The 144,179-nt window shown below is 35.2% G+C and overlaps 6 protein-coding genes, 3 long non-coding RNA genes and 1 other non-coding gene across 24 annotated transcripts; 4 read left to right on the forward strand and 6 right to left on the reverse strand.

Moving 5' to 3' along the window:
• The first annotated feature begins 28,844 nt into the window (after positions 1–28,844).
• On the forward strand, positions 28,845–31,238 carry LOC114290148 (K(+) efflux antiporter 2, chloroplastic-like). Its single transcript, XM_082913459.1, has 5 exons — positions 28,845–28,868; positions 29,115–29,291; positions 29,517–29,573; positions 30,638–30,712; positions 30,811–31,238. The coding sequence occupies exons 1-5, from the start codon at positions 28,845–28,847 to the stop codon at positions 30,931–30,933; spliced, it is 456 nt and encodes a 151-aa protein (XP_082769585.1). The 3' UTR covers positions 30,934–31,238.
• Positions 31,239–33,783: 2,545 nt separating this feature from the next.
• On the reverse strand, positions 33,784–44,191 carry LOC114295236 (uncharacterized). 3 transcript variants are annotated; one of them, XM_082917180.1, is made up of 12 exons: positions 43,729–44,191; positions 42,555–42,851; positions 42,368–42,426; positions 42,202–42,270; positions 39,420–39,522; positions 39,236–39,321; positions 38,539–38,641; positions 38,369–38,440; positions 37,944–38,005; positions 37,066–37,417; positions 35,608–35,921; positions 33,784–34,564 (listed from the first exon to the last, which is right to left on the reverse strand). In XM_082917180.1, the coding sequence occupies exons 1-12, from the start codon at positions 43,801–43,803 to the stop codon at positions 34,360–34,362; spliced, it is 1,797 nt and encodes a 598-aa protein (XP_082773306.1). In that variant the 5' UTR covers positions 43,804–44,191; the 3' UTR covers positions 33,784–34,359. The 3 variants fall into 3 exon arrangements, with proteins under 3 accessions (XP_082773306.1, XP_082773305.1, XP_082773307.1); XM_082917179.1 differs by having other exon boundaries at positions 37,944–38,008; XM_082917181.1 differs by lacking the exon at positions 42,202–42,270 and having other exon boundaries at positions 37,944–38,008; positions 43,729–44,142.
• On the forward strand, positions 40,285–41,754 carry LOC145820682 (uncharacterized). Its single transcript, XM_082917185.1, has 2 exons — positions 40,285–40,926; positions 41,476–41,754. Exons 1-2 carry the CDS (start codon positions 40,690–40,692, stop codon positions 41,737–41,739), a joined length of 501 nt encoding a protein of 166 aa, XP_082773311.1. The 5' UTR covers positions 40,285–40,689; the 3' UTR covers positions 41,740–41,754.
• An 8,262-nt stretch (positions 44,192–52,453) lies between the features above and the next one.
• On the reverse strand, positions 52,454–54,566 carry CNX3 (cofactor of nitrate reductase and xanthine dehydrogenase 3). 7 transcript variants are annotated; one of them, XM_028241532.2, is made up of 4 exons: positions 54,376–54,566; positions 54,120–54,195; positions 53,743–53,885; positions 52,454–53,221 (listed from the first exon to the last, which is right to left on the reverse strand). In XM_028241532.2, exons 3-4 carry the CDS (start codon positions 53,842–53,844, stop codon positions 52,631–52,633), a joined length of 693 nt encoding a protein of 230 aa, XP_028097333.2. In that variant the 5' UTR covers positions 53,845–53,885; positions 54,120–54,195; positions 54,376–54,566; the 3' UTR covers positions 52,454–52,630. The 7 variants fall into 7 exon arrangements, with proteins under 7 accessions (XP_028097333.2, XP_028097335.1, XP_028097337.1 ...); XM_028241534.2 differs by having other exon boundaries at positions 53,743–53,828; positions 54,376–54,547; XM_028241536.2 differs by having other exon boundaries at positions 52,454–53,253; positions 53,743–53,828; positions 54,376–54,547.
• Positions 54,567–58,513: 3,947 nt separating this feature from the next.
• On the reverse strand, positions 58,514–83,711 carry LOC114297156 (lysine-specific demethylase JMJ27). 7 transcript variants are annotated; one of them, XM_028241528.2, is made up of 16 exons: positions 82,586–83,678; positions 80,380–80,510; positions 79,195–79,294; positions 78,921–79,065; positions 78,741–78,804; positions 63,992–64,775; positions 63,069–63,398; positions 62,691–62,939; positions 61,685–62,533; positions 61,537–61,609; positions 61,364–61,449; positions 60,829–60,948; positions 60,028–60,095; positions 59,176–59,195; positions 59,027–59,089; positions 58,514–58,930 (listed from the first exon to the last, which is right to left on the reverse strand). In XM_028241528.2, exons 1-14 carry the CDS (start codon positions 82,982–82,984, stop codon positions 59,192–59,194), a joined length of 3,402 nt encoding a protein of 1,133 aa, XP_028097329.2. In that variant the 5' UTR covers positions 82,985–83,678; the 3' UTR covers positions 58,514–58,930; positions 59,027–59,089; positions 59,176–59,191. The 7 variants fall into 7 exon arrangements, with proteins under 7 accessions (XP_028097329.2, XP_082773300.1, XP_028097327.2 ...); XM_082917174.1 differs by having other exon boundaries at positions 59,027–59,195; positions 78,933–79,065; positions 82,586–83,711; XM_028241526.2 differs by having other exon boundaries at positions 59,027–59,195.
• Positions 74,583–78,415, reverse strand: LOC145820683 (uncharacterized). Its single transcript, XR_014362705.1, has 2 exons — positions 78,277–78,415; positions 74,583–74,793 (listed from the first exon to the last, which is right to left on the reverse strand). It is a non-coding gene; the product is annotated as an uncharacterized LOC145820683 (long non-coding RNA).
• LOC145820684 (uncharacterized) lies at positions 79,343–79,700 on the reverse strand. The gene is made up of 2 exons (XR_014362706.1): positions 79,560–79,700; positions 79,343–79,438 (listed from the first exon to the last, which is right to left on the reverse strand). It is a non-coding gene; the product is annotated as an uncharacterized LOC145820684 (long non-coding RNA).
• Positions 83,712–92,528: 8,817 nt separating the features above from the next.
• Positions 92,529–92,600, forward strand: TRNAQ-CUG (transfer RNA glutamine (anticodon CUG)). Its single transcript has one exon. It is a non-coding gene; the product is annotated as a tRNA-Gln (tRNA).
• On the forward strand, positions 92,529–100,762 carry LOC145820685 (uncharacterized). Its single transcript, XR_014362707.1, has 2 exons — positions 92,529–94,557; positions 96,041–100,762. It is a non-coding gene; the product is annotated as an uncharacterized LOC145820685 (long non-coding RNA).
• Positions 100,763–117,290: 16,528 nt separating this feature from the next.
• LOC114283260 (transcription factor MTB1) lies at positions 117,291–120,261 on the reverse strand. The gene is made up of 2 exons (XM_028226075.2): positions 119,920–120,261; positions 117,291–119,825 (listed from the first exon to the last, which is right to left on the reverse strand). The coding sequence occupies exon 2, from the start codon at positions 119,391–119,393 to the stop codon at positions 117,543–117,545; it is 1,851 nt and encodes a 616-aa protein (XP_028081876.2). The 5' UTR covers positions 119,394–119,825; positions 119,920–120,261; the 3' UTR covers positions 117,291–117,542.
• Between the last annotated feature and the right edge of the window lie 23,918 nt (positions 120,262–144,179).

Raw genomic sequence — 144,179 nt, forward strand, 5'->3', positions numbered from 1 at the left:
GACGTGACTTAGTGACACGTGAATAGTACAAGCCAATAGGGGCGTGACACGTGGATGAGACAATTGAGAAAACCGTGTGTGACAGCTCATGCACAAATAAAACTCTTAGAATTCTTGATCTGATAAGGCAACAACCTCAGCTATAGAAACGATCTCGGTTAAGTAACTCAAAGAACTGGATTTTTTGGATCTTGGTCATTAATAGGAGATGGACAGTTGAGTCTTGGGTACATAAAGCCGACAAGTAATGATCTCAAACGTGGAAAAAAGAACGAATTTCAACCGATATGGTAAATGAATTAGCAATGTAGGCTTCATCACCTCAGGTTGCCGAGGTAATAGAACCAAGGGAGCAGTTGTGGCGGCATATTTTGTGAATGACAACACGTGGCCAAGGTGACGCTGAAGTGTCAGCCGAAATGCCACGTGGTCTGGTCTTGATGCCGAGGTGATCTCAGCTAGGCCGAGGTTGTCTGCGAAGATATCGAAATCCAAGATGAGTGGATAAGGGACAGGAGTCCTAGAATAGGAGAGGATCTCAGTTTGGATAAAGATAAAGCTCTTAAGGAGTTTATCCCTGTCTAGCTGAGAGTCCAAGGTGAGCACTGAGTCAAAATCCATTGAAGTTAGGCTTCTACAGGGATCAGGTCAGTGCTGGATATAAAAGCAGGGCACCCTCGTAAGTCTAAGGTATGTGTGATATACTATGAATAAGAAGTTCTTTGCTTATAAGTTAAGCACAATTAGCTATCTATAAGAGATATTTGATTACTGACTTGATCGTCGGAGTGCCCCGAGGTGGACGAACCACCGTCGAACTTTTATCTTTCTGTGACAAGTTGTTTGGGCTTAATCTATTATGCTAGTGCTTTCCAGCTGAGCTCCCTCTTTGATAGTGTGGTCGGAAGTCAACACCACAACCCTGATCTCACCTAATGGGGGGACAAGACCATCTTGTGGTCGGGGTTGTTGGTAAGGCCGGTTATAACAACCCGAAAATTTAAATTGTCCCTTAAATTTTATAATAGTATTATATAATTATAAATGATTTCAAAAAAAAAATAATTTTAACTTTATATTATTATTCAATAATATTTTTTGAATATTATGATATTTTTATCATATTTTTCTACATATTTTTCCTAGACCGAAATACACTGAAATACATCATTTTCTGTACAACAACTGACTTACGCCCCAAGCTGTCTTGCTCCGCATGCCATCTTCAGGATATATATAGTCATCCCTTAATCATCAAAAGCATTCTCATCTCTCTCTCTCTCTCTCTCTCTCTCTCTCTGCCTCTAATTGTTTTCTTTTATATATAAAATTTTGAATTTAGTTTGGAGTATTTAGTGAGTCACAATGAACGAAAGGTAAAAGTTGAAATTAACATTAAGTTGAGTTATATTATATCTTGAGGCACCATAATATATTTTACGTATGTTTCAGTTACCATAATTTATTTTACGCAATTTATATTTTATAAATTATATTAATATTACAATTACATTTTGCTTAAATTGAAAACCGTGGATATGTTTATTTAACTTTTAATAATTATTTGACAATGATTTCATAAGCAATTATTTTTTGTAAGTGCCACCACGGGAGTCCCATGCCTTGGGGGACTTAAATAAACCATTGGCTTCTAATTGGTCACTTATGGCCCTCTGTTTGTTATGGATCCATTGACCTCTATTCTGTGCGGAGCAAAGTACTGTGCGAAGCTAAGTGCTACACTATTGTGGGAGCCACCTTTAGAATCCGTACCTTTGTATTGTCCTGAATCCATGACCTCTGTTCTGTTCTGTTCTGTACCGTGGTTGTATTTATATATTTTCATATAATATCGTATGATTTCTGAAACAGATTTCTGTTATAATATGAGCAACATATTTACTCCAGTAGAAAATATTTTATTTTATCTATTTTAAGCCTAAAGCTTATCTATGGTAATTATGCTCTTAGTATAATGTTCTCACTCTACCATGTGCTTATAGCTATTTACCAATTTTTTGGAAACAATGCAATTCAGAAATAGTTTTTGGAGAGTCTTAAACACGAGGCTACGGAATAGACACATATAACATTTTTATAGTATTTATAATTCTATATAAAAAAGTATTCTATTTTATCTATTTTAAGACTAAAGTTTATCCATGGTAATTATGCTCTGAGTATAATATTCTCACTCTACCATGTGCTTATAGCTGTTTACCAATTTTCAGGAAACAATACAATTCAGAATAACTTTTGGAGAGTCTTAGACGCGGGGCTACAGAATAAACACACATAGCACTTTTATAGTATTTATAATTTTATTCTTTAGATGTAAATATCGGCCTTTTTGGTCAATAAATTTTGTTATAAAAATAGAAGCTCCAATAATTATTTTGGTACCCTCACTTAAATATTTTTTCGCTCGCGTTTAGTAATTTGTTTAAGAATTAGTCGGAGGTAACTTCAGTTACTGGCCATCACGATGCTTAACCCTTGGGTACGAGGAGCGGGTCATGACACTGGTCATCATTTTGCCTTGGCTGTGCCAGTTGCCTAGGAGGAGAGTGGCGGTGGTTAGGCCTTAGGAGGTCGGTCCGAGGGCGTTACTAGGGATAGGTTATTGTGAATCTGTTGAGGCACCCTTGGCAGATCAAACCCTCGACTTGATCCTCAAGGTTGACATATTCCTTAGTGTTCTGGCCATTACCTGGTTTGATCCCGCCAAGTGGAGGGAGATCTCGACAGTTGGGACCATTTTAGGTTATAGTCACGTTGGATTTGGTTCAAAACTTGCTCCATAGGGGTGTTGAGGGGGATGTATCGTTCAAACCGACCGGGTGGACGGGTGGGGATTAGTCGATCTGATTGTGCGGGTCAGTTTGACTACTGAGGGGGGCGGTGTGTATATTGCGTGGACCTAGGCTCGGGTTTTTTTTCTTTTGTCCTTGGATGGTGGGGTTTTGGATGTGGAGTCTTGGAAGGCTACTAGAGAGTCTTCTATATTCATATATTTCTGGGCATTGGCGAGAAGGATGACCATGGCAAATGGGGGGTTTTTGGAAAGGGAAAAGAGGAAATTTGATGGGCACAAGCCGGCCATGAAAATTGTGAGAATGACCTTGTCATCATTTTCCTCCACTTGCAAGGCCTCAGTAATGGAATGGGTGACAAAGCTGCATAACGACTCCCCTTCCGCCTGCCGGATGTTTAGTAGTTGAGTCGCAGGATGGTGTTGCCTCTGAGCACTGATGAAATGGCTCAAGAAGGATTTGCTGAGCTGGTGAAAGGAAGTGACAGAGTCTGGGGGAAGCTGGCTAAACCAAAGTCGCGCCAACCCTTTCAATGTAACGGGGAAAGTACGGTACATGATTTCATCTAGGAAGGCATAAAAGATCATGAGTGTCCGATACGCTTTTACATGGTCGATCGGATCGGTGGTACCATCAAAGGTGTCGATCGATGGCATTTTGAACTTGAGGGGCAAAGCTTTATCTCTGATGAAGGTGGTAAAAGGAGAGTTGATAAGAAGATTTATGCTGCATATTCTGTATGACTCCTTATAGCTAAAGATTTATGGCCCACAGTTCTGCGTCCTAGATGGGGCGATTGTCCTCACAATTACGAATCGGGGTGCTAGCTTCTCCTTCCTGGATAGTAGCGTGAGGTGGTGGAGGGTGGTTATGAAAAAGTGATGGTCCCTCTTAGCAGACCTGCGAGTTAGGAGGGAGCGTGCACAGATCCTTAAGATTCAGCGGTTGAATGTGCAGCACGAAGGGGGGAAATATTCCTTGGGACATATGTGGTTGTAATTGGTGATAATGGTGAGATTGTTCCAGGTTTGGGGGGCTGCAGGTGGTGGTAAAGGGTGGACAGGTAAATCCGGTTGGAGTAGAGTGTTGATTAGGGCTTGGTTTTGTTCGGTCAGCCGGTTGATGCTGTTAGTGAGCTTGGCAAAGTATGGAGGTGGGTTATTTGGGTTGGAAGACTCAGCTTCAGGGTTACTAGCATTGTATTGTGAAGCCATGGATCTCGTCGTAACCATCCACTCTAACGTAGGAGATGGGTGATACCGGAGCTTCCTCCGGTGACAATGAGCACAACTGTCAACTAGAGAGAGTTCCCACAGATGGCGCCAACTGACAACACGGTAACTTTAGCAGAAGATAGGTTGGACTGATCCACGGTTCTAACAGATCTGCTCACCTCGGAGTCCCCAAAGCGTACCTGCAAAAAGGTCTAAAGGGGGAAGTGTTCCCCCGACGGACACTCCGACGACCAAGTTAGGTTGGGGCAGATTGACTTGAGAGAGAAAGAGAGAGTGTAAAAAGGGATAGAAAAACTTAACCTCAACGTATCTCTAAGACTTTATTGTATCCATTGCTCATCATTTCCTTGCCCATTCCAAGCTGTCTTGTTGGCTGAAAGTCTATAGTCTAGTTAGCATTGTTTATGGTGAGTTTGTATCTTCCGGCGTAGAGAGGTTGTTGCATTTAATGCTATGAGGGCCTTATTAATAGTTGATGTGTGGGTGCAATAACTTTGCAGGATCTTTGTTTGTTTATGTGGCTGATTCCCTACCTAACAAGTGTTTAAATGCTATTGGTCCTGGTTCAATATTGGTTTTTCAAAGATATTGGGCTTTAGTATCTTGGCCTCGAATTGGGCCCTGAGTGGGTCTTGAGTTGTGGGTTGGACCCTCTTGGGGGCCCATCAATATCAATATTCATTGAGACTTATTAAAGAGTAATGTTAGAAACCCCAAAAGTTCTACTAAAATTTCTATCAAATATCTCACATGGGTGTGGAACCCACACCATATGGGTCTTATGTGGATTCCACACCCACGTAAGAATGGCAACGGGCCAGGGTAGGGTCGGGGACCACACTCCCCGTCCCCAATCCCCAATGGTAAAAACTCCCCCGTTCCCGGCCCCGACCCCGATCCCCGACGGGAAACCTAGCACCGTCCTCGCCCCCGCCCCCGCCCCCACCCCCGCCCCCGCCCCCAACGGGGATCGGGTTTCCTCGACCCTAAAAATTCACCAGCCCAAAAAAAAAAAAAAAGCAAAACAGCATCTGTTTTATCTCATCAACATCAACAACAACTATAGTCCACAAAATCATCATCAATGATCGTCATCATCAATATCAACAACAACATGTATATCTATATCTATATCATCAACATCAACACCATGTATATCTATATCTATATCTATACTAGTGAGAGAAGAACAGTGGCAGTAGATCTGGAGACGAGGCAGCAAACGGGGGTGTGAGAATGAGAGAGAGAGAGAGAGAGAGAGAGAGAGAGAGAGTGATGGTGGTGTTGGTGACGGTAGTGCGATTAGCGGCTGACGGTGGTGCGATCAAAAATGTTCATCGCGGATTCGCAGCGACAGAGGTGCTCAGAAATGCTCACCGTCGCCGATCTCTCTCTAGACTTCTCCATCATGGCTTGAACCTGGAAGGTGCTCAGATCAGAAATGCCTATTTCTCTCACAAAGAGTTGAGAGAGAAGAACGAGAGAGAGAGAGAGAGAGTGGAGATAGAAAAAGTGGAGGTAGATATTATATCAGATATAATATAATAAACATAAAAGCAATGTCATCGTTAGAAGAATGGCTTGGTCAGATGTTATATTATAATATAATAAAGCAATAAAGATATTATATTATATTAGATATAATATAATAAAATAATAAAGTAATAAAGCCTAAATATATATAGAAAAATGTTTGGGAGCACTAATTAGTGCTCCCACTAATTAGGTGGCAGTGGGTCTCGTCATTAATGATGTGATGTTTTGGTCTTGGAGTTGTGTTTTTTTTTTTTTTTTTTAATGCATTAGTGCTATTAGTGGTGATATTTTTAGTGGGATGAATCATTGTTGATATATATATATATATGTACAGGGAATTGTTCGGGGATTTCGGGGCGGAGCGGAGCGGGGCCGGGGTCAGGAAATTTATTATTGTTCCCGGCCTGAAAATGAATGGGGATTTAATTTTCAATACCATCCCCGCCTTATGGGGATTATTTTTGGGAAAAAACCCGCTCTAATCGGGGTCGGGGGATCGAGTCCCTGTCGGGCCGGGTTTAAATTGCCATCCCTGCATCCATGTGAGACATTTGATAGAAATTTTGATAGAACTTTTGGGATCTCTAACATTTTTGCTTATTAAAATATGAATTGCCTATTGAATTTTTAATTTTATAACAGGTGGTCTTTTATTAATAAATTACCAAGTCTATTCACAATTTTTAATGATGTTAAAAATATACTTTAATCAATAATATAGTTAATTTTATTATTATATAGGAGAATAGAAAAAATTATATAATAATTTTGAAGTATCATTTAGTTAGGAAAACAATTAGAAATTATATATTTTTTAATTAATTCTATTTAATAAAAAAAATATTATAAGGAAGTATATGTAATTTTTTAAATTATAATAGACAATTCGTATTTTAAATATATTTTAGGGGATGTATTTGTAATTTGTTTAAAAAAAAAAATTGATTTGCTACTCTGAATCAATTTGATGAAATACAGATGGCTTTTTTTTTTATAATTAGATTTATTTTTTATTTTATTTTTTGAGCTAGGCTTAGCTAACTAAGGCAGTCTTGAATTTTTTTTTTTTTTTTTTTTTACAATGCTTTCGTTTGGGACGTGGATTGATTTTTTTATTTTTTTAACGTGGATTAAAAAGTTATGTTTGGAATAGATTTTTTAATTTTTTTGACTTTTGTAAAAAAAATAAAATAATTATAATTTAAACGTAATTTTTTATCTTATTAATTTAAAAAATCTATTTTATTTTATATGACTAAATTAGCTCAAGTGAATATGCCAAACAAAGCTAATGTGGTCAAAAATATAGGCAGACAGGTCCGGCGTCCGGCCCATACGAGGGCTCCAAACCTTAGCGTTTTAATTTGTTTCATCCGGAGCCATCTTGGGGTGGTTTCAACTCCATCAATACAAGTCTTACTTCAATTTGTTTTTTTTATTTGGAATAATATAATTTGAACAATAAACTTTCTCAATTTAAATTAAATTGGAACAACGGTTGTGCAAGGATTCTCAGAATGCGGCCAACCCAACAAACTCGAATTTTATTGTTAATATTTATTAAATTATATTATAATGTGATAAATTTGACTATTCCGGACACACAAGGTATTTACATATAAGCGCCGGCTGTGTTGTATTTATTTATTGAGGTTTTTAAAGTAAAATACATTAATTTAAGATAAGCATAAAGATAATTTATTGTGTTTGAATTTGAATCACCCAAGTATTTTCCAAATTATTAGAGTTAAACTCATACTCAAATTTGTTTTTGAAATATTTACATACAAATCCTAATTTATGAATTTATATTCTATTAAATCCTAAGATTTTTTGGACTTTTAATTCCCATTAAATTTTTAATAGTCGAAATTACCTTTCAAACAATGATTGTTCATCATTTATAATTACATATAGGGTTTGGCTTTGGTCCAATCCAAGATCGGACTGGACCATGCTGTTGGGCCCCTGGGCCCATCACGGATCCCATTTTAATAATCCGAACAGTTCAATGTGTAGAATTCATCGAGTACTATATGTCTGTAAAAAATCACGTTGATCGGATATCGATAGCTATGTGATCAAATCAGTTTTGTATAAAAAAAAAATTTGACGGTGAATAAATTAACAATTGACAAAAAACTATTTTGATCACATAGCTAGACATATAGTACTCAACAAGTTTTACACATTGAACAGTTCGAATTATCAAAATGGGATACAATCCAGTCCGATCTTGGACTGGACCAAAGCCAAACCCTATATATAAAGGAACATAATGATTTGGCATTCATTTTGATTTTTAAAACTTTAAAATATCAACTTTCAAATTGAAAAAATTTAAAAAAAAATAATGTGTAACAAAAACAAAAACAAAAACAAAAAAACTATTCAGCTTGTTTGATTCTGGTTTTTAGAAAACATTTTTTTATTTTTCATATTTTAATGTTTTCAATGAATTTTTTTAATATTTTAAGCAATTTTTTAATTTTTAGACACACCTAACATAAACACACTTAAAAAGTATAATATTTGTGAAAAAAAATCTTTAATAAAATACACTAAATACCAAAAAATACAAAAATTCAATACATTTTTTTATATTTTTGAGTATTTATTATTTTTTAAAAATATTTTTTTACAAATATTTTACTATTTAAATATATCTAAGTAAGATGCATTTAAAAAATTAAAAAAAATTACTTAAAATTTAAAAAATATTTACTAAAAACAAAAAAAAATAAAAATAAAAAATTTAATTTTCAAAAAATTGAAACCAAACACATTGATTTTTTTTTTTTTTGGTTGAAAAAAATTGAATTATTTTTTTGTGCAAAATTAAAATTTTGTTTTTACAAATGAGCATGATGATGGAACATTAATGTGCAAAATTTAAAAATTAAAAAAAAAATAATAATGTTGTCAGTTTTAAAACTAAAAAAAAAACTGATAATCTTCTTGGTTTTATTGGATAGTTGAATCAAACCAAGGGCAAAAAAGTTTAATTTCATGTCTTTTTTTTTTTATCAGTTAGTGAAATAATTATCTGAAATATTAATATGCAAAATTGATAATGTTTTTGGTTTTAAAAATTGTAAAAAAAACTGATAATATTATTAGTTTTACTAAATAGGATTTATTGATTAAAAAAATCTTAGATAAAACCTGAGCTACCATAGCATTTGTAAATAAGACTTTTAGATAATTAACTCATTTGTTTACACCAATTTAAAGGGCTTGGATTTAGGTCAAACTCGAACTTTAACAAATAATTACATACTTTAGATCAAGTTTAAACATACCATCAACCAACTACTTTGTATTTGAATTTGGATAACTCAAACCCACTTCGAGTTTGAGTTAAACCCAAATTAGACTTCTTCAAACAAGTTCAGATAAAAGTTGAGATTACGATCTCTCTATACATAGGATGAACTTTAAACCTTTGTTTGTGATGAATTTTTTTAGCTAGTTTTTTGGATGATAATTAGCTTTTTTGTTTTTTGGTTGATTTGAAGATTGTAAGAAGAAAAAAAAAATGAAATGATTATAATTTGAAAGTAATATTTTATTTTATTAACTAAAATATTTATTGGCTTATTAGTCCTAACTTTACATACCAAACATAACCCTTAACCAACCAATTCGTTTGGGAAGTGGGTTGGCTTTTTGATTTTTTTAGCTTGGGGCTAAAAAGTCTCGTTTGGAAAGGGCTTTTTAGCTTTTTTGACTGTTTGTGAGAGAAAGAATGTAACGATTATGAGTTGGATGTGATATTTTGTCTTATTGGGCTAAAAAACCTATTTTATTTTTTTTGTAACTATTTTAGCCAAAAAAAACCCCAACCTCAGCTTCCTAACACAGAGGCCTATTTTGTTTTTTCGTATTTGAATTTTGACAACTCAAACCTTCTCTGAATTCTATGAGTTAAACCCAAATTTGTTTGGGGTGTGCACAAAAAGTCACATTTTAATTTTATTTTTTCTTGAATAATTTTTTTAAAATATTTTTTGGTCTATCTTGTGTGGACGAAATTAAAAAATTAAAAATAATATTAATTTTTTTATGAAAATATGGGTAAATTACACTGACCTCCCCTAAGGTTTCCTTAATTACAGGTTCCTTCCCTACAGTTTCAAAAATAACACTGATCTCCCCTACTTTTGAAAATAATATATAAAGACCCCCCTTCAGTTACCTATCTGTCGAAATTCAAATAAATTATGCTGATGTCAGCCATAATTATTTTTCAAATTCTAATACTACCCTTCAGGGGGTAAGTGTAATTTACCCATATATATATATATATATATAAACACATACATATCAAATTCCATCTCTCTTCAAATTCTTCAAATGTATATTTATGTCATACATAAACACATTCTTTAAATTCCATCTCTCTTCCCTCTCACTCTCTCTCTATGATCTACCTCCCTCCCTCTCACTATCTCTCTTCTATGTCTCTGTTATCTTCTCTCTCTCTCTCTCTCTCTCTCTCTCTCTCTCTCTACTGGAAAACATACACCTCTCTCGCTGCTTTCTCGCCATCGACAACGCTGGTGCCAATCTCGCTCATCGAATCAAATTGCATAAAAATCAAACAATAGATCCACAATGCAACATAACATTTGCTCTCTCTCATCCTCTCTTTATCTGTAAGAATGAATGAAAAAAAGAAAAAAAAGTGAGATCTACTATGTGAATCAGTAACATTACTTTTACTATGTGAACTAGTAACACCGTTTTCTCTCTTTTCATCTTCTCTGTTTGAGGTTAGGGTTTGTGATATCTCAAGTGGGTTACAGGTCACAGATTCATCAAATCGCCACCGCCACTGCTTCTAACTTCATCTTTGTAAACCCTAATCGTCGATTGAAGCCCCATACATACATACATACATACATACATACATACATACATATACATAAACATATTTAGATAGAGAAATGGGGTCGAAGTTGATTACAGGGGTCACGAGACCCAACCCACGTTCGATACATACAACCTACGTCCGATGCGTACTCTTTGTGATTCATTCGATTCGTTACATGCTTTGAGAGCAGTGACTCATTTCTGTCATTGTTGGCATTGCCTCGCCACCGTCGTCTTCTCTCTCCTCCTTTACTCATCCTCCTTTCATGGCTACAATTACACCTCCATCTCTGACTCGCACTTTCCCAATGAGTCAACTCACATGACCCATCGGAGAAGACAACAAAATAGCAAAGTCGTTTCACGATGTGCTCTCTTTCTCAATAGAGACGACAGAGGTATGGGGTTTGAAGAGAGTGAAAGAGAAGTAGAGATAAAGAGAGAAAGTAGATCTGGGAGGAGATAGAGAGAGAGAGGGGGTTTTTTACCTTAAATTATGTCTTTTCACAATGTGGTTGAAGGGTATTATGGTCAATTTCACTGTTAAGTTAACGTTGTTAAGGTTCTTTTAACGGGAATGGGGTCTTTGTATATTATTTTTAATGGGAAGGGGTTCTTTTAACGAGAAGGGGGTCTTAATTTTGTCTTTTCTAATTCAATTTTTTTTTTTTTTTGTCAAATTGAATTCCGAAATAGCCGTAGAGTTTTTTAAGCAAGTTCGAATAGAAGTTAGACTCCAACTCAAATATAAGAGTGATTTGAAAAATTGGTTAAAAGCTAATTTTTTAATTTTTTTTTTATGTAAGAAGTGATGTGACTCAAATGAATTAAAACTGACTTCTAATTTTTTTTTATGTTTTTTTTTTTTTTTTTTTGCATGTTCCTACACCTCTCTATAAACATGGGTTGGGCTTCAACGGATTCACCCGGCCCAACCCAATTAGTAGGTTTCGCTTATTAGTGGAGCTAAACAGCTCTATAATCAAACTCTAACACTATGTTTGGATTGAGTGATTTGGAGAGAAAAGAAAAGAAATGGAGAGATGTGTATTTCTCTTACTTGTTTGGATAATTTAAGTGGAGAGAAATAGGAAGAAATGGAGAGAAACAAAGAGAAACTCATTTCTCTTATAACCTTCATTTTCAATCTTCCCAAAAGTGAAAAGATTGGAAGGAAAAAGAAACCAACAGATTCTTATATTTTTATAATACCAATTTTTTCCCTATAAAAATAAAAGAAATAAAATGATTGACAAAATATAAAAAGGTTATTTTGGTAATATAACATAAAGGAAAATTTGGCTATAAACCCCCTTTACCTTTCTTTTATTGTTAAAAGGACTAAGAAAAAAATTATACTTTTAAAACCCCCCTCATAATTATAAAGTCTTGCATAAAGGACAAAATTTATTATTTAAATATTTTATTAAACTATTATACCCTCAACTAAATCTTCTTACCTTCTCCGCCCACTCTCTCCCTACTTTCTGTCTCTCTCCTCATAATCAACCTCAGTACACTACAAAGTTCGAAGCAAAATCATCAACTAAAATGCAAGCTAGGGCAAAGTAAAAGGAGAGAGACAATCTTGAGGAGCTGATCGATAAGAATTGCGCCATCATATTGCTGTCGGTGTGACCGGAGTACTGTGTTGGGATTTTGTCGTTTGTTAACAAGGATCAACTCAAGCTTGGTTGCGCAATTTTGATGCATAATAAGGTATTGTTCTTCATGTTTGATGGTGATTTTATTGAAATTAGGGTTTTAAATGATTGAGCTAGGGTTAGAGTTTGTTATTAGAATGTTGATTTCTAAAGAAATCGAGAATTTAGGGTTGGAGATTTGAAATTGTTTTCCATTAATGGTGGATTTGAGCAAGTTTTTCTATAATTATTGTAGATTAAAGATCTTCTGCCACCTTGGTGGTTGATTGTTGCGAAGTGATCTCCAATGGCAAAAGTGAAGAAAAGAAGTCGGAAAGGGAGATTGTGCTTAGGAGCTTCTGGTCTTCCGAATCTGGTCTCACAGCTTTTGTTTGGTGTTCAACCACACTATTTGTATAGATAAAAGGCTGTGATTTGTTCAAAAATTTGATCTATTTATTTTCGATCTTCTCAAGTTCTTTTTTTTAATTATTATTATTATGTAAGTTTAAATCATTTTTTGTTGTTGTTGTTGATGATGATGAAGAAACATATTGCAATAGATACTCTCTCTTTTTTTTTCTTGTGTTGATGTTGATGAAAATGAGACAGATTGTAATAGATATGGAAAACATGAATCTGAGTTGTAGATGTCGCCTTGTTGTTTCCAATTGGCTTTTTTTTTAAAAAAAAATTTGTTAATAGATCTTAGAGTAAAATTTGACTCTAGTTCATTCATTTAGTATGTGTTTTATTTTTTGTAACAGTAAAATTTTACTCTGGTTAAAAATATGTTGATTTGCATAACAATATAAAATATTATTTTGCATCATAGTAAACTTTACTAATTCAGAGTAAATTGTACTTTCAAAGTAAAATTTTACTCTAAAATATACTATGAAAATGACTTAATAGGAGAGCTAATAGATATGATGGTAGTATAGAAAAAGAAACAAGTTTTAAGATATTAGGAGGTTTTGAAAGTAACTATATAATTCTTATCATTTTTAAAGATAAATTAGACAGTGAGGGTTTATCATCAAATCCCCCTAATATAAACAGTTTTTTTTGCCTGTGTTTAAATGTTGGAGGTATCATCTGGGTTTTTCTTAGTTTTGTGCATTTATATTAGAATATATAAACATGTGTTTCTGCTCTGAAGGTGTTCGATGATTTGCTTGTGTTGAAATGTTGGAGGTATCGCCTGGTTTTTATTTTTTATTTTTTTTATTATAAATTTCTCTGTGTATATATATATATATATATATAAGCGTAGTCTGTGTTCATAAATTGGTTGTTGTAAATATGTTTCTGCTCTGAAGATGTTTGATGATTTGCTTTTGTTGAAATGGAGGAGTAATCATCTGTGGTTTTGTTAGTTTGTGGATTTATATCAGAAAAACAATAGTTATTTTGTGTGTTTCTGATCTGAAGGTATTCGACGATTTGCTTGGGTTAAAATTGTAGAATATTCATCTGGGTTCTCTTTAGTTTTGCTGATTTATATTTGAAAAGCAGGTGTTTTTTGTATCCTCCGATTAAGAATATTTTTTTTAGGGTCTTTTGGAAGTAGCTTTTTACGTATTTTGAGTCACATCAGCTCTCACATTTTTTACTCACAAAAGACAAAATAGACTAAAAAGCAAAAAAGTCAGTTTTTCACCAACTTCTCAAAACACTATGTAGTCAGTTGGTATGTGATCTGAAGGTGTTAGATAATTTGCTTGTGTTGAAATTGTGAAGCAATCATCTGGATTTGTTTTACTTAGCATTGCGCATTTTTATTAGAAAAACAAGTGTCTTTTTGTGTAATTTGATTAAAAATGTGGTTTGTAGGTGATATAGTTAATTGGGTATGTGTCGAAATGGTGATATAGTTGAATTGTCTTTGATGATTTGCTTGTTTCGAAATGGTGGAGTAATCATCAAGTTTTCCATAGTTTTGTGTATTTATAGCAAAGAAACAAGTGCCATTTTTATGTCAGTTGATTAAGAGTATTTAGTTTTTAAATTGGTGTATGTAAATGCTTTTTTATTAGCTGGGTTATTTTGCGTTTGATATGGATGTGTGATGGGTTTGATCCTTCTTCTTCTCAGGCTGTGGTTGGTTCTTGGATTTGTGGAGGATAAACCCTTCTTCTTTTCAAGCTCTGTGGTTGGTTCTTGGATTTGTGGAGGATTAGTGAAGGGGAAACTATCCATTTTCTCCATCCACAAATCCAATATCCAAACACAATTAGTTTTATGACACAGTTTAGGCTTTTTCAATTGCTCATTAGCCTTCTATTTTTGTGTCAGTGCAATTCTAATTGAATTTTTTTGGAAGTTTTTTTTTTTAATTTGGTTTTTTAACTGATGAAATAAAACGTAATGGAAATTATGGTTTATTATTTATCAAAAAAATAAGTGGAAGTTATGGTGTACATAAATACAGGTGGGTAACAGGATCATCCGGAAGAGGATCCATGTGCGCATCGAACATGTTCAACCTTCAAGGTGCACCGAGGATTTCAAATTGAGGAAAAAGAAGAATGATAAGCTGAAGGCAGAGGCTAAGGTAATGGGTGAAGTTATCAGCACCAAGAGGCTGGTAATTCTATTTCCACACATCATTTACTCTCTGTGCGCACAGTTAATGAATTAATTTTTTCTTATAATTTTACCACTAAATAAAATGACCAATATGGATATCAATACACACATCAATCCTTAAAACTAAAATTTTTTACTGCACATCTTTTATATGAAAATTCTCAATACACATTTTCTTTTCAAAAAATACACACATCAAACTTACTTTTTAATTTTTTTTTTCTTTCTCACTCCCTCCATTGATCATTGTTCACTTTACTATTCCTTCATTGTTTCTCATAGATTTGACCGATATTGCTTAAATTTTCACTCCTTATCCAATGCTTATAACATTGTTCCATTATACCCCATTGTTATTATTGATTTGTATAATGGAGGATTTACAAAATAATGAATGTTTATATGTAAGGGGAAAAAATGATTGTTATTAAAAAATTAGGCAACAAATAGGTGAGTTTTTTGGTTCGGAAGTATTTTTTTTTTTTTTTGTCACAATTATCATTCTAAAAATCAATTTTGAAAATGTTTCACCTATACAAAAATTAACTTTTGAAAATATTTCATATATTTGAAAACCAACTTAAAAAATAGTTATATGTCGAAAATTTATATTTATCAAAAACTATTGTATGATTCAATTGTTGACTGTCAAATTTGTTTAATGTATTTGGATAACCAGTACCAAATTATTTCCATCTCGTTGCCAGTCAATATGGAATGAATAATGAAAATAGTATAACAATAACTTACACTCAGTTTGGTTTTGAGTTTTGAAAAATAATTTTTGAAAATTTCAATCTGTATTCTTTTGTGTTAGTGAACATTTTTAATATTCTAATTATTTTTTTTGGATTCACTTAATTTAGATACACTTAAAAAACATATAAAAATATAAAAATTCAGTACATATTTTTTTTGTATTTATTATTTTTTAAAAAGATTTTTGGCAAATAATTTACTTTTTAAATGTTTCTAAATTAAGTAATTCTAAAAAGTAAAAGGTTGATTAAGGCCAAGTTTGGCAACCCAAAAATAATTCATCTTTTTATCTTTTTTCTATCACATCACCTCTCTACTTTTCTGCACATCTTTTCGTAAAAAGACAAAAAGTGCACTTATTTAGTAAAAAGTTTACACTAAAAAAAAAAGATTTTAAAATTAACAAAAATATTTTTGAAAACTTAAAACTAAACAGAAAATTAGTTTTTAAAGAATAATAGTAAAATAATACAAAAAATTATTGACTTAAAATTTTTTTTTTTTTTTTTTTGCATACTTTAGTAAATATGGTTGGAAAATTGCTGGAGTGTGCCGAAAAAATGTCATGTGTGTTGGGCATGGTTTAGGTTTTGACTTAGGCTTAGGGATGTGGTGGGAGTTTATGTTTTTTGTGATATGTGTACCTAATGTGTTGAAATTTTTATACACATTATATGTCATGGGCATATTTGGAACATTTTGTGTGTAGAATGAGTAAAACAAAAGATAAATAAATTCATTAAGTGTATGTACTAAGAAAGATGTTCACAAAGTGTAAATAGTGTATGGAAATAGAATTACTCCCAAGAGGCAGCCAGAGGGCCCTAAACCTGGTTTTATGGTTGAAATGTGACGTTAGAGACCGTCACTCCCATACCTTATGATGTGGTTAACGATCTAAAGGGTGGCTACTAGAGAGTGCCCCTTTGTTTCATTTTATGTGCTGTTGATCAAAATTTTGATGTGCTTTTGACTACTGTATGGAAGTACTTTATTTTTTTTTATTTTTGTATTTTTCTTTGTGAATTTTTTTTAGAAATTTATGTTAATTTTTTTTTAGATATGCTAATATTTGTGAATTTTATAAAATAATACAAAAAATTAGTATATTTTTGTATTTAGTTATATTCAATAATTATTTTAAAGATTTCTGCATAAATTTTATACTTTTTAAGTTTATTAAAGTTTAAGTAAATCTAAAAACTGAAAAAGTTGATTAAAATATTTAAAAATATATAATAATATGAATTGAAAATTTAAAAAATTATTTTTGAAAATTTCATATCAAATAGTGACACTTTAATCAATTTGGTGAATTACAGCTGACTTTTCTTTATTAAATTTATTTATTATTTTAGTTTTTGAGCTAGGCTTCGGCTATGTTTGGCATGAAGGTTTGGTTTGGGTTAGGTTGGGGTGGAGTTATTTTGGTCACAAAAAGATAAAATAGGTTTTTTAGTTCAATAAGATAAAATGCCACATTAAAATTATAATCATTTTATTTTTTCTTTTACAAAAGTTAAAAAAGTTAAAAAAATTTATTCCAAACGAAATTTTTTAACCTTAATTTAAAATAATTAAAAAGTTAAAAAATCAAAATATCAATGTTCTTCGAACGAAGGCTTAGATAACCTTGGAATTCTTGTTTTTTTTCTTCTTTTGTACAATGCTGTCAAAAACACACCCTAAGACAAGACATCTATTCCTTCCATCCATGTTTGTTGGATGATATAAAACATTCCTTAAACCACCAGGGGTTGTGTTTGGTAAGATTTTTCAAAATTAATTTTATCTTTACATTTTAATTCTATATTTGGTAAGAATTTTCAAATTATGATTTCAAATCAATTTCAAAACACATTTAGAAAACATGTTTGGTAAGTCAGATCTGCGCGGTCGTTCACCCGGAACAGTACTTTTTTTAAAGTCGGATGTCTGGTCGGTTGATCGGATCAATACTTTATTTTATTTTTTTCAATTGTCAATCACCACCTGTTATTTGGAAAAACGTATATATATATATATATATTATATTTATTTTTGATATTATTTTTTAAATATACAAATTATTTTTTTGAGTTGAATTTTAAAAAGAGTTTAGTTATGAGTTTTGAATAGAATTTTCAATAGAGTTTTGAGTTGTGTATTTGATTATGAGCTATAAGTTTTTGAATTAAGTTTTGAAAACTCTTTTCTCATTTTATATGTCACATCGAAAATTCAAAATTCAATTGAACATTTTTTTCAAAACTCATAACCAAACAAATTTTGTCTTTTTAAATTATAATTCCAAAACTTACAAACTCAAAATACAACTCTATTCTCAAATTATAATTCTAAAACACTATCAAACGCTACCTTAGTTTGCATGTCATAATTTTTAATTTAGAATGGTAGAACATATAGTTTAGAATGGTAGAAAACATTTGGTTTGTGTTTGTAGAGTAGTTTTTGAGATAAAAAAGTACAAAAGCTTGTTTGGTTTGCCTTTTTCTAAATATTCTCTATAAAATAATTTTGGTTTTTTTTGTAGAGTAGTTTTTGAGATAAAAAGTACAAAAACTTGTTTAGTTTGTCTTTTTCCAAATATTCTCTCTAAAATAACTTTGGTTTTTTATGTAGAGTAGTTTTTGAGATAAAAAAGTACAAAAACTTGTTTGGTTTACCTTTTCGTAGAGTAATTTTTGAGATAAAAATACAAAAACCTGTTTGATTTGCCTTTTTTGCAAACATGTTTCAAAAGTAATCCTGAAAATTGGATAACCAAACACATTTCTAAGAGTTTTTTTGAAAAAATCTATTTGGTTTAATTATTCTTGAAAAAGTGTTACAAACATTTCTCCCAAAATCAAACCAAACAAGGTCATAAACTTTCCCATTCGTGTGGATTTCTCAAAGTATAATTTTAGTGTCCAAAATATGATGTACAAATCTCACACTACCTTGAGATGAGAAGAACAATGAAAACATTACAAAAGTAAAAGGAGAACAACAGGGCATATAACATTTGAAAGAGATGTACAACACCTACACCACTCTTGATGCATCAACAATGTAGTTAGCATAGCAAAGGTTGATAATCATGGTCTTTGATGCATCCACAAATTAGGGTTACAAGTTTAGGCTATGTATGCTAGGCTTTCACAAACTATGGTATCTCCTTGTTTAATGATTGACACAAACCAAGGTTCCAAGTTTAGGCTATCTACAGTTTTGTGAAGCGGCAACTTGATTGAAGCTTGGAATGACCCGATTTTCTTAAGCCATCTAATTCAAATTGTTTTTGTTGGACTAATTTTACATAAGTGAATGACAAAAAAGGATGAAGAATGTCTATGTCAGATAAAACATACTGAAAGTATCCTTATTTTATTTTTTTGATCAGAAAAATATCCTTATTTATTGACATTTATATTATATTCACTAGTAATGTTTTAACTCCAACAACATGAGTCTAGTTAATTTTATTTTTAAATATTTTTTTAAAAGAATTTGACAATATAATCTTTAATTTGATTGGGGTTTGGATTAAACTTGTCCACTTGAATTAATTCGGATAATACTTATGCAAGGGTTCTCACATACTACTATATTACTATTTGGATTAAATTTTACTCTTTGATACACATAAACAAAATTTCATATTAGAGTTTCATATTTTGTAATTTTTAAGATTTTTTTTTTATTATAGTGTTTAAAGATCAAATATATCAGTTTAAGATAAACATTTTTTTTTTTTTTTTGATATTTGAATTTGTGCAACCCAAATATAACCCAAAGTTATTTGAGCTAAACTCAAAGTCGAACTTGTCCAAACGAGTTGAGAGAGAGACTGGTGTCAATCTCAGACTCATATTTCAATTGATCTCTCCATACTTCAAATTGAGTCGAGACGTTCCCTCAACTGATCAATTTATATTTGAATTTGGACAATTTAAACTTACACTAAATTCTTCGAGTTGAACCCAAATTTAAGATTTTTTAGGGTGTGTTTCTTAAATCTCTTAATTAAATATAGTCTTTCCGTTTGAGAATTAGGTATTTTAATAAATTTTTAATTTTTTAATTTTTTTTATGAGATAAAAATAAATAAATAAATTACATTAGCCCCTTGTGGTTTGATGAAAAAACTAGAAGCCCTTTAGAGCATTTCCAACGGTTCAGTAAAAATTTCACCAAATTTGAATAAAAAAAGGTAATTTTCTCAATCTGATACGAGCAGCTCCAATTGTTCTACTATAGCGTGCATCAAAGCGAAGAGGACGTCCGGTGGATCGACCAGCCGGTCGACCGGGTAGGCAACTCAATTTATTTATTTCTTTTTCCATGCTTGAATTCATGAATAAGGTAGTTGGTCTCGAATTCCTCTCCTATGACAAATTCAATCAGGAAATGCTAATTCTGCAAATGAGACAAAAAGGCTATATGGAACAAAAAACACCAGGACTTACTTCAACAAATTAATTTGTTAGTGACTCTTTATCATTGAATGAGTGCAAAAGATTGTAAAAGAAAGATCACAAAGGTGAAAACCCCAAGTCTCTCTTAGGTAGCCGAGAAAAGGAAAGGAATTGGAATGAAAAAACTCACAGTATACTTAACTGATAAAAAAATTTGTTATTCTTCAATGGAATTTGCATGCAAGCAATTTTTTTAAGAACATATTGTATATGTGTGTATATAAACATGCATTCATATACAGACACAAAAGATTCAAGAAATTCAATAAAGAAAGCTCTTAAGACTAATCAATTTCTTGGGGAAGAACAAATAGTTACCCAAGTTTCGATTGTGGGATAACATTATCATCATCATCGTGAGTAGTCAGTTTGTTGAAGGGTAGAAAATCAACATTTCCTTTGTTAGATCCCTTTGTTTCAGTAACATTTCAACCAGTTCGCAGGCCAATCAAAAATTGAAGCAAATTGAAGTAGATCAGACGTCCGATCGGTTGACCGATGGGCCCTACTCCAACGTTACTGAACAGTAAAATGGTGAAATCTCACGTGAATCCTCAATTTAATGAAACTTTTGCTCCGTTCTCAGTTTGATATCAGTTTGGTAAAACTATTAGAGAGAGAAAAAGTGACTTTTTTCATCAAATTCAAATTTGATACTCAATCTGATGCAACATTGGAGATGGTCTTATAGTTTCATTTGCACTATTTAAACCCTCAAAACTTCATATTACAGTGCAATTTTAAACTTACTTGACCGAAGAAACAAATGGGTGTTTTGGGAAGATGGTTAAAAATTGATTTTTTTATTTTTTTTAAAAAAAGTATAAAAAATATAAAAGATGATATGGGGGTTTTTAACCCCAAGGCCTGTGGAAGCTTCAATATCTCAATCTGAATTTTTTAATTTTTTATTTAAAAAAAACTCAGCATTTATTAATTTGGTCAAAATCCCCTGATTAGCATTTATTAATTTTTTTCAATCCATGTGTCTTTCCACATGCCTACATTTATTGATTTGGTCAAAATCTCCTTATCAACATTTAAAATCCCTTCATACAAATAATTATAGATACAATCTGTGTATAGTTACTGCAATACCCTTTTCAACTTCTCTTATACACTATGGTTAGTGATAAAATTATTAAATTATTTTTATAAAAAATCTTAAAAAGCATAATTTATATATTAAAAAAATCTAAAATAAATATAAATATCTATAATTAGGAAAATGTGTTGGATCCCCAGTGGGGGTGCTGGGGGTCCTTGCTGATTGGCTAAAATATATATATATATATTTTTAAGACTTCAGCCACTGGCAGTGTGCCATGTGGCACTGGGGGGTGCTGGGGGTGCCCAGTCACTGGGGTCCTTAGCATTACTCCTATAATTATTCCGTGCATAGCACGGGTGATAGGCTAGTTCAAAATAGATTAAAAATTGACTTTTAATTTTTACCTGTGTTGTCAAATTAACCCAAAGAGTCAAAAATAACCCCCAAATATTTTACACCTAGTCGTTTGATTTGACCAGTAGACTTGGTCTCTCTCTCTCAACTCTCTCTCTCTCTAAAGCTCACCTCCCATGGCAACCCTAGCCCCAACCCACAACTTCTTGGGAGTCCTCTTTGAATCAAAATGAATCATCAAAGCCCACTCTTGCCACTTCCTCGCCCTCACAATCCTCTTCCTCTTTCCCATCTCTTTCTCTGTCATTATCTACCCAACTTTCCAAACTACTCTCTCTCAATCCCAACCCAAACAAATCCGAATGCTCCCCTCCCATCCAACCCAAATCTCTGATTACTCTCTCCACACCCTAGCTCTCCCCCTCATCTTCATCCTCTTTGTCTCCCTCTTCTCTCTCTACGCAATAAGCACAATCACCTACATCACTTACCACGACTTGTACAGTAGACCTGTCAAATTCGCCTCCGCCATCATATCCCTATTCTATTCCTTCATCACCCTCGTCATCACAACAGTCATCTCTTAAATCGTCGTCTTTATAGTTTTTGCCTCTTTTGTGATTTTGGTGCCCAACTGGTTGAGATTCTAAGCCTTGATGTTGATTACAATTCGAATTATTTTCTGGATTTTTGTGTTGTGGTTTCAGTGATTTTGTTACTGGTATTAGTTCTTTTGCAAGTGAATTGGGCATTGGCGTGTGTGATTGTCGTGATGCAATCGAAATGGGGGTTCGAGCTGTTGTGGCGGAGCACGTATTTGATGAAGGGGATGAGACTAGTTTTGTTGTATTTGATGCTATTTTTTGGGGCTATGATTAGGGTTGTGTGGGCTTGCTTGGGGACTTTCTTAAGCAGTTTCAGTGATGTGTGGAAGTCCTTTTCTTTTGTTCTTCAGATTGTGATGGGTTCGAGTATTATGGCTATGTTTTTGCTTCAGAATTTGGCTTCTAATACTGTGTTGTATTGTATATGTATTGCAAGGCTTTGCATGGTGAACTGGCTAGGGATATTGTTGTAGTAGGTAGACTTTTTGGTATTTCAATCATATCTGCGATAAGAGTTGGCCTTCTACTTGCTCCGGGTGGAGAGTTCGCATTTGTGGCTTTTGGTGAAGCTGTTAATTAGGTTTTCCTCTCTATGAGCTAAATATTTTTCTTGCAAATTTTTCTGTCTGATTTGTCCTCCCAAACACATATTAATGTCTACTAATTGAGCGTTGTTGTATAGTTGATGGTTTATGTAGCGAAGCTTTAGGCTTCGTTTGGTAGAGCTTTCTAAATATGATTTGAGAGTAGGAGTTGTATTTTGAGTTTGTGAATTTTGGAATTATTATTTGAGTGTAGAAAATTTGTTTGGTGAAAGAGTTTTGAATTGAGTGGAGAATTTTTGATGTGACATATGATATTTTATACAAAAACTTACAACTCATATTCAAACACACAAATCAAAATTCTATTAAATCGCACAATTTTTTTAAAAATTTGGAGACTATTTTTTTTGAATATATAAAAATTAACATGTGCTAAAAAAAAATTTGCACTATTTCGGTCAACCAGCCGGACGATTAGTGGGACATCCTGTGGGACGACCGGTTAGGCCAAATTTGAATTTTTTTTTTTCAAAATCGCGCTTGAGACAAAGTTTTCTGTAGAGTTTTGGAAATACAGTTTGAAAGTCATATCCAAACATGAAGTTGGAATGTGTGGATAGAATCAATGTTTTCAAAACCGGACCGGTGAGCGAACCGGAAAAGGGATCGGGTGGACGGGTCACCGGTTCAACCGTCGGGACAAAGCGGTCGAACCGTGATGTCATAATTAATATTATATAATTAAAAAATATAATTATAAATTATAAAAAAATAAAAAAATAAAAAAATATATAAATAATCAAATAAAAATAAAAATAAAAATTGTTGCGTAGTATTTATTAATAATATTTAATAAAGTCATAATTAATAAAAAAAAAGTAACTTATTTTAAAGAAATTAAATTTTTTAAACATTCCCTCCAAATAAATTGATTGAATGTTAGATTTAATTTTGGAGGGAAATGAAATTTTCAACTCTCCCTCCAATCAATATGTTTCAAATAATTTAATTGAATTCCACATAGAATTTTGTAGGTTCTCTTTGAAATTTTTTTTCCTATAAATAGGAATAGAATTTCATAATCTTCTCAAGCTTTCAATGAGACTTTTCCTTATGAGAGGAGACTCTTAAAATAAGAATTTTTAGTCAAACTTTTGAAATATATATATATATATATAAATATATAAGAAAGAAAGAGAAAAGAAAGAAAGAAAATAAATAAAAAAAAGGACCGGTCTAACCCTCTCGACCCGGTCCGGGTCACCGGTTTTGCCGGTTCGACCACTGAGTCACCGGTTTTTCCCAGTTTTGGCCCCACTCCTGGTTTAGCGGGTTGACCGGACCGGAACGAGGCCCGGTTCCCGGTTCAACCGGTCCGACCAGCCGGTCCGGTCCGGGTTTGAAAACATTGGATAGAATTACAGTTTGGAAATCATTCCAAACACAGCCTTACTTTTTTTGTTTTGTTTTATTTATTTGTTTGTTTGTTTAATTTTACTAATTCCTGGGTATTGCATTCAAGCATGTCTATGGGCCCACATAATAAAAACTTGACTTTATTTTATTTTCAGTGAGTGAGCCTTACTTAATATGAATATTTGGTTTGTAACTAGGCGAACATGAGAATCACATATAATAGGATTCATAGCTAAAAGGTGTGTGCATATTGTGGTTACAAATGCATTGGGGTTTGTGATCCATATAATAGGATTCATAGTTGGTGAGACATAAATTACTTGTTTAAATGTGCATATATGTGCATACATGTCATAGCTAAAAGGTGTGTGAATTGTATATTCACCTTAAAGTTGATACTGAAGGAAAATTCATTTTAGGACAATCTTGGAGGTTTAGGTCTCCTAAAACTTAAAATCCAAAATTTTAGGGACCCATGATTTTCCATGTGTATTATGCATCGACTAAGACTCTGTTTGGATCATGGATTTGGGTGGAGATTTGAAAACCCAAATCCATGATCTAAACACAGTCCAAGAGATGGATTTCCGTCATATGAGCTTAAAGTAAAAAATTTATATTTGTGGTTTTCCATTTGGTTGGCTTATTAAGAAGGTGCTAATGTATGAATGGATTTGACATCTCGATTGAGTTTGTGACACATTATTATTATTATTATTATTATTATTATTGCAAATCATTCTAGATAGTCTCCTACCATCTTTGAGTGTGAAAGTGAAATGCTTTCGCTTATCCTTTTAGGTTTCATAGTGGCAGCCTAAGAGACCTGGACACGAGTACAGACATGGGACATGGAATTTTCAAAAAAATTAAGATATGAACATGGGGGATACAAATTATTTATTTATTTTATATATATTTTTATCTGCTATGTATATGAATATTAAGTTAGGACACAGAGATATGAGAAGCATCGATTTCCATATATTTACTTTGACCCCAAATCAGTTTTCTAAGAGACTTGTCTAGACATAGGATGTGTGTCCGTGAAGTATTCTCAACATGTCTTGCAAAAAATAATAATTAATAATTTGACAAGCCATATGATGTGTTTGATACATAGACATGCCACGTGTGTAAGTGTAAGGGTTCCATATGAGAAATGCATCCAACATGTATAGTTGGACATGCACCAAACAAGGATGTCTAAATGGTTTGAGTTTACTATATCACTATGCATTAGACCTTCATTTCATTCATAATAATTTTTGGTTGCAAATACCATTCTATACTAAAAAAATTCAAAACAAACAAATGTTTAAGAAATATGAAATCTAGTCATGTTGTGGTATCCTTGGACATGAGAATTAGATTAATCCAACACCTAGACACATACCTGCACCTTACACTCATATCCGAGTTATCCATTATGCACTAATGATATGCCATATCATTTGTCTTTGATTAGTAGAATGCACCAGCATAAGTACTTAATACTTGCTCAAAAGTATATGAAAGTGATATAGTACTAAATTTAGGTCAGTTTAGCATTGCAAGGTCTGAAAATGATATGGGATTTATTTAGACAAAGTTACATAGGCCACCAAGATTGGGTGAACCTTAGGTTATTTTATGTTTAAGGGATCATAGGACTGGATTGGTGTTGAGAGTTTGATTTTGTGAATGGGAGTCTAAGCAAATCTGTGGCGGTGCATTGAATGGAAGCCAGTAGTATTGACTGAAATTCATGCTATCCCTTTATTATTTTAGGTCTTTTTTTTTCCCTTTTGATTCCTATTTTTCAACACACACACACACACACACATATATATATGTTTTTGTGAACTTCAATACATAACAGTAGATAAATAAACTGTGTAGGACTGGTATTCCCACATTAGATAAATAAAACAAAACAATATAAATGGTAACTATTGGCATTAGTATTGCTAGCACAACTAATTGTTTGCTAATTGGCCTTTTTTGCAGGGTATAATGTCTTGTCAGATGTCGTCTTTGCTGTTTCTTGTGGTAGGGGTATCAATTGCCCTCACCCCATGGTTAGCTGCCGGAGGCCAGTTACTAGCCTCTCGTTTTGAGCTACATGATGTGTGGAGTTTGTTACCTGTAGACTATGAAGCACAAGTACGGACATGGACACGGATACGCATACGGACACGGGACACGGCAATTTCTGAAAAATGAGGACACGACAAATTTTTTAATTTTTTTATCAATTTTTTTTTTTATTTTAACACACATTAATTATTTTATTTATTATTATATTTTTTAAATAATGTGTTCTAATTAATTTATTTTATTTTATTTTACCTATGTGTTTATTTTATTTTTTTTAATTAATATGTATAAGTATATATCATCTTATAATATGTATTATATATTTTTCCTATAGTTCAAATTATATATATATATATATATAAACCTATAAACACTCTTCAATTTGAAAAGAGTCTGTATATATATATATATAAACCTATAATTTTTTTTATAAAAAAAAAAAAAATAGTCTTTGAAGGTTGAAAACAGTCTGTATATATATATAAATCTAATTTAAAAAAAAAAAAGTCTTCAGCTTCGTTCAGCTTCGACAAGGAGAGAGAGAGAGAGAGGTTTACCTTCGAAGTCGTCTAAGGTCTTCGACTGTTCGATCAATTGATGGAGCTTCGATCTTCGACTAGATGGAGCTTCGACTGGAGGTCTTCGATCTTCGACTGGATCGACTGGTTCAAGGAGGTGGTGGATCGACTGGTTTAGGGCACTAATGATACTCTTCAATTGATTGATTACTCTTCAATTCAGCAACACTGATAGACTATATTAGGGCAAGTTGATTTTTTTTTAATTAATTAATTTATTTATTTTTACTTTTTAAATATTACACTTGGACCCCAAATAAATATAACAAAATTAAAATTCAGCTCCGTTGTGTCCCATGCCATGTCCTGATATGGACATGCGTGTCCCCGCCATGTCCCCTACAAAAAAATTCATTAAATTAAAGGAACACGCCAAATGGCGTGTCCCTGGCGTGTCCGCGTGTCAGACACCGCCACGGCACCGATTTTGGAGTGTCCATGCTTCATAGCCTCTAGAGAGTAAGGTAGAATTCATAATTTCAATTTTGATGATATTTGAGTAAGCATTTATATTGGTGGTTTACAGAATTCAATTCATTTATTTATTTCCACTAGATAATAATTTGTAGTTCATTGGTACTATGTTAGTTATGGATATGATTTGTCAATCAGGATTGGCTTACTAGGTAGCTTAGCTTTTCAAACTCAGCATGGTTAGGAAAATGGAGCATAGATTTTCTAGTGATCATTCTAACTATATCATGGGAGGCGCAAATCAAAAAGAAAAAAAAAATGTATTTTTATTTTTATTTTTTTTTTTTGTTGTATGACTAACAAGGGGTTGGTTCAGTAGATAAGACCTTCGAATCTCTCGCTCAAGGCTGGGGTTCGAGTCTCCATAGTCCCTTGTTGGGACTAAACATACTCTTTAGGGCTGAAGCACGCGGGGGGCCTAAGGTTCAGCCCCAACGTAAGTGCAATGGAGTTCCCTGCAGATATGATGTAGGTGCTAAGGGAAATACTCCCTGGCAGATATGTTGGAGTAGCCTATCTGCATATCCATTTTTGTACCCAAAAAAAAAGAAAAAAAGAAAAGAAAAAAGTATTATAAGAATTTTTATTAGTTATTGCACTAGAATGTGGGGAAATATGTATGATGTGCTCTCAAAAGTCTCTTTGTCAACATCATGAAGCCTTTTTTAATGTTGAACCATGTATGTGTATGAATTTTGTTTTGATCTTAGGTTTCAATAAACTCACTGTGCTTATGCATTTGAGAAATCTTTGGTAAACACTTACTCGCTTGCATTTGGTATTTTGTGTTTATATTACTTCTCGAAGTCATGCCATTTTGAGTTCATGCAAAAATATTTGATGATGATGGATGAAGGTGGTGAAGAACCACTGGCTGCCATAAAGTCTGCGCACTAAACTAAGTTTGGTCTTGCAATATTTGTATAAGATATGATCCGTTATTAAATCTATTCAAACTCCTGAATATAGTATGTCCAACTGTACGTAGGATCTACTAAATTTTTATTCAATAATTTTAAATCGTTTTTAATGTCTGGTGCAGCCATACATCTGACCATGGGATGAATTGTCTGTTTTTGATATAGGGTTGATGTTGCTATTACACCGAAATATTCACTGAATGTATTGATCGTTGATTTCCTTTGGCTTGTTTCCAGACAGATGATTTGCAGGACCATATCATTATCTGTGGATTTGGACGCGTTGGCCAGGTATTGTCACTATTTGCATTTTTTTTTTTTTTTTTGATGAATTTGTTTTAAATCATTTGTTGTGGTGGATCTATTTTTAATGTAGTTTATTTATAGATTCGTACCCCAAAAAATAATGTAGTTCATGTATGGATGTATGTATCATGTTTTGTCTAAGAGTAGTATTTCCTTCAGTTGTTCTTTCAGATCATTGCGCAGCTTTTTTCAGAATGACTTATTCCATTTGTTGCTCTTGATGTGAGGAGGTATGCTTCCATCACAATGAATTGATATTCCTGGAATAAAGTCAATTTTGGGGCTGAGAGAGAGAAGGGATTGCTGATTGAATATTCTGCTGAAAATCTTAGTCATATGAGTGTGGGCTGTGTGAGTTTTCTAGTTCCTTTTGGGTAATCTATGCCAGTTTGATGACTATTTCATGTAGTTCTGTTCTGGGGGTATGCCTTCTTTGTCTTTTTATGACGTCCATTTTTTATGATAAAATATAGTATTACTTGCCAAGGACAACATGGGGATTTCAAGTCTATGAAGTGAATATCCAGGATTATCCAGCCTTTGGTTCCATATTTTCCTATATTTACTTATATTCCCTGAATATCTGTGAACATTTTAACATAAATGCAAATTGGAAAAAAAGAAAAGGTACCGTGTCCATGACTTACCGAGAATGTGTTAAATGGTTATGAGAATATTTTACAACAGTATCCAGATAACTGATTTTAGATTTTCCATCATTTCAGTGACTAAGTAGTAGTTGGCTGTGCACTTGATCTTCCTGTGTATTTTGGTGATGCTGGTAGTCGAGAGGGATAGATGATCCTGCTCAAACTTAAATATGCTTTGTGCAGGTTCATTGTCTGACATGCTGCTTGTATTCCTGGCCATGAGGTGCTCCATAAAGTTGGTGCTGAAAGAGCATGTGCAGCAGCAATAACTTTAGATACCCCCGGTGCAAACTATAAAATAGTGTGGGCTTTGAGCAAGTATTTCCCAAATGTCAAGACATTTGTCTGTGCTCATGACGTTGATCATGGCCTCATTTTGGAAAAGGCGGAAGCAACAGCGGTACATTTCTGTTGCTATTTTCATTAGTTATTTCACTCTTTCTAATTGCCTATATAGGTTAATCTTACAATTTTATTTTAGGATTATGTTTGAGGATCTCATTATTCTTGTTTGACTTGTGTATAAATCTTTTATCAGTACTAATATATCTTGCATTATCTATATAAAGATCAAATTTTTGTTCAAATTACATCATATCTTAAGTTTTAGTTGAAACTCTTACAGGTTGTCCCCGAGACCTTGGAACCTAGTCTCCAACTAGCTGCTGCTGTTCTTGCACAGGTAAAAAACAGTGCATCTTATTGGATATTTTAATTTGAATTAGTGACTTGCTACATGCTTACCTTTAAGTCTCAATTTAACTATTTGTGTACATCGTCTTCATTGTTGAGCGCCTGTTTTATGTCCATGCTGGTTCTTTGATCGTAAAGTAGAAGCGGCTGTTGCTTCTCCAAAGTGTTTTGTGATTTATATGATATAATTTCACTTTCACGAGACACACACACACACAAATGCATTTGACTCAGTTAACGCATTGAAAACTGAAGGCATTTGGATCTGATCTTGTGGATCCGCCAGCTGCAATGCAGCAACTCAAACTCTTGTTATTGCTAGGGCTGCAAATGAACAGAGCTGTTCGTGAACAAGCTTGGCTCGGTAGGAGCTCGTTCGAACTTGGTTCATTAATTTTTTTTTGCATTTAAGCTCGTTAAATTTTTAATAAACAAGCCCAAACATTCTAAAGCTCGGCTCGTTAGCTGGTTCGTTTAATATTTATAATTTATATATTAAATAATATAAAAATATGTATAAAAAATAAGATAAATATGTTATTTATATATTTAAAAAATATAAATATAAATATAAATAATATTTAATTATAGATGGTACATTTATATAATAGTGGTAGTAGATATTATTATTTTGGTAAAATATTGACTTTTTTTTAGAATGTTTATATATATTGTATATAAAATTGTATAATCAAAGTTTTAATTGTAACTTTAGTCTCATACGCAAGTATGAATTTATAAATTTTTTGGCTCGTTAAGACTCATGACAGGCTCAAGCTCGAGTCAAGCCTAAACCAACTTAGCTCGAGCTTGGTTTGTTAAATTTTTATTGAGCTCGAGTTCGAGTTCATTAAAATCTTAATAAACAAGCCTAAACATACTAAAGCTCGGCTTGGCTCGGCTCGATTGCAGCCCTAGTTACTACTGTTGGTTGATGCTTGCTTGTGAAATTGTTAGCATGTGCTATGGAAAGTCAAAAACATTACAGAAGTTTGGTTATTTTGGTTTGGCATCTTTCGAATGTTCTTACTTTATCTTGTTTTTCCTTGTTAGGCTAAACTGCCCATGTCAGAAATAAAAGCTATTATCAACAAGTTTAGGTCCCACCATCTTTCTGAGCTTACCGAGGTACTTATTAATGTTTGGTTTTCGTAATTCGGTTAGTCTTGTTAGTTTTGATCATGCTGGATTTTGACTGAGGTACCACAATCAAATATTGCATGTAGCTCTCTGAAGCAAGTGGAGGCTCTCTCGGTTATGGATACTCTCGGATCATGAGTAAACCCAAATCTCAACCCTTTGATTCTTCAGATGATAATCAAATCACTGAAGGAACACTGGTAATATAACCCATCACCTGAAGATAAGAACTGACATAATAATATTAAAAAATAGATCACAAAGAACTGTACAGCAGTTTACTTGAACCCTTTGGTATAACTTGTATAGAAATATAGTTGAATTAGTGGCAGTAGCAAACGCATTTGTTGATTAGTCACATGGACATTTTTGTTCTAATAATGCCCCCTGCGTGAAAGGGGCGGCTGTTCTTTTTCTTTCTTCAATTGTATTTTGATCTGATAAATTTTGGTAGGCCCTCGTAAAACTGTCTAAAAGGACTTTCTTATCTCACTAATCACATTGCATTCCATAATCTTACAGTACTTTCTTAGCTGTTAGTTTTGATCATGTTGTATAATGCAAATGGTCAAAATGATATGATGCTACATATAGAGAAACTGTTTTTGTGAGAATGTGTAGATTTATGGATTGGTTGATTGCATTGGATGTTCATTAGCAGGAACTTATTGCATGTTTGGATTCCTTTTGGTTTGTCTATTGTATTAATAATTGCTTGCTTAGATAATTTCAATTTTTGTTATGTTGCGGTGACTAAATTTTAGATTATTTGTGTTACTAATGTATTTGTTATAAGACATCAAAGGTGAGATTTATTAAATCAGTACATTGATGACACATCAATTAGTTGAAGATGCCCATTGATAATGTGGAGATTTGAGTTTCCTCCTCCCAATTGTAGCTATAACAAAATTCGATATTCTTACTTGAAATTATTTTTTAATACAAATAAATGAGTAGTAGGCCAAAATATATTTTCCAAAACAATATGTTTAACCTAAAAAAAATCATATATAAATATTTTTCTCAAAAAAAGTCCAAAGGAAATATATATATATAATCAATCCTCTTCTATGAAATCACTTCTTTTAGATAAATCTTATTTTTAAGAGGATTAAATAAATCTTAAATTTTCAATTTTAAAAATTATGAGAAAGACGAAAAAGTAAGGCATATAGTTTTTTGTCTTTGAAACCTATTCCGGCCCAAATTTGTTGGTCTTTTACCTAAACTAGGCCCAAATCTTGAACACCTAAAAAAAATGAATTAATTTCAAAAAAAAAAAAAATCTAAGGTTTTACGTATTTTTTATTTTGAAACCCAGTATTTCAATTTAGACAAGTTAAAGTTCAGAGTTTCATTTGTGTCTCAACGTGCTTCTTCTGTTCATCTTTGTCTGTGTAAAGTAACGAAAAATTGTTTTGCAGTTTAAAGTGAAAAATGCGGGAAATTTTGAAGTTTTTTTTGTAATTAACCCTTATATATATATATATATATATTTTTGTGCGTGTGTATATATATAATTTACGTATCTTATTGTATATGTACAAGGATACCTGTATATATGATAAAAAAAATTTATTCAAATTTTGACTCTTCCGATGATACTCTCTCCATCCTATTTTATTGGTCCATTATTACATTTTTTGTTGTCTCAAAATGTATGTCCACTTTGAAAGTCAAAATTTTAAATTTAAAAATTTTCAAAATTATCCCTTGTAAAGTAATTATTAATATATTTTAAAAAATAATATTTGAAAGTTCTAATACAGCTCTAATGATGTGGAAAGTGCTCAGGTAGCTTTAATCCTTAATCCATTAAAGTATTAATAAGAATAACATTTGAATTTTGAATTCATCCCTACTTTTGATGACTAAGAATGACATTAATCCATTAAAGTATTAATAAGTGTCTCTTACATATCAGGTAGTTTTAATCCTTAATCCATTAAAACATTGATAAGTGTTTCTTACATTTCAAGTAATCCTTCTTACGTAGTATGGACGAAATCAAAATTTTATCATTAGAAAAGTCAAAATTTGAATAATTTTTTTTATCATATATATATATATATATATAAGCACACATGTACATATATAATAAGATATGTAAGTTAATATACACACACAAAAAGAAATTAATTATACTCATATAAGGATAGGAATTGAGTCTCATATATTAATTTTTAAATAAATTAATAATTGATATGTAATAACTCACATTATTATAAAATTAATGATATAAAATGTAAGTTGTGGTGAAAAAATATAGACACTTATATTTCTAAGCAAACAAGTTATAGATTCTAGTAAGACTCACAAAAACATTCATAAATTTGGCACGATTTCAGAGAATAATGCAAGTGGTGGAAGAAAATATTGCCTAATCAACTTTAATAACAACGGCTCTCGTACCTTAACAATGGTGGAAATTTTGTTCGGCCAAGCCTAACCAGACACATTTAAGAGTAATATTTTCTTAAAAATTAAGCATTTTCTGTGATATTTGTGGGTTTTATATATAAAAAAATGTTTTTTTTTTTGGTTTCTTAAAATGAAAGTGTAATAAAAAAAAATGCTCATTCCTTGTTACCTTATGAAATAATAACTTTTCATTTGCTATTGGATGAATGCCTTTAAAAAGTAAAAAATAAAAGTTAGTGATTCAAACGTGAAAATAAACAATCTAATAGAATTATCATTCGATTCCACATTTATTCAAATAAATCAAATATTACACTAGAAAAAAATTTAAGTTCACGTAATTTGGTCACAAAATTTTACACAACTCTGTCATATGAAGTAAATCAACCAAGAATTTAGATTTGCTAAAATTGATGATCCTGTGAAATTGGTGCATTGTAAGACCAATCGGGATGTCTATATTAGTGATTTAAACAGTTTATCTCATGTGACAAGCTAATGCAAAAAATTAAGTTAATCATATACAAGTAACCATATGATCAAATAACATCTAAACCGTTCAAATTGACAATGTATTATTAAGATTTTCAACTTTAACAAATCCAAACTCACCCACCAAATGTATCAAAACGTCATTAGAGAGAATTGTGTCAGATTTTGAATAAAATTATATAATCTAAAATGAGCTTTTTTGCAAGGCCATTATTTCCGTAACTCAAACATGGATACAATAAAATTGTATACAAAACCAGAATAAATAAAATAAAATTATATAGGTCTACAATGACATGGATGTGCCTAATTCAATTGTAACTGCAAAGATGCATTACAGCAATAACTACACTAATATATCATCCTTCCAACCAGAATTTTAGTAACCCAGGTAATTGTGATTATGATACATATAGTAGTTGGCCATAAATATGAAGAAACTCACATGACAACTGCAGTAGCACCTCAATGTACAAGGTTAAACTGCAACATTCTCATGCCAAAATGGCCGCAATTTAAGGAGAGAAATAAATTTTTTTTTTAAAAAAAATTGTCACATCAAAAAATACTCCCATGTTAGTTTTCAAAAAACTTTGTCTGGTTTTCAAAATAACCAAACAAAAACTCCAAAATTTTCAAAAAAATGAATAGAAAATAGGAACCAAACACAATGATTGATTTCTCCGTGATCTGTTTGGCTCAGACCTTGAATACCTGGATTATTTTCTCTCAGCCTGGTTGACCAGTTCTGCTAAGGCGATTGACGGGTGTCTACCATTCCCATGAGAATCAATCTGTCCAATTTCTATGGATTGAATTGCTTTGGCTATGAGATTCCTAGTTTCAAAGAGGGAAGCTTGAGCGAGAGGGCTCTTTGTTGCAGCTGCCTCAAGAGCCTTTGCAGCCTTCTCAGCTTTCAATAACCTGTAAAATGTTATAAATCTATGAATAGAATCCTCAGATAAATCATAGCTAAACCAGCCTAACATATCAACAGGGACTCGACGTCAATTGAGAGGGGGAGGGTGGTTGTGTTTGCAATTCATTTCTGACTTCTGCACTTCTGCATATGATGTGTAGTGACAGATGTACAGGTACAAACAATAACTCAGCCAGCCACCAATTGTTAGTGACTCAGGCTTGTTTGGTACAATTTCTTATAAGCTAAAAGATAATAATCATAGAGTAGAAATTAAATGCATCCTTCCTCAGTTTCTCAACAATCAGCTTTTTCAGTTTATTTAAGATATTTTTGGCTTGTTAGAGCATCTTACATAATGGTTAAAAGTGTGCTCCAACTTCTTCATCAAATCTCAAGTGAGAGGCTATTTTTTCACAAATCAATGACGAACCAAATCTTTCACCAAATTCCCAACAGTCATATTTTTACTCAAATTTGATGAAATTTTGAAAAGAGTAAGGATTGGAAATGATTTTCTTTCACCAAAAATGGTTAAAACAATTTTTTAGGAGAAGATCGAAAATTTTCAAAAATATTTGACCAAAAAATGAAAAATGAAAAAAGAGAAAGGATGGTAGTGTTCTGTATCAGATTAGCGGTTGTTTGGAAAGTGCTAGATTAGTATATTTTTTGACCTTTTACGTATAAACGTGAAATATGAGTTGGGTTTGAAATGATGTGGTAGAGAGATGATGTGACTTCAATATGATAATTGTGACCTAAATAGGATAATGTGCTAAAATAGCATTTAGCACATGCCAAACAACCACTAAGCTTTTAATCAAATTTTCATTCAAATTCGATGAAAAAAAGATCAAAGACTGGAGGTCCTCTTAGTTGTAAGTAGAAGCTATACCAAACTCTCACATAGATTCCCAAAATAAAATAAAATAATTGATAAGTAGTCCCCATAAGCTGCACCAAACAAGCAGTGGATTGCTTCCATATTCTCTTAATTCCTTGTTAATATATAATACAATATAATTGAAGAAGAATTGGCACTTACTTTGCTCGTTCAATGGCTTCAGTCTTCTTATTTTCAGCAGCTGCTCTCTCTGCTCTAATGTTCTTTATCATCTCTAGTTTGGAGCTTGCCAAAGGATCCTTAAATAAGGGCATATTACTTCTTAACCTAGTACGACGCTTTTGGCTTTCAGTCACATTCCCTGCGGAATTATCAGTGTCATTAGCTTTCTTCTTTGTGGGACTCTGTGTTCTGGGTTGTCTCTCACTACTTGGCCTTCTCTTTCGCTTCCTTTCTGCTCCAACTGGTGTGCCATGACATTTATAAAGGGCAGTGCAAACCCTGTCACGGAATGCCTAGTGGGAAAAGATAAAACTTGCTTAACAAACCATGTTTTGGCAAATTTAATGTGATATATAAAAAAAAGTCAAAAGGGTTTATTAACTTATAATGACTATCTCAATTACAGTGGGACAAATATTACTATCTTTCTTCTGATACTTTGCAATGAAATAAACAGATTATCACCACAAATCACAAGTGAGCCTTGGGCCCAAAAGGGAAAACTTATATTCAGTCCAACTTACCAATCGTTTGATACTTCTCTCTCCACAAATAATCAGTAGATGTTGGGAACTTACACACAGGATAAAAGAGAGGGCAAAAAAAAAAAAAAAAAAAGAAGTTGGAGAAATTCTATGTAAAAAGTAGCATAGAAGTTCAAGTCTTAAATCAGAAAACGGAGGGTATAAGGATTTATTCATTGGACATTCAATGGTGTATCACAAGACAAAAAACAAAGTAGGTTGAAACATCTACAAATCGATATCTTGGAATGTTAAGCTCCAATAATATGTTATAGATTTTTATCATCAACGTCATGAATTAATTTCAAGATATAAGGCTTTTCTTATTATAACACACTCAAAAGGATCCCTCGTTCGTCCATCAAATATTCTACTTTTTTCCGTGTACTTGGATTCAATTCAAATACCCATCAATTAGCTGTTTGCACACCGTTTTCGTGCTAATGTAGTCTAAGGGGCATATGCATAGCTAGTACTAGTAATAAGTTAGTCATCCATTTAGGAATGGCAGCAAAACCCAGAGCTTGGTAGGATTAGGCTACCACCCCTTTTTCGGAACAGTTATGCTTCGCTTGTTTCAGCAGAAAATATTCTCCACGGAAACCTTTTTTTCCAGAAAATGTTTTCCATAGAGAACATTTTTCTATGTTTCATTACATTCTTCAAACTTATGTAATTAGTGGTGGTGGTGGCCGTGGCGTGGTGGTTTTAGTGGTGATGGTGGTGGAAAATATTTTCTACCCAAATAATTTTATTTTTCGTTGACCATGGAAAACATTTTCCATTTTCTGTTGTACCAAACACCAAAAATCAGCAGAAAATGTTTTCCGCATTTGGAGGGTTAGACAAAGTGAATTAAATGATCACTTGATGAAAAGCAAACAAGATGGACTAGGCCAAATAAACAGCATACATTCTCAGCAGAAAATGCAACATATGCCCTTGCAGGATCAGCCCATTTGGCAGAAATGGCCTCTGAAATTTTCCTCCTTTGCTCAAGAGAATTGGGTGCTCTCTTGCTACCTTTCGGTCTTGCCATTTTTCTACTTTGTTCAACACTGTCCAACCATTCCTGCTCGAGCTGTTCATCCAAGATCTTATAGGAGTCCCACTGCTTCTCTTCCTCACCAACAAATCCCTTTCTAGAAGCTTCTGCTATCAAATTCTGCCACTCAAAGTAGCAAGTTTCCTGCAGCTTCAGTTTTTCACGGCGCCTTTCCCACCCCATTCGCACTCCATTGCCAATTTTCATCCTTGTTTCTTCGCTGCACAATCAATAAAGAACATGGTAAATAAAGTGATTAAAGCAGTATGTGGAAAATTACAAACCGAAGGTCAAAAACTCAAAACTCCTGTTAGACTTAAAGAAGGCCCTAGTACAAATCCAGGGTAATGCCAAGCATCTAATTCACTGAATCTTCTCAATTTCCAAAATCTCATATTTGAAGAAGAAAACAGACTAATATTAACAGTAAACAAGGCACAAATTATTACAAACTGAAGGAGGAAAAAATTAAAATAGTTTAGTCTTTTTCTGGCTTCAGCCTCCAAGAACTAACAAAAGAGAAAAACAAATATCAATTAACTGAACCCAAATGACTGAACCCATCTAAGATTCAATCTAAAAGACCAGAACATCAATTAACAAGACAAGCAGAATATCCAGGATTTTTTTGTTAGTGAATATCCAGAAAGTTTATGAATAACCAAGTACTTGTAAATTCGATGATAGAAAGAAAAATAGCAGAACCAAAAATCGAAATAACAAGACGGAATGTCATGAGATTCTACCTCTGAGCATGTCCCAGGTTAACTAACTTCATCTTAACCTGCATAGGCTGTGTCGGTGAGATCTGCTACAAAGAATTTACATTAACAGGTTCAGTGCTGGCAGGGAAGGTACAAGAGAAAAGCAAATAGTTTTAAGAATTCATGAGAAATGTTTAACAGAAATTGAATTCAATTTCTGTTAAACATTTCTCATGAATTATTGAACCCAACAACTTCAGATCAACTGAGGCTATTTGTGTTTCTCAATTATTTCGTCCATGAATTACTTAGAAACCGGACCAAGACATTTAGGCACTTGCTCTTGTTAGTTCTTCAGGTCTGTGAGAGGTATGCATTTCATTTGCATTGCTTGTGTCAAAAAAAGAAGAAAAAAAAAATTCAATCAATTAATCCAATCACCGTTAAAATATAGGTCGAGAGATGACCTTATTTTTTGCTTGGAGATACACTTTATTTGCCTCCTTGGCATTTGTCTTCTCTTCTAGCTTCTGAAAGAACTGAAACAGCAAATGATAAAAAGACAGTAAAAAACATCAGCATAACAATAAATGAGTAAAACTGCAAATATATATGGAGTGAATGGATCTGGACTTGCCTCTTTACGTTTTGCCGCTCTTTCTTCACACCTCAAGCTAAAAGAGGAGGGTACTGTGGGAGGTCGTGCTTTGGGTCCAGATACACCTGAAGTCTTCAAATGGCTGCATAGTGTTAAATAAAATTTAGAATTCTTGCATAACATTGTTAGAGTAATTGTGTTGCACGAAATTTTGTCTAGGTTTTCTCACATGTGCTGAGGAAAAGTGATACTTGAATTGCAAAATTGGTTCCTATAAACTGTAATGGTATCACTGGCATGGATGGTATTGAAATATGTATTTAATATGAAATAAATTAGGTATGAATAGTAACAAACAGAAGGCAGCATTACAAAAAGTGTAAGAGATGCTACTTCATTTTGGAAAGATAGTTTGTGGGTTCGACCATGAGAGTAGCCACTTTGTGTAAATAATGCCAAAGGTTAGGTTTGTGTCCAATCTACCCCTAATAGACCCCAATCCTATGGGCGCTAAACTGGGAGTACTTTATTATTATTATTATTATTACATTTTTTAGGTTGCATCCACGCCTTATCTATCCCTTATGCCAGAAACATAATACTAGCAAGACTTTTGGAACTTTCTTGGAGCTATTGTTCCTAGTATGTAATACAAAATCTCTACACTCAGTAGATAGCGATATGAGCATCTAATGAGAACTCTACAATCCACAACATAGGCAAAATAAGATCTTACTCTATCCCATGTGATTTCCCATCTGCTATCCTCCTTCCAGAAACTAAGATCTTGGCATTTGTCTTCTCTTCTAGCTTTTGAAAGAACTGAAACAGTAAATGATAAAAAGATAGCAAAAAACATCAGCATAACAATAAATGAGTAAAACTGTAGATATACATGGAGTGAATGGATCTGGACTTGCCTCTTTACGTTTTGCCGCTCTATCTTCACACCTCAAGCTAAAAGGGGAGGGTACTGTGGGACGTCGTGCTTTGGGTCCAGATACACCTGAGGTCTTCAAATGGCTGCATAGTGTTAAATAAAATTTAGAATTATTGCATAACATCATTAGAGTAATTGTGTTGCACGAAATTTTGTTTAGGTTTTCTCACATGTGATGAGGAAGAGTGATACTTGAATTGCAAAATTGGTTCCTATAAACTGTAATGGTATAACTGGCAAGGATGGTATTGACATATGTATTTAATATGAAATAAATTAGGCATGAGTAATAACAAACAGAAGGCATCATAACAGAAAGTGCAAGGGAAGCTACTTCATTTTGGATAGATAGTTTGTGGGTTCAACCATGAGTAACCACTTTGTGCAAATAATGCCAAAGTTAGGCTTGTATCCAATCTATGCCTCCTAGACCCCAATCCTATGGGCGCTAAACTGGGAGTACTTTTTTATTATTACTATTATTATTACTTTTTTTAGGTTGCATCCACGTCTTATCAATACCTTGTGCCAGAAACACAATACTAGCAGGACTTTTGGACCTTTCTTGGAGCTATTGTTCCTAGTATGCAATACAAAATCTTTACACTCAGTAGATAGTGATATGATTAGATGCTCATACTATCACTTTTTGTCCAAAATTTTAATAATAACAGATAAGATGACTACATTAAAACACAAGTTGAAGTATGAGGACTTAATCGTTGCAATTAGAAGATGAGAGACTAAAGTGAAATTCTGGTAGAAGTTGGAGGGTGAATAGTGTAAGTTACCCTTTTTAATTTTAAAAACCATGGTCTAATTGAGTTTTTATTGCCTGTAGATGGTATTAGCATGTATGATCCACCGGAAAAAATTATACCCCGCTGGAAAGGTCCCCCACTCGATAGAAAACCCGAGTTTCTCAATAACTTTGCTGAACAAAGGGCAACACTTAGTGCTAGAAATTTAGTAATTCAGACATTGAGAGGAAGGATGGGCAGAACTTCCCTCAGAAATCTAAAGAACCTCCAGCCAATGAAAATGTTCAGCTGACCTCAGCAGTAAATAATCAGAATACAAAAATTCTTGAAGGGAATTCAAGGAGTCCCAAGACAGTTATAGAAGGCAGCGATGGTTCTGTTAGAGCCGGCAAAAAATCAGGAAAAGAGTACTGGCAGCACACTAAGAAATGGTCTCGTGGGTTTTTGGAATCTTATAATGCAGAGGCAGACCCAGAAACTAAAGCTATCATGAAGGATATTGGGAAGGATTTGGATCGATGGATCACTGAGAAGGAAATAGAGGAAGCAGCTGATCTGATGGATAAAATATCTGAGAGAGGACGGAAATTCATTGACAAGAAACTTAACAAGGTCAAAAGAGAAATGGAACTGTTTGGACCACAAGCTGTCATGAGCAAATACCGGGAATATGCTGAAGAGAAGGAAGAAGATTATTTGTGGTGGCTAGATCTTCCCTTTGTACTGGTAAATTTGTATCTTGTCTTCTCTACTATGTTAATCCAATTCTTCCTATAAGCTAATGCTAGATAGTCCCATGTGCTTTAAGCTGCATCCTTTGGCTCATATTTCTTTGATAATATTTTGTTGGTACTGGTCCTCTTCATATAGAACTTTTTTGTTTTTCTCCAATGACAGTAGGAACACAAGAATCAAATACATAACAGGAATCGGTAAACATATGGGTAGACAAGATTTTACAATATTTATTGGTGGGGGCCCACTTCTCAAAAATCCTATCCATCCATCTATTTTCTGTGTTTGATTCTGTGTTCCTGGACTTATTGAACTGTTTTTATGGAAAAATTGGTGTGTCTGTTTACACCAAATTTATATACGCTCATGTTTTGATTTGTTTTTTCTTTTTTTTAAATGTATTGTATATCTGTTGAAAATATTAGTGAATGCGATTGTCATATTTTTAGTATGGGTTCTGTAACTTGGCCATTAATGATATGTTTTCCATTTATACAAAGAATGCTGAGTTATTCATTTCTCTATTTTTACATTTTCCAGTGTATCGAATTATACACACATGAAAATGGGGAACAAAAAGTAGGATTTTATTCATTAGAGATGGCAGAAGATCTTGAATTGGATCCAAAGCAGTATCATGTGATTGCTTTTGAGGACCCTGGTGATTGCAAGAACCTTTGCTATATTATGCAGGCTCATATGGAGATGATTGAAAATGGCAATGCATTTGTTGTTGCGCGACCACCTAAGGTAATAAGTTGTTTCTCTCTAATGCTATTTTCACATACTTCGTGTTTTGAGTAGTTGTAAGAACAAGATTTCTAAGGCAAAAAATGGCCAGATTTTTTATCAAATAATAAGTATTTGTCTCTGTAACTCTTCCAATAATTTTGTGGCTGTCCTACTTATCAAAAAAAAATAATAATAATAATTTTGTGGCTGTCCAAAAGTACTTTTTTTTTTTGGTCATTTGTTCTTTTTCCTTTTACCTTAATAGTTTCGTGCACTTATGATATCAAGGTGGTGCTTGGTTCACTGGAATGAAGATAGAATGGAATGGACTAGTCATTCTTAGCCTTTTTATGGAATGATCCTTTCAATGGTGAATGATGATTGCATTTGTAGTGTGTTTTCTATCATATTTTTAGTGAACCCAACACGAGAATGGACATCCTAATAAAATGATCATTTCATTCCAGTGAATTAAGTTAAATACTATCTAATCAATACTCTACAATCCACAACATAGACAAACTAAGATCTTACTCTATCCCATGTGATTTCCCATCTGCTATCCTCCTTCTAGAAACTGAGCAATCATCCACTGGTGTACTTCTGTAAACCATGAAATTAAACATTTTAGTGAAAGAAGACGAATATACATACACGTAGAAAAATGGCACAATTTTAAAGGGTTAAGCAAACAAACAACCTTCTTCTTTCTTCTTGAGGAGCTGTTGAAGAATGCACTGATAACCCATTTGCTGATGCCTGCAGTTTACCAAAAACCAAAAACGTTATCTCAGCTATGTGTTACAGTGTGCACTAGCACGCTATTGCACATGCACAAAGCAGCAAACAAGGTGAATGAGGTGAAGGCAAGGAAGTAAAGTAAGCACCCTAGTTGGAATTCGTGGAGGATTTGAGCTGTCTCTGGATGTCTCTTCCATAACATTTGGTTCATTACACGCTGCATTTTGCTCCTCAAGCAATGCTGCAGGCTTCTTAGCACCATTTCTGTTGTAAAGGGCTTCGAAATAAGCTTTCCTCTGGGCAACTAAACCTGGCTTAGAAGATTTCTTAGCTTCTTCCAAGTACTGATTGTTAGAGAAACACGACCATTTTTCACACGCCAATGATTCCAACATGAACCTCCGAAATGAGATTGATGTTGTCAGGGCACAATAAGGATCTCCCTGTAATGAGATTCTTTCAAGTGTTTCTTAGTAAAATCATCAAAATTTACACATGTATCCACTAATATATTTTAAATAGAATTGCAAAGACATACATACCCAACTCCAAATATAATCTACTTCAAGAACACATGTGATAGAAACATTTTAACAAGGTACCCTATTATTTTGTGATTCTAATAAAACATGGGCAAATTATACCAGTTGTGTCTATAATTTGACTCTTTAGTCAATTTAGTCATTGTAGTTCCCATTGTATTAATTTTGCCTCTTAACCTTTCACATTGTGTAAATTTAGTTCAATTGATAAACATCTGCTAAGAAATTAGACAAAAATCAAAGAGAAAATGGTACATTTAAAAAGGGAATTAATCATTTTAATCCATCAATCACTTTGAAATAGACTATTTTGCCCATTGATTTCAGTTCAATTTCTAAATGGGCATTATCAATTACACTAAACTGACACAAAATGTGAAGAATTCAAGGGTAGAATTGATCAAATTAGAACTATCTATAAGAACGAAATTGACACAAGAAACAAACTACAAGACTACGGGTGTAATTTGCTGTAACAACATTGACTAAGCATTACATGAAATTCCCATGCAATTGGTTGATGATTGCAGTTATTAGTAAAGAAAGGAGCACAAGAAGAAGAAGAAGAAGAAGAAGAAGAAGAAGAAGAAACTATAACTAGCAAAAGGGACAAATCAAGAACTCAAATGAAAAACCAAATACTGAGAACAGTAACAAATCAAGTATTGTCAAAATAATATTAAAACAACGACAAAGAAATAGCAATCCCATGTCAGAAAAATCAAAACCCACTAGGGTTTTCTGTGAAAATGAAGAAGATTGTGTTTTTTGGACAAACCTCTTTGGGTTCAGTGGAAGTAGTGCCAGCAGGTTGAGAGAAGGATCGAACAAGACAAGTTGGCGATTCACCCATTTCTGTCTTTGCAGTGAAGAGAGAGAAACTCAAAGAAACCCAAAGAAACCTACCCTATGATTCCCTGAATCCTCTTTCTTTCTCTCTGTATCTTCTTCGTATAGGGTCTTCTTTTTTTTGATTCTCTTATGGGGTCTTCTTTGCTCTTCTAAATCTTGGAATCTCCGAGAATGCAGTTCATTCACTTTGTTAATATATTCCATATTTAGATTATTGGCTCCTAACAGGAATGTTCAAACCCTGCCTTCTTCTCTCCCTCGCTTATTCTTTCCTTTTCTTGTTCTTTTCCTTGTTCAAACCGTGCCTTATTCTCTCCTTACCTTGTTCTTTCCTCTTCTTATTCTTTTCCTTGCACAGCAGCCCTCATGGCCTAGTGTCACTAGTTTGCCTTCACATTCACGATGGTTTTATTTTAAAAGATAGGTCAATTGATTAATAGTTTAAAAATTGGGGGAGGAGTTGGTGAAAACATTTTTTTACATTGCATACTTATTGATTTTTTTTGTTTATTAATTATCCTTAAATTAATTTGATTTTGATATATTTTCTTTAAATTAGGATTTGTGAGAATTTATTTGATCTGTTTCAACTTAATTTTAAAATTCTTAAAATTTTGTTTGGAGATTTGAGTTTAGAATGCAAAGAAACCAAATAATTCTTCTTGGATGGGATTTTTAATTTCTGTTACAATCTCAAATTGGTTAACATAGGCTTTGCCAATGTCCATATAGGAAAATTATATAATAGTCCTAAAGTATTACGTAACTATATTCCTTTACCAATCATCATTTATTATATTTCTTTATATTCTTCAATTATCCAATACAAATAATCAATATTCCACCTTTTCTACTAATTATACTACCATAATACAAATAATTAATATTTCACCTTTTCTACCAATTATACTACCATGAAACACCACGTGACCGTATTTCCGGACTACCAAATTATCACCCGTGCATATAAGACCTCGTTTGTGAATATTTTATTTTTGTAATTTTTGATTTTTTTTGGGCTAAAATATGAGGTAAAAAAATTGATATACTTATGATATTTTTTTATTTTAGAAAAAAAGAATATTTAACTTTTTTTAATAATTTATTAATCTTTTAATAACTTTTTAACTTAAACTAAAATAAACATTTTCCAAACGAAAACGAGACCTAAGCTCTTAAACATTCTCCCCTTACAAGTCAGTTTTTGAGTGTGAGTTTTACACAAGATTCATATCATTCTAGTTAAAATTTTATTTTCGGTGTTCCATGGCTTTTTAGTTGGATTGCAAAAAAATTAATTTTAACTTGAATTAATTTCTTATCTGAGAAAAATTTGGATTAATTTTTGAAAGAATTATTTACTTATAAATATAGCGCAACTCTCTTATTTAAAATAAACTTATCTATTTTTCAATTGGATCTATTTTTTATATTCTTTTTAGACTTTCAATCCTTACATAGTTGTTGGCTTTTTTGGCTTTCAAAGGTAACTTTTGTAATTATGAGCATACCAGTAATGATCAATCAGTCCTTGTAGAAAATTAATTGCCAACCAATTATCAGACGATTGTGTTTTAGTTCTTTCAACTTCAATGAAAAAGACTTTTACTGGTGGCTTGATTTAGGAGAATTAAGCAAATAACAATTAAATGAAGAACAATTGAAGCATTTCATTAAAATGAAAACTTACAATGATCCAAACTCAGCCTCGTAGAGGTTTACAACAACAATCTACTTGAAACTACTCCTATAAATGGAGTGCAGTGCAAGAATTTTAAAGTGCAGAAATGTAAAGAACATGAAATGTAAAACTGGAAAGGAAATAAAATAGAATAAGACTGGTTTTTTGGATCTGAGTCTGGGGGTTTTTTCTGGAGCCTTCTCTGCTATTTATACTTTTCAAGGATGACTATCAAACTGCATTTCCAACCGTCGAACTGCTCCTCCATGATCGCTGATCATGTTGCCTTATAATTAGCTCTACTATGCCATCACTTGCAGTTAGGCTTCCCTCATAATTTGGAATTTGAATGTGAGTAACCGTTGAAGCCACATCATTCTGCATCTCTTTGCTGATCCAATGCTACTCAGATCTCGTAATAACCAATGCTAACTGTCACGTGTACGATTATGATTGAAGACTTGAATAGTCTTCCTGTATTACCCTTATTCTGCCACGCGTCGAATTGTAATTGGCTTATACAAAATATGTAGCCAACATTACCCCCCGCACTAATATACCCAATACTTGGTGATATTAGTGGATCAAGGTCTTTTATCCACGTCTTAGAACGTGCATGGGCTTTGCATTCTTCTAGAAATGCAACTGTCATTCATCATTTGCATTAAACTCTCTTTCAATCTTTTGAACACCCCCACCACCTTAGTACTCGAACAGACTGATACATTTTTTATGGCCGAATCAATTTTCTCCTCCATTGATCGAGCACATGAAGAGTCATCTGATGATGTTGTTCCTCCTCGAAAAAACCTCCATGCATTAATTAGCCACCTTTACCCACCTTTCTATATTTAAGTCATGGAAGCCTTTGCAAACTATCAACCCTTGGACTACGAATACATTGCCCTTAATCCTTTCATTTAGAAAGTTACAAATATGGACATGGGAAGTTCTTCTTCTGATTCACCCTCGGACTACGAACAAACTGCCCTTAATCCTTTGATTCAGAAAGTTGCAAATATGGACATGGGAAGTTCTTCTTCACAATCCTCTGCATTGGATAAGGTTGTGGCTTCTTCTTCCTCTGGGGCTTCTGACTGGGCAAGCTGGTCAGAACCTGAGGCCTGTGATTTAAGAGAGCGAATTAACCATCACTTTGTCGAGTTCACTGATCCTTTAGAATTCCCTTCCTATGCGTGAAGCTCGGTGGTTTACCCTTACGTGCCCATCGACCGATAACGCAGTTTGGAGGACAATCTGTTTGTAGCATAGTACACATCCCCCATGTCTACAAAGATAGTGCACGCTACCCGACGCCCAAAAGAGGCACAATGGTACAATCCATTGTTCTTAGCCCAGAAGGTGAAGTTTTGCTCTTCTGACTGGCTCGATTATATTAATGCCCTTGTTTCTTCTGCCTTTGCTCCTTCTCCTAAAGTGGAAGCTTCCATACCTCCTCATCCGCCAAATCCTTGCTTGACAGAGAGACTGAGGCTTGCCCTCTCTGCGAATAAGGTCTTTCCTCGTTACAAGCCTCCACCTTTCCCTACTCCAACTGAGCGGAAGCAAGCCCAACTTCTGCTTGCGGCCTTCTCTCACTTGCCTTTCAACGTTCTTGAGGACGACATCCCTCTCAAGAACCTTCGATGGGCTTGTGACATTCTGACTCGGGGTCACATCCTCAACCCCCTCGCCCAAGCAGAGCTTCACATGTTTTTAGACCAACTCCCATTGTTTCTTCACTGGTATCGAACTTCTGTGGCCACCACTCAATCTTTGGACCAACTCTCATCCCTTCGAGTTCATGCCCAGTACGAAGCAGTGAACCTCATTGAAGAATTCGATAACTTCAAGAATAAAGATTCTGCGTACTGGGATGACTTGGATATGGACGAGCTGGAACAGGGATTGAAAGGAACATCGTTCGAAATAAAAAGGCTGAAGAGCTCTTTTATCAAGTGAGAGCACATCAACTTCAGCAGCCAATTTTGGAAGAAATAGAGAATAGAATAAAGAAAGAATAGAAATTCATTGACCATAGCTGAACCAAATTCCATGATCTTGTTATTTATTCTATTCCTTACTTTTATGAGCTCGAATTTGTACCCAAAGAGGGCCATTCGATGTAATTGTTTTTGCTTTAATACAACTAAGTTGTTTGGCATTGTTTGATTTTGTCTCCGTTTGTCTTTAAAAGCAAATTTAGGGCTTCGAACTGAACAATCTTATCCTTCGAATCCGGATTCAATCGTTTTAAATGAAACACTAAAAAACCAACATGAACTTTTCCAATTTATGGATTATAGTTGACAGTTTTTGCTAATTTTTATTTAGAATCAGTGCTTCGAATTTAACAATCTTGTCCCTTAAAGCTTGTTTTAATCATAACCAAAATATGATCATGGTTAATACGATCAATCAGTTTTAAATTGACCATTTTTGTTTCGAACAACAGTCCATACTTTCAAAAATATGGAAGCCTTTTTTGAGGGCTACACTGTTTTAGTCCGAAAAGACAATCCTTTCGGTATATATAAACCAACTATTGGTTTTGATGTTTCGAACACCAATTCCCATCCTTATGGGGTATCAAGTTTTGCTTCGAAGGACATTACTCTCATTAAAAAGCCTAAAACAGGTTTTTAATCCCTTTGAAGTAAACAAATACTTGTGTATTCATACATCTTTAGGTATGGAATGTGCTTCGAAGGCGGCTTCTCAGTTTCGAAGCCGTTGTTATTTGACTTTTGGCACCAAAATCTGGTTTCGAAGCCAAATATTTTATTCCGAAGCTGACATCAACATCTGGGATGTGTTTTTCCCTCCAAAAGTATCAATATTGAAGGAAACTCTTCGTATCTGTACCTTTAGTACTTTACGAATTACACGATATATTTTCAAGACACAAAGGTTCTTTAAAACCCTTTTATTTCGTGTTCTGAAATCACTCGCTCGCTTAACACATAAACCCTTCTCCTTTATTAACTCTCTCTTCCTCGCTGCTTGCTACCAATGGATTCTTCTTCTCTGAAAGTACTTGCTGGCGATCGTATAAGCCCAACCATGGCTTTGAAAAGATGTATCGATAAAGAAATCGCCAAGTTAACAACTGATAGGTCAAGTGCCATAGATGGATGCCTCTTTGTTCCTCGTCACAGCCACAAACAAGAATATGTCCTCGGTCCTATCTTTCGAGAAGCTCCTGCTCAACTTCTAGCTTTATACCCTTGCTTGGAGGACCACTTTCTTCTCTACAAAGGAGGGCTCGACTGGGAAAATTGAAGAATGACCCGACCTCACCGTTGCTAGCCGACATTGAGAGCTGAATGAGAGGAATGGTATGAGAGAGTTATGCCTGCAAGAGAAGATGACTTGCAAGAGCTTTGTATTCTCGATGCCCTTCGTCTTTCCAAGTTTAGCATTCCTGAAGACCCTTTTTTTATTCCTGCTGCTCTTTGCTTTTGGAACATGGCTTTTAATTTTTTTTAGTTTCGGTGTGGCATGATGGCCCCCACCGTTCTTGATATCTGCCATCTCCTAGGGCTTTCACCCCTTGGTACTCTTTTTACACCCGGCTATCCGGATCTTCTTGTGAAGTTTCCCTTTCCACCCTTAAATTCCTCCTATAGTGACTTTGTAAAGGCTGAAAACAAAAGGGTAGGCCCCGTGAGAGATGGAGAACTTTTTTCCTTTATTTTATACTGGCTGTGTAAGTTTCTCTTTTATACATCATCTTAAAGGATTATGCCTGAATTCGCCCCACTTGTGAAGGCACTTGTTTTGAAAAAACACATAGCCCTGGCTCCTTACCTCTTAGGCCATGTTTATAGAGCATGTTCCCAATTTTGTGAGAAACCTCTTGATGTTTACCAAGGGGGTCCCCTTTGGGTGCTCCAACTCTGGCTCTTTGCTTACTTCACTGATTTGCATCCTAAATGCTTAAAATTCCTTATTTAGGACCCTGGCACTTATGGGGAGAAATATGCCAGAATTATTCTTTATCCTGCTTCCTTTGCCTACTACCTCACTTTTTTTCACCAACTTCCTATTTTTTCATCTGCCACATTCTTTTGCCCCTTTGATGTTAACAAAGGACCTACTTGGCTGTAAACATTCTTAGCTGATAAAGAGTGCTCCACCCCACCCTACAAAGACATGTGGGCTTCTATTTTGCTGCCGAGGGAGCTGTTCATTGGCACTTTAAACCCTCGAGCTTATAAGTGTTTAGCTGAGGTGTACTGCCCTTCTCAATTTGCCAGGCAATTTGGGTTAACTCAGGGGATTCCCATTCCACTTTGCAGCCTCTCGAATGTCCATTTTATAGCCAGAGACCTGAGAATACCCAAATCAAAACTAGAAGAGGCAACATTTAAACGTTAAAAGAATTGGGTGAGTTCAAATTTGTCCCCTTCCTTCCCTCTGGCTTGGCTCTGAAAAGATTTCAAAACTAGTGGACAGCCAATATGGAAATGCGCTTATCCGTACACCCTCATGATTTACTAACAGGGTTAGGAGTGCCTTCGAAAGCTAAATTAACAACAGTTGAGAACATTCCCTCTCTTTCCACAGCTGCCAAAACTACTCCTGCAGCCTCACCCTCTCCTGCTAGAGTTACCAGAGCTGCTTCAAAAAGGGGTAAGTATTTTCAGGCTTCTTTTTCCTTAGACTCTTTTGTTTGTTTCCTTTACATTCATATCTCTTGGTTCAGGGTCTCCACAAGAAGAGTCTCCTAAAAGAGCTGAAACTTTAGCTACTCTCAAAGACAAACAACAACAGAAAAAGAAAAGGAAGCTAATACTCCTTATTGAAGAATCTGAATCTCAGACTGAAGAGAAAGAGATGGAGGAAGAGCAAGAAATACCATTACAGAGAACAAAGAGGAAAAAGATGATTGTCTCTCCTTCTAACTTGGTCGAAGACCCTTTTCATGAGACAACTACCAAAACAGCAGAAAAGGAACTTACCCCTGAAAGGTTTGAATCCCAGATTGAAGAGAGGGAGACTGAGAAAGAACAGGAAATACCATTACCAAGAAGAAAGAGAAAGAAGGTGACAGTTTCTCCTTCTGATTTGGTCGAAGACCCCAACCATGAGGCGGCTGCCAAAGTAGTAGATGAGGAATATTCCAGAGAAATAATTGTTTTTCAAAGAGCTAAGAAGAGACGGCAGCAGCAATTCTTAAGAGATGAAGCAGCTGCTGCTGATGCAATCCAAAGGGAAACTGCAAGAAAGCAACATATTGATGAGTACTATTCCCTTCGTAGCTCTCCCATTGTTGCTATCACTTTTGAAACAAGTAACTTCTTTCATGCCTCTGCTGTTTTTCCTTGTCAAATTTTTGGTATTGAGACTTGACATTACTTTGTACTTCTTCTTTTGCAGCAACAACAACTGAGCCTATTCTTCCAATAAGGACTCCCTCAGTTTCAGTTGAAGTTGATCAATTGCAAAATTATCCAATACAAATAATCAATATTCTACCTTTTCTACTAATTATACTACCATAATACAAATAATTAATATTCCACATTTTCTACCAATTATACTACCATGAAACACTACGTGACCGTATTTCCGGACTATCAAATTATCACCCATGCATATAAGACCTCGTTTGTGAATATTTTATTTTTGTAATTTTTGATTTTTTTTTTTTTTTGCTAAAATATGAGGTAAAAAAATTGATATACTTATGATATTTTTTTATTTTAGAAAAAAAGAATATTTAACTTTTTTTAATAATTTATTAATCTTTTAATAACTTTTTAACTTAAACTAAAATAAACACTTTCCAAAAGAAAACGAGACCTAAGTCTCTTAAACACTCTCCCCTTCCAAGTCAGTTTTTGAGTGTGAGTTTTACACGAGATTCATATCATTCTAATTAAAATTTTATTTTGGGTGTTCCATGGCTTTTTAGTTGGATTGCAAAAAAATTAATTTTAACTTGAATTAATTTTTGATCTGTGAAAAACTTGGATTAATTTTTGAAAGGATTATTTACTTATAAATATAGCGTAACTCTCTTTTTTAAAATAAACTTCTCTATTTTTTAATTGGATCTATTTTTAATATTCTTTTTAGACTTTCAATCCTTACATAGTGTTGCAAGATTTGTTCTTTGTTTGACATTACTGTAGGGAAAATTTTGAAAAAACATCCAGATAAACCCTACGAATTTTGTGACAGATGAACACTACATGGACATCTCTAATCCTTACTAAAATTCAAATTTGAATAAAAAGTCATTTGATTCCATAAATTTGAGTCCACTTTTCAAAAAATTAATTTTTTTTTATTTTTTTATATATTTTTTTAATATTTTACACAATTTTTTTTTATTTTTTAACTATTATCTAATTTAAATATACTTAAAAATATAATATTTGTAATAAAAAAACTAAAAAAATTTATCAAATACAAAAAATATAAAAATTTAATACATTTTTATATTTTGTTATATTTAAAGATTTTTGTATATATTTTTTAATTTTAAGTATATTAAACTTAAGTGAATTAAAATATTTAAAAAAATTTAAAAATAAAAATAAAACTTTTTTAAAACTAGTTCTTTTATTAGTTTTCATGAAACTTCAAGATCTTTGATTAGTTTTCATGAATGTACAATTCGATTATAGTTCTTTTACTTTCCGTTGTACGTTATCAGCTATGGTATCCTGTGGATTATTTCTCGCAGAAGTAATGTTAGAATCCATTGACAAGCTTAGGTTCTCTAGAGAGGCCCTATGGTAAATAAAACCTAGACATGCCCTAGGCTACAACAGTTCTAAATAATTTGTCTTTCCTATCTATGAAGAGGATTTGAACCCATTGCTAAAAAGGACCACAATCTAGCACCTCGCTTAAGCAAAATATCTAAATCCAAGCACATCATCATCATAAATTCTATAATTTAAAAACTCTATCTTAAGCATGAGTAACATCAGTTTTAGGACGTTTTTAAGCTCAGTTTTGGATCACCCTAGTCTATTTCATTTCATTATTATGAATCAACTCCAATTGTACGGAAAACACAGTGAAAACTAATATGGAATACTTTCATTTCAGTATGGCATGAAATGCAAACTAAAGCACCAACTCAAAGCCATTCGGTTGGAATGAGAACCCATATTATTCCAGAAAACCGTCATTTCTCCCTAGACCACTCACCACTTTTCCCACCAGTTTTGCATTCAAGCCTTACATCTGTAATCTGAATATCCTTTGAAGCAGCCTTGCACATATCATATACTGTCAGACCTGCAACAGTCACTGCTGTCATAGCTTCCATTTCCACACCAGTTTTCCCTGTTGAAGCCGCTTCCCCTTCTATATCAACACTAAAATCAATCGGATTCAATTTCAGATCAACACGAACATGAGTCAAGATGATGTTGTGGCATAGTGGGATGAGATTGCTTGTATGCTTCGCTCCACTTATTCCGGCAATTCTCGCCACACTAAGGACATCTCCCTTGGCCATCTGATTGGCTGAGACCAAATCAAACACCTTCCTTCCCAGAATAACTTTGCAACTGGCAACAGCAACTCTCTTGCTAATTTCTTTGGGAGAGACATCCACCATTTCGGCTTCACCTTTGCCGCCAATATGGGTCAAGCCCGTTTCATTTTCTGCAATTTTAGGGGATACAGACAGAGAATCTTGAACCATGCGCTCATTATTACTAGAACCGGCAAGAGTAGCTGGAGGAGGTTCACCAAATACAGATTCCATTTCCTGCAACCAAGAAGAGCTTATGGCTTCACAATCTGAAAATCAGGCCAAGAAGACCTTATGTGTCATTAAATGCATACATAGCTTCAAATCAAACACACCACCAATATGTTACTAATGGAAACTTAATAAATCAGATTGGCATAATAAATCAATGAACGCACCACTAATTTAATCAAAATTCTTCCAGCACCTCTTTGTTCTATTACTAATGGAAACTTTATAAATCAGTTTGGCATAATAAATCAATGAATGTACCACTAATTTAATCAAAATTCTTCCAGCGCCTCTTTGTTCTATTACTAATGGAAACTTTATAAATCAGTTTGGCATAATGAATCAATGAATGTACCACTAATTAAATCAAAATTCTTCCAACACCTCTTTGTTCTATGATGCTGTGCAACGGGACAAGTAACAATGCAACAGAATACGAGCGGACCCAACTTAATCTAAAATCAATTGTATCCACAAAACCCAGATCAAATTGAATTATAAGCTGAACAGATAACAGTGTATGATACCTTATTGAGCTCTGCAATGGCACTCGAAACATCATGGCTGCTGTTACTGCTAAAAAACCTTCTCGATGGAGGCAACGTCAAAGCAACTCGACGAAGAAACATGGTGGGGCAGAGGTCAGATTGGGTTGGGAAAACACTCCAGACTAGATAGAATCACATTCAATCACATAGGTGAAGCATACAAGTCCACATGAAAACCAATTCTCAGTGAGGCATATTTACAAACATCTACAGTTCATTCGATTGGTCGAAAATCAAAGCACTAGCTACTGAAGAAAGAATTGGGAAATGGGTGTTTTAATGCTGACCGAACTTCACAATTTAGATTCAAATGTATCTATAAAACCCAGATCAAATTGAATTATAGTATATGATACCTTATTGAGCTCTCTGTAATGGCACTTGTGTCGACTTGGAGAAGAGGTCAGATTGAGTTGGGAAAACAGTTCACACCTACATAGAATCGCATGAAATCAAATGGACGAAGCATACAAAGTCCGCATGAAAAGAAATTCTCAGTGAGGCATATTTATAAACAGGTATTGTTCATTCCATTGGTCGAAAATCCAAAGCAGTTGGGTAATGAGGAAAGAAATGGAAATGAGAGTTTTGAGGTTTAACGAAGTTGCGAACCTTGATAAAGGGAATGCTCAGTGATCTCTTGATTGATTTTCAAGATTCGGATCGATTTCTGTCAACGAAGACAATTACGATCCTCTCTGTGTTTTGTTTCACAGTGAACCTGAGCAGCCCGTTTTGAATTCAAAAATGCTATCCAAATTTGATTTGAAGTTCAAATTCATATAACTTCTAATTCATTATTTGTTTTTTTATCGGTAATTAGGTAATTATATAAATAAAAATAATAATTAATGTGTTTACTTTCAATGTTCTGAATTTAATTTTTTAAAAATTGATTTTTTTTTTATTTTTTGATTTTTAGTAAATATTTTTAAAATTTTAATTATTTTTTTTACTTTTATTGATGCATCTAAATAATAAAATATTTATGAAAAAAATTTGTAAAAATTAATAAATACACAAAAATATGAAAAATATATTAAATTTTCGTATTTTTTGGTATTAGTAAATTTTTTAAAGATTTTTTTTCCACAAATATTATATTTTTTAAGTGTATTTATATTAGGTGTGTCTACGAATTAAAAAATTACTTAAAATATTAAAAAAAATCATTGAAAACATTAAAATACAAAAAATAACAAAATAGAATTTTCTGAAAATTATTTTTTAAAAACTAAAACAAGTTGAATATTATCATTTTTTTTTATGTTGAGACGTATATTTTACTTTGTTTATTTTTTTATACAAAAATGCTTGGGACCCCATGACCCCCCAAAATGATGTAAATCAATTACCTGTTTTTGTTTTTGTTTTTCTTTCACAAATGAGTGGGGATTGTGTCAAAACCGTTGGACTTAATGCATTTTATTTAAATTTAAAGTGAGGTTAGTGTAAATTACTTACAAAAAAAATTATTTAGTTATAACTTTTTTATAATATCAAAAAAATTAAAAAATAAACAATAAATCTTACTTTTTATTTCACTTATTTTGCTTTCTTAATTATTCAAACATGATAGTAAAAAAAATATAAATATTTATTTTCTTTTCTCGTCTTAAACATCATAATTATTTCTAACCATTGGATAACAATGGAATATAATTTCCAGGAGATAATATAATAATGGCATTTTTTTTTTTTGCATAAAGAATATCAAATATTTTTATAATATCTAATGTCCCTCAACATCAATCTAGAGAAAATTTCTCTGGACTTCCTAAAAAAATTCTCTCCAGAATTTCTCTGAACTTCACACTCTCCAGAGAAATTCTAGACTACCTAAAGAATTTCTCTCTAAAGAAATTTTGAAAATTTCTTCCTAGAGAATTTCTTCCCCCAAAAAAAAAAACCCTCAACATTAACAAGAGAAAGAACCTCAAAATAGTTACTAATTTTTATTTTATTTTATTTATAAAAAAAATCAAAAAACAAGTTCTAATATATGAACCAAACATTTTTGTTCACAAATTTCTCTATATTTGTTCACAATTTCTCTGTATTTGTTGCATAAAGGATATCAAATATTTTCAAAATATCTAATGTCCCTCAACATCAATCTAGAGAAAATTTATCTGGACTTCCTAGAAAAATTCTCTCCAGAATTTCTCTAAATTTCACACTCTCCAGAGAAATTCTAGACTTCCTAAAGAATTTCTCTCTAAAGAAATTTTGAAAATTTCTTCCCAAAAAAAAAGCCCTCAACATTAACAAGAGAAAGAACCTCAAAATAGCTACTAATTTTTATTTTATTTTATTTTTAAAAAAATCAAAAAACAAGTTCTAATATATGAACCAAACAATTTTGTTCACAAATTTCTCTGTATTTGTTCACAATTTTAAACCAGAGAAAATTGATTTAACCAAACCAGAGAAATTTTAGCACAATGATTTTAAAGTAGAGAAAATTATTTTAATCAAACCACAGAAATTTTAACACAATGATGTTTGGCAATGGATTTTTGGCTAAAAAAACATAAAAGATAAAATTGGTTATATAAGCCAATAAGACAAAAATGTTACATCAAAATCATAATCATTACACTTTTTCTCTCACAAAAGTCAAAAAAGATAAAAACAAAAACCAAACGAGGCTAAAATAGCCAGGTTATTTTAGCTCTTTCCAAACGAAGACTGATTTTAAACCAGAGAAAATTGTTTTAACTAAAATAGAGACATTTTAACAAAATCAGATAAATTTTAGCACAAATTTCTCTGTGTTTGTTCACAATTTTAAATTAGAGAAAATTGTTTTAACCAAACTAGAGAATTTTTTCCAAATTTGCATCTTTCGAATTTTACAAGTATTTTTAGGCATTTTTTACTGTAATAATCTCCATATTGCATAAAGGTTCATCAGCTAACAAGTAAAATAAATCAAAATCCAAAGCCGAAATGAAACAAACTCTCATCGAAATTGACAAAAACAACAACAATAATATGAAATTGGAGTTGCTTTGCTCTACGATACTTACTGTGTGGACCATGACTTCGAGTCATGTTGCGGATTTCAAAGGACTGAAGCTACCATCTCCAACGAGAGCCACTATTCTCACCGGAGGAGAATTCAAGTCCATCGCCAAACAACTGTCTTTGCTCTTCTCCAAAACCGAACAAGGAACAAGTTCTCTGCTGGGGAAAATGAACAGAAAAAGTATGTATATATATGCGTGTAGAGAGAGGGGGGTGTGGAAGTTGGCGTGGAGAAATGTGAAGCTAAATCAAGATTGGATGGGTAAGATATATGAGGTTGGGTGAGAGATCTTAGCCATCACAAAATAATTTTGTGGACCTCTCCCATTATTAAAAATGGGAGAATGACTTTAGACTAATTTTCTCTATAATATATAAATGTAACATGTTTTTTGTTTTTACATTTTTATTTTAAAATAAAAACATAAAAAAGAAATATTTGATAAGTTGTCAAGGGGATCACAAAGGATTATTTTGGAAAGTTGGTTATAAGTCAATTTTTTATCCTATTTTGAATCATATCATTTCTCTACTTTTTTTATATATATATTTTTTAAAAAGTTAAAAAATTTAAAAAACTAACTTTTAATCAATTTTCTAGAAGTAGAAGTAGTGGCCAAAGGTAGAGGTGGCCTGGATACGGAGAGGGAGAAGGAGAGGGAGAGGGAGAGGGAGAGAGAGGCACTAATGCAAAAATTATCTAAAAATCTAATGAAAATTCTTATTTTTTAATTTCTCAAACATATGTTTGTTTACAATTTTTAATATTTTAAAATAAAAAAATATAAAAAAAGAAGATAAATTACACGTGTTAAGGTTTGAAGATTTAAGAGCGATGGGATGGGAACAGAGTTTCTTTCTCTAAGAAGGCTTCAGGCGGGGCTTGTGCTTCTCTCTCTAGGGAGATTTCCGATAGTGCTCCAATGATACTTTAGCAACTCCTTTTACACTTCTAAAGGGTAAATCTACACTCAGAGAATATAAATCTATAATTTTAGAGTGTAAATCTAAACTTTTTATGGCTGAAATAAAAGTTTGGGAGTTGTTTCCTCTAGTTTCGACATAGATTTTTTAATTCTCTACCCTTTCAATGATTTCGTCCTCTCTTAAGACTTCTCTCATACCATTGTGGGTGTACCTCATTCTCAAATCTAACTTCCAACGGTATCCGAAGTACGGTAGGGGCAAAGTTGGATAGCGACAATGGAGATGGCGAACTTTCAAGCAGATCTTACTTAGTTTGATGCAAATCTTATTTTTCAGATCACTTGTTTGAGAAGATCAATAATTTTCCCTAGATTCAATAATTTTCCCTAGATCGTAGCTGGTCTTTTTGACGAATTTGTTGTTTTTTTGCTATTTTTTTCCTTTTGTTGTATAGTTTGTATTGTCCTTTGAGATCATATTTTGTATATTGTTGATTTTAATATAAATGTTTTCCATGTTCTCAGAAAAAAAAAAAAAAAAAAAAGGTTTGAAGTTTGATGTATGAAAAAAATAATAGGCACTATTTTTACATTGAAATAGATATTTTACCATTGTTTATTCTTGTTTCCATAAACCACTTGTATTAGTTCAAGTCACTTCAACTATACTAAAGAGAAGTTAATATAATTAGGTCAAAATTATGAGATTTGCGATATTTTTCTAAATCTCATAGGTGGTCATTATAATTTACCCAAACAAATACTATTTAAAAATAAAAATAAAATAAATCAAGTGATGAACCATTTCCCCCCTTCTTTTTTCTTTTTTTCACATTCCATTTTCAGAATTTAATACAAGCCTAGGCATTACAGAAATTGACCTATCTCCAAATACTCTTAATTTTCACACATACTACTTACTGAGGATTTATTTGGTGCTGATGACTACATTTTTTGTATTGACATCACTAAATTAAAAAAACTTAAATAATACTAAGACTATATTTGGATCATCAATTTTGGTAAAAATTTGACCAAAAAAAAAAAGGCTTGTATTTTATTTATATTTCCCTCACATTTCCTTTTCCTTTTCAAATCCCTACTCACATATGTGATCCAAACACAACCTAAGGGCATAGCTATAACTCTATAAACCACTTCCAGCTCCAACAAGTGCTTGTACTTCTTGAAAGAGTGAAAATAGTTGGGACCTGTTACATGCACACAAAACCAATTATTTCATATTATTTGCAAAGAATTTATTATTATTGATATTATTAATTTAAAATTTAAAAAATCAGACATACCTGAGGCCATGAGATGTATTTTTTCTTGACAGTCGATTTAAATCCTCTCATGTTGAACAAAACCTATAAGAAAATATATAACCTCTAATTTTTCTACCTTTCACTAAACCAGACACTGCTTTCTTTATTGAACCGATACAAGTTCATACCTAAAAAGTTTAGGAATTACCTACAAAAACAAAACCAAAACCAAAAACAAGAATTAGTAAATTCTAAGGTTGTATCGCAACACATTTTTATTGACTTGACTTCTGCAAAAGGTACCGATGCTGAATTCTGGATGAAACATAAAGGCAGATATATACTTTGGATGATTACATCTATCCAGATATGAAAGAATCCTATCACTGTGTTAAATGCACCAGAAGCATTTAAGTGTGTGATGTCAGTCTTGTAGCATTTCAAAAGCAATTATGATGCTGAATATAGGATGGAATACGAAAACAAACAAATAATACGATTTTACAAGTTCAAATTTGGACATCAGCTCTATAATAGAGTCAACTTAAAAAAGAAGTCAATCAAACTCTTTTGAAGTTTGTAGAAAACAAATGGTGTGCCTACATCAAATTGAGGCATGAGGTCTACACCTTTTCTTGCAAGTTGCAAGCATTTGATTAGAATAAAAATTTGTAATAAAAAGCAAAAATTGGAATTTTAATTATAAAGGAATCCTTTGCATGGACAAATTTAAATTTTCTTGTGTTTTTTGCAAGAAAATAAAGATTAGTTACCATGCTAATATGGGTTATATGGAGAAATTAGTTTTCTTATAGTTTCCACCACTTTCACACTAAACAAACTCGTAAAAAGTAACATTTTTTTCTCTTTCCTGCATTTTCCACTACTTTCATCCTAATCAAACTAACGGCTTAAGGGAATCTAGAAACAGTTTTTGAATTTTGAATTGCCACTTCAAGAACATAAATCTTTGATGTAGTTGACAACAGGCCAAATATTAGCGAAATAATAAAAACTCAGAAGCAGAAAATGGATCTTACTCATTTGACATAAGACTTTTGGCTTCTCTCACAGCTGAACTTACAGCATAAAGCGTCATTTTTTTAACCTGTAGAGAGAGTAAAATCGGCACAGGTTCAGAAATAGTGCAACTATCCAATATCCACAGCTTATCTGAAAGTCATTTCTCAGTTATGTCCATTTGACATAAATCTGCTAACCTCTTTTTCATTTGAAGTATAAATAAGGCACACTCATACAAGCGTATCTGTATAGTAAAAAAAAACTCTTCTTTTTATTCCCTTATCTGAAATGTACCTGTTGCCAATTGTAAATTAAAGCATTTGGCTCAAGTGAAGGAGTGCATCTAGCATATTATGTGATCAATGAATACCAACAAGACCATGAAGAGAACCTTTCTTGCGAACCACTCCAAATCTCCATCATTAGCTTTAATTCAAGATATGCAACATAAATTCAAAGTTGACATTCTCATTTTACAAGAAAAAACCAGGAGGAGAATGATGGAAGACAGGATTTGGTTTATTTCCCGTAGCATCTTGGCACTCATTTAATTTGCAATATCATAATCTTAAAGTTTTTCCATTTTACTATCTAGAAAGCTACACTTCTGATAGAACTCAAAACTTAAAACACCAGACAACGGGATTTCATGTTAAGATTGACACGAACCCAGTACAAGCAAACAATGTTAATTGACAAGATATAATATCATGGTTGAACTGTGTTGATCTGCATCTATTCTTTATATCATAGGAAAATCTAATCTGTTGGCACACATGGCAAATGTACTGAAAGGGAGTATGTAAGCAAAGAGGTACCTCAAGCTTATCTTCCTTGGCTCTATGGTGTTTTGGGAGCATGCGGAACTCTTCAGTTAACCGAACACATTCTTCAACATTTTCAGGCGATACAAAGTCAAGGGCCACCTTAATACAGGACTGGAATAATAAAACAAAATAGAATCAACAACCAGATAATGAACTTGCAGATAGAAGATCCCAAACAAATTTACATGAATAAAAATAATGCTAATTAGAGAGCCATCAGATCCCAATAAAAGGAATGCCCTCATTGCTGGTGGCAGTTCACTGCGGCCCTAAGCAATTCCTATTACATATATATGTTTATATACATAGAAGAATTACCCAGCTTGCTTAACCAACTAGAAAGAGTATAAAGCCCTAATCTTATATGTTAATCAGACATACAAGAACAAAAATTGTTTCAGAAACACACAATATTTGAATGTCAAGCAGGAAAATAAGCATGTCAGATAAGTAAGATTTCATGGAAATCTAATAACTTATATGCCAATTATTTATTTATTTATTTTTAGTTGGTGGAGTCAATTACCTGTCTATTTCTCACTTGATGAGGACATCCAGCTGGAATGAAAACAGCCTCGCCAAGATATTGCTCAAATGTCCAGGGTTCAACATCTGGCATAGAACATCAAGCATTATTGTACCGCAACAGTGTGTTACTACTTCAAACACTGTCCAGACAAGCATAGAAGAGTTCCTTACTGAATTCTGCTTTCAGTTGTTTCTTATGCTTTTCATTTAAGAAAAGGGTCTGATCATGAATAGGATGAACAACCTGAAAGCACCATAGGAAAGAAATTAGTCTGAGTCAGAACAAATATACTATGAATGACAAGCAAATGATACTCACAGAATTTACAGGAAGATTATTTATGTGGCGAAATTCTTTCTTGTGCTTTTGTAGGTATTCCATTAACTTCGGAACATCCTGCCTGCGAAAGATGTCCCAAACAGCACCTCCATGAACAACCTTTGACTTGTCATTACTTTGGAGTTCTCCTTCAATTGGTTCAAGGTTTGACTTCCTTGACCCTGGATCAATAACTCCATCATCACCTGCAAAAGAAATCCTCAAACCATCTTTCCCATTGGTAAGCCTCCTTGCCACTACATTGCTAAAAGAACGGATAGATTCTTGATTGGACGTATCTCTCTCAGCGGCAAGTTTGTTTTCAGCTTCAAGTCCATTTGCTGAATGTAAATCTTCAATGTAAGGAAAATTGGAGGTCAGGCCAATCTCATTTCGGGAGGAAAAATTTTTCCAATCCAAATCCCTACAATTGGAACTACTGAAACTTTCCTTTTTGGCCTGATCTCCTTCCTGTTTTATTGACTTCCTGAACATCTTTTCAGTCAAAGATGAATCCCGGTCAACAAAGTCAATGTGTTCATCTAGTTGATCCTTTTCTGAGAGGCATTCAATTCCTTTCTTCACACTCCTATCCATGGATTCGTTTAGCTCACAATGATTGAATGTCCTTGATTTTGCAACGACACACTGAGTAGACACATCATCCTTGTCGGCTCCATTGCATGGTGAAGAGTTTTCCTTAAATTCAGCATGCTGCTTACCCAGTTGATGCATCGTGTCATCATTATTTTGTACTGGTGAATCAGTTTCATAAATGCCATTGCATCTTGAAGAGTTGGCTTGGTTAGTCTTGTGCTTTTGGCGATCAGGAATCTGAACCTTAGTACTCTGCAGATCAAGAAATTGCAGATAGTAAAATTTTCCCTACATTCAGGAAAAAGCACCTGACTGGGGAAAAGAATGTGCTTTTAGATTATTAAAAAAAGTACATATATCCACAGAAAGAAAAAAGACCAACATATTGTTGTTTAACCAATTTCATTACCTTAACTTCTTGTCCCTCTATTAATATGCCATCAGCTGAAACAATTTCCCCCCTGTTTGCATGTTCAGCATCCACATTATCATGGGCACGATGTCTCTTCAGTGACTGTCTAATAAATCCAACCACCTCATCTTTTCCACCATAGAGTTCACGTAAGTCTTCAGCTGCATATTTCTTCCTCGTTTTTTTTATGCGTTCATGTTGCCAATTAGCAACCTTAACCTTAGCTACATGAGTTAGTACATTCACCTGAACCCAGATTAGGTAACAGTTAGGCACAAGATATCTTAAAAGTTAAAACACAGAAGAACAGTCTAAACAGAATTTATATAACATCAAAAATCAATATAACAACTTTCTATCGTTTAGCAAACATACCGCATCGGACATATCACAATGGAGTTTTGTAACTGAATCACCTCTACCAAGTTCATCAGAAAATCCATATGCAATATATGTTTTGGGTCCCAAGTCAGGTTTCAGCATTTCGTGAGGAAGCTTTGTAGCAATGTTCAGAAGACCTGATTTTGGATCAGTATAGTCACTATAGGGCAGTGCTGCAATAAATTCGGCACCATGCCTGGGTAAGCGCTCTTCAAATAAAGCTGAGGGGGGCCAGTCCTTCAGCTTCAACATCTCTGGCCACCCACTCTTATGCATACGACCCTCCAAGTATCCCTTGAAGAATTGGTGAATATTAATCTCAACCTATGCAACAATAAGAAATAAAAAAAATTAAGAAACTTGGAGTCTATTGCCTGAAGATTGAACATAATTCCCAACAAGAAGCACTCTGAACTTACAACAGTGAAAAACATTAAGAGGAATAGAGTGGGGAAAAGACTATATATATAAGTTGCAGCTACAGAAAACATCGTTACAATAGTTTTGTGATATGGTGTGTATTTCCCTTCAATACTTCACTTTGAAAGTCAGCTTACTGGCTAAGAAAATGAAGATATATGTCAACTACTATTCATGATGAAACAAAAAAGGATTTACAGCTGTGGCACAAGGTATAAAAGATTCCTTATTTTTTGGAAGTAAATTAAAAAAATAATAATAACAATATTGCCCCTGGCCCTCTGACAGGACAATGTTTGGGCTTTATACATGTGCCTGTATCCATGTATTAGAACAATCACAATATGGCCATTCAGACTCCTTTACATAAGGAAGTGGTAAACCCATTTGCAAGCCATTAAATATGATATCAGTTGTGAGATTGACAATCGAGGATTCAATGAGGAAGTGGACCATCCAAACAATATTTTCAAAAAATATAAAATAAAATGGCCGACCTCACACCAATCCAAGCAATCAAGGGCCTTTACGCTTGTTGTCTCCTCTTTGAACTTTCCCTTGGCACCTTTTTCTCTAAGAGCTCTCCACATAACCATTGGTTCCCAACTGAGGCCAGACGTCCTGTCAAGAACATTTCTAACAATCACAGGCTCACCTTTCCTCCAGTGTTGCTGGAAATGCTCAATGTCATGATCTTCCATGTTGACAGCATTTGGACAGTACAAAAAGTTATCATGACTGTTCTCTCTGAAAGCTGCCTGCCTGATTTTACAATCTATTTTGCTGTTCCCTTCGGAACCATTTGGTGGGCACAAAGAACATCTTTGAGAAAAATCAACCTTGAGCGACTGATAATTTCTAGTAAGGTCCTCTGCATTCTTAATCAACTTCATTACCCAGTTAGCTTTGAAATTGCGTCTCAGCACCAAATTTGCAGTTCCGCAACCTCCACGCTCTTTTGGCGGGCATGGAATTCCACCATCAGTATTAGCTCTCCAAACAGGAAATTGACAAGACACATAAGCTTCATTATTATTGGCAGCAGACACCATTTGTCTCTCCCGCCGGTATCTTTTTCTTTCTGCAATAGTTTGATGCTCCCCAACTGTCATTGGACCATGTTTTCTTTCTACAAATTGTTCGTGAGATGTTTCTGCTTCAGTACCTCCAGGTTGGCAACCCTCTCTTAGTTCATGACAACAAGTGAGACACAGATCATAGGAACAACCAGGGTTGGGGCAGCTTCGGTAAAAATCAACAATGGATGTACTGCAATTGTCGCTGTCAAATAAGGAGATGTGAACAGTTAACCATTTGACAACAAAAATGAAGATGTAGAAAAATTTATCTCTACTCCAATGATATGAAAACAGTAGTAGCTGCTTAATAACCAGACAGGATTATTTATCCATCTACTAGCAGGCTTGCCTGTCCTGCGCTAGAAATGACCATGGATGTACATTGCTGTTCATTGATGCTAGGAAAGGGCTGTTGGATGCACTATATTTGTAAACTAGTTTAGGGCTGCCAGTTATTTTTCATGGCAATTTTGGTGCTTGTAAGTAGGGCGTAGGATTTTTCTCCTTTTTGTTTGATAAATGATACAAAGTCGGATATTTATTCCTACAACCTCTCCACTTTTATTAGACATTGAACATGAAATGTTGCACGACTATATATGGTCCATATTGTAGATCATATTGCTGTACAATTCATGTTCTCATTCACAATGCAAGTTATCATTCTTGCAGTAACAAATTAAACATAGAAATAAACAACACTTTTTCATCTCTAATATCATTAAGTCATTATAAAGTAAAAAAATAATAAAGAAACAAAACAAAACAACCAAAAAAAAAAAACACTAAAATGCCTTCGATTATGTCCATCTTGATTACAAATCAATAATTCAAACTAATGTTTGTTCAAACTGTTGTACAAAAGTTACAAGACTGAGATTAGGGTTCAAGTGGAACTATGGAAGAGAAAGATGAAAAACAAAACTACACACAAATTATGTATATGGCTGATTATACTAAAAGCATAAAAAATTAAGACAATAAAGAAATTATGCGACAAGAAGATTATATGACGTCCACTCCACAAGTCCAAGACCTAAGCTTCCACCCACAATAATGAGTTCATACTTGAAATGCCAAAAAAAAATACCCTTGCATATCATCCTCTAGTTGAGATTGTGACTTGGCAAGATGGTAAGTCCTATCCAACTTAGCGTTGTGGTGCAGTGCAAGTTGAAGTCATGGGAGATTTCTCCACAAAAATGTAGGGGTAAGGTTGCCTATTGTAAGCGGGAGTCCTATGCACTGGGGACAAACTTTTTTATATCAGGTTCCATTTATAAGAGAATCCTCATTTATCACTTGAATATAGGCACAGTATTCAAGTTAGACCTTGCTTATAAACACTGAAAAAAATTCCAAACCCCCAAAATGCGAGATATGAGAAACATAGATCAATGATATAGAATATAACTCAAGGCATTATCACAACTCCTTACAAATTTCCATCTCAATTCCATCAATGTCAATGCTAAAATGTGTAAGCAAATGTTTAAGAAAACCCCATATTCACTTACAACTCATAGACTAGAGCATCTAAAACACTATTCTCCCATTCTCAAGCAATTAGTTATCACCTAGATTTTTTCTGCTCAGAAAAGGAAAAATCAGAAGTTATAACCTTCTTTATGGTTATTCATATATGATTTTGTTTCTTGAACACATTTAAGTCTAAGAAGCTATCATCTTATTTTTCTCAAAATAGATTAACCTAACAAAAAAATTTGTCTATAATTCACAACACCGCTCTCCCTTGCATGGACACAAGAAATCCACAAGGTGAAGGCAGCAGGTACACAAGAAAACTAGGGATTGAAAACACCATGAGCATCCACAATCAGATAATGACAACGAAAAAAAAAGGAAGAGGTCAAAAATTGCGGCCTTAGTTCATATAATTTTATTGTTTTTCCTTCTTTTCTTTCTTCGCTGGAATGTTTACATTTTGGTCACGTATGATTCTATCTGGAGGAATAAATTCCCAAAATTCATCCAAGCTCGTTTCCAATTAAAATCTCTTTATTCATCACAAAATCATTTCAACCTAGGAAGCACGAATACGGACACAAACATGGGACATGGCAATTTCAAAAAAATAGGACACAGACACAGACACAGTAGGGATACAACAAAAATATATATATTTTTATTTGCTATGTATAAATAAAAACACTAAATCTATAAACATCCATAATTAATGAAAACTAATACCAATTGAGCATTAAAAACAAACTAAATTTAAATTAGCTATAAACTACACGTGTAGGCTCCAAGGATCATTAGAAGCTAGTTTGTCAATTTCACAGCTGTGGTTAGAACCATGTTGCATTATCGCTGGTTTGATATGAGTTCTATATATATTTTTAATTCAATCCTTTTCTTTCCAAATATCACAATATGACCTCTGAAATTAGCTATGAGAAATAAAGTAAGATCCCGTCGTGTCCACGCCATGTCCCCACAAAAATTATATATATTAAAAAATTTGTCACTTGGTGTGTCCTCATGTGTCCCTGCTGTATCCATGCCCATACGTGTCCGACACTTCTACGGCATATTTTGAAGTGCCAGTGCTTAATAGATTTCAGACATGCTAAGGACAATGAATCTTGAAACTCTATGCATCCAAATTGATAATCGTAGAAGTTTGAGTCATTCGAAAGTTAATGCTTAGAAGACAACAAAAAAAATTGTTGGTAAGATATATTCGAAAATTATACATAAATATGCAAGAATGATATTTCATTTTAGCCAATTGTTTGAGACTTTTAGTTAGTGTTTGTTACAATGATTGATGAACTAGAAAAGTAGTTTGGATCTAAAATACTAGGAACATGGATCGTTTGGGTATGTGGAATGGGAATGCAAACTGGTCCGCTTCACGTTCTAAATTGTTGTACAATAGGGGCAAGGTTTTAAAAAACAGCAGCAACCGGTAGCTCCGTTATGTAACGGTTGTGATGGTTATCGCCAACTGTTACGTGGCTATAACGGTGTGATTCACAACCGTAACAACCATAACGGCCATTACATTGCCACTGTAGCACCTTTACGGCCGTTACAACCACTACACTTTTATTTTTCAATTTTTATTTTTTTTATTATAAATTTTGTATATAATGCTATTTTCTCATTTTATTTTCTAGTTACATAGAAATTAAGTAAAAATCTTATCTATATATGTTTTGAATGTCCAATCTTTTAGTTCTACAAGATTTTATTACTTTTTCACTTAATTATGTTTGAATATTAACTTATATCTATTTCTGTTATGTTAAATTTATTGAACAAAATTTAAATTTCATGTTATGTATTTTTACTTTCATGTTATGTATTTTTACATTATTATGTTTGTCTTTTGAACTTATGTTTATGACATTAGTATTTTAATATTAAACATATTTCATGTTTTTTCTTAACAAATTGGAAGTTTTCCATAAGTATAATTAGTAAAATAAAGAAAATTAAATAAATCCAACAATAGGAAATATATCCATAGCGACTTATAAAAATTAGTGTATATATATTGGATCATGTTTTAAAACTAAACAAAAATACTAAAAATCATTTTGAACCTCACTAAATGTGATTCTGAAATAAAAACATGCGTATCGGTATGTTTTTCTAAAGTTGTGCAAAGAATTAAAAAATTCATGATTCCGATTGCCGCTACCGTTACGCTACGGCCATTACACTCCACAACCATGTCAACGCTACAGCTGCCGTTATGATCACCGCCACCGTTATTTGAATCCTTGAATAGGGGTAAACTCGTATAGTTTACAATATAAGTGTAAAAAATAATGTATAGAGAAAGAGAGAGAATAAATTGTATGTATTATTATTGATTGATATATTGATATCTATTACAATGATTCATGATTCCTATATATAGAAGAGGGTGAGTGTGTAGTAGGTAAGGAGTAGGTGAAGTGGAGGTGGTAGTGGTGTAGTGGGTTAGGTTTAGTGGAGTAGGTGAGGTGGTAGTGGTGTAGTGGGTTAGGTTTAGTGGAGTAGGTGAGGTGGTAGTGGTGTAGTGGGTTAGGTTTAGTGGAGTAGGTTTAAGTGGGTAAAGTAGGTGGAGAGTAGGTGGATTTTAACAGCAATAAGAATTAAGGTACTTGATCATAAGCTGTTTAGTTTTTAAGAGTCATAAACAATTTTTTTTACTCTAATAAAATAAAACAAACTACACATAATCATTGTCGACTACTTCTCAACCTCCCATTCTCCAATCACAAAGCTCTTTTTTTTCAACTTAACCACGGTTACTTTTTTAACCCTAAATCCACTAACCACAGTTGACACATGCAGTTAAGGATTTAGGGAGCATAATCAATGCCCCCCCCCCCCCTCTCTCTCTCTCTCTCTAAAACCTTCACTTTGCTAGAAAACGAGAAAAGTTCTGTCATCGTTGTTTCTCAAACTACCGATTGTTTGTTGTTCAGTAAACTTAAAATTTTGCCAAATTGGGAATATTTGTAGTACAAATAGGTTGTTGTTGTTACCTTATCTTGCTTCTCAACCACAAATATGGGTGTGTACTCTCTTTCAATTTTGTGTTTTTTGTATTATACATAAGTGCTTATTTTTATCTTGGTTTGTTGTTTCCAGTTGTTAAGCTTGTGAGATTTGAAAAAAAATAGAGCTATGACCGACTACATTTTGAAAAAGAAGATGTCGTGGAGTGTGAGAATTTCATCTTGTACATATCAAACAACTTGTTTTAGTGCAACACTTAAATTTTTATCAAACATCACCTTAATCTAAATTTGATAATCTTAGTCAAGATGCATAAATTGCTTGGATTAATGCCTAATATCGTTGCAACTTTACGTGTAATTCATCTTGAATTAATTAACTAAAGTATGAATTAATTAATGCAAATCAAGATGATTACGCTTAATGATGGATTATTGAGTTGCTTTGGTGTTCTTATGTATTGCTATGATTTTTCTTTCAAAAACACAATTCTGCTAGGGTGTGTCACTATAAGTGCGTTGATAAATGTTAGATCACCAATTGTCCCAAAAGTTTAAGTTGTTAGAAAATGGGCCTTACAATATATATCAAGCTAATACTCCCTCTCACATGTGAATTTGCCTCACATGTACAAAGACAAACAAATCGAGAAACATCTACCTAGGAAAACAATGATGGAAAAAGTATTCTTAAAAATTAAATAAGGGATGTCTCTATCTGTGATGTAAAAGCCAAATCTTCTCCTTAAACGTATCATAGGTTTCCAACTTGTGAGATTGCTCAACCTAAACTCATTCATCCATTAAGAATCCAAAAAGTAAAGGCTTGCCTCTTCTTACCACGGCCAATCATCTTTCTCGTAACGAGGTTTGCAAAACACAATGTGTAGGAAAGAATGTTGCACAACAATAATAGAGAGGAGATTGTTAAAGAGGTTAGGAGCATGAAAGGCAAGAGAAGAGAAATGAATGGAGTAATAGGAATTGAACCTTCATTAAACACTGAAGAAGAGAGAACGATCAACCACTTTTATTTGTTGTCGACCTTAACACATAGCATATCAGGAAACAAATAAGATGGAATCTTGGTCAAAAACACCCTTAATGAATGTTGTAGGGATGGGAATAATTGTGACAGGTGGCACTCAAGGCAATAGTAATATTACTTTAATGGGAAAACAAAAAAAGAGGTAGATGTAGATGTTGATGCACCCATCTTTAACATGACGTGATAGAATGTTTCCATCTCTTCCTTGGTAAAGGTCATTGACTCTGATAAAAAACTAAGAGAAGTAACTGGGGAAGCAAGACTCTGCAGTTATAGGATGGTGAATACTGGTACAACCCAAGATCCACCCTTACCCTACATTACACGGACTCGGGAGTAGGACACTTTAAAATTAAAAATTGAGAATACGTGGATATGGATCCAAATTTGGATACGGGTACGGGGATACGTTAAATAGTTATTTTTTAAACATATTTATTGTATGAAGATGAGTTAAAAAAAAAGCTAAGGAATAATAGATTTTGTTAAAAAAAATAACAAATAAAATATAAATAACAAATAAAAATTATAAAAATTATTTTAGGTATAAAATAAATTATATTATATATAATAAAATAAATTATTTTTATTTTAGGCATCAAAATTATATTATTTATGATATTATATTATATTATATTTTTTTTGGGTGAATAATATTATATATTATTATATTAATGTAATTTATATTATATAATATAAGTCTAATTAAAAAGAAGAGAAAGAGAACAGAGAGAAGAGAGAAGAGGAAGACGAGACAACAAAAGAAAAGAGAGAGAGAGAGAGAGTAGAAGAAGAGGGAGATCGAGAGGAGAGGAAGAGGGAGATCAAGAGACGAGACAAAAGACAGATCAAGAGAGAGAAGATAGAGAAGGAGATCGAGCATTGAGCGAAGAAGATCAATGTCGAAGTCGAAGCCGTCGAAGCCAACGATCAGAGGGATCAAAGTCGGCAACCAGATCGATGTCTTCACCATCTTGAACGGCGACCAGGTTCTTTCTTGCTCTCTCCTCTTTCATTTCTTTTGCCGTATCCATTTGTAACAAGCCGTATCCTAACCGTATCCCGCACTCGTACTCGTGTCGTGTCGGCACGGGTACCTCCGAAAATCCAAAGAGTCTGTGTAACGTACCCCTTACCACTAGTACGACCTTTTCTACCTCCCAACTAAGGTTGACCATGAAATTTCCAACAATGCTCCCTATCATACCTCGATTGATTGTAGTAATCACATAAAAAATTATCCTTATCATCAGACATCTCATTAGGCCGACCCCTATTAAGTTTCTTACGTTCTAACTTGGAGTCACAAGAAATAGTAGTAACTAGATAGAGTTGAACTCTCACAAGGATGTAGACAGATAGGGGTGAGCATGGTTCGGATTGGTTCAGTTTAGTCATAAACCAAGACCAATCCATTAGTTACAGTTCCATCAAATTTGGAACCAAACCAATCTATGAAAATCTTGGAATCAATCCGAACCGAACCACTAAACCACAGTTCGGTTCGATTTGGAACTGCAATTTTAAAAAATATTATTGTTATTCACAATATGATCACAAAATATTATTCACAACCTAAGAATTGTTTACATGATTATTTAAAACTAGTTCTATCATTATACAAAAATATATTTATAATAGTAGAGAGTTATAATTTATATATATATATATTCGATACTAATAAAATATTTTAGTATTTACATTCAGTAACAAATTATATATAAACGATCCGGCTTAGTTCCAACTAGATTCGTAACTATAAAACCACGAACCAAACCGTGAAGTATGGTTTGCCTATTTCAAAAACCAAAACCAAACCGTGCGGTTTGGTCTGGACCGAGCCGGTTCACGATTTTTTTGATTTTTATGCTCAACCCTATAGACAGAACATAATCTTGTGCTCACTCTCTTCATGATAAACATAGGCAAAGGCATTATGTTTATCATGATTTGGATCCTAACCTGATCATATGCTAGACCTAATCTAGTAAGAAACTCAATAGTCATTTCTTGTTCAATTAACTTCTACAATTTCAAAGCATCCGCAAGATAATCCACACCAATTGTCTAGTTAAGATCCAACTCCTTCCATTAGGCACAAAGTATGTGAAAGTAAGTAGCAACAATATAATCCCTTTGCTTATTGTTATGAATCCGATATTTCAAATCATACATGTGCCATATTGCCTCTTTTGAGTAAGTCTATGCAGTTGCATCCCAAATCTCCTTTGCAATATCCATGAATAAATCACCATTATAGATTTCAAGCCACGATACATCATGGAATTCTCCAAGTCATATTAGTCATGAAAGTGGACCCTCATCCTTTGGTCCACTTTTTTTCCCCCAGGTCACATAACCCATTTTCCCTTACTCTTAATAAACAACTTGACTGACTAACCCATTGAACTTCACTATTGCCTTTTGTTGAGTACAATTTTTAGTCCCAAATGCAACTTGACAAACAATGTTTGATGGTTGTTGAGAAACCACTTTCTTCAGCCATTATTACCTAGTATCTCAAAAAAGAATAGCACAACCTAAAAAGCATGAGCACGAAAATGTGATACTATGACATGAAAATTTTCAAAAAATATAAGACACGACACACGAGGGTCTAGCACAAAATATATAATTGTATATTTTGTCATATGTCATAGATAAGGATTAAAATTATTATATGTCAGGCATGGAAATATTTAATTAAAAAATAATAACAAAATGAAATGCAACACTAATTTCTGAAGTGTAAAAGAAAAGAATAATTACAAATTTATATTGTTTTTCTTTTATCATTTAATTCCCGATTATTTTATTTAAACTCGTAATGTGTTTCGTGTACGTCTAAGTAATATACATACTCCCCAAAAGTCTAAATCGTATCTGAGTACATAAAATTATAAACGATAGTAGGACATGTATGGATGTGTGTTCAATAAGTCGATAAGTCTCCGACAAGTGTGTGGACACGAGGTTTTGAGGCTGCCATTTCCATAAGAGAGGGACCAAAGGCGTCTCAAAGGCAATAGAAGGTCCGAGAGGGGTTGATGGATTTTAGGAGTAGCCACCTGGATATAGGTCCTAGGAAACCATATATATGATATGAGCCTCCAAGGATAGGCACCAATCCCGTCGTTTACCCATAGATAATGAGCTCGGGGGTATGTTACCAAGTGGGAAGGTGTTAAACACTCACTTAGCCTAACCATGTGGTTAGTCTCTATTGAAGCATAATCTTGTTTCATAATTAAGCTAAACGTAAATTTAACACATATATACAAGATGTGAACAAATAATCAAACTAGTAAAACAAATTATTACATGAAAAAAAGAAAGAAAGAAAACAATATGATAAATTCAATAACTAAGTAAAAAAACATTAATCTCATGGCGCATCATAGGCAAGGTGAATATAGCACAAAATCCTAAACTGAAGGAAAATTCCTATCATGTTCCTAAGCATGCAAATGACATTTATAAGCTAAAATAAATAGCTAACAATAATTTATATATGTAATATTCAAGTTTGATTTTAGAAAATTTAAAGGAGGAAGGTGATATGAGTAAAAACAAAAAGCTTATACCTATAAAAGCGTGATTTGAAGAATACAAAGTGCCTGGCCTTGTTCCTCTAATGAAATCCCCTCGGTTGTGAATGATCTTCTCGAGTGAGCTTGCTTGAGGAATGCTTGAACAAGTCTAAGAACTCTAAATGGGATGATATATGCTTGGGATATTCATGTATGTATCAACGGTTCAATCTCTCACCAATTTGGCTAAAATGTATGAAGATCTTCTCTCTGTACGTTCTCCCTCTCGAAATGGGTGAATAGTGGTCTTATTTATAGAGAAAATGGCCTGAAGGATCGAGCCAAAGTCAAGTAGACAAGACTTGGTCGGGCAAGAAAAGTACAACAGCTTTCCAGGCAAAGATGGTGCGGGAGGCCTCAAAGTGGCATGCGCAATAACAAGACCTCACCATGGCACCCGCCATGTGGCCTTCTGACATGCCAGTACGATCTTGGTTCGTGCTGCTTTGCTTTATTACAGTATGTCGTGCGCCGTTTCATTCTAGCACACGCCTAGATGTACGGACGCGCATCAACAGGCTTTTGGTGGTCTATTTTTTGGGGCAAAAACTATGTTGGTCTTAGGATGGTTTGAATTGGTTCAATAGATTTCTAGAGTCATGCAAGCCTTTCTCAATCAATCTCGCTTTCTAAGGAGTAGTTTCTTCTTCTTCTTCTTCTTCTTCTTCTTCTTCTTCTTCTTCTTCTTCATTGGGGATATCACGGAGGTATACGAATCTTATAGTCAAACCAAATGGGGTGTCTACAAAGTGTCATGTCGTGTTAGTGTCCGATGAGTGTTATGACACCTTCTTAGAAGTGTTTGTGCTTCTTACACCACAACCAAGCAAGATTATCCAATAATAGTAAACAAAATACTTAACACAAAGAAAAAATAGTGTCGAGAGAACTTGCCAAAGTGAAGAAGATCCATTGCCGACAAAAAAATGGTGAACTGACCACAACAATGGAGTTAAATAGAGTGGTACCGCTGAGACCCAAGACAAGCACTGTTGCCCTAAAAAATTGGTCTTCCAAACCCCAACAATTCCCTGCTGAGCCAAATGAAGAAGAAACTTGGGTTGCTGAACACTGCTCTATGCCAGTCAAACCTTTTTATAGCTTCATAATTTTTGCAAAAAAGAAAAGATAAAAAATATATTAGGACAACTTGGATTAGAAAAAGAAAAATATAGGAAGAATCAACTCTCCTAATCGATCATGTAGAGTAAATTTTTTATATTTTTGTTTTACATTACAAGAAGTTTGGTTTTATACCCATAAGCACTAGATTCGATGGTTTCTCTGATACCAAGTTGAACATGGTCAAAAAATGAGAGGGAGAGAAGAGAAGAGAAGAGGCACAAGTTCTTGAGATAGAAAGGGAGAACGAAAATTAGGATTCAAGATCAAGGGGTTGGCCTGGTGAATGAGGTGCTCCCCTCTACTGGGCGATTTAAGGGAGCACCTCATTCAAGTGTCAACATTACGCGATATAACTTACCCTTTCACTATTCTTGTCCTATTGATTGTAAGGGGAAAAAAGGATTTTCTCCCTTAATTCCTTGTATTTAAACTAGTTTAGTATAGACTACAAAAACAACATTTTGACAAATATAAGGAAGAATTGTAAAATAACTATAAAGCATACTCAACATGTAAACTTGCATTTGCCAAACACGGCTAATTATGGTGATCAAACTTGATTAATGAAAGAATGGTGGCTGAATATGGAGAAGACACCTCATGTTGCGAGTCATTCTCATGTTGAACACCCACTTTATTTATTCATGCAATTGACCAAGTCTGGTCTCATTTGGAGACTTCACCGAGTGCTAGAGAGAGTAAATCCACGAAGAAAACTTTAGAAGAGATTGCATTAAGGTAAGATTCTCCATCTTCATTTTGTTTTCATGCTTTTGGAACCTTCTCTAGTTCATCTCCTTCTTCAAAGACCTATGATAGTAAACATAGAATCTGGGCTTTGCATGCTTATAGCTAGAGGTGGCAAATTGGTGGGTTTGGGAGGGTCAAATGGGTATGCATTTAAAACAACCCAATCCAAACTCGCCCATTTAATAATAGGTTTATGCAGGTTGGGTTGAATTAGATATGGGTTGGACAATTGAACCCAACCAATACATTTACTTTGTTGAATGGTGGTGGCAGAATGGCGGCCGCGGCGGCAATGGTGGTGGAGTAGTGGTGCACTTGTCTTACTGTTTATTGTGTGTTGCACTTGTCTACCCAATGCGTCCATGCAACCAGTGTTGTCAGGCCCTTTGCTACTTACCCTTATAGGGAGAGCTCACCGTGGGGGGTGGCAGTTCGGCCTTAATCTTGCTGTTGTTGCTGCTGCTTGTCTTGGTGGTGCAATGCCTTTCATATAATTTTTAAGGTTAGGAAATTAATTGCGTTTTGGTTGGGTTAGTATGAGTACATTGTAAATTCATTATGCAAAAAAGGGTTGTTTGCTTATTATATGATACTCTCTTTTTTCCTCTTTTTGATGGGGAATATATGAATGGGTAGTAGAGTGATGGAGGTGTTGGAGTGGTGTGGTGGTAGTGGTGGCAATGGAGATGGTGGTGGTGCCCGTTAAACGATTACCTATGTCCAACCCATTTAAATCCACTTTTAATTGGGTTTGTAAGATGCAACCGATTTATGAATTTGGACGGGTTTAAATGAATTTTAAATGGGTGGAATTGGGCAGGTATAATTGGGGTGGTTGAGTTTGCCACCTCTATTTATAGCTGTTCAGATGGAATTAAACTTGAATTTGGGACTTGTATGGGTCACAACCTACATGCTTGTTGATATTTAACTTAACCACCTGAGCATGATTTTGAACTTGTGCATGTGCTAGAACTGATGCATCCAAGACCAAAGCCAAACCTAGTTTGATTTTGAGGTACTATGGAGTTGTATTTTGGCTTAATTTAAACTGAATATTGGTTTATCGACTTCAAATACTGGTGTCGCAACTGCTAGATGTGAGGGAGGATGTCCGAGTGGTCAGACGTCCAGAGATACAGCCAGACATCTACTGCTTACGTTTGGGCTGAAATAGCTCTCAGGATCTGTATTTCAACTTGATTACAATGTGTTTGTAAAAAATTGTGTAGGCTTGTCTAACGAAGGAACTAAAAAGAGTAAAGGATTTAAGAGGCCAGATTGACATGTGACTTGTCATTATATGATATCTTCGTTATATGTTTGAAGTCCAAGTCAACACGAATTCCCCACAGTAAAAGTTTATTGATTATGTAAGATTTGCAATATTTGAAATGATTTATGGAGTGAAAGATCCCTAATGTTTAGTTATGTTCATTATTCATTATATTTTCAATTATAAGCTATGAAGCACGGATACGGACACAGACACAGATACGGGATACGGCAATTTCCAAAAAATGAGGACATGGGCATGGCAATTTTTTTTTTTTTACATATATTTTTATGTGTTATGTAGATTCATATTACATTCATCCTAAATCAAAATTAACAAACACTAACATAGTAACATTAATTCAATAAATATAACCACTACATTTAAACAAATTAATAGATCATCCATTAACAAAAAAGTCATAATAAACGATAACAAGAACTAAGACGAGAAGGGGAAAACATTCAAAATCTAACAATATTCTTCACAAAAGCACTAAATAAGAGAGGCAAAAGAAAAAAGAAAAAAAAAAAGACTGAGCCTGCCGTGTCCCGATATGGACCCACGTGTCCCCTAAAAAAAAAATATCATTAAATTAAAGGGACACGCCTTCTGGCGTGTCCCCGTGTCCCCGGCGTGTCCTCGTGTCGGACACTGCCACGACACCAATTTTGTAGTGTTCATGTTTCATAGATTATAAGTGATGTCTATAGTAAATAAAAACTGCTCCAGTATAACGTCACTCACTGAGCTTGATAGCTCACCTTTGATTCTTAAATGTTTACAGGTGTAAGGTATGATTAGGACAAAGACATCTTGTGTGCACATGTACATGAAGGCTTTTGCATTTGGAAGATGGGAACTTTTTGTGATATATATATATATATATATAAGGGTAGAAGGATTTAGAATCTTAATTTTGAGTATATGATGTAAGATATTTGTTTGGGATATACATTTCTGGAATGGGAATGTACCTTGGACACTCATCTGATGAATGACTTGCACCATTATCTCCAGTTTTTAAACTAAGCTTCTGCTGTAATTTAAATTAATTAATTATAATAATAGCTGTATTTCCCATCCAGTTTAGGGTAGGCCTTAGTAGCAAAATACTATTGGCCAGTCGCTGTCCGCTGTAGAGTGCAGGGTCGGGGTCGGGGTCGGGGTCGGGGTTGGGGTTGGGGTTGGGGTTGGGGTTGGGACGGTTTCAGTGTGTTTCGGTGCATTGCGGTTATGTTGCAGGGTGTTTCAATGAAAATACTAGAATTTTGTTATTCCACTAGTGTTTCGTTTCAGTCTGGACAAGAAAACGTTTTGGCTGTTTCAATGAAAACAAAAGGATACTTTGTTCGACATTTTAAGCTCATGTAATCTTTTTGTACATATAATTGAAGCAATTCATGAGAAGTAAATGTAACTCCAAACTCAACTGTATATTGTGTCTAACATATTGCTCAAATATTCTCCACATCCATTTATCCCTTTATCTATGTTTGCTTGAGCTTATCTAACGCCATTTCCACTGCTGCAACAAAGTATCTAGAGAAGTACTAAGGAAAACTATGAACCCATTGACATCCCATGGAGAGAGAGAGAGAGAGAATAAAACAAAACAAAAACAACAATATATACACCTACATATGTGTGGGACAAACCCATTTCGGGCTCCCACATCGGTCTGAGAGGCATCCACAATATGATTGGTAGCTGTTTGGCAGGTGGACATGGTTATTAACAATGAAATAGCTACTTCCATGACCTACCTATGTGTTTCAATAGTTTGCAAAACAATTAGAATGCTTTAAAAACAGATGTGTCAAGAAGCAAAAGCAGCAACCTATATAATAACTACAGTTTCAAATGTTTTAACCATCACAGAGGTCTTGAGACATACCAGTATAAACGCTCATCGATGCCAAGTTTAGACCTTGTTATATCCTTTTCTTCCAACTGGATACCTAACAGCATAGAAGAAACAGCATAAACCATATTCTTCCAGACAGAAACAAACCTCCACATCCTTGATTATCTCAAAACCATATTCTTCTAGCCGCACAAACCTCCATTACATTACCTCTTTTATTACCTTGTATTTTGGCTTCTATATCTACTTCAGAGTTCTGCTCCCCATATATATGCCTGAGAACAGGCAGAGCTTTATGTAGCAGGTGCTGCAATCGCTGAAATTTGGTACCGTTATCCAATTCTTTATCACAAGCCTGCCAGATTTTACAAAATAAGCAAACAAATTCCAACACAGATGACCATACAAAAGAAATCAGGAAGGAAAAAAAAAAAACATAGAGAGAGACAGAGAGAGAGAGAAACAAGAGGAGGAAAACACACACCTTCGCAGACAAATACTCCCGTAAGCAAGCTTTGCAATTGCAGTTGCCACAACAAAATGGACATGCATTCTCAACGTCCTCTCTTGTTTTTTCAGGATACCTGTTTTATGATTTTAAAAGAGTAGCACACATCTCAAGGACAACTAAATTTAGTTAAAACAATAGTACAGGTTTGAATATAATTGATTGAGGACTGCATTAGGATGTGATCAAGCAATACTCAAACCAGTCCCAGCTACAAACCCTGACAAGTTTTTTAAAATAAATCATGAGATATCTTAAATAAACATAGATATTTGTGTGTGCATGTGTAGTATTTTACAACTAATTAAGTTGGTTACATTCAACTGCCAACTGAACTCAACTTGGTTTCCAATAAACAGCAGTCAGGTGAACTAGGCTATTAAGGAAGCACCAGAATCAATTCAGCCAAGTATCGGGCTATATGCTTGTTTATCCACCACTCAAAGCACACATGCAGATCATGAAATTAACGATCAGGGTTCTTTTTTGGTTGGGTGGCAGGAGACAGGGCGATTCTGAACACAAGACGAGAAAGGAAGAGATGATCAGAGAGAATAATTAATGCCAAGAGGGAGACAAATAGAGAGTTGTATCTTTCCCTCAAGGGAAAAAAAATTCTGATCACAAGTTATACAATCACCCAACTTTCTTCTAGTAGTAGACTTCTTTGATCTTTCAGCAATTTTTAATTGTGCCACATATAAACCAAATTTCTGAACCATGCACGTTAGTTTAACATAAATAACTGAATAGAAAGCCAACAACCCCCCATTAAACAAATAATAATAAATCGGAGTAAGCTACACCACAAAAACGCATATATATGGCACATTGAATTAGCAAAGTGGTATATATCTACAAATTAGCTTTCCATATCAGTGCCACTGCTTAAAAACAAAAATTAAACAGCAATGCCAAACAATAAATTGGGCCAACTCATCCATCTCTTTGATCTTCCAGTAGCCACCAAGGAAGGTGGCAAAAAGAAAGAAGGAGAGGTAATTGGAGGTGACAGGCACATGCAACGCCACGCCTCCAATCGTCAAAATAAGGAATGTTGTTTCATATTTCAGTAAACATGTTTGCCCAATCATATGATAGAGTTGTTTCAAGAATATTTGCTTAAAAAAATTATCACTAATTACTAGTCACTATTCTTACCACTTTGCAAGACACTCATAGCAGTAGCGTTTCCTTTTACAACTGGAACATACGACAACACCATCCTTATCATTCCGAAAACATTGATGACACATTAAACTCACCCGCTCCTTGTTTTCATTTGTTTTATCCTGAAAAACAAGTTTGTTAGAATTGATACAACTTACACTATTGAACATTAAAGAATAGCTAACAGATCCAAATTCAGTCCACTAATGTATAAACTTTTCTTTTTCACTTTTCAGATATGAAAAACCAAGTCAACCATCCAAATATCTAGCAAGAAGAAGAGGAGAAACATATGGCATTTAAACAAATTTGTTCCTTCTAATTATATGTCAAGGGTGTGAAAGCTAAAACAACACAAATCACATGACCCAAAGTCATATGCATATTCATTCTCATACCTGAGTCCTCTGCTAAATATAAACCCAAACCCATATGGAGACACTGGCAAACAACCCCATCTAATAATCCAGGATGTCATATCAAAGAAAGTTGCAAGCATTCAAAACCAAAAACCAAAAACAAAAAACTGAATAGGTGAAGAGGAAGAGAAAAGAAGAGAAAAGACCAAGTCAGTCATCCAAATATCCAGCAAGAAGAAGAGAAAAGAAACATATGGCATTTAAACAATTTTTTTCCTTCTGATTATGTCAAAGGTGTGAAAGCTAAAACAACACAAATCACATGACCCAAAGTCATATACATATTCATTCTCATTCCTGAGTCCTCTGCTAAATATAAACCCAAACCCATATGGAGACACTGGCAAACAACCCCATCTAATAATCCAGGATGTCATATCGAAGAAAGTTGCAAGCATTCAAAACCAAAAACAAAAAACTGAATAGGTGAAGAGGTAGATATTCATACTCAACTTAAGCCTTAATCCACAATTACTTGGGTGAGAAGTTGGATATCCATCCATATGGCTTATGTTCCCCCTAATTTAAATTCTCTCTTAATGTGCCTTACATCGAACAAAATCTTATCTTGTTCAAGATAAATTTTGTCGTGAATGAGAAACATCAAATTTGTCAAAGATAGTAAGTAGTGTTTCAAAATTCACAATAAAAAGAGAAGAATTCTAAACCAATGTGCTTCAGTGACACGCTCATTCGAATATTGAGTACGAAAGTCAACAACATAGCTTGTGTAAAACACCTCTAAGGTTGAGAGAGAGTGTCATTCCGGCGTGAGAGTGAGTGTACAAGTGGTTCAGGGATTGGGTATTTTGCAGAACCACGCAAATATTGCCGGCTTGTTTGGTTTGTTTTTGGGAGACTTGTTTTTGAAAAAAAATTTGGGAAGAGAGTTTGGAAATTTTTTTGGTTTGTTTGGTTGTATATTTTGAGAGTGTTCTTTTTTTTGAGAGTTTGGGATGATTTGATATTTTGGGAGAATTTGAGTAGATGTGTGTGAGAGAAAAAGTGATTGAGAACGAGAGAGGAGAGAGAAAAAATGATTGATTGACTTGTAAAAGAAATAAAGTGATTTTGAAATTTTTTTGAAAAAAACTCAAGCCAAACAATATTTTAAATTTTTTTTTCTAAAACTCATCTCCCAAATGCAAACCAAACATACCCTGCATATTCAATCGTCTTGATTTCATCTTTATTTCTTTCCATTACGAAGTGATATGAAATCATAATAAATAAATAAAGGTTGAAACAATATCTAGAACAAAACAATTACTCACACTGTTTCATCAACTATTCTTTTCCTCATTATTTTATAAACCCAAATAAGGAATAACAATTTTTTTCTTCTCATGGTGAAAAATGAAAATGAAAGTTTGAACATTTTAATCTAGCATAATATAATATAAAAAATTAAGATTCTTAACATATAAAACCTCCGTTTGAGAAGAGTTATTTTGGGATTTTTTTTTTATAAAAGACAAAATAAATTATTTTAACTTTAAAAAAATAAAATATCACATATAATCCATAATTATTACGCTTTTCTCTTATAAGAAAAGTCAAAAAAAAAAATTAAAAAATCAAAAAAAATTATTCTCAAACCAAACTTTTTAACCTAAATTATAAAAAAAAAAAAAAAAAAAAAAATCAAAAAGTAAAAAAAGCCAACCCACTCGCCGACCGACGAAATAAAAAACGCAAAGATAAACTGTAGCAGCAAAAGAAAAGTATACTATAATATACTACTGTACAATTAAAAAATGTAGCAAATTCAAACTCACCAATCCAATGACTGTCGACGACTTTCTCTTTTCCAACCCACGAATCTTCTTCATATTCTCACCAGAATTAAACATTTTCTCACTGATTTTCTCACCGGAATTCAACATTTTCTTATTAACTTTCTCTGCCTTAAACATCAAGAGCTGTTGCTTCAACTCAATCTCAGTCCCACACGCTTCTTCATCATCCGAACACCCCCTCTTAATCTTCGCTCTCCTCTCGGATCCACCACTCGACCTTCCTTCATCATCAAATTTTCTCGCGATTTTCTTCATACTCGCTTTCTTCGGCTGATCGCAATGGTTCTCGCAATACGGCCTTCCCGTCAAAGCCCTCTCGTTGCACCGCCATCTCTGACAGCCCTGTCTCCGGCAACGGTGATCCGACGAGACCTCCATCACAACCGATCACCAAAAATCCAACGTCTGGGATCGTTTTCACAGCGATCATTCAAGATCTATCTCCATCAAACCGATCGTAATTTGAAATCCATGAATTGGGTTTTTGTATGTATGTATGCATGAGAAATGGCTTGAAATTTTTTGGATTCGATTTTGATTCTGTGCTTAGCTTTTGTCGCAAGAAAGAGAGGCGATTAAGAGGAAAAATGTATTGAAAAACGTAACAGAGGGGTTAGAAAATTCATGTGTGAATTGGGAATTTTGAGATGATGAGAAAATTTTGATCTAAGAATGGAAAGTCGCGAGACCGGAGATTGTGCTGAAGGAAGAAGCTAGGAAGAAACGGACATTGTTATTACCATTGGTGAGCACGCATGGTTGACGCCAGGTCAATTATTCCGTGTAAGCTTGAGTCAATTTATACTTTTTCTTTCTAAAATTATGATTTTGGGGGATGTTTGGATAACACAAAAAAATAAAAAAATAAATAATTTTTTAACCTTATAAGAAAAAAATGTAAAAAAATAAAGAAAATTATTTGATAATTTACATTAATTTTTTACCTTTTGGCTAAAAATTGTAATTCCCAAACAAAGCCTTATCATTGATTGTTTTCTCACTTTTGATCAATTTTTAACCTATACTCGACCTAAATTCATGCTAAAAGAGTAATTCATAAATAAATGAAAAAAAAAAATTAACCTATACTTGACCTAAATTCATACTAAGGGTCCGTTTGACAAGGAAGGTTGGGGCTAAAATAGTCATAAAAGGCAAAATAGGCTATTTGAGCCATAACAAACAAAACATCACATCTAACCCATAATCATTACACTCTTCTCTCACAAAAAAAGTCAAAAAATTCAAAAAGTCATTTTCAAACCAATATTTTTAGCCCAGGCTAAAATAGTCAAAAAAGCCAAAAAACTAATCTACTTTCCAAACGGAAGCTAAAGAGTAATTCATAAATAAATGCAAAAATATTCTTTACATTAATGTGGGAGGTAAGTCTTGAACAATTACGTTGCAGGGCAGCCAAACAAATAAGACGACGGTTGAACAAGACATATTTTAGTGTGTTTAGATAAAAAAATTTGAATATATGTGCAACGTGATATTAAGGTCAAGTTTGACATCTTTAAAAAAATTTAAAAAGTCAAAAAGTCACTATTCTATTTAAGTTACATCATCTTATTTAAGTAACATCATCTCTCTATCACATCATTTCAAACCTAACCCATATTTCATAAAAAGTCAAAAAGTACACTTATTTAGGACACCCCAAACAACCCTTAAGTCAAATAGTCAAATCCGAGCAATAAGTGGACCAAGTTAATAATAAGGCCTTCATTTAGGATGTGAGTTGGTTTTTTAATTTTTTGATTATTTTAACTTAAGGCTAAAAAATTTAGTTTGGAATGAGTTTTTTAATTTTTTTGACTTTTATAAAAGAAAAATAGAATGATTATGATTTGAATGTTATTTTTTGTCTTATTAAATTAAAAAATTTATTTTATCTTTTTTTTAACAAAAATAATCCAAATTCAACCCAAACTTTCATGCTAAATGAAGCGAAGGCCACATTAGTATGAGGTTGTGCTTTATCATTTATTGAAAAAAAAGTCATAAATGTGGGATACTATCTTGTCCGAGTGGAACAATAAGGTAAAGTGGTAACTAGTGACTGCCCGTAAGAACAAATAATTTAATTAATTCTAAGAATATGATATATGCGATATAGTCATTCTAATGCTGTGTTTGGTTGGGGGATTTGGGAAGGGATTTGAAAAGAGAAATGGAAAAGATAGGTGAAATGTGAATAAATCATGCCTATATTTCACATAGTTTCACACATCTTTTCTCTTTCTCTTTCCAAATCCCTCTCCAAATCTCCCAACCAAACACAGCGAGTCTCCCAACTAACCATTCTAGTCAGGGAGTTATTCACTTTTGACAGCCAATTAACGCAAAGAGTGAGAGTTTAGGGCATTGGTTTATCAATTGTCACTTCTATTGCTGTAGCAAGTATTTTTTGTCACACAAAAAGGGTTAATTTCACTTTTTATTTCCTAAATTATCATTATTTTTTCTATTTTGTTATTGAATTATTAATTTTAAAAGTTAATAATTTCAACTTATATACTCCAATTGGAGACAATCATTCACACAAGCAATTGTTAAAACCTAATTTCATGGCTAAAAAAATTTATTTTAAAATTTAAACAACTTAAATCATACAATTTTTTTAAAAAAATAATTTATTCACGGTTTTTAAACTAGGAGTGTATAAGAATGAGTAATTATCATGTATTCTATGAATTTTACATTGGCAGTATGCCAAACCAATAGAAGGGGACTTAAAAATTACATAGCACTAAAAGCAAGGGAATTATGAAAAAATAATATGATCTCATTAAATAGATACATAGACATGTGGTCTTCCTGACCCATGCAATAATTTATTGTATAGAGAAGGATTGATATTTGGTCATATGATGTAAGTTAAGTTACCTAGTATAATATGAGTAAGAAGATAAGAAGTTAGGTTTTTGGTTATATAATTGTTTAAATCATAAAATTATATTTTTACCCTTACAATTAGAAAATTTAGAAACTAAATAGATAATGATTTAAAGATAAAATAAAAAATAATGATAATTTATAAAATAAAATTAAAATTAATCCTTCTCTCACACACAAAATAAAATAAAATAATCTTCTAACCGTATCACCCATTAAAACGGTGCACAACAGCATCTAATAATGTCTTCCCCATATTCCCCACTTATTTTTTTTTAGGATTTCACATGATAATTTGATAAAAACCATATAGGCTTCGTTTGGAAAGCCAAACTTGGGTTTTTTTTAGATAAAATAGTTACAAAAAATAAAATAAATTTTTTAATCACAAAAAACAAAACATTTCTCCAACCCATAATCATTATATTCTTTCTTTCACAAAAGTCAAAAAAGTCAAAAATCCTTTCCAAACGAGATTTTTTAACCTCAGTTTAAAATAGTTAAAAAAATTAAAAAGTCAAAAAAGCCAACTCACTCTCCAAACGAACCCATACTATCTGTACGGGGAGCAAATATTCCGGCAAGCCCGTACTCCTTTCTTCCGAGCTCCGTCGATGTCCGATCACCTGCGAGCAAGTAACGGTGAGCTACCCGGCAGTGTGTGGCCGGAAAAACCCTCCGACGATCAAGTTAGCACACACCTTAGGATGGATAGAGAGAAGGGAGAGAGTGTTTGAGTGTAAGAATTCCTTACAAAGTGTTCGTGTGTTCCGTATGGGGGGCGCAGACATGCTTATATACCTTTTGAGCCCCATATCCACTCCCAGTCATCTCCTGACATGTGGCTCTGCTATCCCATCTGTCAGCATAAACCATGCCATTCATCACCTAACCTCAACTGCTTGTCATCACAGCTGGAGCTCGGCAGCCGAGCTGCCCTATCCGTTGTTGTGCCATGCCGTGCTCCATACCCCAGCACTTCACTGGCCAAGACTGAGGAGGACCGGGCTAGGCGGCATCTCGGCAAAGCCTAGCCCGAGGTGCCTCCACTGGCCAAGACTGAGGAGGACCGGGCTAGGCGGCATCTCGGCAAAGCCTAGCCCGAGGTGCCTCCTGGGGTCGGCCTTTCTGCCGGTCAGACAACTTCTTCGGATGTCCGCGCCTTCCCGGGCGCCGGTCACTCGGCCTATCTGGCTTCGGCCATCCTCGGACCGAGCATCCTGGTCCGACCGAGCATTGCCTTGCCGAGCAGTTTCTGTCCGGTCCGGGGTGGCACACACAACCCAAACTCTGCCCGGCCCAAGTTCTGGCAGCCCTTCTCTGGGCGAACAGTCGATCATCTCGGCCCAATGCACTGCTTGGCTTTCAACCTGCTCGGTCGATATCTCGGCCCAACTCCAGATCATAAATCACCCTCTCAATTGCCCCTTAATTCCGTTCGCTGAAGCGTGACTGGGATTACCTATCCTGACCGGGGTAATACTTCCTCGGTCCTCAATATGCAAAATGGTGACTGCACTAAGAAAGCGAGCAAGGTCCGCTCCACGACTTCCTTCTTGGCGAGCAACATCAGCTCGGTCAAGGAACTTCCAAGGTCGGCGAGCAAGGTCCGCTCCGCGACTTGCTTCTTGGTGAGCAACAACAGCTCGGTCAAGGAACTTCCAAGGTCGGCGAGCAAGGTCCGCTCCGCGACGTGCTTCTTGGCGAGCAACATCAGCTCGGTCAAGGAACTCCGAGGAAGGCGAGCAAGGTCCGCTCCGCGACTTCCTTCTTGGCGAGCAACAACAGCTCGGCAAGGAACTTCCAAGGTCAGCGAGCAAGGTCCGCTCCGCGACTTCCTTCTTGGCGAGCAACATCAGCTCGGTCAAGGAACTTCCAAGGTCGGCGAGCAAGGTCCACTCCGCGACTTGCTTCTTGGCGAGCAACAACTGCTCGGCAAGGAACTTCCAAGGTCGGCGAGTAAGGTCCGCTCCCCGACTTCCTTCTTGGCGGACAAGATCAGCTCGGCCAAGGAACTCCAAAGAAGGGGAGCAAGGTCCGCTCCGCGACTTCCTTCTTGGCGGACAAGATCAGCTCGGCCAAGGAACTCCAAAGAAGGGGAGCAAGGTCCGCTCCGCGACTTCCTTCTTGGCGGACAAGATCAGCTCGGCCAAGGAACTCCAAAGAAGGGGAGCAAGGTCCGCTCCGCGACTTCCTTCTTGGCGGACAAGATCAGCTCGGCCAAGGAACTCCAAAGAAGGCGAGCAAGGTCCGCTCCGCGACTTCCTTCTTGGCGGACAAGATCAGCTCGGCCAAGGAACTCCAAAGAAGGGGAGCAAGGTCCGCTCCGCGACTTCCTTCTTGGCGGACAAGATCAGCTCGGCCAAGGAACTCCAAAGAAGGCGAGCTAGGTCCGCTCCGCGACTTCCTTCTTGGCGGACAAGATCAGCTCGGCCAAGGAACTCCAAAGAAGGCGAGCTAAGTCCGCTCCGCGACTTCCTTCTTGGCGGACAAGATCAGCTCGGCCAAGGAACTCCAAAGAAGGGGAGCAAGGTCCGCTCCGCGACTTCCTTCTTGGCGGACAAGATCAGCTCGGCCAAGGAACTCCAAAGAAGGCGAGCTAGGTCCGCTCCGCGACTTCCTTCTTGGCGGACAAGATCAGCTCGGCCAAGGAACTCCAAAGAAGGCGAGCAAGGTCCGCTCCGCGACTTCTTTCTTGGCGAACAAGATTAGCTCGGCCAAAGAACTCCAAAGAAGGCGAGCTAAGTCCGCTCCGCGACTTCCTTCTTGGCGGACAAGATCAGCTCGGCCAAGGAACTCCAAAGAAGGGGAGCAAGGTCCGCTTCGCGATTTCCTTCTTGGCGGACAAGATCAGCTCGGCCAAGGAACTCCAAAGAAGGCGAGCAAGGTCCGCTTCGCGACTTCCTTCTTTCTTGGCGAGCAACATTAGCTCGGCTGAAACTTCGGAGTTAAACAAATCATCAACTCGCCAGCCAGAGTAAAACATCTCGGCTGGAACCTCGCAGTTGAGCAAATCATCAACTCGCCAGCTAGCGTAAAACATCTTGGCTGGAACCTCGCAATTGAGCAAATCATCAACTCTTCAGCCGGAGTAAATCATCTCGGCTGGATCCTCGGAGTTAAGCAAATCATCAACCCATCAGCCAGAGTAAAACATCTCGGCTGGAACCTCGCAGTTGAACAAATCATCAACTCACCAGCCGGAGTAAAACATCTCGGCTAGAACCTCGGAGTTGAACAAATCATCAACTCGCCAGCCAGAGTAAAACATCTCGGCTGGAACCTCGGAGTTGAACAAATCATCAACTCTTCAGCCCGAGTAAATCATCTCGGCTGGAACCTTGCAGTTGAGCAAATCATCAACTCTTCAGCCGGAGTAAATCATCTCAGCTGGACCCTCGGAGTTGAGCAAATCATCAACCCGTCAGCCAGAGTAAAACATCTCGGCTGGAACCTCGCAGTTGAACAAATCATCAACCCGCCAGCCGGAGTAAAACATCTCGGCTGGAACCTCGGAGTTGAACAAATCATCAACTCTTCAGCCGGAGTAAATCATCTCGGCTGGAACCTTGCAGTTGAGCAAATCATCAACTCTTCAGCCGGAGTAAATCATCTTGGCTGGAACAGGAGAGTAGGCCCCTCATCCACTATTATTTCGGACACAACAAAGCTCTTCAGCAAAAGTAATTCACTTCTATTATATTGACAAAAAGAGTATTTGCATTCAGAAGTGTAGGGGAAACAAGTCCCTCAAAAAATTACATAAGGCCGCATTCCATGGCCGGGGTACGCCTTTGCCATCCAAATCTTCTAAGTGGTATGCCCCCTTGCCCGGTTATCTTGTAAGGCTCTTCCTAGTTTGCCCCTAGCTTGCCTTCACCCGGCACTAGTGCGTTGCCCATGACCTTCCTTAAAACCCAGTCGCCCACTTGCCCGTGGCTATCGAGGTTGTCTCCGCGGTGGACGTCGCTGCATCGTCCTCTACTCGGATGTGCTCATTGATGCGTTGCATTAGGTGCCACATGGATGTCTGCTGGCTCATTGTAAGCGAATCCCTCAGCCTATGTCCGAGCGGGAGACCGCGCTTATATTGGGTGATTGCCAGTTTGACTGGGCAATCTAGGATCTCATTGAAGGTATCCCAGTTCCTGGAGTTGTACACCTTGAGAGTGTCGCTCGGTTCCATCCTGACACTAAGTAAATGATCGACTTCCTTTGGTGTTTTTGTGTTGGTTTTGAAGCGCGTCACAAAGGCTTCGGCCAACTGATGCCACTGTTGTATGCTCCCTTCCGGCAACCTCTCGAACCACTTCAAGCCCAGCTCACCTAAACTTAACGGGAAGATCAGGCACATAAGTCCGTCATTTCGCCTATGTCCGGCCATAACCTGTCGGAAGTGGCTCACATGCATGTAAGGATCGGTTTTTCCGTCGTAGAGTGTGAACTTAGGCTGGTGGAAGCCTACCGGAAGTGGTGTTGTCTCTATTTCCAGGAAAAAAGGGGTGGCACTTAACCTGGCCAAATCTGAATCCACTAGGAGTGGCGCTGCCTGGCAGGGTGGAGGCATTCCGACCTCCTCGCTGGCGTGAACCCCGTAGGATAACCGCTGGAACGCCGGTATCCTCTGGGCTTCGCGCCGGCGAGCCCGCTCCTTCAAGACCGCCCGCAAATCCTCCAAATGAGCGGAGTAAGAGTACCTCGATGTCGTCACTGGACGCGAGGGCCGGTAGGTGCTGTCTTGCGCGCTAGACTTCTCTGCATACGCGTCGGAATCACCAACCTGGTAACTTCTGGTAATAGATATGGACTGAGTACGTCGCTGACTCTAACCGCCTGAACGGCGGGATGGGGTGCGCTCACTGTGGTCTCCCACTCCAACTACACCCTTCCCTTTGACATGCCGCTTGAGGTCTTCCATCTCCGCCGCCATTCGCCGAATGACAGCATCTTGATCCCTCAACTTGCTTTCCAGTCGCCTGGCGTGCGAGTCTCTCCTCCGCCGGTGACCGTCTGGACTCCGTGAATGTCCATGACTTCGTCCGCGCTTGTCCCGCGCGTCTCCTGACTGTCCGCCAGTGGGCGTTCCCAAGTCAGCCATTGGGTGGACAACAGGAGGTCCCTCTCTCCTTCGGGTATACTCCGGGGTGGCTCCGTCGATGGCGGACAACGGAAACTCGTCGTTGTTCGCCATGGACGGCGATCAGATGAACCTGAAAGACAAGGTTTTGTCTGTCAAGATTCCCACAGACGGCGCCAATTGTACGGGGAGCAAATATTCCGGCAAGCCCGTACTCCTTTCTTCCGAGTTCCGTCGATGTCCGATCACCTGCGAGCAAGTAACGGTGAGCTACCCGGCGGTGTGTAGCCGGAAAAACCCTCCGACGATCAAGTTAGCACACACCTTATGATGGATAGAGAGAAGGGAGAGAGTGTTTGAGTGTAAGAATTCCTTACAAAGTGTTCGTGTGTTCCGTATGGGAGGCGCAGACATGCTTATATACCTTCTGAGCCCCATATCCACTCTCAGTCATCTCCTGACACTGGCTCTGTTATCCCATCTGTCAGCATAAACCATGTCATTCATCACCTAACCTCAACTGCCTGTCATCACAGCTGGAGCTCGGCAGCCGAGCTGCCCTATCCGTTGTTGTGCCATGCCGTGCTCCATACCCTAGCACTTCACTGGCCAAGACTGAGGAGGACCGGGCTAGGCGGCATCTCGGCAAAGCCTAGCCCGAGGTGCCTCCTGGGGTCGGCCTTTCTGCCGGTCAGACAACTTCTTCGGATGTCCGCGCCTTCCCGGGCGCCGGTCACTCGGCCTATCTGGCTTCGGCCATCCTCGGACCGAGCATCCTGGTCCGACCGAGCACTGCCTTGCCGAGCAGTTTCTGTCCGGTCCGGGGTGGCACACACAGCCCGAACTCTGCCCGGCCCAAGTTCTGGCAGCTCTTCTCTGGGCGAACAGTCGATCATCTCGGCCCAATGCACTGCTGGGCTTTCAACCTGCTCGGTCGATATCTCGGCCCAACTCCAGATCATAAATCACCCTCTCACTATCCTTTTGGTTTAAGTATCTGATGGTACAATTTCGAGGGGGATATAATTATTAGGGAAATTTACAAATCAATAGTATCATTTTAATATAATTATAGATTTATAAAAAAAAATAATGACTTTAATTATTAAAATATATAAAATTAATCATGAATTTATAATTATTTTTTAAAATTTAGTGATATGTTTTTCTCAATTATTATCAGTGACATCATCCTAGTGACGTCACACCCTTGACAAGGACTTACAAAACAAGTAAGAATAAAATTTATTCACCCAAAAAAAAAAAAAAAAGAGAGAGAATAAAATAAAGGGCAAAAAAGTAATGCGTGTCTCACGTGCCACTGCAAACCAAGCCGAACGTCTTCGTTTTCTTCTCGAGCCCAAACTCTGAGCCCGCGGCCCAATGGGCCTCTGTTGCCTTGCCTGGAAGATTTTGATTTGTTTTGTTTTATTTTGCAAAAATTGATTTTAAACGAATTTTTAAAAATCATATAAATGATTAATATTTTATTTATTTATTTTATATTCCAAATTATTTTTAGTTTTATTATTTCTTTGTTTTCAAAAGAGGCTTTAAGTTTGTATCTCTGAGTGAGATAACTTGAACCTGAATGAGATTTAAATTAAACTTAAAACTTGGCATTTAAAATCTACCCCGAATGTTAAACCGACTTACGAGCTTACCTACCAGCTCGTGAGCCCAATAGAAAATATGAAAAATAAAAACAAAACAAAAACCTAAAAAAATCACGTGAGTCCCACTTTTTGTGAGATATTTATATCCCATTTTGTGCTTGCCGTTCGCTGATTAGGCAAGGTTTAAGCTGAAAGTTTTGCCATATGGGTTGGGCCAGAAGTAGCATTGAGCCTTGGCCCACAAAAAAAAAAAAGCAAGTTTGGGCAACATTTTTGGGGATGTTTTAATGATAAAAATAAATTATGATGAGATATTTGGCACCAACGTGGTTCCATGGTCTAGTGGTTAGGACATTGGACTCTGAATCCAGTAACCCGAGTTCAAGTCTCGGTGGAACCTCCCTTTTTTTGCTTTCTCTGTATTTTTTTTTCTTTTGGATCGAAGAAACAGTGATAACAAAGGTCCGAGCCCTGTTTATGCTATGTTTGGTTGCCGAGAAAAGTTAAGAGAATTACTATTCTTATTTTTTTTGCTATGTTCGGTAGCTGGGGAAAAAAAATTGAGTGTAGAAGAGAAAATTTGTGGTTTCGGTGTTTTCTGTTGATTATGTTTTGTAAATGCAAAGCGTTTGCAGTTATAGTTAGTCTCGGAGTAGCTGAGTATTTGTCTTCTTGTAGTGTTACTGTGTTATATGATTTTTCGATTGAAAAAAATGGTTGATGTCTTGGATTCCTATATTTTCTCGGAAACCAAACGAACCCTAGCTCACTGTTAATGTTTATGGCATTTGTTTATTCTTTTTTCCTTTTTTCCCCCTTTGGACTACAAAACATTTGTTTTCTTTTATTATTAGGTAATTGATGAGTAAAAGATGAGGAAATTATTTGCAAATTAATGGAGTGCAAGTCAGAAAGAATTGTGTTGATGCTCATTTGCACTCCACTGATTGGCAATTAATTTTTGCATTTCCCATTTTTGTGATATTTTCTCTTTATTATTTAGTAGTACTATGTAGTTACTGAAAAGAGAAATGGGCGATGAACCCTGTGAGATTTCTATAGAAAGTGGAACTAGTTGTAAATTAATCGAGTGTGTGTGGCCGGTGCAAGTAAAAAATGTGCTCCCGACACCCTCGCTTGTACTCTACTGATTTGCATTCAATTTACCCATTTCCAATTTTCGTGAATTTTTCTCTTTATTATTTTGGCACTTATGTGGTATTGAAATAGAGAAATGGGCAATGAACCCTGAGAAATCTACGTAGTTGAGTTGAAGTGAGAAGTATTGAGGACTAGAGCCCTGGTTAGGCCTAATTTCTTTTGTTGTTTGGAGTGTGATATATAAACATCTACAACATAGAAGAAAGAAGAAAAGCCCTGCTTTAAACCCATTTCAATCTTTTCTGATCTTATGTTATACTTGTAGTTTTGCTTCTTGGTGCTACTGCTAGTGAAGCCTTTTATTTGTTTTTTTTTTTTTCAGGATGTTTTGGTGCAAATTAGAGATTTACTACCCATTGGGAAGGTTCAAATTTGCAATGTGGATGGATTGAATTCTCAAGTGAGTGCTTTGAAGTCTCAAGGTGTCTATTGGAGAGTTATGTACCTTTTATTACTTGTTCATGTACCTTCTTGTTTTACACTCATTGTATCTTGACCTTTCATCTTTGCTATGTCCATATAAGGGGGGTGTTTCTAATGAATGTGAGAAGCTCAAAGGAATGGTTGAATACATGGGTACATGAGAGTGAAAGCAAGTGCGGCGTAATGTGCAAGTATCAAGCCAAAAGATTGGGTGAGAAAGTGTGTCATTTGGGTGTGAGGTGGTGGATGTGCAAGTGGTTCGGGTTTGGGTATTCAAACTCTCAGTTCTTTTTTTGGTAATCATTTATCTCTCATAGTGAAGACGGCTCCACAAGTGAGTGTAGGTTATGTTTTACTAGACAACATAGATATTGTGTCTTCTTTGATCAAAAGCCTTGGATGGAAAACATACTCGTTTTCTGTACTCCTTCTCAAAATTCTGTCCACTTGTCTGATAAGATTGATTCAGTCTCAACACTGAACATGTTATGAGTTGGTGTGGTCCCATTCATGCCCAATTTGAGAAAATAAGTCATAGGGCACAATACTATATTTGGTTGCACGTTGCAACATACATTACTCAGACATACTGTTTGATTTCTTCACTGTTAATCTGTATTATTATGGTTATTTTGTTTTCATCGCTTTGGTATTCATCATGCTCAGTCTACAATGTGATCAGGAATTAGCTTGCATACTGAACAATTTTCAGCCTTCAGGGAAAGTGTGCCTGATATAGAAGCTGCCACTACGAAGATGGAATTGAAGATTAGGCGAGATCTATTGAATATAGAAATTAGAGTACATATAATCTTATTATTTTAGTATTATGTATATAATCTGTGATTGTGCCAATCACTGATTTAATATTGTTTCTTTATTTATATCGTTTCCTTATTTGTATGATTTCCTAAATTATATCATGAATCTATTATATATATATGGCCTCTACTCCATTCATGGGTAAGCCAAATAATTTTTTTCATTCTTTTTTGGTATCAGAGTTAGTTTAAGTACCTAGTAATTTTACTTCACCGGCAGGCATCAGCCTTGCCTTGGCTGTCCACCGGATCTCCATTGCCATATTTTCTTTTAGTTTCACTTCATGGTGATCTCTTCCTCTATTCACCAGTTTATTTCTATTTGAGTTTGAGAGAGGGTATTATACCTATATCATAGTGAGCACGGTGATATACCATGTGAACCACCTAAGGGGCCCCATCTAGCGCACAACCCAAGTCGCCCCCTCTCGCGCACAATCCAAGTCCCCTTGGCGCACCACCTAAGCCCCTCCCCCTAGCACACTTTCTAATAAGCCGCCTCTTGGCGCACTCAGTCATCTGTTGCTATCATCGTTCAGTAGCACGTGATAAGTTATGTGTGTCTCACGCTTACTGGTTCAACATTCAATTCTCTACATCGGTCTGGCATGACTCTTTTAAACTATCTCGACATTGATTGCGGTTAGTCTCCACAACGGTTCAACATGACCCCTTAAACTGTCCCGACATTAATTCTGGTTAGTTCCTACAACGGACCGGCCTGATCCCTTAAACTGTCCCAACATTGATTCCGGTTAGTTCCTATAACGGTTCGGCATGACCCCGTAAAGTGTCTCGACGTTGATTCCGATCAGTTCCTATAATGGTTCAGCATGACCTTAAACTATCTCGACATTAGTTCTGACCAATTTTTACAACGATCCGGCACGACCATAAACTATCTCTCGACATTAGCTTTGGCATCTGATGTCGACAAGGGTCTTGTTGGCTACTGACCAGGGTGTTTCTAGGACAGTTCAGTCCTTTTTTCCCCCCCCCCCCCCCCTTTCTAGGGTGTGGTGCTGATGTATTAAGCACTTTTTGGCCTTTTTTATTTAGTGGACTACCAGATTTGTTCGGTAGAATTTATTTGGACTAACTGTTGAGTTTTTTCTGGCTTCTTCCTGTCATCCATTGTCAAGCTGCGATCGTTGAATATCGTCACACCAGTTTGAGGGGGAGTGTTGAATATAGAAATTAAAGTACATAGAATCTTTTTGTTTTTAGTATTATGTATATAATCTGTGATTGTGTCAATCACTGATTAGCGCGTTGGCACTTGGTGTTAAAATGATGTGCTGCTTTTAAACTCAACCTACTAAACTAGGCACTGAAAGTTGTTGTGTAAGAAAATCAAGCTGGTTCAAATAAAGGTTTTTAATGGTTTTCTTATCCGTTGATGACTGATTTCAATTGTCGAATTAATGCATTGTAGATCTGAAGAGCAAAGTGAGGCAGATGTGTGAAATTCAGTAACCGCTGTTGCTCAATAAATCATTTATATGGAGACAAAACAAACTGAAGCAGAAAGGTCTAATTCCGCGACTGCTTTTGCCCCTCAAGGACTCATTCCAGTTAAGACCATCCGTCTTGATGGAAAAATTTACCATTCTTGGGTGCACCAGATAGACTTTATTTTTGAAGCAATTGAAGATTGCTTATATGTGTTTACTTAGCATGCCTGAGCATTGGCAAAAGCCCAAAAGCAAGTTTTAGAGAAACTTCTCAAGCAAAAGCTGCTGTCAAAAGTCAGTAGACGATGAGTGCATTTGTCCTCACTGTATCTTGAACCTTCTGTCTGATCATATATTTGATCAATACTTGAAGAGAACTAAGAGTGCAAAAGCAATTTGGGAGGAGCTCAAATTAGCTTATGATGAAAATTTGGGAATGAAGCGATCTCAAAGTTGACAAATATATTCAATTTCGGATGGTTAATGGGATATCCATTCTTCAGCAAGTTCAAGAGCTTCATAAGATTAAAGAAAATGGCAACCCAGTGCATGAGGCTGTCGATAAAGCAGTGTCTGGGTACGGGTATGATGTACACAACACCATTTTTGAAAGGGCTGCGAACCAATGGTAGCCACAAGATCTTCATAATCTTGGACCAAAGAAGAGAGATTGGAGAGACAAGGGAGGCCATAATAATCTAATCGCAAGGGGTTAGTCGATTTGCAAATTGAGCCTGGATTGGTGCCTTGGGAAGAGTAGATTACGAGTTTGAATCCCATGAAGAGCTTGACCCTCTTGGACCAACCCTAGGGCCTGTGCCTGGTAATTATCTGGTATTTGTGGGACTGAGGCACTGTATGTCTCAGAACTAGTCGGAGCAAAGTTCTTGATACCCTTGTTAACGCCGGGGGGGGGGGGGGGGGGGGGGTTGTGTTTGGGAATGGAAGAACAAGGCCATATGCTGCAACAATTGTGGTAAGGGGCACATTTCAAGAAATTGTTATATATAGGAAATGTTGAAGCTGACGTGGTCAAGGGAATTTGTAGACCAGTTGATTGGTGTGCATTGCTAACACAGTAAGCAGGCTTTCAGTGAAGGCCTGCATTCAAGGATAAAGCTTGTTTCAACTACCCTCCTCCTTGCAAAGTTAAGTTCAGAGTCTGTTTGGTAATGTGAGTTTGCAGTTTTTTGTTTATTTTTATTAAAAAAAAAAATGATATTTGGTATCTATTTTCGTTGGGTGGAGCAAATTTATGTGCATTACTAACATAGTAAGGAGAAACATTCATGGATAGAGCTTGCTCTCAGTTAAAGCATGCATTCAAGGATAGAACTTGTTTCAACAGCCCTCCTCTTTGCAAAGCTCAGTTAAGAGACTTCCTATTTTTTTTGTTTTCTAAAGTTTTCCTGCAGAGATATATTAAACTTGAGGCCATACTATGAGGTTCTGCCAATCTGCTTTTTGCATGGTTAGAATTCAATACCCAGTTCAAGGTTCATCTTTCTCACCCTTTTACTGTTTGGCTCGCTAGAATGTTTTAGGCAGGAACGAAATGGTTATTCCTTGGCCTACCAATGGAATAACCATTCTTTCAAATTGATAAATGGTGATTCCATTTTCAATGTGAATTCATTTCCTGTTTACCAAACCAAAGTTCTAACCTCATTCACTGCATAAGAGTGATTTCACTGAAGCATGTGGCAGGTGTGGCTTATACAAGACTATGAATGGAAATTGTTAAATTTACAGGTCCCGTAGTCTAGTAGTTGAGAGACACTTTTTTATTGAGTGGGATGCCTGAGTTCATGTCTTACTATTATATGAGGTATGATACAACTTTCCACTCTTATTTCTCTTCTAACAATTTTTTTATTATTATTTAAAATTTTTAATATCACAATTTTAATGGCTGTATTCACAATTTTAGTAATCTCTTCCTGGACAGACAAAGCTTAATATCCCTGGGATTATGTATCTTGTCACACGTTTGAAATGTCCTAAATTAGGAAGGGGATTTGTAAAATCACATCTTGGTCCTTGTTTATTTTGAATCACTGAATATAGACTACATGGTGTAATAACCATAATTTGAGAGTACCTTGACATTTTAATCCCCTAGATCTCTCTTAATCTCTCCATTTTGTACACGTCTTCCCTATGAGATTCTCAATATTGGGGATATACAATCTGTAGGTATTGTGAGGTTTACTTTTGTATACAAACATAGATTCAAGGATTGGTTAAAATGCATAATCAATCCCATAGCCTAATCCCTTAAACAAAACACAATATTAGATTATTATTTTTAGGGATAATAACTTCAGTGGCATTTGGGGTATAAATTTACAAATTAATGAGTTTTATTTTATTTTATTTTATTTTTATAAATTATAATTGAAATGGAAGTTAGAAAACTAATAACAAAGAGGTGGAAATCACTCTTTCAATTTATGAAAATGCCTGATCTTCTTTCTTCTCCTATCTTCCCTCTTCTTTTTATGCAACTCTGGCCACCAGCTCTTGCAGCCATCAACCACTCCCCACAACCCTAGGCCCTCCCCCACCCTCCTCTCTGCCCCAACCTCTTCCCACCACACTGAACAACCAAATCGGCCTAAACCATAACCACCAAAACCCCCCAAACCCCTCCAATCCCTCTGTCACAACCCCACAGCCCCTTCCAGCATTGCTGCAAGTTTTTATTGGGTACAACTTACAAGTGTTACTTGTGTTTGCACAGGTGTATGTGACAAGTGTGCACAACCCCACATGCTTTGTCCTTGCACCGAACATAGTTAAGACTTGCATCCGTGCATGCACTACACTTGCACCAAACACAAACACTAATAGCTCTTTCAATCTTAGATTATTATTTTTGAACTTTAAATAATTTGAACATGGACAAATACTAGAGTTATACTGTGGTTCCACAGAGTTATGGGTTGATGCCTTAGGAAGAAGCCATCAGGATTGACCAAAGTTGGGCATGGGAAACTGTCTCAATTGTTATGAGAATCAAGCAAACCATTTATGGGTCCTCTGCTCAAATGTTTCTCTGGATCACTACGCCAAAACAGGGCATTACCGGCGGTTTTTTTAACGGCAGTTTTCGTTACCGCCGTTAAAGATACTATTAACGGCGGTAACGAAACCGCCGTTAATACCGCCGTTAATGTATCTTTAACGGCGGTTTTGTTACCGCCGTTTAAAAAACCGCCGCTAAAGTATCTTTAACGGCAGTAATGAAACCGTCGTTAAAAAAACTGCCACTAAAGCCCTTTTTTAACGGCGGTAACGAAACCGCCGCTAAAGCCCTCTAATTACCGCCGTTAATGACGGCGGTCTTTGCCGGCGGAACTCCGGCGTGTGGTGACCACGCGCGGCCAGAGGTTGAATATGACCATTTACAATAAAGCAAAAGTAATGTTTAAATATTTATTTAGGGAATATATTTCATATAGAGTGGTTGTGGTGTAGTGGTTGGTGTGCATGGATTAAAGGTCATGGGTTCGAGGCTTGGGGGTGCAAAAAGAGAGAATTATTTTTTTAAAAATTTGAACCTATTTACGGCGGTAAAGAATCGCTGTTTTTGGTCCTATATTATTGTCGTTTTTGGTCGACTTTTAACAACGGTAAATTATCCTTTTACGATAGTTGTACCTTTTCCGACACGAGTATAAACGGCAGTTCTAAATTACCACTGTTAAAGGCTTTAACGATGATTTTACATCCTTTAACGGCGATAAAAAATCGCTGTTAAAACTTAATTTTGGCGTAGTGGATGATTGTGAAAGTCAATACTTCTGTAATGATTTTTCTGAAGAAATGTGTGTTGACTTTTATTTGTTGATTGTTAATTTTCACTTTTCAGAGTCTTTTTTGGGTGAATAACTTTTCAAATGTTAATATTCACTTTTCAGAGTCACACATGAAATGCTGACATTTTCTTGAGCATGTGAGCCAGATATTTGCTTCAACAACACTACTCTTTCGAACATATTATTGGGGGTGTTTGACAAGAAAAAAAATAGTCTAGTTTAGGTTAAAATTTATAAAAAGATAAAATAGGCTAAAATAATTAATAAGACAAAATATCACATCAAACCCATAATCATTTTACTTTTTCTCTCACACACATCACATCTAACCATAAAAAAATTTAATCATCTTCCTAAATACAAAAATTTTAACCTATTAAAATAGCTAAAAACTAAAATAGCCTACTAAAATAGCCACTTCCCTTCCCAAACGAGGCCATTATGTTTAAAACTTTCACAGCCCCTCCACTAGACACTTCAACAACACAAAATCCAAAATTTTATACGGTTTTTTGCTTAATCCTTCTTTTTTTTTTACAATAATTTTTTTTCTTTTAAGTTATGTTTAGAATTTGGGAAGGAATATATGAAAAGAAAAGAAAATGAAAGGCAAAATTTTTTAAACTTATTTTTACGAAAGGGATTCATGAATTTTTTTCACTAATTCTTTTGTTTGTTTTATTTTTTATATGATCATTTCTTGAAGTTCTCTTTTGTAGCTGATGGATGGGATTAGCATTCTTAGTTCTAAGATTATGAATCCCTTTGAATTATGTATCTTACTTCATGTTTGGATTGTCTCAGGATTGTGAGGAGGGTTTGATAAAATTATATTAGTTTTGTAATTTATCTAATTAGTATGAACCTCTTCTTAATTTTTCATTTGATATCCCACCCCCTCTGTTGGGATTCAATAGGATATGAGGGAATCCTATGTCCAATGGATGGTAATCAGAATCTTAATTTTCTTAGCTAAATTTTAAATTATGTATTTTGTTAGGTTATTAATCTAATTCTAACATCATGTATGCCCAAGCAAACACAACATTAATGAAATGCTTGATTCCTGATGGAACGAGCCCACCAAACCCCATTTTTTAGTTCATTCCCAATTTAGGGGTGCAACTTGACCGGATTCGGTTGGGTTAAGAAGTTGTCCAAGTCCAGTTCAAATTGTACTGAGACTTGTCCAGACTTGAATTGTAACCCGAGGTTGTCTGTCCAAGTCCAACCCCAGTTGAACTCGAATTGGCCAAATTGTAAATGAATTTCAAATTTTTTTTTTGGTTGCAGCCACATTATTATTAAATTATTAAAATTTGACTCCATTTATATATTTTTTCTTATAGAAAATCATTAATACCATCAAAACAAATAATTTATATAATATAAGAGAGATGTCACTATAGTAGTCTTTACAATTTATGAGTGAAAAAAAAAGAGTAAGATTTTATGTTATTTGTATATATAATGTATATTCAATATGATTTAATAATTTAAATTACTTTAATATCATGTAATGACTGATAATTTATATGCATATTTAATATTTTTATATATCTATAAATGTATAATTCGGGTTTTGGATTGTTCGGGTTAGTTGATATCTTTGTCCAAACTCGTCCAAATTTAATTTGGGCTTTCGAATTTTTGCCTAAACCCTTACCGAATTTGAAAATATATTATCCAAGTCCTAAAAAAATTCGGGGTGGGTTCATGTTGTTTAGGTTGAGCCTGCCCAAGTTGCATTAGTATATCAATCAGTTGTCAAATAATTTTAATTATTTTTAATTGGAAAATAATGGTGTTGACCATTTGAACTGAATTCATGCATGCCATACATGATTACATATATTTATTTATGTACACTCATTAATTATGTTTCCCATTTCGACCATAATGCAAAATTGTAGGGTCTCATTTTTTATTTTTCATTATTAGTTTGGTAATATTCCATAGGTCACACATCAAAGTGTGATGTAGATACAGTGGAATGTGAGTTTTGACTTTGCCTACCACATGATCTGCTTTGCCTCTCTCACCACGTACTTTAAGATCCACCAATATCACATGCCATACCATCTTTTAGATAATTTAGTCTCGAAACTACGTTATTTATATAATATTCTAAATTAATTATGTTGGCTTGTCTTTGTTAAGTTATTAAAAAATAAAAAATAATTTACTTAGTCCGTGTTGTTATTTTTTATTAGTTGAGATTATCAGGTAAACATGCCAAATACTACTTTTGAGAATTTCTAATAATTTTCATGTTTTTATGTTTTTTTTTTTTTAAGGAGAATTTGGTCAAAATTCTTTTATAATAAAATTTTAATGCATTAAGGACAAGTAAAAAAAAAATTTCTTGAAAAGTCCAACACATATAACTATTATCAAAATATGAAATTTTAAAATAATATAACTTTTGATGTAAATGTCGATTTTTAATAAAATTAGTATTTTTAGAATCCTCTCGTCAAGATCTATCAAATAAGATCTATGTTGACTATGAAATTCTTTAAAGAAAAAAAAAATTACCGTCAAAATTGATATAAACAGTAAAGAAACATGTTATTCTGTCTCACAATAACATATTACCCTGGCAATATTATCTAAGAAAAAAAATATTTTATTTTGTCCTTAATTAATTATTTTCTCCTTAAGGAATTTATAAAACAAAATAAATTGAACTGTCATTTTTATCAAATAAGAGCTTAATGGAAGAATTTTGACTAAATTCTCCATGTATACCACTCTAGTCTCAAAAAAAAAAAAATATATATATATATATAAATATATATGTATATATATATATAAACCAGAAAGTCCAAATGAAGTGGAAAGGGGGAAACACGGAGGAATTGTGAATGGTGGGTGAGGTATGGGCAAAGGAAGCTTAAAGCTAAAGCATGTTTGTTAGGACTTATGGTCTCTATTTTGGTCACATGTTTTAGCAATTATTCACACTTTCTAAAGTTTCATATCTCAAGCAGATCTAAATCCCCAGTGATACTACAAATACATCAAAAAAAAGAGAAGAAAAAAAGTACACAATATATAGTATTCAACACCGCACTCATTTAAGTAGAATGTGAATCGTATCAAACACGAATGCTTCTAATAGAAATGCAAACAAGTTGAATGGTTACTTGGTTAAATTTGACTTAAAAAATTTAGAAGTATGAAAAAAGTGTTCAAACTCATCTTTTTCATTGATTATGAACCAAGTTGAATTTTAATTATAATATATATGAGGTAAATTAACATGTTTTAAAATGTATGTAAATTTGATTTATTTACCTTATAACCTTAAATGCTACTTGCACTGCATTTTGTGCATTTTTATAACTTTTTTTTGATGATAAATTATACTAATCTCCTTCAAGATTTGAAAAACTACAAGTCTTATAAATTTGGTATAATTATATTATAATGTCATATTGTTTAATTTCATTTGATACTTTATCACTTAACAACAATCATCAATTTGTCATATGCGTAGGGATGGCAAAATTTTTTGACCCAATTGTATTTGTTTGAACCAGATTTTAGTATAAATGATTTGAGAGAGTATTGATTGGATAGAGTATAGTATAGTGGTATGTAGGGCAAAACTGCCAAGTTTATAATAAAGTATAAAATTGTATTACTAAAATAGTTTAGTTTAAAAGTAGGAATTCGTGTGCGAAATTTGAAATACCCAATCAGTTATGCGTGAAAAATAATATTATTATCTCTTATATAATAGGGGGAATTACACTTCAGTGGTGCGAGTGAAAAATAATTACAAAAATGTGATAAATATTAATAATTAATATCATAAATTTTTTCACTAATGTGTAATAATTTTTTAAAAAACACCTAGAATGATAATTTCTTCTTTAACAAAATGTATATTTTACTCTTATCTGTTTGAAAAATGGTTTGGAAACCATTAATAAGTGAATGAGAAATTGACTCTAAAGTGCACCATTTGAGTATGGTTTCAAGACAAAATTTATTTAATTTAAAATTAAATTTATTTGTTATACTTTTGGATCAAAATTGAACCAAATTTGATTCAAAATTCAAATCTATTTGAAAAAACAATCATATATGTTCTTTGCACCTATTCCATGGAAAAGTTGTGTCTCTTCATAGAAAAGAGACATGTCTTTTCATTGAAAAATCACCATGACCTTTCAAAGAGCCACCAATTTATCTATATAATAAGACTCCCATTACATTCGTTAAATATTGAATTCATCTTGTGTTTCTTTCCTTCTACACTCCGTCTTTTCTGTAAAAGAATTTTGCGACTTGCTGTGGTAATGCTGTTTCTGCAAGGTTCGATCGTTGTATCCTAGGAGACGAACATTCGATAAAAACTCGTGAACACCATAGGGGGGGACGAATTTGTCTTAAGAAAATTGTTTCCAACACAAGCCTTGATCACATTTGGTTTTGTTTCCAGATTTTACAATTTGTTTTTAAGTTTCTATAATTGTAAGTATTTCTGGTTTTTTGTATAAAGTTTGGTTTGGTTTTATCTAAATAATTTACGTTGGTTCAACTTATATATATATATATATATATATGTAAATATTTATATATAATTTGGTAATATATTTGATACAATGATTACGTGTTTCATACCGTACACATAAGAGATTATTCCAACAATCTTAAGACAAAATTCCGTAGTAATTCTATTTTATATAGAATTATTTTTCTATCTTTTTCCCTGTTCTAGTTAAATACAGATTTTATATTTGGTATTTTGATTTATTTTTGTGTATTGTTATTTTACTGTGTATATGATTAATCTACTGTGTACAGATTTTGTGATATAGATTTAGTATTTTTCGGTTAAAAATTAATTTTTTTACATATGATTTTCCTGCATAATGTGTCCTCTATTTCCAGTAAAGCTCCTAGTTTTGTTTACTGTTTTGTTTACCCAGAATTGTGTTTCTGTAGAATTCTGTTACTTCTTTATCTTTTGCACTACACTGGTTTTACAATAATTGTTGGAAGTGTTTGGGTATTTACTATGTGGAGTTATATTATACAATTTTCTTTTTATTAAATTAAAGATTTGTTTTTTTTTTTTTTTGAATCTATTAAGTCCAATTTGAGCATTTTATCAAACTGCGTACCTATATTTTAATTGGATGTATTTTTATTTTTTATTTTTGTTGCATATAGTATATTCAGATCAATTTCTTGATGGCATTTATGGAAACTTGACTTTGGTTGAATAGATGTAACTCTTCATTAACTTTGTGACTTACAAAAAATATCTAACATTTTAGGTAAAAAAAAAAAAAAAAAAAAGGAAAAAAGAAAGAAAAAAAAAAACAGTTTCCAAAATTGGAAATTAGGGGTATTAGGGGCAATTTTTTTAGGGCCACCAATCATTTTCCTAGTAATTAATATTGGTCGTCAGTTTGTTTCTTGGGCCAAACAAACAAGTCTGCTCTTGTGAACTATCACGGTGTCGATGAAGAAAATTGTCTACAAAATTAATTTGGTTAATACATAATTTATTTCAGGTCTCATTTGTATAAATTTATTATATAGAATAAAAGTTTATTCTCTATGATATGCATATATATTCAAATATGTGGAGTACAGATTTTGATTTTTGTGGTTTACAAAGTATATGTCAATTTGTGTACTCTCTTTGTTTGATATTTGTTAACAGTACTATAAAATACAAATTTGTTTATTCATATATAGTGTGTTGTTGACTCAGTTTCAGATTGCATTAAATTATTTTGTTGTGAATATTCTCTGGAGATTAAGGGTTTGGTTTTAACAAACAATTGTTCAAAGGCTTTCATTGTTGAAAGAGTGCGATTGTATGGGAACCATTTTCAAATTTATGTATTTTGATTATTGTTCGAACAGAACCGTTTTCTATACTTGTCTCCACCATTTCATGTCCTTTCCAATTCAGACAAAATCGGTTTCTGATTTTTGTGACTAGTTATGATATTATCTTTCTTTTTTATAAACTCTTTCAGTTTATAGATATTAAAACTTAATGAGAAATGATAAACATTGTGTTGTCTCTATTAATATTTATTTATCATATTATTGATTTGGTTTACGTGAGCGTATTAATTTTAGCATTTTCAATTAATTTGGAATGAGTTTTTATGACATCATATTGTCATAATTTTTTATGAAATCTTGGGTGATATGTGTTATTTTCTGAGTAGTTTAAATTCAGTGTTGGGTCTAGATTTTAAATAAAATTTATTTAAAAGGTTGTGAACTTTTAAATATTTTTTTTTATTTTTATTGGTTATATGTCAGAAATAATGGCTTCTGAAACTAGAAATACTAGTTCTGGTACTACTGTTATTGTTCCTGTTCCGACTCCTATTCATGCAACAGTTTCGGTTAACCGAAAAAGTTTAATGGAGTAGAGTTTAAAAGATGGCAATAGAAAATGTTATTCTATATCACAACTTTAAATCTGGCAAGGTTCATCTGTGAAAATGCTCCCGTTTTAAATGATGAAAATGAGATTGATTAACAAATGGTTGCTGTAGTAGAAGCATGGAAGCATGTTGATTTCCTGTGTAGGAACTATATCCTTAATGGATTGGACAACACTTTGTATAATGTGTACAGTTCATTGAAGACGACAAAAGAATTATGCGAATCTTTGGACAAAAAGTATAAGATAAAAGATGCTGGCATAAAGAAATTTATTGTCTGTAAGTTTCTTGAATATTTAATGGTAGATTTTAAAACCGTCATCAGTCAAGTACAAGAACTTCAAGTGATATTTCATGACATTCATGCTGAAGGAATGATTCTATATGAGTCTTTTCAAGTGGGCTGCTATCATTGAGAAGCTACCACCGTCATTGAAGGATTTCAAAAATTATCTGAAGCATAAATGCAAAGAAATGTCGCTTGAGGACTTGATTGTAAGATTAAGGATAGAAGAAGACAATCGGTCTTCTGAGAAGAAAGTAGGGGATTATCTTATGGAGGCTAGGGCTAATGTGGTGGAACAATCACGGAGAACCATGAAAAGAAAGTTTACTGGCAATGGACCTAATGGTGGTGACAATAAGAGGTTCAATGGCAAATGCTACAATTGTGGTATATAAGGGCACCGTGTTAAGGATTGTCGCCAACTGCGTAAGGACAATGAAAACTCCAATAAAAGCTATTTTCAGGCCAATGTAACTGAGATGGAGACTCTTTCTGATGAAGTCTTTGAATTTCTATGTTGTTAAGCAAAAATAATTGTAGTCTATTTTTGATTTTTTAACAATGAGCTGTAAAGCTTTACATATAGTTTTGTGCTTGAGTTATTGGATTTTAATAATATCATCATCTTTATTCATATTTTGTGATATGAAATGATATGATTGTGATGTTGTCACATAATTGCGACTTGTGTAGTCATAATTATTTTGAATTTTCTATTTCATAAATTTGATTTGGAATTTTATGATTCAAGCACACTATAGTTAATAAGTGATAGATGTCATATTCTGATTTATATCAAAATTGTGGGGGTGTATTGATATTTTCGTGTGGTAATATCTTAATAAGAAAATTAATTTTTCTTAGAGTACTTAAAATGTGGGGTGTAGACACCCCATTTTTGACCGCCCTTAAGACTTGGGTGCCACCGATTGTTTTCTTGGTGATGAAAGTTGTGCAGTGCAAAGATTCGATTTGTTCAGCAAGAGGAGCTTCAAACCCCAACCTCACACCCCATGTTTAGACCAAAATGATTTTGACCCAAAAGATTTTAGACCTTGAAACTCTCTCTTTCAAATTTTTTTTGAAAAAGTTCCTACAATGTTCTGACGCTCGTATTTTGCTAAATATTGCGCTTTTCGGTAAACCGAGTAATGAAAAAGTGGAAATGAATGAAAGAGAAAACATCTTGTTTAGAGGTTTGGAGTTGAAGAAAAGAGGAGAGGAGGGAAGAAACCCAGTTGGGAGAGAAGTTGGGCATGAATCGTTAAGAGAGAGTCGAGCAGCCCTCGCTAAATCAGGCCTATCTATTTGTACATTTGGATTTCAGCTATGAGGCCACCACCATTGCAAAGAAAACTTTCAGGGCTTCATTTTTCACTCAACAATCTCCTAAAGCCGAGTCCGAATGGGAGAGATATGGTTGGTTGAAGTTGGGCATCGATCCGGTTAGGACCAAAACTGAGCAGTCTTCACTAAAAGAGGGGTACCTCATAGCATACTTGGATTTTTGATGTGAGGCTTCCGCCATTGGAGAGAAGACTCCCGGGGCTACAGTTTAGGCTTAAGAATGACCTGAAAATGAGTCCAGATGAAAGAGTTATGCCTAGTTGAAGTCGGGGGTAGGGACTGGTTTTTGCCGTAGGCCTCTATGGGAATATGCCGGCCACAAATGGATCTTTCCGGCCATATGCCGGCTAGAAGGGATTCTTGTCGGCCATAAAAGTAGCCGATCGGCCACAAATGTCCAGAAAGCTCAGAATTTGCAGATATTTTGCACCATTTGTCTTCCAAGTGCTCCAGCTGTCTCTATATTCAGATATTTCGACCAAGGCTCTTGTTTTTGATATATATAGAGGCCATATTTCTTGTTTTGAAAGGTTGGCAAGTTTGAGAGCTTCTCTCTCTAAAATCTCTCTCTCTCTTTCTATAATTTTGTGAGCAAAATTTCAGCATCTCTCTCTAGAAACCTCTCTCTCTTCCTATATTGTGTTTAGAAGTAAGAATTTCCTGCACTCTTGCAAAGAGACCCTAGGCCAAACACTACCACCTTGGAGCTGAGGTCCTTGGAGGTCCTATTTGATGTCTAAAGCTTGGTTTTAGCTCAGAATTTGGGTTGGTTTACTGCTGTGCTTCAAGGGTAAGGCCTTGTCCCTTTAAGCTTTGTTTTGGTTAAGTGCTTGGCCATCTCTTTGTCCTATTTTGACTTGGTTTTTCAACCATAAAAAACTCTGATTTTAAGTTTTAAAAGTGGTGGTTTAAGCCTTGTTTGGTTAGGGGGTATTTCCCCTCCCTCTCCCATTTTTGCTTATTGGCTTGTAAAGCCTTTTGAGTCATCTCTCAAAACTTTTGAAACAACCTTTTCTTGGCCTTTTAACCACTGAATTCCAGAGGAATATCAGTGGCAAAAACCTGGTTTTGAAGTTCCAAATAGGAGGGGGTAGTCCCCCCTCCTTGTATCTTGTTTGCATGTGTTGGTGGCCTAGCATTTGAGCATGCTTTTATACTCTTTTGTAACTTAGTTCAGGCATGTTTTTGGCTTTATTTTGACATGCTTAAACTCTGTTTTTGGCTGGTTTGGCCACTTCTTACTTGCATTTTGCACTTGTAGTGTAATCATACTTACTAGCTTAATATGCATAATGAGTATGCCTATCATTCTAGCTTATGTTAGCTCAACTCTAGCACATCTTTGCTAATGTTTTAGCATACTTTAACTCTGTTTTGAGTGGTCTTAGTCATGAGAGCCATGTATTGTATAGCTATAGTGCAAGTGCCTTAACTAGCTTTGAGTTTTAGGGCCTCTAGCACGCTTTGCTTGTGATGTTTGCATGATATAGTATCATTTTACATGCAATTTCAGCACCATAACCTCTGTTACACTCTCACATATTCCACTATTTCATTGCTTTTGAGAGTTGTGCTTTGTGTCTTGTTTGTGAGCCAACATGTGAGCATGTTTTTCTTGCCACTTATGCTTCAATTCTAGCATGTTTTAGCTACTGATTTGGCATGATTAAGCTCTGTTTTGAGCTGGTTTGATCACATGAGCTTTGCTTTATATACTTGTAGTGCAATTGTGTTAAATTGCTTAGCATGTGCTGTTGTTTTGGCCTCTTAATATTGCTATTCTTAGCTTATTTCGAGCATGTTTTAGAACTCCATTCAGGGTATTTTAGGACTGTTTTGGACTGTTAGTCCCCTTTGAGCTTGATATTGCATGCTTCTAGTGTAATGCACTTCACTAGCTTTGATGTTTTTGGCTTTAAACATGTCTTGTATGCATTGCTTGCATGATTTAGTGTCTTTAGCATGTCATATTAGCACTGAAAGTCTGCAATCTCCCTTTGTTCTTCATTTTTGAATTTGCTTTTTGAAAGTGGTCTTGAGCCCCTTATTGGCTTGAGCATGAAATTGAAGTTCTCATGCCTAATGGTTTTAACTCTCTTTTGAGGGTTCCTCCTAATTAACAGCATGAGACTTCTTTCATGCTTAAGGCATTAGTGGCTTAGGTCATCTTTCCAATTAAAGGACTTTCACATTGGACTTAATCGGTTAAAGGACTAATTGGTAAACTAAAATGTGTAAACAAGAAGTAACCAAGTAAAACATGAATAAGATAAGCATTTGCATTGCATTGCATGTGTTTGGATCGGACGTTAATCCAAATACAAGAAATGTGAGATGTTTCATACTCAAAGTGATGAAACGTGTCGCATTTCTTGGTCGCCAACACCTTTGATCATGCATGATGGGGTAGAGGCACTTTGAGTCTTATGTGCGCATTCACTAAGCTTGTACAAGCTTGATTCTTCGGCCATCATGCATTGAGATGCTTGATTGGTGGCTTGAGAGCCAAGTACCACACTCCTTTGAGCTTGAGACATGATGAAGAGGGTGGTAGTACACACATTTCTTGCCAAATACATTGTCTTGGCTCTGTTGCAGCAAAGGCAAAATTCTGGAAAGAGAGGTGGCTGGCCGGCCACTTGCATTAGCCTACCGACCACTTGCCTTGGCCGGCCGGCCAGTTGAGGTAGCTTATCGACCAGTTGAGGTGGCCGGCCGGCCACCTGCAGGGAAAATTATCCAAAGTGTTCCTGTGTTGGGGCAAATGCAATCTGGAAGTTCATATGATGTTTTGAGATCACTGCGAGTGCAAACAGAGGCAACTCATAGCAAGGCAATGCATTTTCGGGCAAAGCAAACCGAGCATGCATGTCTCCCTCCCCTCGAGGCCATTTTACTGCTTTACTTAGCTAGTTAATTTGCCGGTTTTATAATTAATTAGTTAATGTGCTTAGCTAATTTAATTCATCTTTGTAATATTCTAATTAGTTTAGCATAGTTAGTTTCAATTCGGTTTGTAATTAATTAGCTAGCATAGTTAATTAGTTGGCTTGTAATAATTAGCTTAGCTTAGCCTAGGTTAGCTTGTTTATTAGGACCCTCCTTCGAAAGGGCACATTGTTGTAATAAGTGTGCGTGTGTGTGTGCATGTCTTCCAACCCCATATCTTTCTCCCTTTTACTTAACCGCTTTCGATGGTTTGTTTAAGGCACGTTTTGATTAGCATACCTTATGCTTTACATGTTTGCATCATTCATTTGTCTTGCATGCACGGGGCTCGGCGCATCATTCAAACTGCATCGTATTTCAATATTTAGTTGAATACATGTATCAATTGTTGCATTCATATGCCATCTTAGATAGCCGAGCCTATTTAGTTACATTATTGCATGTGTTGTATTAGACATTTTGTATAGTTAGGATCATGCATATTTCTAACTAGCTTTTTGTTTTGGCTTAGAGTATATTGTAAGTGTTTACGCTTTAGCATACTTGCATGAGTGTGAGTGTTGCCATGATAGCATGCTTGCCATGAGACTATTTGTTTAAGTGCTTAACTGCTTGAATGCCTGTGGGTGAAGGCTTGATTACCTGAATTGGAACAACTCGATGATTGTGAGTTTTAAGCCCACTTTGCTAAGTGGCAAAATCATGTTTTCAAGCCCACTTGAGGGTGACAAATCTGCGCTTTAGCCTACTTGCGAGTAGCACTTTCAAACCATTTTAAAAAACAGACATGAGTTGTTTTGTTCCAATTCTCGTGATTGAGTCTATACTTGTATGTTGTGCGCATCACATTGTAAGTTAGCTAATAACTGGAACAAGAACACATGTGTTTATAAAACAACATATCATGCTTAGTAGAGGCTGATCCTTTGATCGGGCGAGCGGGGTGCTCATTTTAGGACCTTCCCCTCTCGTACCCAAGTTTCCGAGCCGAGACAACTTTCGTGATGACGGACACGTGGCCTTTGGCACGAGTCAAGGTTTTCTAAATTTCTCAAGACAAAATATTTAGGTGGCGAATTTGTAATCTGGCAAAGCAGTCCATGTTTGACACTTTTTGATTCAAAATTGGTTTTCCAAAATCAATTACCAGATTTGGACTCTTTGGTGTTTATCAGTCTCACATTGTACTTTGTGAGATTAGATATGGAACCGTGACAGGAGTCGGAACTGTAGTAAGACCAATTCGCGCCCTCTCCAAAAGGAGGGCGCACGAAAAAAGTCGAGTCTACATGGGGGTGCTTGGAGGATTTTACTAAAGTAACGGTTCCAATAGAAGTTCCACAAAAAATTTCAATTCTTTTTATAGGACAAAGTTGGAGTAGAAGCAAAAATAGTTTCATTAACTCCTAAGGAACACCTCTATGTTTATTATTTGATTTGAAAATAGGAGTGACATTGAGTAACGGTAAGTCTCGATGTAATCAAAGATTTAATACCGTGGACATTTGCTTTAAGTTGTGAATATTGTCTAAGGATAATATAGTGAATCCACTAACTACTCAATGATATATAATTGAGAAAGTCAAACAAAAAATAGCGGCCCCTAAACAAAAGGTTTGACCAAATAGCAAATGAAGGAAAGTTTATCGAGAGGAATGTGATTAGAGCTAATTAAGTCGTCATAATGGCAGCCTAACCTAGTTGACTGGAAATCCCAAGATATAGGTTCAAAGGGACAACCAAATTATGGATGACTCACCAGAAATCACTAAAGGAGTCTATCTCCTATCCATTCCTATGATGAGAGTGATATCTGCAACATGTGTTGTATGTAGGGGATTTAGGCTAAGTTATGCTTTTAATGATCACTTATATCTCGAAAAATCTAGATGGGTATCTTTCAAGAGGAGCATTTAAAAGACTCAAAATAAGGATCACCTATTTGTGTGAAGGGGCCGCTTCTATGAAAATTGATAAGGCTAAAATTTCTAAAGCATTCATGAAATACTAGGACATGCCCAAGGCCAAAACATGCACAACCGTGAGAACTAAGTTGTGTTTGGAGATATTCTATGTAAATTCTATTGTTTTGGTTTACACAAACAGCTGAACAGTTCAAGACACGTTCACTTTTTAGCTACTAAGTTCAATAGTCTTTCACTAGGAAGGTTCAAAGCCAAAAGTTACCTATCCCCATTCAGATATTTCTAATTGAATTCTCTTTGAGTCTGCATTGAGTCCTGCTTATTTTTCTATCATTTCATTCATGTGGGAGATTGTTGGAAAAAAGGTTTGGAAACCATTAATAAGTGAATGAGAAATTAACTCTAAAGTGCACCATTTGAGTATGGTTTTAAAACAAAATTTATTTAATTTATTTGTTATATTTTTGGGTCAAAATTGAACCAGATTCGATTCAAAATTCAAATCTGTTTGAAAGAACAATCATATATATTCTTTGCACCTATTCTATGAAAAAGTTGTGTCTCTTCGTAGAAAAGAGATGTGCCTTTTCATTAAAAAGTCACCATGACCTATCAAAGAGCCACCAATTCACCTATCTAATTAGACCCCCATTGCATTCATTAAAGATTGAATTCATCTTGTGTTTCTTTCCTTCTGCATTCTGTCTTTTCTGTGAGAGAATTCTGCACAGTAAGGTTTGCCAAAATTGCCGTGGTAGTGCTACTTCTGCAAGGTTCAATCGTTGTATCCTGGGAGATGAACATCCGATAAAAACTCGTGAGCACCATAGCGAGGGACGAATTTGTCATAAAGAAATTGTGTCCAACACAAATCTCGATCACATTTGGTTTTGTTTCCAAATTTTACAATTTGTTTACAAATTTTCTATATCTATAAATATTTCTGGTTCTCTGTATAAAGTTTGGTTTGGTTTTACCCAAATAATTTACGTTTGTTCAACTTATAGTTTTTAAATATAATTTGGTAACATATTTGATGCAATGATTGCGTGTTTCACACCGTACACATGAAGATTATTCCAACATTATCTTTATCCACATATCATCTGGATTAGTTTTATTTATTTTATTTTTATTAAAAAAGAGATCAAAGTAATTATGTTAAATATACAAGATTTTATTATAATTTTTTCAAAAGTAATGTAATTACCCAATTTTTATTTATTTATTTTTGTGTGTGCAGTGTTATTGTTTGAATTATTGCATTTGATTGACTATGGTCGGTTGATGAACAACCGCGTCAAGAACAGTGTTATTATTAATATTCATATTATTGTCCCTATTTTTAATTTGTGTTCAAGTTTTCTGTTTTACTATTTTAAGGCCAAACATGTGCCTCAATTTCTATTGACATGCTGGGACCCACTTTCAGATTATATTCATAATCTAAGTCGTTGAGTTTGTAGAATAATATATATATACATATATATATATATATTTATTAGATATTAATAGGCTTATGATATTATTATATTTATCTTAAAAAATTTTGTCAAAAAATATGATTTTAAAAGTAAAGTATCAATTTTCTTAAAAGATGAGTATTATTCAATCACTAGTGTATGTCTGTACCTGAATGTACAGTGTGAATAAAAATAAGTAAATAAAAAGGAGAAAATAAAAAAAATAAATAAATAGGGAGGAAAATAAAAAAGTGAGGAAAATAAAAAAAAATGAGGAAGGTGGGATCATGGGATCATTCATGAGATCATTCATGGGATCATGGGAGAGTGGGTGAGAAAAAGAAAAGTAAGACAGAAAAGTGAAAAAGTAGAAAATGTACGTGTAGGATATATCACAATTATTATTTTATAATTTGAACAAATTTGAACCGTCTAAATATCTTAATAGGATAAAAACACTTTGAAAATTCAAAAACTCTCGGACTTTATTCCAAACTTGCATCACTAGTGTGTGAACAAAACATAATATTCTCTTGATATGAAGTTAGAGTTTGGATTTATTAAAGTTAAAATTTTCAACTTCATGGGTGAAGTTAGCTTATTTTGAGACTAATTTGAATCTATATCAATGATCTGAATCGTTGTGCTCATTGGATTGATCAGATATATATAATCACATGATCAAATCAAAAATATATATTATGACACATTGACAATTTATTCTTAAAAACATATATGTCGTATAGAAAAAAAATTATCTAATAATATGATAATCATGTTGGATTAACTTGATTTTTAGAATGAATAATATTCTTAGTTAATTGTGTGAGATGAATGGCTTAGATTACAAAAGTGAGTCAAAGTTAGTAAAATAATAGATCAATTTCACCATATAATTGAGATATTTAATTTTAACAAATCCAGGCTCATAAAATTGTGGAACCCTCATTCAAAAAGTATATTGTCCGTGTTTGAAATTGTGAATTTTACTATTGTAACTGATGAAAGATTGTTCTTCAAAATGTGTGAACACTCGCAAAATTGAATCTTTAGTAGTCTCATATTGCTTTATTCTAATTCAAAGATCATTGGTTACTATGTCCGCAAATAGCAACCATAGGCTTTATCATCTTTTTCTTTTTTTTGTTTTCCTTTTTTTTCTCTTGATGTTCTTTTCTCCCAACGTTGGAGATACCTCAATTCCCTTTATAGGAAAAAGCAATGGCCTTAAATTTTAGAACATGATTTATTCTTGTTCCTTTTCTATTTCAGTTCATTCAAGCTAGACTTGTTTGTTTGCCAAGAAAATGGAGAGAGAGAGAGAGAGAGAGAGAGAAGAAATTCAAAGTATAATATATGTAGATGGAAGTAAAAATTAAAACAATGGAGAGTTTGAAAAGAAATTTATCTTCATTCCAACGAAAGTGAAATAATTTCCTAAAATAGTACTGTTTTTTAAAAAATTAAAATAAAAATTATTGCATTACCTTTTGAATTTATTCTCTCTCTTTTGAACATGAAAATAAACTTTTGCATTGTTTTGCATTTTGTTTTTTATTTTTTTTATTTTCTAGAATGTAGAATAGTTTTCAAAAACAATACCAAATAGGCCTTTTAAAAATGAGTAATGCTATACAAACAAAAAATTCATATATAATTTTCTTACATAATAATGTAGCTTACTATGAATTATTCATTTTAAAACAAAGCACCATTGACGATGTGATTGTTTACGATAATGATATTATTATATCATTCTCGTAGAATTTTTTTGCATGAATTTTATGTATGTATAAAATTTTCTTTAAAAAATTGTTGTACATGGAATTGAAAGATAATTTTCCACCATTAATCAATGACAAGGAAAACCTAAAATCAAAGTTAGGTAAAATTGAAGTAAATCAATCCATTATTGAAAAACAAAATTGTTTTTCAAGATTTGTAGTTTTGAAATAAATGAAATTGTACAGCTAAGGTCAAGGGTAAAATACCATTTTTATCCACCTGAAAGACATGTTGGTTGGTAAGAGACCATCAAGATATAGCCACCAAAAACGTTGCGAAAAACAATTTACTAATGATTAAATAAGAGTTAGGTCTAACATGAGACCTAATTGTACACACTCAAAATTTATACCATATCAAGGAAAAAAAAAATCATAGAATAATGCAATTCAAACATTTTATTGTCAAAATATTTATGCTATCAAGGACTTTTCTTGATCATCACCATCTTCACCTCCTTGTTATTCCCTCTCACTTTTTATTATATTCCACAAATTTGTCTTTCATGAATCTTGAAATTTCATACATATTTGTTCACTCAATTAATGAGAACTTTTGAATATGGAAATAACTTTGATAGAACAACAAAATGCTCATCCATGAACATAGAAAAAGTCTACGTGCACAGTTAGGTATTGAATATAGAATGAGCAAATGTGAAACAAAATATTTATAACTATATATGCAAACATCGATATATATTTGTGTCTAATTTTGTAAAATTCTTTCTATGTGCATAATACAACTATAGTAATTATGTACATATTACTCACTTAGATGCACATAATTGTCGATAATACTAAGATGATCACATTTGTATATTATCATCTACTATAATTTTATTGGTCGAATTACCCCACAACTCATATATGTTACATTTGTATATTATCATCTACTATAATTTTATTGGTCGAATTACCCCACAACTCATATATGTTACGGATTAGATGATAAACAAAATATAATAAATAAACAAGATCATAGCATCGTTGACTATTATACATCATGCCATTTTAAATCAGGATCAGAATGAAAATCCCCAATGTATTCTCAACTGCACAATTGTAATTCGAGATTTGAATGACTATGCAAATGATGGAACAAAACTCATAAGAAAACATAGATTTGGGTATGATCAAAGAAACAACTCACAAAAAAATAAATATAAATAAATAAAATAACAAAGTAAAATTATCTGCTTCTAAACAAGCAACAAAGGTAGAGTTGATTGAACTTACAAATTAATTCATCTTGCAAGAATACTTCCTTATGACAGAAAATATGTATATACTATAAACAAACATAGAAAATTGCTGCCCTACTTGGTCAATAGGTAGTTATTTTTTTCTACTTCTAGCTGCCATTGCTGTTCCCTTTTATGATAATCCCTTGCTCTGTATATCAAAACCTCTCTGCAGAAGAAGCTTTTGAATTGGTTCTTCACTACAAACTATGTTAAAAATGCGATTTCTCTTATTACCCAACTGACGATAAAGGCTGTAATGAGTTGGATTCACGTGAAAATGCTGCAACCAATCTTTCCTTTGTGAGCTGTTCAGATCCTTGGGATTTGATCACAAATGTGTGAAACACCGTATCATTCCCAGTAGCGAGTTTCGACTCAACAACCGTGATTTGAGCGTCTTTGAATGCTTGGATGACTCTTGATACTGGGTGGGTATCCAAAGGGCAACTAACCCTCACAACTACTTCATCGTGAGCAGCTTTGATTTCGATGCCTGGAACTTGGTTTTGATTTTCTGAATTTGGGTTGGCCTCCAAAGCAGGTGATGATTGATCTATCGATGTGCTCCCCAATTTTTCCCTCTCTGATTCCATGTCCTTGAGCTTCCTCTGAAGCTCGGTGATGTATGCTATGGCATCTCCCAACAGTGAGGCTTTGTCCATCTTCGAAATATTGGGCACAACAGCTCGCAATGCATAGAACCTTTGGTTTAGTTTCTCTCGCCGCTGCCTCTCTGCCTCCACATGGTTGAGCGGCTCTTCTCTTCCATTCGCGGGCTTTCGTCCCCGTTTCCGAGGCCTCTTTTCATCAACTGGCCCTGCCCGCTCGTCCTTGCCAGAAGCCTCGACATCTGAATGCTCAGACTCAATGCTAACTGGCCTGGAAATTATAGAAGGCCTCGAAGTAGCGCCGCCTGTAAAATCAATTTGCATTGGTGCCGTCTTTTGGGGTTGGTATTGGTTAAGCCGAAACTCATCCCTAACACCACTGACACCATTGACAAGCTCTTGTAGATTGTTTGTTGCAGCCTGAGGACTGTAAGTTTCAACTGTGGCCCCTTGGTTCACACTACGAAATTGAGTCCAACCCGAACCATGAAGTCCATTTCGAGCATTTGGGAATGGAATCCGATTCCCATTCGAGAACGCTTCCCACGGCCTTTCCTCCGTCTTCCTAACAGCAAGCTTTTCCCTAAATTGGGAATGGCCGGAGTTCAAATCCTGCCCAAAAATCTTCGGAACCACCCCATTTGATCGATCACCAAAGCCTAAATTGGTGAAATGGGCATTTCCGTCTTTCTTCTGGCTCATAACTGGAATAACTGCCATTGGCTTGGCTCTGATAGGTGATGAAAATGCTGAAAATGATGATTTGATTGACTGCACCAACTCTAAGCTCTCTGGTATAGATCTCACCGACCCAAATTCAACTACTCCAATCTTAGTTGGGATCAAAACAATGGTCTGGATACCCGCGGACTTTGCAAGGAATGATCTGAAACAATAGTCAGACGATGTCTTCACCGCGTCTGAGAGCCAAATATGCTTCCCAGATGCAAAACACTTCCCAGGGCCGCCTTCCCCACGAGGGAACGAAAAGTACATGGATGCTAGAAAGAACATTTCAATATCGGTCACACGGTCCAATCCAAAGGCATAACTATCTTCATCTGATCCCCCAAACAGTGTGTGCAATTTCTGAAGTACCCTTTTCCTCATCCTTTGTTGGGTCTCATCCTCGAGTCGAAAATTGAGAATTTGTGTAACTTCCGATTCTTCCCCCTCCTTCGGCTCCCTACAAGACCCATCTCCCCATCCTAAAACCAAATCACCGTCCTTGGAACGTGAAATTTGCCAGAAAAATGCATAATTCCAACTGAAATTGGCGGTGTTGGGGCGGTCCACCAGATCCGAAAGAAAATTCTGCAAATTCTCATCACTCCCCACCACCATCAACGAGCATTCAGCCGAGACTGAGCTCGACATCAAGTAATCGAAAGCTCGACTGCCCAAAACCGCCGCCACCATAGCCTTGTCTTCCTCACTCCAAACCAAAGCCCCCATACCCAACTCTACTTTCATCTCAAAACACCCGAAAAATTAAAAAACAAAGAACCACCCAGAAACAAAAACACTTGAAATTTCAATACCCAGTTCAAATCTATTACCAAAACAACAACCAGACTTGATTTTTCAATACCCAGTTCAAATCTATGCCCACTTCAACCAAAAAAGACTTGAAATTTCAATACCCAGTTCAAATCAAAACAGTCAAAACAGAGTTGAAATCTATACCCAAACCAACCAAAACAGAATTGAAATTTCAATACCCAGTTCAAATCTATGTAACAAAACAACCAAAACAGACTGAAATGAATTCAAATCCAATACGTTCAAGATATGAACAAGCAAGTCAAGAACAAACGCATCTTAGTTGTCACACTCCAATACATCTTCTTTTTCAACACCCATTCGGTCATAGCTCAATTTTCTCAGATCTCACAAGCTCAACAGCTAGAAACAACAAAACCCAAATCAAATTAAACTAAAAATAAATATGCATGTATGTAAAAACACAGAAAGCACAAAATTGAAAGAGGGTACAAACCATTATTGGCTGTTGATAAGCAGGATAACGTAACAATCTTGTACCGAAAATATTCCCCAACGGTGACAACCCAATTGAGAAAACTTTTAATTTTCCCGGAAAACAAACGATCGGTAGTTTGAACAACAACAACGAGAGAGAGAGAGAACTTTTCTCCGTTTCTAGCAAAGTGAAATTTTTAGAGAGAGAGAGCGAGAGAGGTGAGAGGGCGTTGCTTCTGCTCTCTAAATCCTTAACTGCACGTGTCGACTGTGGTTAGTGGGTTTAGAGTTCAAAAAGTAACCATGGTTAATTAGGGGGAAAAAAATGAGCTTGATGATTGGAGGTTGAGAAGTAGTCGGCAACGATTTTGTGTAGTTTGTTTTATTTTATGTGAGTTTTAAAAAAATGTGTCGATATTTAATTATCTAGTGTTTTACAAAATAATATATTGCGATGTGTTCCTCTAATAACAAGAGAACATGTAGTTACTTTTGAAAAAAATATAAATATTTTCAATATATGATTATTAATAATTGGACGGATATATGGTCATGTTAAATTCTTGACACATCTGATAATTTTTTATTCAACATAATTTGTATAAGTGATTTAATTGGTAGTGTGTTAAATATGTGAGTTTTGTTATAGGAAAATATCTAGACATCTCATGTTTAATTTATGCTTAATTTCGTAATGTGTTAAATATGAGAGCTATATTATAAGAAAATATATCTCAATTTCTCATGTTTGATTTTTATGTATTGTAAAAATATTATGAATTTAATGAATATTTATGATTTGCAGATGAGGTTTGTATATATAACTCATTTGTATGAGCTATTTAATTGCTAGTGTGTTAAATATGGGAGTTTTGTTATAGAAAAATTTATAGGCACCTCATGTTTAATTTATTCTTAATTACTATAATGTGTTAAATATGAGAGCTTTATTATAAGAAAATATCTCAACATCTCATGTGTTGATTTTTTTGTGTTGTAAAAATATATTGGTTTGATTTATAGATTATGTTTATAATTATTTTTTTTTTATAGTGTTTGCACAAAATAATTTTAAAATTGTGTTTAAATTTTAAATTTGATAAGAAATTTGTAAAATAATAAGAAATTTGTAAAATCTCATCATGTCGAGATTTTTTATTTGAATCTCTTCTCATCTTTTTGTCCTAACTCTTAGGTTCTCTTCATAAATTCATTTTTAAATTTAAAATCTAAACATAATTGAGTTAAGATAAATAGGCAACTGGAGAGGCAAACATAAAAATCTCAGTCCCGGTACAGAGCCCGAAAATCAGGGCTCGAATTTGGCTCGAATTTGAGAAGGAAGAAGGAGGAGGAAGAAGAAGAAGAAGAGAAGGAGGAAGAGGAAGAAGAAGAAGAAGAAGAAGAAGAAGAAGAAGGAGAAGCAGAACTGGAAGGGACCATAAAAATGGAACTGGAGGCGGAGGCGGAGGCGGGGCTGCGATGCGACGAGCGACGAGCGACGATCTGTGACGATCGGCCGACGAGCTGCAACGATAACGACGAGTTGCGATGACGACGACGACTCTCTCTCGCCTCTGTTTCTCTCTCGCTTGTGTTCAAACGAAGAAGAAGAAGAAAAGAAAGAAAAAAAGAAAAGGAAGAAAAAGGGGAAAAAAAAATTCGAAACGCAAAACGACGTCGTTTTGCGTTTCGAGCCAAATTCGAGCCCTTGATTTTGGACCCCCAAACATTTTTCTAAAAATCTGGACTAATTGTAAAAAGGAAAACTCTAGAGACCTAGACTTGCCCACTTAGAATTTTCTAGATAGGTGTTTGTATGGTGGTGATTAAATTTGTGTAGTGTGAGATTCATGTGTAAAATAAATTTGAACCATACGAAAAAAATTTAAAGATGAATTGGTAGTATTATTCTTGTAAAAATATTGGCTGTTGAGGAATAATTTGATAAAATTCTTGGTGAGCATCTAAGATAGTGTTTGGTAGAGTTTTCTAAATATGATTTAAGAATAGGAGTTGCATTTTGAGTTTATGAGTTTTTGAATTATGATTTGAGTGTGAAAAATTTGTTTAGTGAAAAAATTTTGAAAAGAGTTTTGAATTGAGTGAAAATTTTTTAATGTGACATATGACATTTGATATTTAAAAATCATAAACAAACGTCAAACGTAAATAAAAAGGCAGAAATATATTTAGAAAATACAACCAAACAAAGCCAAATTTTTTATCTTTCAAACTTTTTATGTCATGTTTCTACCATGCTTCATGTTCGGTTTGAAAACTTGATTATTTAAGTTAATTTTTTAATTATTTAACTATTTTACTTAGCTAAAAAAGTTATATTTAAAATGATGATTTTTTTTATAATTGATTTAATAGTTGTGAGAGAAAAAATAAAATAATTATAATTTAAATATAATAATCTATCTTATTAATTATTTTAATCTATTTTATCTTTATTAATTATTTTAATAAAAAAAAAATTCAAAAAAGCCATATCCCAAACAGGCCTCACTTACTTTCTAACAATTTTAGTACATCTACAATGTGTAAGGAAGTTGACTGGTGGGCCCAAAGCAAAAGCAAAACTAAGGTTAGAGGAAAGTGAAAAAAAAATGTCAAAAGTTTTATTAAATCAGATCATGTGGATTTTAGGTGAATCCTGTACCTCTGTGAAATATTTAAAAAAAAAAAAAATTGATAAAATTTTTAAGGTGTCTAATATTACTCAAAAGTGAATAATCAAGCAATTTCATCCATTTGATTATGCCATATTCTTTCATCATCATAAAAACAATTTATAAAAAAAAATAGGTTTTAAAAAACAATCCTAGGAAACCAACCTGTGAGGTTTAAAGTTGGATGATGCTAATATGAAACACAAGTAATATGACACAAGACAAGCATGGCCCCTAATTGAGTAGAATCTAAGGCAACTAAAGATAGAAAATTATTCCAAAAACATCCTTAATCTCGCTAATGAGGGTTATGCTATATATATATATATATATGTTATATGTATATATTTTTAGGTACAAGCATGGGACCCTTTAATAGCCTATCTGCACATGACGATGAACAATTGATGAATGGTTCAGATTGCTACTTGTGATTTTATCCATATATATCATTTTTATTATGTAATAATTGTGTAACAAACATGAAAACATATGGTATATGCATTAGTGGGAAAGAGATGAAAAGGTCAACTTGCACCTTGCATGGGAACCATTGAAATTTGAAACTCAGGGGTTCACATACGGCATAGTTTGGGAAGTTGGTTTTGGTGGGTTAGGAGTTAAAATAGCCACAAAAAATAAAATAGGCTATTTTAGTCACAAAAAATAAAATATCAAATCCAACCCATAATCATTACACTCCTCTCTCACAAAAAAAATAAAAAAAGCCAAAAAGCCCTTCCCAAACCAGTCTTTTTAGGCCCAGGCTAAAATAGTCAAAAAGTCAAAAAACTAAAAAGCCAACCCACTTCCCAAACAGAGGCGTTCTCACTTTAACAAGTGGATCACAATGGGATATTATTTAATGTTGAAATTTATGTAAAAATTATTATAAAAATAATGAAAATGTTAGGAAAAAAAAGTTTTAAATTTAGTAAAAGCATTTTGAAATTAATGAAAATGTCTTATAATTTTATTTATTTATTTTTTATGTCCTAAAAAAATTTGTTAGCAAAATCATAATAATTTCACTGTTTGATCAAAAAAATAAGAAAAAAGACACATGTCATCTCATCAAAACCAATATTGAATTTTTTCTTCATTTGAACAAAAATGACATTCGTGGTGAGATAGATGGGAAGGGAGTGGACGTTTTGAGGGTGGTTCGCAACGGTGGAAAAAGAGTTGAAATGAGAAAGAATGGTAGAGGGGTGGCTGGTTGTAGATGGGGTGATGATGAACGATGGGAAAAGTAGGACAGAGGCTTTCATACTGGGAAGGTGGAGAAGAGGTTGGCCGATAATGGATCAATTAGGATTTGCAACAAAAAAAGATAAAAGAGTAGATGAGAGAGGTAAATGAGTGTATTTTGGTAATTTTAGATTTTAATCACCGTTTTATAATTAATTAATTTATAACTTTTCATATCTAATATATAATTATTTGTTATTTTTCCACTCTTTTGTAATTAATTTTGGTCTTCTTATTTATTTTTTACTTCCAACTAACGTAGTGACAAACTTTATTGATAAAACAATATCCACCTCATTTTAATTAAATAGTCAACCCACAAAAATGACTTATTCAGGTTGTTTTAGAAAGTTGGTTAAAAATTAATTTTTTTAGTCTTTTTTTTTTAAATTTTTATGAAAAAATGTAAAAAAAATAAAAAAATGATATGATTCAAAAAAACTAGACAGCTAAAAAATTGACTTATAACCAATTTACCAAAACAGATCTCAATATGGTCCAGAATGCAAAATTTACTAGAGCCGCATAAAAAATATAACATGATCATTCCGATACAGCCTAATAAATTTCCATGCATTCTACATGAATTTTTTAATGAATTATTTTCACGCACATTAATGTTAAAAAAAATTAAAAAATATTCAACTCGTTTAGTTTGGTTTTTAAAAATTATAGGGTTTTTAGTTTTTGTTTTCACTGAACTTTTGTATATTTTTCATAAATATTTTACTTTTCAAGTGTATTTAAAATAATTTATTTTTTTTTAAAATTATTTACACGAAGGCCCTTAAACTATTGAGAAGTGTTACTTTGGTTTCTTAATCTACAAAAGCGTACAAATGGACCTAGGGGTGTGCGCGGCGCGGTTCGGGCAATTTGAGAGTAAAATTAGAAACCGAATGACAGGTTAACGGATTAGTGAATTGACAAATTACGATTTGGGAGGATTTTGGCGGATTGGCGGATTGAGGAATATTCTAACTAATTATCGTACATTTGCATAATATATAATATTAATTTGTATACTATTTTTTAGATATATAACACAAAATAATTTTTACATAATATGTTATATATATATAACTACTAATTTGTAATAAATTTCATATCTTAAATCTCTCTCACACTTATTTTTACATTGATATTTCATTGGAAGTTAAAAAATATATATGTATTACCTATAATGGAGCGGAACGGTTCGATTGGTGGATTATAAATTTTAAACTTTAAACCGCAGTTAGTGGTTAGAGCGGTGCGAATTGATATAGATCGGTGCAGTTTTAACGAATTGGATGGTATTTTGCACAGCCTTAAATGGACCCTATAAATTATAAAAATATATAAATTGAACTTCTTAACAGAATGGGTCAAAGTGAAATACACTAATAATTTAGGTGGTGTTTGGCAAGTTGGGTTGGGCTAAAATAGCCACAAAAGACAAAATAGGCTATTTTAGCCACAACAAATAAAACATCACATCCAACCCATAATCATTACACTCTTCTCTCACAAAAAAAGTCAAAAAAGCCAAAAAGCCAAAAAGCCCTTCCCAAACCAAGCTTTTTAGCCCAGGCTAAAATAGCCAAAAAAGCCAAAAAGTCAACCCACTTCCCAAACGGAGGCTTAGGAGGTTTATTTATGTACTTTTATATTTTAAGGAGCAAAGAAATAATTCTCAATAATTATTGAAGGGATCTCCTTATAAATAATTATTTTTTGAAAAAAACACGGGGAAATAGTCACGTGAAAGTAGTTGGTGTGGTGTGGGGGAGAGAGTCTTGGAAGAATCAAAAAATTTCACGCACTAAACGCAGTCACGCAGACTCAGCTTTGTCTATATCACGCGTTTTGGGATGGCCCTATCTACTGCTATTTGCTACCCCTAACTAACACCGAAAACACACACGTTTTACACATCTCATCCATACATCAGCCACGTGCCACCCCTGCCACGCGTCACCATCCTAGCCATTCTCGATTTCGACAAAAACACAAAAGATATATAGATATATATACTTGTAAAAAACACACATCACAAAAAGTATGAGTAGAGTCAAATTACATTATTGTCCCTTTAGTTTCAACGATATTTCACTTTCATTTTTCTCAATTTAATTTTGAATGAACTTTCCTATCTTATTTTTACCATTTAATGTGTTAAGCTAATTATTTATACTGTATTGAAGATTTATATGAGTTATATTGTGTTGACAAGTAAATAATAAGTATTATATAGTATAAAAATATAATAAATACAGCCTATTGTATTTGGATCAATTGCTTTTATAATTATTTAAATTTTATATTGATCTCTATAAATTTAACAAGTACTATTTTTCGCATAAACTATGGATAAATTATATATTGGCATTATCAAATACTAATTACATTATATCATAAAAATATCTAAATTTCATAATTTTACTTCAATTCTTTGCTCATATTTTTTGACACAATCATCATTTTATATTTCCAATCAAGATTGTATTTTTGATATCAATATTAAAATTTAATAATATGTCAAAACTTATGCCAAATTTAACACCAAAGATAAAAAATGTCAAATTTTAATTTTTTTTTTAAATAATTGAGAACTGTATTCTTAGACTCTTTTAAGAAAACTTTCAGAGTGAAAATTTAAAGATCAAATGACACTTTTTAATCACATAATTGTAACAAATAAAAAAAATCAGTATAAGTCCAACTTGAGTTGGACAAACATGTATATGTTTTTTTATCTTTACAAGTATGGCTATAAAAATAAAATGATGAGAATGAAAGAGGGACTATTTCAAATGTTTTTTAAAAATGGGTTTTAATTTATAAAAATCAAAAAGGTCTCGCAAACCTCGTGAAGAGCACGTGAGGCCAACGTGAAGTAGTGAGAATCTAGGGCTTTGTGCCTTAGAACGTGAACTGCATTTAATAATACACTTTAGAAGGTGCGCGCGCGCACATATATATATATATATATAAATAATTATTTAATTATGTAATTTTAAAATATTATTTTATATTATTTCTCATTTTGTATTTGTGAAATTATCACCAAAATTTTAATAAAACATACAAAATCTCACAATTTTATTCAATTAAGCCTCGTTTGTTATCCCTTAAAAAAGTTAAAAAGTCACTATTTTATTTAAGTCACATCATCTTATTTAAGTCACATTATCATCTTTCCACCATATCACTTCAAACTCAACTCATATTTAATCTATATTTCATAAAAAGTCAAAAAATACACTTATTTAAAATATTCCAAACGACTTCTAAGGCCCCGTTTGGGGACTTACCTTTTTAGTCAAAAAGCCAAAAAATTACCTTTTTAGCCAAAAAGCCAACAACTCATATAAAAAAGTCAAAGATTCTCTTTTCTCTCTACTTTTTGAACATTTTTTCGTAATTAGCCAAAAATTCATCCCAAACATATAAATTTTTTTTACCTACTTTTTTAGTCAAATAGCCAAAAAATTACTAAATTAACCTGTTCCCAAACGAGACCTAAATATCAAATTAAAACACAACATAAATTTATTTTAAAATCACCTCGTCATTTAAACCTATACACGACAATGTCAATAGACCAAGTATTATAATTTATAACAATAATAATACTCCCTCCGTCCCAAAATATTAGTCCCTTATTCTATTTTTTATTGTTCCAAAATATTAGTCCCTCTTCAAAAATCAAGTACAAAAATAATATAAATTTCCTGTTTTACCCTTCTTTTAAATTAATAAACAACATAAAAAGTACAATTATGCATTGATATTTCCAAAAAATGTACTATCAAAAGGATAATTTTGGAAAATCAATTTTTTTCAAATGCAATAATTGTACTACCAAAAAAAGTTGAATTCCCCAAAAGGGACCATTATTTTGGAACGGAGGGAGGACTTATTATTAAGCGTGTAACGTGTAAGGCGTGTGTATATATATCCGATAATACCACGTCGTTTTGGACGTCTGTTTCTTGTCTTCTAATAATCAGAAGTTTGTCGTTTTCAGGCATCCCTCCGACGGTGATTTTACAACTTACAAATTGGTCAGAAATTTTTATTTGAAATTGGAAATTCATCATAAACAGATCACGGTCCCACAGGATTTGGTGAATACCACCCAAGGTGGTGCTATGCTTTTATTTATTTATTTATTTATTTTGTAAAAAAGAAAGGTTTTTGGAGGTATCAGGGCTTCTGTATATCTTGATTTCAAAATAATCAGTTGTCTGTTAAATTTAATTTAATTCATAGGAAAGAATCTTTTGCTGGAGCACCAGTGAATGTCAATTATCTTGTCACAACAACCGTCTCAAGTTGTTATGCGATAAGGCCATGTTTGTTTGGAGGGACTGAATTAGCATTTCCATGACTAATAGTGCTAGGACTACGAATCCGTTGGATTATGTATCCGATCTTAACTAATAGTCAAGTTTAAAATAATTAATCCGTACTTCAATTGTTTAAACAAACATCGGATTAATAATTTTATTGGACTATTAATCCAATTCCAAGTTCATGTCCACCCAAACAAACATGGCCTAAGAGTACAGTGCGTCCATGGACACACTTCCAAATATTAATCTCAAGACTTCTTGTTCAGTAAAGGGATTAGCTTACCATCAGGCCACCACTCCCGTGGTTAATGTTTTGCTATTCGGTGTTGTTTTCATCTAAATCATTAAAAAATTATTTATATAAAAAATTTAATTAACCGTAATATTTAAGAAGACATTTGAAAATCTAGAAGGATATAATGGATCGAAATGGCTACTAATATTTCGCTTGAGAAGTTGCTCGGGCTGATTTGCTGCTCGGTGAGACAATAACTTGTTAATACGATGATCCAAATTTAGTTCGAGAGGAAGATTAATTACATTGGGACTGAGATAAATTACATGTTCAAATTATATTTGTCTTAAAAAAAACACGATAGTTTGTTTTCAAAATTAAATTTGTTTATATTTTAAAACAAATATAATATGATCGTGTGATTATTAATGTTCGATATATTTGATTTTTTACATAAAAAATTTATTAAATTAATTTTATAAAATAAATAATTCAAATTATTAAAAAGTTTACTTTTTGTTTATGACTTCTTTTTTACTATAGCTTATAAAAATTGTTGTTTCTATAACTTATTTTTTAGAATGGATGTTTTAAGTGAATTCTTTTAATTTTAAGTCATTTTTTTTTTTGGTTTGTTTTAAGGCCTTGCTTGTCATGTACTAAAAAAGTCAAAAAGTTAAAAAGTCACTATCCTATTTAAGTCATATCATTTTATTTAAGTCACATCACTTCAAACCCAACTCAAACCCAAATCATATTTCATAAAAAGTCAAAAAGTATACTTATTTAAAACATTCCAAACCAACCCTAAGTATGATTATTTTTTTCTTTTTCAAAACTTCGAATTTTTTCATCCAAATCAGCTCATGAAATTTAATTAGTATATAGCTCATGTACGTAGTATATTTTTAATAGGAAAACGTTTGGTAGTTCAAAATTTTGTGGCTTAAATGGCTCAAATCTGTCAAAACGACGTCGTTTTACACTTATTTACACTCAAAACGACGTCGTTTTGAGTGATTTGAGCCATTTGAGTCACAAAATTTTGAGCTACCTAGCATTGTTGTTTTTAATATCTGATTAGTACACCCGAGAAGATAAATGCTCTATCCTCCATGTCATCCCTCCCAATTACATCTATAATGAGAAGACAAATAAGGCTATCAATTAAGATAGTGTTTGATAAAATTTTAGAATTATAATTTAAGAATAGAGTTATATTTTGAGTTTGTGAGTTTTGAAATTATAATTTGAGTGTAAAAAATTTGTTTGGTTGTGAGTTTTGAATTAAGTTTGAAATTTTTGATATGACATATGATATTTGATTAAAAAACTTACAACTCATAACCAAACACACAATCCAAAATTCTATTCAAAGCTCATAAAAAATTTAAAAAAAATCTGAAAATAATTTTTATTTAAAATATAAAAATAAAAAGTTTCAAAAAAAAAAAAATACAAACAATGTTCTGGTCAACCGGCCGAACGTTCGAAGGGACGTTTGGAAGGATGATCGGGTAGATGTGTTTTCAACAGTGGATATGAAATCAATTTTTCAAAGCTCTCACCAAACACCACACTCAAACCGTTTGGTGGAATTAAATTTACAAATCTCTACCAAATAGAATCTTAACTTTTTTCAAAATCTCTCTCTCCTTTCATAATTACTTGCCATCTCATTAGAGGTGTAATTAAAAATTATAAAATAAGAGATGTAGCAAAACTCATTAGAGAATAATGTGAGAATGTGACAATTCCTTATTTTAATATATATATATATATATATATGGGGTTTGATTGATTACTATTTTCGAAGGGTCATTTGTTATTAATGGGAGAATAATGTTTAACCAATTAGAATATCAATATATATTTTTATGTTTTCATAAATTTTTAAAGTATATTTTAATTATTATTTTTAATGATTTAAGCATATTAGCATCCCTCCCTTTTTCATTTTTTGATTATTACTACTCTGTTTTAGTATAAGAGAAAAAAAAGATATGCGAATAAGCTGTCCCATATATCCGTTAGGAAGCATTATCCTTAGTATCACATAATAATTTGAAAAATATTCCACCACACTTATATCAAGACCGAAAATAAAGTGGTGCTTTGAGTACCCACTAAATAACTATAAAAACTCAAACCTAAAGCATTACAACTGTCACGATTCAAACCCGTCTCTATAAGTTTAGCTTGTTAACTGGCCAGTAATCATTTAATTACCGAAGGCCTCTGAACAGATCATGGCATAATAAGGGGTTGCGGAAGCAAAATATATAAAAAAAACATACATACTCCATTGAACTGTGTAGACATATATGAGACATAAATTTGAAGACTTACATACAAAACCGTGACGTCATACGTATAATAGTCTTACGTCACATTCATTACAGATAAAGAAAAAAGGGAACTTAGCCGATTATATAGATAAACCAAAGCGTGTTCATGTATCAAAAGAAAACAAGGTCTTAAATGAGCATAAAATATGGCCACAATACTTGACTTAATCCGAAACCTCCTCGGGAGACACAAAAGAGTAGCTGACAAACCATAACTCCAGGTCATCAACTTTGAGTCTGGTCATGTGTTTGGTCACCTACATCCACAATATAAATAGAGTGAGCAAAGCCCAGTGAATAATAACAGAGTAAAGAATTTAATAAATGATGTCCCATAGCAGATTTCAAATCAGAAACAACTTCAGATTCGCATACTTAAGCAGAAATCATAGCAGTTATATGTGGTGCATCCATTTAGCTATCATGTCGTATCAAATTTGCATAGTTAGTATCGATGACCACATAGGTCCACATCTTGTGCACAAGTAGCTATGGTATTGTTGCCTCCAGACGAGAGCCACGTTAATATAGGCCTCGGTATTGTTACTCCTGGGCAAGGGCTACATGGATATGAGCCACAATAATATTACCCCTAGGCGAGGGCCACGTGCACATTGGCCACGGTATTGTTACCCCCGGGCCGGGGCCAAGGCCAGGGCCATGTGAACTAAAGATGCCACAAATACATTTCAGAGAGATGGACGTTCATTCATGATTCTTAAAATAGCAATTCAAAAAGCCGATCATTTTATATCATCGAAAATAATTAAAGTTAAACATAATTTTACAGAGTTATTACTCACAGATTATTCCAGAGCTGACAGACAAAGCAGGCAAATCAAATCAAATGGCTTATGGCGCGTGACCTACACAAACATGACAGATACGCCCTTGAAACACACATCGGGATATCATTTAACTTATCACATTTTGTTCTTAGTGTGTTTCTAAGTCTTATCCTCATTATTATGTCTTAGTCTTGGCCTAGGAATGCCTAGAATGCAATGAGGATGCCAAAACATATTGTTCAACACTTAGCCAAACATGCTAAAAACAGGGTCCTCGCTTGAGCGTAACTTTCTTCGCTCGAGCGAAGGTTCAAAAATGAGAGTGGTTGCTCGAGCGCAAATTCCTTTGCTCGAGCAATCTGTAAACTCTACAAAAGTACTGATTGTGTGATTTCTCTGCTCGACGGCTGCTCGAGTGTGTGACTGAGATCTTCGCTCAAGCGCAACTATTGTTGCTCAAGCAGTTTACAAAACATGTGAACTTCTAAGAGTGTGCAATTTATGCTCAAGCCAACTTTTTGTCGCTCGAACGGGGGTGCAAAACACTGAGTGGTCGCTCGAGCGGAAAGATAGAATCTGGAATTTCTAGATTGCTCTTCCAAGTCCAAACTCAAATTCAAAGTTACAAATTATGGTCTTTTGGGCCGAAAACTTGAGAAAACACTAATAAACGTGTAAATCATTGAGAATTGAATATCATTTCATGAAATCAAGGCCTAAAAGCACATCAATTGCTCAAAACAAACTCAAATCTTTGAAAACATAACATGCATGAGATGGTTTGGCTTCAAGGCTTCCAAGACATGATCCATTGGTATTAAATGATATAACGCAAGATGAATTCTCCAAACAAAGGTGGGATAACCACATGCATATGGGAATTCTTGGAATTGTAGACGTCCCCTGAACGCCCCGGGAGGAACGAGCTCCCGTTCTGTTCAATATTGGGGTCACTACAGCTCAGGACTCTAAAATTGTCACGGTTCTAAATCTAAACCAAAGAGTTCAAATCCGGCAAATCGTTTTGAGAAAACAGATTTTGAAAGAAGTGCCAAACATGGACTGCTTTGCCAGATACAGAGTCGCCACCTAAATGTTTTATTTTGGGAAATTTAGGAAACCCTGACTCGTTTGCCTAAGGCCACGTGTCCGTCATCACCAAAGTTGCCTCGGCTCGGGAACTTGGGTACGATTGGGGAAGGTCACTTCGTGAGCACCCCCGCTCGCCCGATCAAAGATCGGCCTCTACTAACCATGATATCTATTTTTGAAAACATTATGTGTTCTTATTCCGGTTATTAGCCTAGATTACTATGTGATGCGCACAACATACAAGTATAGACTGCGTCGCCTGAATTGGAACAAAACATTTCATGTTTGTTTTTTTTGAAAATGGTTTGATGGTGCTACTCGCAAGTAGGCTAAGACGTAGATTTGCCACCCTCAGGTGGGCTTAGAAAACATGGTTTTGCCACTATCTAGTGGGCTTAAAACAAACAGTTGATGATTTATTCCAATCTAAACAATCCAACCTTCATCCACAGGCATTCAAGGCAGTTATATCACATAAGCAAATAGCCTCATGGTAAGCATGCTATCATGGCAGTCACTCACACGCATGCAAGGATGCTAAAGCATAAAACTCACCGAGTACTCCAAGCCAAAAAAGAAGCTAATTAGAAATCTATGCATGATCCTAATTATACAGAAGTGCCTAATGCAACACATGCAAGAAATGCAACTATAGCAGGCTCGGCTATTCTAAACATGGCATATGAGATGCAACAGCTAACAAGTACTCAACTTGGAAATTGAAATACAAATGCAGTTAGTATGATGCGCCGAGCCCGGTGCATGCAAAATAGATGAATGATGCAAACATGCTGTCATACTGTATGCTAATTTAAACATGCCTTAATCTAACCATCATAAGCAGGTAAATAAAAGGGAAGAAAGACGTGGGGTTGGAAGACATACATCACACGCACGCACACTTATTACAGTTGTGCCCTCGCGCAGAGGGTCCGAATAAAATAATATACAGTCCCAAATAATATAGTCCAAATAATACAGTCCGAATATAAACAAATTCCTAATTAATTTACAAATTAACTAAGAAAAGCTATAAACTGGCATGCAAGCCAGGGACTGCCTTGACTCTAATGAATGATGCATGTCTGGGCTGCCTTGCGCGGAAATCCATTGGGATGCCCCGATTAGCCTCTGTTTTGTAATTTTTCTTGGAAAGCGCGCCAAGCTCCGGAAGGTTGCTAATTCTTGATTTGCTGCAACAGAGAGCAGGAAAGGGGCATAGCAATGTATTTTCACAAATGTATGCATGCCTCGATCCTCGTGCCACCAATCACGCATCTCGATGCATGATGGCCGAGGAGTCGAAATGTGCAACTCAATATAGAATGAATGCACATGAAAACTCAACTAAAACCTAACTCCATCATGGATAATCCGGAGTGTTGGTGACTGGGGAATTGAGACACGTTCCGTCACTCGGAGTACGAAACGTACCTCGTTTCCCGTGCTCGGGCTAACCCCTATCACAAGCACGATGCAATATGCATGATATGCATGAAATGCAACTAAGATACAACCTAGCATACACAATGCTATGAAATGGCATACAAATGCACGAGGTAACATGGCATACACAATGTGTTAATCATACAACCTAGCATACGCAATGTTATGAAATAAAATGGCATACATAATGCACAAATGGACTTACACTAACACAAGTGGACCTCAGCCACACTCACATAAGAGGCCATCAGATGAAAACAAGACCACTCGAAATGCGTGCACGCGTGCACGCAAACCGGGGACGGACCCTCAGGCACCGAAATGCCACTCTAATGAGACATGGCAAAGACATGGAATATGATATGCAAACATGCAAAGATCAGTAGCAAAATGAGGGGCAAAACAGCCCCGAAACAAGGCGAAATGACACCCGATGCATGGAATTTCTCCCGAAATGCAAAACTAGGTACATGAAATGGCTTACAGCTATACAAAGCATGCATAATTGGTACATGGAATGAAAAGACAGAAGCAAGACAGCCCCAAAATAAGAATTTTTACAGTTCAAATCATGGCCAAACAGTAAGCACAAGTGGGACTAAATTATCATACAAAAATGGCTCCGCAAGGGAGGCAATGAAGCAAGTGGTAGATGCAAAGCCCAAACAGAAAAAGACTCTTCTACAACACTGAAGAGGGACCAAAAATATGACTACTTACAGTTTATGGAAACCCCCAAAACAATATACAAGTATGCTCAAAATGCCATGCAAGGTAGGGCCCAAAAGAGGTCAAAACACGAAGTATACAAAAAATTCATCAAACAGCCAAAGACCCTTAATGAAACATGACAAGGGGGTCAAAATATGGCTACTTTAAGTTCGGACCAAGGTCCAAAAACAGAAGAACAATAGGCTAATAAATCATGCAAAAATGGGGACCAAAGAGGGGTATAATGACAAGTGGTACATGGAGGTCCCAAAAAGTGATGAGCCCTTCTTCAATGTTGAAGAAGGGCTCAAAATAAACCTATCTACAGTTTACATCATGCTCCAAAACAGATCACACATAGGCCAAAAATAACATGCAAGATTAGGACCTAAAGGAGAGATAAAGAAGGAAGTGCAAGATGGGGATCTCAAATGACAAAATTCCCTTAATGAATCATGAAATAGATCTCAAATAAAGGATACTTTTAGTTTTGGTCGGAGCTCAAAACAGCAAGCAAAATATCTAGAAAAATGTTACAAAATTAAGCTTAAAAAGAGGGAATTGACACTTACCCTTGAAGACCAATCCTTGGTTGCTTCTTGGCTTGAGAAGTGATGCCTCCTAGCTGCTGGAAAGCTCCCCAAGCTTCTGGAAATGGAAGTGGTAGTGTAGTGCTAGGTGGTGATGAAGAAAAAGGGGTAGAACTTGGTTGTTTGAGCTTGAAAGAGAGAGATGGAGGGAGAAGCGTATACAAGGCTTAAGGCAAACTTTCTCCAACCCTTGGACCAATGCTGGAGGCCAGTTATATAGACCAAAGAGGGGGAGAAAAGGAGGGAAAAAGTGGGGGGAAAATGGATCAAGTTTCCCCCCAAAAGTTGTCCCCCCCGGATACAGATTTTTGGGAGGAAAAAAGTATACAGTTGGAATATACACACCCTGAGGAACAAGGCCGGCCAGTTTTTGGAGCTGCAGGTGGCCGGCCGGCCAAGGGTCAAAAGGGCCAAGGTGAATTAATGGCCTGCCACCACAAATTGGTGTCCTCCCAGGTGCCCTCAACACAACCCTGTGGTTCAAAATTGTCAACTGTAAAACATGAGAGAGAATAGGCCATTTTTTAAGAAGGGTTCAAAAGGGTCAGGTGGAATTACTGGCCGGCCACCAACTTTTGGTGTCCTCCCATGTGTGTACAACACAAATATGTGGTTAGAAGTTCAAGAAAATGGTCCAAGGGTGGTCAACATTGGCTTGGAAGTAAGAAAAACGGGCGTCAGAGGGCGCCGGAGGAATATAACTGGTTGCTGAAACAATTGCTGGCCTCCCACCCTTCTACGGCCTTCCTGGTGATGAAACAGAGGTACCTGCCAAAAATAAACGAAAACCGATGCAAAACGAATGTTCGGGGGCCAGAACGCGCAGTTCGGGCCCCGAAAACTGCCTGTTAAGCACCGAAAGTGGCATTCGACCACGAAGTGGGTCTCTCAGACCTCAGTGTCCCTCAAAAGGGAGTAAATAAGATGTATGCCAAAAACCGTGGCAAACGGAGGTGGTTAAGCGGTCCCGAACCGAGGCACACGGCTAACGGCTCCGAAAAACCAGAAACCGGACTCCAAACGGGCAAAATGGCCTACGACCACAAAACGTAGCCTGCGGCCACTGAGAGATGATCTATGAGACCTCTCCCTCCCTTCGCGAAGAAAAAACAGAGAAAACTGAGCCTGGTTCGCAAACCGAGGCAAAGCATGAAAGAGTTCGGAAGTCTGGAGGCAAGGCTCGCAGCCGAGACTCTAGAACTTTCTGAGCAAGCACAATATGCAATATCACCGAGTGCTCAACTGGTGACGTCTAAGTCTCAAGGTCGGTCAAAAATGGGGTGTCTACAGTTGCCCCTCTTTGACAGAACTTGGAAGTCATAAGTGACGGGAGTGAATGTCAAAGCCCAGAGACGACCTATTTTTGACAAGGCCGAAGACTTAGACAAACATACAAAATAACACAGATGTGCCCGCAGGCAGGGGCAAAATGCAAATGATAATGCAAGAAGCCGAGCATAACTTATGATCATGCAAAGAAACATGGGGACGTATCCCGGTGTTTAGGGACGTATCTTGGTGTTTAGGGACGTATCCCAAGGTTTAGGGACGTATCCCAAGATTTTAGGGACGTATCCCAAGATTTTAGGGACGTATCCCGGGGGTTAGGGACGTATCCCGGGGGTTAGGGACGTATCCCGGGGGTTAGAAAAGAAGGAGAAACATAGGGACGTATCCCGGTGTTCCGCAAGGAATGTGAAACATAGGGACGTATCCCGGTGTTTCGCAAGGAATGAGAAGCATAGGGACGTATCCCGGTGTTCCGCAAGGAATGTTAAACATAGGGACGTATCCCGGCGTTCCGCAAGGGATGTGAAACATAGGGACGTATCCCGGCGTTTCAGAATGGTGTGAGCATTGGAACGTATTCCGAACACTTTTAACCGAAGCGGGAGAAACATAGGGACGTATCCCGGTGTTTCAGAATGGTGTAAGCATTGGAACGTATTCCGAACACTTTTAACCGAAGCGGGAGAAACATAGGGACGTATCCCGGTGTTTCAAAATGGTGTAAGCATTGGAATGTATTCCGAACGCTTTTAACCGAAGAGGGAGAAACATAGGGACGTATCCCGGTGTTTCAGAATGGTGTGAGCATTGGAACGTATTCCGAACGCTTTTAACCGAAGAGGGAGAAACATAGGGACGTATCCCGGCGTTTCAGAATGGTGTGAGCATTGGAACGTATTCCGAACACTTTTAACCAAAGAGGGTCTAACCCGTCGCACGCGCGAGGAGAAAGGATGATAATTGCAAGTGAATTGGTGCATAAAAATACAAGTAATGAGCATAACACTGCGAGATAGATGTGCATAATCAATACAATGAATGAGTATAACAATGCTAGTGAAGTGGGTGCATAACAATGCAATTGGAACGTGCATCACAATGCAAGCATGAGAAGTGCATAACAATGCGGGTGGAATGATGCATAACAATGCAAGTGGAATGTGCGTGACAACGCATATTTGAAACAAAATGCCGAATAAGGGAAAACAAGCCTTTACGAGAACAGATAAAAACGCGACCTCCGATTTACCTTTCAGAGGGGTTTGCAACACATTCAGCGCAAAAACGGGCACACCCTGTTCATATTAGAGAGATAACATCTGTTGCTGCTTTAATTGCCATTCTGACTTGAACCAGGCTTAAGCTTGGGGTCGAGATACACTCATACCTCGGAGTAGTGACAAGGCCTGAGGAGGTACATCCGGAGTACAATCACGGAATCCGCTGAAGGTGAAATACACTCAGGTGCTTCGATTTTCCCTCTTTTCTTTTGCTTTGCAGTCCAGAACCTATATAGCTTCAGATAGGCCCTGATTTCACTGTTCTCACATGACCTGGGTTAAACCCTGTAGTTTTCAAAAGAACAAATCTCGTTTTGCACAGATGTGGAGAACGACACGGCACTCGGAGTACAAAACGATTTTATTTATTATTTTTTTTTTGGAATCGAGAGATGAGTTTTCGACCAGGTATTGAGCCTACGACTGAACATAGCAAAACGACTCAACAAGGAAAATAGAGGGCACACAACCTAGACACATCGAGTAACACTCGAAACGACTCAAAACAAGAATCGAGATAAAACAAAACAAAAGACACGACACACAGATGTGCATAGGGAGCCTGTTTCATCAGGTAGTGTTTCTCACCCTTTCTCATTTGTGGTTCTCACATCACTCGGCCCTCGAGCCCTGTTTTTTTTTTTTTTTTTTTTTTGAAAAAAAAAAGCCCTTTTCTCACTTTTTCTCTCATCGCACATCTCTATATTCTTCAATCTCTCATTTTTCATCCCTCCCTTGGGTGGTTGATGGATAAATAGGAAGTTGCGGGCTCTTCCCCCTAGCATGCTGCTAGATTCTTGTGCTACAACTGGGTGTGTAGCAAATCTGCAGCTGACCTCAGTTGACGATGCTCTGCCGGGGAGTTTGGAGGTGATCAAATATGTCCATATGAGGAAGTGGAATATCTTGCCCCATTCCAGTTCGTGCTTCGCACGTGGCTTGATACCTCGTTGCTTGGAGGGTGAGAGAGCTTTCAGCCCTTTGTTGTGCCCTTTTCTGGAGAGTACAGTGCCCTTTCCGACAAGTAGAGTGCCCTTCTTGGCAAGTATGTTGACAATGGGAAAGACAGGAAGCCTGACTCAACTGTGCCCCTAGTTCATCATTTTGACCATTTTTTGTTTTAGTTTTCTCCTAAAATTTTTTTGACCAAAATGAGAGTTAGATTAACATGCTTGTTCAATTTTCTGATTAAAATCATGCAAGTCAGGCCATGAGCACTGAAAATTCTCCTCTTTTGGATCCAAGAAATGGTCCAGTTTTGAAAATGGAATATTTTTCGAGAAGATTAGTCAATCTCAGTAAAAAAAATTCTCAAAAACTATTTTTGCAAACGACCACTGCTCAACGAGCATGGAACCTACTCTTGAGATGCGCAACCTCGGATCCATGGCAATGGAAAATTGCCCCTTGTCTGAAGGACACTGCATGGCAACGGAAAGTTGCCCCTTGTTTGAAATGACACTGCGGCGTTTTGAATGGCAACGGAAAGTTGCCCCTTGTTTGGATAGCACCGCAGCGCATTGTAGTCAGTCCTCAAAGCGACGAACACAACCAGACTCTCAGATACAAAGAAGACAAAGATGACCAGAACCATCGCATGGACACAGTCGATTTTGAAGTGTTTATGGCTGGACTTCAGAATGAAGTTGCCTACGTATCCCAAAGATGGGAATCAAGCCTTACGTAGTTCGGGATTAAGGTACACTCAGGTATTTAACCTCTCCTTTTTAGGCTCTAACTTTTGCCAAGGCGTTCGTTGCAGGTTTTCAACCTTGTGAGCTTTGTTCTTCTTTTCTTTTCAATTTTCAATTTTCAATTTTCAATTTTCAATTTTCAATTTTCAATTCTTTTTTTTTTTTTGATATTCTTTTCTTTTCTCTTTTTTTTTTTGCATTTTTTCTTTCTTCTTTTTTTTTTTCTTTTCTTTTTTTTTTTTTTTTTTCTTTTTCTTCTTTTTCTTGCTCTAACTTTTGCCTGGGTCGCCCTTCCGGGTTTTCGGCCCAGTGAGCCCCTCAAGGGTAAAAGTGTAGCTTGGTCCATGCCAAATGGTTATAGGGTTTCGAAGCCATCCGTATCCAGGAGAGTGGCTGTTGATTTGCAAGGACTCATCTTTAGCTCTTCGAGCATATCTGATATCTTTGCCCCTAGTTCGAGGGGTACTTCTGTTCTAGCTTTGCAAGCTTCTTCTGATCTTTTTTATCTGACTTTCCTGGCCTCTTGTTCGAGGGCTGCTTCAAATCCGGCCACACAAGCCTCACATCGTAGTTGACCGTTGAACCTTCTGAATTCAAGTTCAAGGTTTGGAAGCGAAGGGGTTGAGTCTCGAGGCTGAGAGCGATCCTAGGCTACACAATCTCAAGAGCGATTCCACACAGGTCTTCGCAGTACCGCGTAAAACATTTTGTTTTTGAAAATTTTTAAGAAAGCGACAAATCGCTCGCTCTGAAGATAGTGTGAAACTAGTCTGGATCAAGCCAGGGTCCTTCTTAGTACTCACGCTAACAAGCATGATTTCATTCATTAAGGGACTTAGCACACCTCTCTTTCTCTCAATTGATCAAAATTTTGCAAAACCCGAGGAATTTCTTCCTCTTCGTTTTCACCGCAGTGTTCAAAAAGTTTTGGAAAACTTAGGTCGATGCAATGAATTTCAAGGCACAGAAAAGACACAGCTTCTAGTCAGATACTGCTATCTCATTTGGAATTTCTGGTACAACTGGCACACGGCAGAAGTAAGCACAAAAGCATGAAAAACCACTGCTGTTTCATTCAAATCTTCTGGTGTTACTGGCTCCTCGGCAAAAACAGACTCAAAAGGAAGCGAAAAGACAGACATAAAACAAAATAGTGATATCCGAGGTAACGCCCCCGGGATCACCCGACTCCTATACAACAGGACTGACTAGATACAACAAGACAAACCCAAAACAAAAGAGACTGACTCAAAACAAAAGACAGACTCAAAAACAAAACAACAAGACTGACCCAATACCTAAGTCAGAATGTACAAAAACCAGCATTCACAAATGCTCAAAACAGTGCGTGTCATACACCATATCTGAAATAAACTGAACGCCGTCCGCAGATGGTTCATCCCTAGATCACATAACATTATCCCCCCAAATTCACCGATCTAGTGCCGATAGACTTCGTTAAGCTCGGCGGGAGGATGACCCCATTGTCAAATAGATCCTGTAGACGGAAGCAGTCGTCGGTAGTATGGCTAGTTTGTTGATAGTACGCGCAGTACTGGGTAGTATCATGTGTAGCCGGAAGAGGGTTCGGGAGAGGCCGAGGCTCAAGGGGTTTGAGATGGCCTTGTCCAACAAGGATTTGGAGAGCTTTGGACAAAGGCATATAGAGGGCATGGAAGACCCTCCGACCTCGGGGTTGGTACTTCAAGGCTTGTGGATTTTTACTAGGCGCACCAGCAAAGGGATTGGCAGGTGCTGGCCTGGTTTGTCGATCTCTTCCGAGTGGAGGAATAGAGATAACAGGATCATCTCTGGTATGACAGCCCTTCTCCCAATGTTCCCTTTGATTCGGACTGCCCCCAACCTGAGTAGCAAAAGTGTCATCACAGCTTTTGCAACAACTGCGAGGACTTGCTCTTTGTTCAGTCCCTCGGCTTTCAAAGCCTCAACAGCCAACAGAAGATGTTCATTGGGATCCATGTCCGCCCCTATCTTGTTCCTTCCACTCGCCTCCACTTTGCCAAGGGATTGGCCTTCCTCAAATGCAGCTCGTCCCAACATCGGGGAGCCTTTTGACATGAAGTTCCCGGTATGTGGTATGGTCGATGATGGAGCCAATGTCCCGGAGGCCAGATCTGTCACGGTTCTTTGAAGATCTTTAATCATTCCCATCAACTCAGAAGTAGTGGGTTCACGGGTTTGAGATGGTTGAGGTTCAGGTGCACCCGTCATGCATAAGTCCATGCTTTTTGGGATAAACACCTCAGGCTTGGGTAGATGGGCCGAGGTGATGTATATGCTGGGGTCATAGGTGGATGGCAGTATGTGGATGAGATTGAGGTAGGCAGGAGATGTTTGGTCATTGGGGTTTGAAGGTGGAGCTATTGTCTGATTGTCGATGAGATTTTGGATCTCATGACGAAGGCGGTAGCAACGGTCGGTGCCATGACCGCACTGCTGATGGTATATACAGTACTTGGAGGGGTTATGTCTGGCTGGGAGTGGGTCAGGAAGAGGTCGAGGATCGAGGGGCTTGAGATGCCCTCTTTCCATCAAGGCTTTTAGTGCACTAGTCAGGTTCATATAGAGGGGGTGAAAGTTCTGCCCTGAGCTCGGGCTGGGCCAGCTGTTTGTAGGCTTGGTTTGGCAAAAGGGTCGGTTGTGGCGACTGTATTGATTTTGGTGGGTTTGGGAATAGCGCTACTACCAGCGTTGGTACTCCCTGAAATCACCCTCCTTGTCAGTTCCCTTGTCCTGGGAATGATCCCGCTGTTGAACGCATTCTCGACTTGAACCCCCAGTTCATGCAAACTTTTGAAAGTGAATAGTGAAGCGACTATCAACTTTTGCAACATATCATGCTCGAGGTTTCGTACCATCATCTGCACTTGATCCCTCTCAAAAGGGCAACGATTTGTCATTTGTGCTGCCTTTGCTCTCCACCTTGCAACAAATTCCACAAAAGGCTCTGTTGGGTTCTGGCGAGTTGCTTCAAGCTCTTGGATGGTCATTTCAACTTGGGTATTGTAGGAATACTGATCGACAAAGGCCTCAGCCAGTTCTTCCCAGTTTTGCTTCACTGTATCCTCCAATTTGGCATACCAAGTGGCTGCTACACCTGACAGGGTTCTTCCATACAGAGAGAGTTTCTGTGGCTTAGTCAGACCCATCGGCTTCAGGACATCTAAGAAAAGTCAGATATGTACCATTGGATCTCCAGACCCGTCGAAACGGTCGATATATGGCATTTTGAATCTGTTTGGGAGCCGGATGGCAGCCTCGGTGTGCCCATCCTCAATGTCGGGAATGGAGTTAAGGCCCTGTGCCTTTTTGAATTGCTTCTCAAGGTTTGCAATTTTCACTGCAGTCATATTGAACTCATCAACATGAAAGGGTTGAGTTCTCTCATTAGGCTGCATCAGGGGTCTGAGCACCTGAGCTTGAGCCAACCCTTCTCGAGGATTCAGACACTGCAAATCTTCAACTGGCGAAATTGGGTCAAAGTTCGGCTAGGGTCCCAAAGCTGGATGTGAGGCAGATGCCCCAAATGGGCGCTGCGTTTCAATACTGGTCTCAGCCTGCATGGCAGTTCCCTGATTTAGCGCTGCTATCACGGCCGCAAATTCTTCCGAACCTTGTGCCATCACGGTCTGCTGAGTCTGAACAAAGGTGATGTGACTGGCGACTGACGGATTAGATGAACCGATGAGCCTTGACCGGCTTTTCTTTACCTTGCCTCAGCGAAAGAACACTGGTTGCCCTTGAATTGAATTTCTGACCTAACAAAGTCTATTAGCACTAGTCCAATGTACCCGGGGGATATCGAAGCCTTCTGAAGCTATGGTTCCAAGATTGTCTAGCAAAAGAGAAAACATGTAGCATCTCAGCCTGATTTCACCTGAACAGATATGAGCCTAGTTGAATGAGTGTGCTCTACAGAATTCTGCCCGAAATTCTGCCCGTAAACTGATACCCTCAGGTGAACTGAATCCCAAAGTACTGAACTGGTGCCCGCAGGCCTGATGCCCAAACTTGCAAACTGATACATGCATTCCTGTAGAGACGCACTCTAAAAGTACATAACAGATAATTGAGAGCCAAAACACCCCTATGTTGGGGTAGGGTTTCCCTGTCCTATTTTGTCAGGAGCTAGGGTTTCACTACGCACTCAGCGGTTTCAAACAACCTATAAACGGGTAAGCAACCTGTCCTAGTTTGGAATGGTCACTATGGATTCCGAATATGCACTAGGTTGAATGGTCAAAAATGGTGCCCCGGTAAAACCGGGGTTTGTGTTCCCATACTGGCAGAGCCCACAACCGGTTAGCCTTATGGTCATGCCTTGACAAGACAAGCCTCCGGCAAACCGTTCAGGAATAGCAGATGGCAAACACGGTGTCCTAGGCGCACCAATGCACATGCAATGCAAAGAAATACATAAGTGTAGTAAAAAACAGATATCATGAGTTCGAGTCAAGTTCTCTAGATCCCCAGCAGAGTCGCCAGAAACTGTAGATGTCCCCCGAACGCCCCGGG

This window comes from Camellia sinensis, chromosome 2 (assembly GCF_055761805.1).
Source record: "Camellia sinensis isolate YWXY chromosome 2, ASM5576180v1, whole genome shotgun sequence".
In the NCBI taxonomy this organism is placed as follows: domain Eukaryota; kingdom Viridiplantae; phylum Streptophyta; class Magnoliopsida; order Ericales; family Theaceae; genus Camellia; species Camellia sinensis.

What these genes read in the sequence shown, in the direction of transcription:
- LOC114290148 (XM_082913459.1), top strand. Translation starts at nt 28,845, where the DNA reads ATGCAAATTGGAAAAAAAGAAAAG. An exon ending in AAATTGGAAAAAAAGAAAAG is followed by an intron (nt 28,869 to 29,114) that starts GTACCGTGTCCA and finishes CCTGGCCATGAG; the next exon opens with GTGCTCCATAAAGTTGGTGC. An exon ending in AAAAGGCGGAAGCAACAGCG is followed by an intron (nt 29,292 to 29,516) that starts GTACATTTCTGT and finishes AAACTCTTACAG; the next exon opens with GTTGTCCCCGAGACCTTGGA.
- LOC145820682 (XM_082917185.1), top strand. Translation starts at nt 40,690, where the DNA reads ATGAAGGATATTGGGAAGGATTTGGATCGATGGATCACTGAGAAGGAA. An exon ending in TAGATCTTCCCTTTGTACTG is followed by an intron (nt 40,927 to 41,475) that starts GTAAATTTGTAT and finishes TACATTTTCCAG; the next exon opens with TGTATCGAATTATACACACA.
- LOC114295236 (XM_082917179.1), bottom strand. Translation starts at nt 43,803, where the DNA reads ATGGGTGAATCGCCAACTTGTCTTGTTCGATCCTTCTCTCAACCTGCT. An exon ending in CCTCAAGAAGAAAGAAGAAG is followed by an intron (nt 42,271 to 42,367) that starts GTTGTTTGTTTG and finishes CATGGTTTACAG; the next exon opens with AAGTACACCAGTGGATGATT. An exon ending in GGGAAATCACATGGGATAGA is followed by an intron (nt 38,642 to 39,235) that starts GTAAGATCTTAT and finishes AACACTATGCAG; the next exon opens with CCATTTGAAGACTTCAGGTG.
- CNX3 (XM_028241532.2), bottom strand. Translation starts at nt 53,844, where the DNA reads ATGTTTCTTCGTCGAGTTGCTTTGACGTTGCCTCCATCGAGAAGGTTT. An exon ending in CCATTGCAGAGCTCAATAAG is followed by an intron (nt 53,222 to 53,742) that starts GTATCATACACT and finishes TCTTGGTTGCAG; the next exon opens with GAAATGGAATCTGTATTTGG.
- LOC114297156 (XM_028241528.2), bottom strand. Translation starts at nt 82,984, where the DNA reads ATGGAGGTCTCGTCGGATCACCGTTGCCGGAGACAGGGCTGTCAGAGA. An exon ending in TATGAGTGTCTTGCAAAGTG is followed by an intron (nt 79,295 to 80,379) that starts GTAAGAATAGTG and finishes ATCATAAAACAG; the next exon opens with GTATCCTGAAAAAACAAGAG. An exon ending in ATTGTGATATGTCCGATGCG is followed by an intron (nt 62,940 to 63,068) that starts GTATGTTTGCTA and finishes ATCTGGGTTCAG; the next exon opens with GTGAATGTACTAACTCATGT.
- LOC114283260 (XM_028226075.2), bottom strand. Translation starts at nt 119,393, where the DNA reads ATGAAAGTAGAGTTGGGTATGGGGGCTTTGGTTTGGAGTGAGGAAGAC.